We start from the raw sequence: 116,938 nt of genomic DNA, 5'->3' as shown, positions 1-116,938 counted from the left end.
TAATAAACGCAATAAAGACTCTCGAAGAGTTGTAACGCCATTGGTGATAATATCCCATTTTACCATAAAATTTAACATCAAAGATATCTCTAAGATGGAGTTTTAAGGTGGATGAAGTGATTTATCAAGCAAGAAATAAAATAAAAATATTTAGATATGCACTTATAGAATTATTAGGTTTTGATGGTCTACGAGAACACGCAGTAAGAGTAGTAAACATTGTTTCGTCTAAATGATATAATATGGACCAAAAACATTGAGACCAAATCAACAATTTACAATACAACTATAAGGCTGATGATGACAAATAATGCAGAATTAAGACCAGGTATCATCATCATCATTGGTGCTACAGCCCTATAAAAGAGCCTCGACCTTCCCAAGTTTATTACGCCAGTCAGTTCTATCCTTTGCCAACTGTTGCTAGTTCGCTGCGCCTATTTGTCTACCATTCTCATCTACACCATCCCTTCATCTGAGTTTTGGCCTACCCCTACTTCTACTTCCCACAGGTTGTGACATAAGTATTCTTCTAGGAGGGTTGTTCTGCTGTGATCTTGCTATATGTCCTGCCCATCTTAGTCTTCCTATTTTTATAAAGGATACTACGTCTTTAGCACCAAACACATGTTTATATCTGTGATATATCTCGTAGTTGTACTTTCTTCTCCAAACACCATTTTCACAGATGCCACTGAATATTCTTCTCAGGATCCTTCGTTCAAATATAAGCAGGAGATTTTCATTTGCCTTGGAAATGGTCCATGTCTCCGACCCATATGTCAACACTGGTTATATAAGGGTTTTGTATATGGTTACTTTTGTTTTTTGGCTTAAGTTTCTGCTTCTCATATGTCTACTCAGTCCAAAATAGCATTTGTTTGCTAGGATTATTCTTCGCTTGATTTCTTCCGTCATGACGTTCTCCTTGGTGATCAGGGAGCCTAAGTATGTGAATTTGTCCACCGCTTCAAAGGTAGAGTTATCAACCGTGAATTGGTGGTCGATGTTTCTGGCTCTATTGTTGGGTGTTGATGCCATTATCTTAGTTTTCTTCTCATTTACTTGCAGGCCCATATTTTTTGAAGCAGTTGACAAGGTTGCGTGTTGTGCGGGCAACTAGGTCTACATAATTTGCATGTGCCAAAATTTGGGATGATTTATTAAAAATGTTTCCTCTGTTATCTATTTGGGCATCCCTAACCGCCTTTTCCAGAGCTATGTTGAAAAGGAGACACGCCAGCGCATCTCCCAGTCGCAGCCCAACATGCGTTTCAAATGCCTGTGATTGTTCGCCCTGTGTTTCGACTTTGCAAACAACTTTACGCATTGTAGCCTTAACCAATCTTTATCAGTTTATCGGGGGTGTGGAATTTATCCATGGCTTCATACAATTTATTTCTTAGGACACTATCATTGTGTCTGTTGTTGATCGACCAGGTCTAAAACCACTTTGATATTCGCCAAGAAGCTCCTCTGAATATGCACTCAGACGACCATATAAAATACTCCAAAATATTTTGTATGCTGTATTAAGGAGGGCCTCTATAGTTTCTACATTCCAGATATCTAAGACCAGATATATCAAAAAATATTAAGATAACTGGAAATAATAGAAATAAAGTTATTTTATAAAAAAGCTAAAGAGATAATCCTAGATAAAGAAAAAAAGAAAAAATATGGTGTAAATGTCTGGTCGAAGCCATCAAGAATTGTTTGCTCGTCTCCGGAAGAGGTGGAGTGGTCCGCCCTCCTCATGTATCTAATGTAAAGAACAAATAAGAAGAAAAATAGGAAAATAAATCTTAACCTTATACTTAAAAAGACATACAGGACTGGAAAAAACAATTTCACTTCTCTTACAAGATAATCGAACTCTTAAGTTTTATACTATGTATTTTTGTCACATTAATAGCTCTTGTACATTAATTGGCATAAATCGAACAATATAAATCAAACCATTTAAACACAATTATTAAGCTGTTGTAAGATCACACAGAAATATAGAAAATACTTATAGAGACACTCGGTAGCTTGAAATTGGATATCTTTGACACGACGAAATCCAATAAGGCGTAAACATGTCATTGATTAAGTAGATATCATAACTCTCTCTTTCGTAAAAGGGTCTCCAACCTCATAAATAATTATTGCTGGTTATTGAAAGAAAACGTTATGGACGTGAATGAAAGAACTAACCTGCTAGATAGGAACCGTATGGATGGATTATCCACGACTTTCGCGATTATCTGTATTATGGATGTGTTCGGGGTGTTTCCTGTTGTTACTTTGCCGAAGGCAATTATGGATTGTGGTAAGTAGACACATTCGGTTTAATAATATCGCAATAAAACGTTTTAACAATGCTGTTGGCTATATAAACGAAATAATGGTTTATATATTTTTTATTTTTTTCGTATTTTCCAATAATTCTCAACATTATTTTTGAATGTTGCGTATGTTGCTATAAATGCGTAATAAATTGTATCAACTTTACTTATTTTCTTTTGTAAGCTTTTTGAACTAATCTTTATTTTTTTTTCTTTTTTATTGGCTTTGGATTGCTTGATCCATTTAGCCAACATATATAATAAATACTGTGTGCTACAATATTAAGTATACGGATGTCGGATACTATACAGTATGGTGGAAATGAAAGGAATAAATTCGTTATTTCGTAAACCGGAGACATTAAGGAAAAATCCTGAAACCCGTCGATTTTTATTTTTAAATAAAGCTATTCGTAAGAATACATTTTTATTTTTGACGTCATCTATGTGAGCGTGATGACGTCATTGCTAAATTTTTTGAATAGAAAGGGGGGTATTGTGATACATCATTTGAAAGGTCTTTTCAATACCTATTCAGCTATATCAATATGTCAAGTAATTAAAGTTTGTAATTGTTTAAAAAAATAATTAAATTTGTATTATTACAATAAATATTTATTAAGTATTATTCAATAAATACAATGAAACCTAAATTAAGTGCCCAAATTGTTTACCTTCAGCTAAAATACAATGAGAAAGGCGTGCCGCGAACTCTTCTCTAACATTCTCTAAAACTTCTGGAGTTATTTGAACCACCTCATTACGTATTCTTTCTTTCAATTCATTAATATTTTGTGGTCTATTATCATACACCTTACTTTTTAAATATCCCCATAAAAAGAAATCAAGAGGAGTCAAATCAGGTGACCTAGGCGGCCATTCTATTGTTCCTCTTCGACCTATCCACCGATTTGGAAAGACGTTGTTTAAGTAGTTGCGTACCAAGACAGCATAGTGTGGAGGCGCACCATCTTGCTGTAGCTATAAATCATTTCTGTTTGGAAACAACCGGTTCAATTCTGGAAGCAAGAAATTTTGAAGAAATTCTAAATATCGAGGACCTGTTAAGTTTTCTTCAAAAAAGTATGGTCCAATACACCTATTATCTATTATTCCCACCCAAACATTAATTTTCTCTGGGTATTGAGTACGGTACTCTTGCATCCAGTGTGGATTTTCCGTAGCCGAGTACCGATAAGTTTGACGATTGACATGACCGTTTAGTAGAAATGTAGCTTCATCAGAGAAAATAATCTTTTTTAAAAACATCGAATCTCTGTTATTTCGTTCCATTATAATGTCACAAAATTCAATTCGTCTATCAAAATCATCTTCCATAAGTTCTTGTACTAAACTTACTTTATAGAGATGCCACTTTTCCTTCTTTAGCTGTTTAAGAACTGTTGAATGGTCCATGTCATTATCTAATGCTACTTGCCGTGAACTGTTATGAGGATTATCTTGAAAAGCTAACAGAACGTCTACTTGTTGGTTTTCAGATATTGGTTTTCTACTACCTTTAGGAAGGTCTTTAACATGACTCATTTCTCTAAATTTTTTCTCAATTTTGCTTACAGTGGATTGTGAAATTGGTTCTCGACGGGGGTATTTATTATTAAATAACGCACATACTTCTTTCTGCGTACGTATTTTATTTCCATAACCAATCATTATGAGAATTTCAATTCTTTGCGTTTCAGTTAGCTTCATGTTCAAAGATACACTTTTTGAATACGTTTACTACAATAATACTATTAATCACTTGACAGAAAGATAATTAAGTTTGAATGTCCAACTATCAATGTTCATATTGATAAGGTAACTAGTTTTTTTAAAAAGGTAAAAAGTAGATAAAAAAGACATTTCATTACCAGTGATGGCCTTTATAAAATTTATTTTTGGGTGTCAATAATACATCATATCAATACTTATTGTAATAAATATTTATTGTAATAATAAATATTTAATAATTTTTTTAAACAATTACAAACATCAAATACTCAGACATATTGATATGGCTGAATAGGTATTTAAAAGACCTTTCAAATGATGTATTACAATACCCCCCTTTCTATTTAAAAATTTTAGCAATGACGTCATCACGCTCACATAGATGACGTCAAAAATAAAAATGTATTCTTACGAATAGCTTATTTAAAAATAAAAATCGACGGGTTTCAGGATTTTTCCTTAAAGTCTCCGGTTTACGAAATAACGAATTTATTCCTCTCATTTCCACCATACTGTATACATATGCGCACAAATACACACTTATGCACGTACACGTACATACATGTATAAGTATTATTAAATAAAAATTAAAAAAATACAAAAAGGAAGTGGAAACACCAAATTGACCTGTATTTTACTCTTCATTCAGTGCCCTAACCAACTTAAATTAATTTACAAATAAGGAATAGACAAATAATACTAAATACGAATACTAAATACTAATACTAAATACTAATAAATTTAATATTAATCCTCTTTTACAGCGCAAGACATAAACCCGGTTCAACACCTCTGAGGTTTAGGCCCTCTTTGTAAATGTTTTTTTTTATTTTATTTAAATTTTTTTATTTCCTATTTTTTACTTTTTTTCTTTTTTTTTTTTCTATTTTATTAAATCCTTATTTATTCCAGAATTTTCATTTTCTGCTATACCTTTTACTCCAGTCGTCAGGGTCGAAAATACCATTGAACCTCTAAATATCATACGAACAAGCTGAATTTTTCCGACAATGTCAATTTTAGGACGACAAAAATGATGCAAAAAAGTTTACCCCTTTCCCCTAAAACCTTCCTAAAGAGACTTATCTCCAAAACCCATAGCATGAAACTAGTTTTGAGTTTTGGTAACAAATGTGAGGCATTTGAAATATACTTAAAAACGCTGAATTTAAACTTTCACATTACAAACGATTTAAAATGTTTAAAATTTGCTCTTTTTTAATTACATTAGTACGTTTTTCTTAAGTCACCTCTGAAGCCACCATCTACTTGGAAGCATTTGCCGTGACGTGCGATCATTTGTAATGTAAAAGTTTAAATTCTAAGTTTTTTAGTCATATTTCAAATGCCTCATATTTATTGCCACAACTCAATTCAAATTTTATGTTTTATGTTTTAAAAATTGGTCTCTAAAAATGGAAATTTCACTATGACCCGTCAATTAAAGTTTTATTGATCTCACGAGAATTGTAAGAAATAGCAAAAATCGCGCAACGATTTATTTATTAAACAGATTTATAGAAACTGACAAAATTTGCGACAAAATACAAAAATTACCTACGAAAGCTTCACTCTTCATCTTTAAAACACATTTTGATTTTTGTCGATAGGAGTCTTTGATCAAAAGATATCGAATTTTTACCGTCGACCTGATACACATTTTATTTAACATTGATTTCGCGCGTGCAACTCACAGTCAAAATCGCCAGTCGCTTTAAGCGTTGTTACTGAGAGAACGGTTCATTCTACAAAGAAGTAGTAATTAACATTTTTAATCAACATTATTTCAGCTACATTTTTTATTTGAAACATTTTTTCTACGACGTACAGGTTCTGGGTTAATAGATTTTTTTAATGGGCTATAAGCGTTTTTACCCCCCTGCGAGGGGCGTTTTAGGAGGAAGTCCAGGGGAAAAAGTGGAAAACTTTTTTTCATCTTTTGTGGGGTCCCAAAATTGATATTCGCAGCAACATTTAGTTTGTACGTATGCTTTTTAGGGGTAAAGTCTCTGGGCACTGGACTATTTAGGTGTCGCTACTTAAATTTCGCTATTTGAAAGTTGCCTTTCTATACAAAGTACCCTTAATTTGTTTTTAATTTTAACCGCGTTAGATTTTATTTCTACTTGCGCCCTTTTTTTGTTGACAATGAATGTTTTGTGGAAATGAATGCGGTAAATTTCCTTCTTTTCCTTAGTTTTAGGAATTAATCATTTGCCTGTTTCTGTGTCAAATTCACCCTTCGTCTTCTTTCAGTTTGTAATTTAGTACCGTGCGACAACCGAGAAGTGGATTGTTACGTGTTGAGTAAATTTTATATTATTACATCATTCATTTCGTCTCTGACCGTCAAGCAGAAGAGATCAAGTTCCTAACGTTAAAATTATTGAAGTGTTATCAAGTGGTTAATTTGTAATTTTCTTTATTTATTATTATTATTATATTTACCTATCAGAAGCAACAAATGGTACTTTTATTTTAAATTAAAAATGATTTTTAACTTCAGTCAGTAATAACGTATTAATCGGTTTCAGGCTACTATGGTTTTTTTGTAATACTTACAGTTTGTTCAACACAAATTTATACTGCTGCTTTACTTGGACGATGTTGGGTTATCGCCGAAGAAATTCACCCCTCAATCAAGACCAAAAATAGATATCCTTACGCTGCTTTGGCAGAAGTTACTTTTGGAAAAAAATTAGCGAGTACTGTTACATTTCTGCTAGACCTTACAGTTTTTGGTGCTGGCATACCAAATCTTATTGTTGGTAAGATTTTATGAAACATTATTATTATATTTATGGTATTATATGTAAAATATTTAGCTTCTCAGAATCTTCAACTTTTGGGACAAAGAATTAGCAATGGTAGCGTAGATATTTCTTATTGCTTCTGGATTATTATGGTAGGAATGATATTATGTCCAATTTTGTGGTTTGGAAGCCCTAAAGATATGAAGTAAGTATTACAATTTGATTAATGATTGATAATTAATTGACAAATAGACTTTGTATAATATATAATTCATTTTCTGTTAAATAATGATTTTATAAATTTATTTTCTAGATGTTTATGCTCTTTATCTGTTTGTGTAGTCACATCGGTCTTTTTGTTACTCTGCGGATGCATTTTGTTCAACGCAAACGAATCAACTACACAACCAGCGCAAATTGATACCACATTTCCGTGGAAAACCATTTTAAAAGCTTACGGAATTTTAGCTTTTCAGTTCGACATTCATCCGTCTATCCTGACAATACAAGTTGACATGAATGATAAATCGCAGCTCTCAAAGGCGATCGTCGGGGGATTTTCAAGTAAGATTTCTGTTCTCTATGTGTATTTTATTTTTTACATAGTTTCTTGAGTACTGTTTATAACAAATAAAATTTTTTCTTGCATATTTTATTATCATAAAAACTGAGAACCATTTATTTCACATTTTCTGTTCTGTATAGTGGTATATCTGGTCTATCCACCAGTCATAATATGAATGCTATATAGTGTGCAGATGATACAGTGAACGAACTATTAAAAATGATGAATGTAAGACGACGGTAACAAGATAGCGATAAATATAAAGAAATACACAAATGGAATTCAGAAAAAGAAAAATAGTAGAAGCATAAAAGAAAATACATACAAGGGAATATATTGCAGAATAAACATATTTTTTTTGTTTACTAAGATTCTCCGCAAGTAAACTAAATATATACCTAATCGAAATCAGAGATAATGAAAGCATAAAAATCGTACTGACACTATAGTATGATAATTAGACCCAAACCCTGGCATCCAAAGTAAAAGTTATTCTTAAACACCAAATTGTTGTATAATATGATCCACATATAGTTCAGTAAAAAGTTACACTATTTCGAGTTTCGTGAGGAGGGAAGGGGAGGTGTGGGGGGAAAATCGGTAAATTAGTAGTTTTTTACGTTTTTAAACGTATACAAAAATGTTCTACGTCATCAAATTATAAACAGGAAAGGTCATATGCATAATTGTTCTAAAATCAACGATTCCGGAGTTACGGTATTACTGAGGAAACTATTTTTTTAAAGGATTGTGTTTTGTAAATATAACTTGTTATTTCAGTGTGGCCAGTGGTATATTGGCGATAAGCCCTTGAAGGAACGTGAACTTCACCACCTTCTCAAGGGGCGCTACTTTTTAAGGGAAAAGAGGCTTCCACAGGGCTAGCCTCTATAAACCTGTGGTATGGAGAACATAATCTGAACTTGCTATAGACAATATCGCATGAATATCTTTCCAACAGTAAATTCCAACAAAATAATTTCTTGCATAATAATGATGATTATAATGCAATGAGTTTCAAGTAATTTAATTTATTAGTTCAAGTAAACTTATTCATCAGTTCCAGTCCTCTTTAAATGCAACATTCTCATTTTCTACATTTTAGTCTATGATAGGTGTGTCCCTATTATCACATTCTAGGCCTAAGCAAATCGCTGTATATGCTTGAGCTGCATATGCAGCAGCAGTTTAGACCACTCTTTCTATACCCACAGTTACGGAACCATTTCTCGGGAGCTGCAGCCCGTACTGTTGTAATTGGTGTCAGATGTTCGTTAATCTGCTCTCAACCCCACTCGAGCGGGTTCTTCTTATTCAGTCACTGCTGTACCTGGTGGTAGGTTCTCATCGAATTCTGGTTGGAAGCTCTTGAAGTTGGAAGTAGTGTAGCTAACTTGAGCAAATAATTTATAGACTGCTTTGCAATAGCCTTCAAGTAAGACTGATAGCGAAAACAATTTAGATCTTTCATGGTTCTGGCACTAAACATTGCAAGACGGAAATGCTTTCCAGCGTCAGCTGCTGCACTGGGGTCAGCTTTGAAGTAGTGGAAGACTAGAAGTTTTTTACGAAGAGCGTTGTTGGTTTGCACTTTACTCCTATTATTCCTATACGGTGTAATAGATAGCTGATATCGTGGCACATCATGTAAATGCATATATTTCAAGGAGCACATCCTTTATATTTCCAATGTCTTGCTGACAGTCAGCAATAGTGTAGATTTTTTTCTGTTAATTGCTTTTCTTTGGTTCCACCGTTTTCAATTTCTTCTTTGATGGTGCGTAGACAGTCAACAAAACTAGTAGGTCCGTGTCATCACCAATAACAAAAGATTCAACGTATTTATTAGCTTCATCAATAGCTGTTAAAACTATTAATAAGTAAGTCAGCGTCACCAGATGCTTGATGAACTGTGCAACCAAATCTTTGCAACTGTTCTGTACAAATAAAAATAATGCCTATTTTGTTGTTAGCGTTAGCTAAAATATCATCATCATCATCATCAGGGCTTTTCATTCCTGATGGAATATTTGCCGCTCTTACTTAGAGCTCTCTGATTCGCTTATTGCGGTAAATCACTCCGCATTTCCCTTGTATGTTGTCTAAGTTTGTTGTATGACTTGGCTTTCATTACAATTTTCTTCCACTCATTTCGATATGTGCATAGTTCCCTCCAGTTTCTCACTTCCAGAATTTTGATATCTCTCATGACCTGATCCTCCCATTTCTCTCTGGGTATTCCCCTTGGTCTTTCAGTTGTTGATTTCCATCTGGTGATCTTTTTAATCAGTATTCTTATCGGGCCCATAATCCGTCTGAGGATTTTTCTTTCGAAAATTCTTAATTTTTCTTCATCTTTTTGCGTGAGGCACATTGTCTCAGCTGCGTACGTAAATACTGGTCTGATTGCAACTCTGTATATTTTTAGTTTTATATTTCTGGATAAGTTCTTGTCCTTCATGAGCCTATCTAATCTCTAGTATGTTTTGTTGCCTACTAGTATTCGTTCCGTTACTTCTTCACTTCTCTTGTTTTGGGCATTCACTATTACTCCCAAATATTTAAATTGTTGGACTCTTTTTAAAGTGTAGTTTTCTATTTTGATTTCTCTCGTCCTGTTATCTTCTCTTCTAGAGCACAGTAGATATTTTGTTTTTCCTTAGTTAATTTATAGACCTCTTTTCTTTTCCGTGCTTCTTTTGCCAGGATTGTTACTGCTTCTTTTAATCTTTCCTTGTCTCTTCCCATAAGAACTAAATCATCTGCATATGCAACTATTTGTATTGAGGAGTGGGCTATAGTTCTTTTAATTTTGCTAACCTTTTACTGCTATGTTGAATAATGTGGTTGACAGGGAATCGTCTTGCCGCACTCCTGTTTCTATTGCAATTGATTTTTCTTCTGTTGTTACTTTAGCTCGAGCTCCATCTATGGTCATTTTTGTTAATCTGATTAATTTTTCTGGTAGATCTTGATTTTTCATTTCAATAAATAATTTATTTCTTTCAATACAGTCAAAGGCTTGTCTAAAGTCTACGAAGAGGATGTTCTATGTCGTGTTCGTGGCATTTTTCGATTGTTTGTGTAACTATGTGGATCGCATCTGTAGTGGATTTGCCTTCTTTGAATCCTTGCTGATAGTCCCCAATTTTTTTCTCTGTGAATTGAGTGAGTTTTTGCTTAATGAAGGCTAAAATATCACTTTGGTTTATATTTACATAGATTGAGTCTTCAACTTTTACTTCAATGTTAGAATGCGCTCCGCGTAGGTGTTTCTCATATTTTGCATTTAGTCGCTGTTCCGTAATGAGTAATTATGTAATCTCTGTATTGCTCGCAAATATCTTTGAAGGTAGCTGGGCATCGCCAGACAACACGATGAAGGAGGTGACCTCCATTAATCATGTATGTTATGTTCCCTGAACCTAGATTATATAATGATTCTTTTGTGTCTGAAAGAATAAACAGTAACCATCGAAGATTTGCTTCCTTTTCTCATCTTCTAATAATCTATCGGTGTTCAAAGAAGTCGCAGTTTAGACCTCATTTTTACCTTGGTAGACTGTACTATACAAAAATCACAAATTATATATACACTAAGGAAACAATAAACTAGCCCAAACAGCTCCAAAATATAAAAAAAAGTTACAGAAGTAGTCGCCAACCTCCACTGAGGAGATAAATCAGTAGACATAGAAAAATACTTCAGGACACAAATCCATGTGATAGTTCGTGACAAAAAAATAATCAGTAAAACAAAACGTATGAATATTTTTAAAGGCTAAGAGAATTCCCAATTGAAGTCATTTATGACAAAAGCTCTACCAATTAAACAGAGGTTAAGCAAACAACAATACGCTGTGGTCATGCACAAATGAGAATGGAACCGACGGCGGCGGTTTAATTGTCAAAAACAATTTTATAATAAAATTATCAAATTAATTAAATTTATTATAACTCATATTTTTACCTTAGCTTTCCTACAATATATGGATAATGGAACTAAACCATAACTTTTATTTACAGTAACTTTAGGTATGTTTGGAATAACCACTCTTCTTGCCTATTTAAAATTGGGAATGCTACACCAACCTAGTATATTGGAAGTACTACCAACAACAGTTTTCTTGCATATGACAGCAGTTTTGGTCGCTATACAGTTGTGTCTAACGTCAGCTGTAGGTAATAGCGCCCTTTATCAGCAAATGGAGGATTGCATGAGTATTTCTAGAGGTAGGCAAAATAAATATTGCTTTTTCAAATTATATTAACGTTTTAGAAATACGTCTTTGACGTCAACCATTTTCCATCCTCTCCTGAATGTAGGTCTCTCCCAATTACTATCATCTTTCTACATCTTACGCCAATATAATTCATAGTTTGCCTGTTCTACCCTTTTTTTTTAAATCTTTCCATGCTTTTTGTCGTTCAAGGTAATCCTCGCTCTAACCATACTGTGGTCACTTCCGGTTGAAAATTAATTTAATACAGGTATGTCTTAAACAGTCTTTTTTGTTGGTAAACGTAAAGTCAATTTCGTTCTTGTTTAAGACATTTGGTGATTTGATAAGTCCACTTTCTGTAGGGGCTTTTTGGATTTTGGATCTACTAAAAATATCTCTTCTTCTTGTTCCTCTTTATAAGTAATTCTGCTTGTTCATTGGCGCATGATACCCATATGGAAGGTTGTCACTCCATCTTTTGCGCGGTCGTCCGATACTTCTTCTGCCAATTATTGACTTATCTCTTGCTATTTTGACGACACGGGTCTCCTCCATTCTCCATTTCCAGTAGCATTTGCCTTTTAATTGCGTCGGGTCTTATTTCTAAGGCATATACATTATTGGTTTTACACTGGCTTTATAAATTTTTGACTTCCTCTCAGTTTTATTGTGTCTGTTTCACCATATAGTGTTATTAATGCATCCTGCCAGTCTATTTGCTTTTTGTACTTAGCTAGAGTAAGAGTTAGCTAGCTAGAGACCAAGTCTCCATAGCTAGACAGTGTCATTTCCAGGTATTTTATTTCCATTTCATGTTGAATACTGAAGCCATCAATTTCTATTTTACATCTGGTTGGTTATTTGCTGACTACTATTGTTTTAGTTTTCTGAGATGAGATTGTCATATTAAATTTTGTTCTTTTGCTCTTATGTTAAATCTGTGGACCAGTCTTTGCAGACTATCTTCATCTTGGGCTATCAATATTGCGTCGTCTGCTTAACAGAGTGTTTTTATTTCTTTGTTCCCCATTCTGTGTCCTCTTCATTTGTTAACGCTTTTGATGATTTCATACATGATCAAATTGAAGAGCGTGGAGTTCAAGGAATCCCCTTGTCTTATTTCGCTGCCTATTTCTATAGGTTCTGTAAGTTGTCCATCTATTCTGACTTCCATTTTGTGGTTTTGATAGATGTTTTCGATAGTTTTTATAATATTTAGGGGAACTTCTCTATTATACAGAAGATGGATTACATCTTCGAGTCTTACTCTGTCAAACGCTTTCTTTAGGTCAATCAGACACAGAAATGCTGATCTATTATACTTTAGTGATTTCTCAGTAATTTGCTTTATAACGAATATTGCATCTGTTGTTCATCTGATAATCTTATCGTCTGATTTATTAGCACTTGTAAAATTTTAGTTATAAGTTACTGACTTACACTAAAAATATGTAAATAAATAACCAATTATGTTAAAGTATTCTATTTCCTTCCCATTATTTTTCGTTTCTCTAAGCATTACTATGCTGTTACTATTACTGCCTTCATTTCATTTTCTACTTAATTTCAGAATTCATGAACGTTCTATGTTATAAAAGCTATATTCCTACTTTGTCACATGTTTTGTCGTTATTTATATTATGTGTCTCATTTTCGATGCATACAATTGTTAGGATTTATGTTTTTTTTTTTCGAGTATAGAGGTACTTGCCACATACCTCAACCCCTTTTAGGGAGATCTGGGTGATTTCCCCTTAAGATGCTCTTATTCTAAACTAACTATCTTTCGAGGCTGAAAAGCATAGCCTCATCATCTTTGAAAGTTATTTAGTAGCCGTCTGATTGTTGACATTTTATTCTACTCATCTACTCTTTGAAGTATCTACTCATGGATTTTGTTTCGCCCACTGTAACTACCTTAGGCCGTGATTATAACAGGTTGATATCAGCCATTTCAGCTAAACCCTGGTTTTTTATAGATATTTCCTCGATCCCTCCTCTTTTTTCCGGACTTAATCCTCAGGATATGTTCTGTCTTATATTTCGCATTTTTTACTTTCACACATTCACTTGAAACTTAAACCAAATTAATTTCTATTGAATAAGTATTTGCCGATTAGACATTTTTTTTTAGATTTCAACCATAAACGTTGCATCTTACGAACAACACTAACTATTTTGGCTATCGTAATAGCAGAATCAGTCCCACGATTTGATCTGGTGATGTCAATAATTGGAGGAACTCTTACTGGACCCCTAGTATTCATGTTGCCGCCCTTGATATTTCTTAAAATGAAATCGATGAAAACATCCTATTCAGAGCAGCTTGCACTATCGTCTTTTACAAACATTGTATACACAAAGAATGTGGGATCTCCAAGAATGACTAAATATATTGAACGAAAATTCGAAGAAGGCTTTTCTCCAGAACCAGATCTTGCTAGAAATTGTAGATGGTGTTTTGAAACATATGTTGAAAGTATTTTGTGTGTTATGATAATAGTTTTAAGTATTTTTCTCACTTTTGTTACTACTTATTTTAATTTTACCAGTGCTGTGTATTCTTATACAAATGTCAGCATGCCTTGTATATATAACGTATCCCAAGCTTTAATATATTTGTGAAATTAAATAAAATCCAATATATTATTATAAATAAAGTTGTTTATTTTGCCGATTATCAAAAACTCATTGATAGATAATTTTAACAACAAAAATTTAAAAATATTTATAATCTGGGCGCCAATATCGATATATTTTGACAAAAATGTTTTTTAATAGTAAATCTGTGATCCCCAATACGTTTTTTTGGTATATAAAAATACAAAATAACAGTTGAAATACACGGTTCGATATTATATTAGCCGCCGATATATAAATACCAGTATAAAGGTTGCGTTTTTACGACCCTCAGTTACAGCAGCTATGCCAACGATGCAACCACAGAGTGAAATCTGAGGCAGAAACATAAAGACGCTCCCCAGGCTATCAACCTCAGGCAAAACAGCCCCTCAGGTAGGTTAAAGGACCTGAAAACTGAGCATCGAGGTCACGTGCAACAAACGTGAGCTCGGTGGCCAGACCTTTCATAAGTGCCAGCAAAACAAAATTTATTTTCTCGATTTGACGGTTGAGTGAGCACACAAAAATCCGGATATCTGTCCGGAACACACTTTTGGGACACAAGTCCAAAGCCAACAGGGAAAATTATAGAGAGCGAATAAAGTTGTCAAATAGGCAGCAAAGAAAGACAAAATAAAGGGGGTAGAAAATCTTGCTGACAAAGCGTGGTTCCCAATGAACATCAGAACATGAGACAATTATATTATGATATTGCGAGGACAACGCTGGATTGGAATTCTCAAGACTGACAGAAAGTAGGGAGAACTGAAAAAAAAAGGATAAGGAGAATACTGGACGAAGGGAAAGAAATGAGAAAATCCTGGCTTGAAATAAAAGTGTTTATCTATTCTTTGACATAGTACAGGTAACTCTCTGGAGTGAATATGTTTTGCAGACGGTCCTATGACATTCTGAGCAAAATGTGGAATGTTTGTTATCCTTACCTTTGAAACACAAGTCAATCAATAACACGTTTTATCAATAACACAAACTTATCGCATAAAATATATTCACAAAATGCAACACATGCCCTACCCTCAGAAACGCCAATGTAAATGAACTATTGTTGATGGGCACTCGCTCGACAAAAACTAGTTTTACGGCTTTCTGTGGATCTGAATTGAAACGGAGTTCCGTCGCTAATTCCAAAGTTGCCAAACAATTGAAAAATATTCTTTTAAAATATCGATTTTTATTTTATAAATTTAAATATGTAACGAAACGGAACATATAAATAAAATTTATTTAATTACAATTTTGTGCTTAATTTTTACTATTGAAAAAATCATGTTTTTTGGTATTTTTATGACGGTAATAATCGCTGCGTGGAAGAATACAGGTTTTGTCTGACCATAATTACTACTTGTGAACAAGAATTGGCTACACTGTACGACAACTCCTGTTCAGTTTTTCTAAAGAGAAGCACAAATAAATATACTACTTATATATTGTATAATTTCTTATGAGAAAAAGCAAATTGCAATTGAGAAAATGAGTAGTTTTCGAGGGCCGCTGTGTACATTTACACTTGAGTATATTCAGCGTTTAAAAGATGAATCACTGTCCCAAATTGTGAAATTCTACTTTTTTTTAGACATGTTTTTGGGCACAATTGGCCACTGACCAGTAAAATTTACAACCATCCATATTACTGGACAGGAGTTGTCGATTATAAATATTGTTTATAAATAAAAAACGAATTTCAAACATTAAAAACTTTATTGCTAGACTAATACAGGCTAATATGTTATAATCTTAGAATAAAATACTAAAATAAAAAATAAATTATTTTTTCAATTTCTACCCAGGTCGCTTACTAAAAAGAAAGTAACATCTTCGTTCTGAATTTTATCTGGGTAAAAAGCTATTAACAACACAAGTACATTAAGTTCAGTCATTAAATCATCGCATATTGCAGATTTCTTATTCAAGCGATCGCTAGATTGACTATGAAAACAAGAAATCCATTACGTCGCAACGTGGCAGCGGATTATGACGTAAATACAAAAATAAAACAAAATATGGAGTATAAAGCAATTGTAATTGTAAATACAATTAAATGGTATATATTGGTACACATTTTCTAAAAAAAAAATGAATAAAAACTTTTTTTGTGTGAAATGAAATATACCTAATGTGATAAAAAATATCAATCACCAAAGTACCAAAAGTACTTGCATGGCTTTATTTTTTGTGATACAGCAGTTCTTAGTGTAGATATAATAGTATATATACTTCGCAACTTCCTAAACTATTCCACTGAGAATTATTTCACAAAGTTGTTAATCTAGTTATTTTGATAAAGATTTACCATCCATCATTTCTCTTGATTAATATATTCTTGATCTCTTTTTGGTTTAAGAAATTATTTTGACTGAACCAATCATAAATTATAAACTTGTCTAGGAGAAGCACATGACTTCTCAACTAGGAAATTATTATAAATGGAGGCCTCATGTGTTTCCAAAGTACAAACTAAAAACATATTGTATACAAAGACAAATTAAATAAAATGGAAATAATGCAAATATTAGTTGCACGTTATTTTTCTTTCTGACTGCCAAAATCTGCATTACACGATGATTCTAAATCACTTTAAAAACTCTAAAGATCGAAAAGGAAGAAGCCCCCGATAGACGAAACGGGTGGCTGCCTGGGCAATAATACTTTGTTGACGGTGTGTACAACTCCGTTCGTCGCTAAATTATCACAGCTAGTGACTACTGCTCTGTTAACGCGGATTCTACTTCCAGTGCGGCCTACTTCTATCTGCGTGTTGGCCAGAGTTGAAATAAAGCTGCTAAAACCCCAGGAATGTGGACCGACGCCTGAGCAACACAGAACCTCTAAAATTAAAAGAAAAATATTAAATTTACATTAAATCAGAACGAGAAAATATCAACTTCGGTATACAGGGTGAGTTCTTACTATTGAAACATAGACTAGAGTGTGCCCATTACAAAAAAATATGCCTGAATAAAATGTTGCTAATGTTGTTAAAATAGAAATTTAAAATATTATTTTTCGCTATAACGTTCATGTTTATCCACATTTATGTATAAAAAATTACAACTGGGTGCTCTTGAGTATGCGAAATTATAATTTGATGCTTACTTTCATGTAGCTGATAGAGGGCGCCACATATGCTACATACGTGGCATAAATTTGCGCTTAACTTTTTGCTCTCTACAAAATATTACATTATTTTACATAAAAAAGGTATATCTTTTAATAACTTCAAAACTCAACAGTTTTCGAGATAATCGTATTTTATAAATCAGCTGCATAATAAATCTTAGTTGTGATATTTGTGCAGTAAAGCACTGAATACTTGTGGATAAGCATAGTTAATAGTTTATTGTTATAAAAATAACTCAAAGATGGCAATGTAACATCACAAAAGGCTTTTTTTATGGCTGCTAAATATCTTATTGAAGAGAAGCTTCTGTCTTCTTCGTTTGGTGCCGTGTCCGTATTCAGACGTTGGCCGTGATCATCTTTACAATTTTCTGAAACCTTTCTCTATCGGTTCTATAAGCTTCTATACTGGCGTTGTATTACTTTTTCTCCATAGTAAAATTATGAGGCGAGCGACACGGAAGAAGCACCACGAGACGGAGTCACGAGTAGTATCACGAAATACGGGTCAAATCATTACTCCTGATCAAGAGGATGGTTTGCGTTGACGATTATTCTTAAGTAAGTACACGACGTTCATCTTCAGCTTTAGGAATTAGCAAAACTTCAAAAACAAAAGCAAAACTTTTAAAAGTCCTACACCGTGAGCATTTTCACTCTTAGCATTTTACACCAAAATGGTAAAGGTGAAAATGCTATTACCAGTAGATTTACCTTTAAGATGTAGATTTGCAAATGATATCTGAAACAAACAACCACTCTTGACCACTCTTTCGTCGATAAAATATTATTTACGGACCAAGCTACATCCACGAAAGACATTTTCAACAAGGTAGAAGGAGCAACAAGCGAAGTAGGGCTGAAGATTAATGAAGAGAAGACGAAATATATGTGTATAAATAGAACGACATGAAGAGACAGAATAGGACAAAATCTGACGGTCAACACCTTCAATTTCGAAAAAGTACAACGTTTAAAGTATCTGGGGGCCGTAATAGCAGCTAACAACGATGAAATAAAAGACAGAATCCAATCTGTAAACCGCTGTCTATTCGTACTGTATAAGCTCATAAAGAAGAGGAGAAGATAAGAAGTTCAAAGATAAAAAGATAAAAATCCATCGTCAGACCTGTAATAACATACGGATGCGAAACGTGGACCATGACCAAAGCAAACGAAGAAAAGCTCAGACGCTTTGAACGAAAAATACTTAGAAAAATTCTCGAACCTCACCATGACATCACCAGAAACCAGTATAATATCAGAACCAATATCGAATTAAAAGCACTCTACAATGACGCCGATATTGTCCAAGAAATTAAATCACAGCGACTAAGATGGGCAGGCCACGTGCACAGACTGCATAACGAGAGACTTGTAAAACTGGTACGAGAGGAGATTCCCACAGGAACAAGACCACTAGGACGTCCCAGAATGCGATGGAGAGATAACATCCAAGCAGATTTCCGGAAAATGAACATTCCATTTGACCTTAGGTTGATGGATGACCGAACAAATTGGAAAAAAGTTGTACAGTCAGTCAAGACCCACCCAGGATTGTAGCGCTACGTGATGATGATGAAGCTACATTTACACGCCATGGTGTCTTTAATTTAAGGAACAATCATTTCTGGGATATTCTCATGTTAGGAGAGAAAGGAATTTCCAACATAATTTTCAAATAAACGTATGTTGTGGCATTATTGGGAATCATTGTTTAGGGCCATGCAATATCGGTTACCTTGTTATTTGACTAGTGAAAACTATTTATATTTTTTACAAAATAATTTTATTGATTTGTTGGAAGAATTGCCATTAAACTTAAGGCAAAATATGTGGAGATGTGTAAGATTTAGACCCCGAACTAGAACGGAACAGTATCTCTCTTGAAAATGGCTCCAAAATGGGTGCCGAAACGTCGAGCATTAAATTCTCAACGATGTAATTCCCGAGAACTCAGTAATTTTTATTTATTTGGCCGCGGAAATTTATCCGAACATGAAGTTCGGACACAAACCACCGTGACGTGGTTTGAATGGAGGTAGGCACGAACATTTATGAAGGTAGGATTTTGATTGGCGGGTGGAGCAGACGATATTTTCTTTATTAGAGGTCTCCATGTCAAAGGTAACCAGATCCCGTCATCTCTTTTATTAAGACAAATTCTCCTTCAAGAAAATGTCATTCCTCATCAAAAGCATGGCTTTATTAAGGGTCGTTCTAAGATCACAAACGTACTTCATTGTGTAAACGATTTTATTCGTCATCTTTAAATAATTAATATCCAGTTAATGTAATCTACTTAGACTTCTCCAAAGATTTTGATCGTGTTCCCAAACGTCGATTACTAGCTAAATTAAATCACTATGGTATCCGCGGAACGTTAAATATTTGGATTAAAAATTTTCTATCCGACGGAGTCTCACCAGGTTCAGTACTTAAACGACTACTCTTTTGTATGTATACTAATGATCTTCCCCTCATTGTATGCAGTAAGGTTTCCATTTACGTTGATGATGTCAAAAAATGTGAATCTCATTATTAACCAACATGTTCTTCAACACGATCTTGACGCAATATTCAAATGGTCTTTAGAATGGTTACTTCCGCTTAACATTAAAAAAAGCGTTGTTCTACATATCGGCAAAAATAACCTATCACTATTGTACTTCAGTAATGTATATCCCTTAAACTCAGTAACCTCTCACAACTATCTCGGAGTGATAATAATAAATAGAGACTTAAATTGATCTAATCACATAGTGTTAGTGTGAAAACTTGTAAACTCGAAACTGTTTCTGATCAGTTATGTTTTACACGTAACTATACCTCTAACCTCTGTTACAAACTTTACTCAATATACGTCAGACCTATTCTTGAATTGTCCGGGCCAGTGTGGAGTCCAGATCTCAGTCACGATACAATCTTACTTGAAAAGACTCATATATACTATCCATAGCTCAGCTAATTATATCGTTCCGTATAAAATATAATTTTGGGAACCTAAACACCACATTTACTTTAAATTAAGACGAATAATTAAGAGGCCTCCATTACAAGAGGGAACAAACGACAACAAAGTACTGGGTGAACTTCTTGCCAAAAATAATATTTAATATCTGGAATAATTTTATTATTAACATAACATAACATTTTTAAAAATAGACTTGATAGTTCTATATTTCATTTTTTATAGGACTGCATTATTTATTGTTTCACAATTTTGTTTGATGTCTTCTTCTTCTTGTGGTGCCTATCCGTTACGGATGTTGGCTACTAGCATGGCAGTTCTAATTTTATTGACCGCAGCTCGAAATAATCCTGAAGTGGTCAAGGAAAACCATTTTCGTAAGTTCTGGAGACAAGATATTCTTCTTCTTCCTGGTCTCCTCTTGTCGTAGACCTTTCCCTGTAATATAAGTTGCAGCAGGTTATATCTATGATCGTTTCGCATTATATGTCCAAGATATTCTAGCTTGCGCTGTTTCACTGTGGATATAATTTCACAAGTTTTATCTAATCGACGTAGAACCTCATTGTTTGTTATTCGGTCCACCCAGGAGATCCTCAGTATCCGTCTATAACACCACATCTCAAACGCCTCGAGTTTTCCCATGGTTGCCTCGGTTAGTGTCCATGATTCAACCCCATAGGCAGCACTGTAAATACTTAGCATCTCAATAAACGGATTTTCGTTTTTAAGGGTAGGTCGTGGCTCTTAAATATCTTGCTCATTCTGACAAATGCTGACCTGGCTTTTTCAACTCTTAGTTTTCTCTCAACAGAGTGGACCCATTGGTAGTTTATGGTGGTTCCTAAATAGTAGTAATGGGGCACTTGGAGTATTTGTTGCTGATCTACCAGTAATTGACTAGGTGGAATATCCTTCTGTCTGATGACAATGTACTTTGTTTTCTTGGTGTTTAAATTAAGCCCGTATTCTTGACTGATTCTCCACAATTGCGTTACTAGTGTCTGTAAAACTTCTAAACTGTCTGCAAAGAGGATGGTGTCGTCTGCATATCTGATGTTATTCAGGCGCTCACCATTTATGAGAATATCCTCTTCGATATGCTCTAAGGCCTGGCTCATGACGTGTTCCGAATAGACGTTAAATAATAGGGGAGAGAGTATGCAACCCTGTCGTACTCCTCTCTTTATTGCAACTTCTTCTGTTAGTTGGTCTTTCACCCGAATGGTTGCTGATTGGTTGTAGTATATGTTTTTGATTACTCGAAGGTGCCCTGGTGCTTTGCATGCTTTGGTTGCTTTAATTGCGGCTTTGACTTCGTTTTGAGTGATTGGTGGTCCTGTGTCGTATTCCATAATTATCTGGTTGTTATCTCTGTCGTCATCGAATGTCTTCTCAACGTATCTCTTCCATATATTCTTTGTTTGTTCAATGTCTATTACCGGGTCGCCTTGATCATCAGTCATATGTCCTGATCTCTTGGGTTTGTACATTCCTGCTGCCTCTTTTACCTTCTTGTGGAGATTAAACGAGTCGTGTCTACTTTCCAATGATTCTATTTCTCTGCATTGATCTTCCAACCATTTGTTTTTGGTTTCTCTAATAGTTTTTCTTATATCTTTGTCAATTTGTTTATACTCCCACATGTCTCTGTTTTTAGCTCTTCTTCTATTCTCCATCATATTTAGGATTTTATCAGTAATCCACTCTTTCTTTTTAACCGTTGTTGGGCGAAGATATTTATCTAGGATTGTCTGGTTAATTTGTTGTAGTTTTGCCATTTCGTTATCTGGTTATTAGCTTTGTCTGTATTTTTTAATTCTTTTTCTATATAGGTTTGTATCTGGTGCTTGGTGTCTTCATTTTTTAATGGTCCTAAATCGTATTTTCTTGCTTTTACACTCTCTATCTTCTTCAGCTTTAGTCTGATGTTAACTATCAGTGGGTTATGGTCCGACCCGATATCAACACCAGGATATGTTTTAGCTGATTTTTATTGCGTTTCTGAATCTTTTATTCACCATAATGTAATCAATTTGGTTTCTGTTGTTTGATGTACGTAATTGTAACTTTATAACAGTTATTGGTTTTCTATTGATATTTCTCTGTGTTCTGGGCATAATAGGAGCTCGCTCCTCTGCCCTTATTTGTTTTATAATAATAATAATTAAGAAATATTCTTACATCCTCATTTAACATAAAAAATATTTTCATTAAAAATACAAATATCTAGATATATAATATCGTTGCTATCCATAACAATTATTATATGCCAGCATGACAGAAGTCATTATTTTATAATTTTCGGTAGATTATTTTCTAAAAATGAATATTTAAAATTTTATTGCATCTAACACATTTGAGTGTCAATATTAAATTTTATTTCATTAAATCATGGGAAGCAGCCAGAGCAAATTTAAACCAGGGCCCCATGATTGTTGGCATAAGATGAAAGTGATCGGCGGCCAACCCAAATTTTTGCAATGCGCTTTGCAGGCCATAGTGGACCTCCATGAATCAACAGGATCTTCCCAAGGAAGAATAATTGGTAAATATATTCAAAAATATGTTTCAATATATATATAGTTTATTTTCCCTCCGAGATTTTGTGAATATTTTTAATTATATATTTTATTTCCAGACTACATCCAAGGTGTTATCAATGCCAAACAAATACGTCCAAGGCCACGAAACATTGCGATGCAAATAAAACGAGCTCTAAAGTACGCTACGCAAAACGGCATGGTAAATCATCGTGGAGGAAGATATGTGATGGCCCTGTCTGACAAGGACTTTGCCATTTTCAAAGGTAGGATTTTCTTTCGTGTTATTCAATGCAAAATATTAAATACATGCAAGAATATAAACAACATGGTAGAAAGGCTTTTTAAAAACGGGATATGCATTAAAATTTCTTGTTCTTCTTTTCCCCTTTATAAGCTTGTTCATTGGCGGATTAATACCTCTATGGAAGATTGTCACTCTATCTTTTGCGCTGTCGTCCGATACTTCTTCTGCCGATTGGTGACTTATCTCTTGCTATTTTGACGATACGGATCTCCTCCATTCTGCTTATGTATCTCTCTGCTCAGCGTATTTCCTGCAATTCTTCTCAGTACTCGCGTCTCTGCGGTTTCCAGTAGCCTTTGCGTTGTGGCTGTATCGGGTCTTGTTTCTGAGATATGTCATTTTTGGTCTTACACTGGCCTTATAAATTCTTGACTTCATCTCAGTGTTAATGTGTCTATTTCGCGATATAGTGTTATTAAGGCATCCTGCCAGTCGATTTGTTTTGCATTGCACGAATAAAAATTAGTAAGGGACAATATCTAAGTGATTTTAAAACCTTATTCTTCAAATATTTAAACTCTTTTAGAAGTACTTGTCATTTAGTCTTTTCTTCTAAAGTTTATATTCCGCATCCTATCTAGGACTTTTCAAGCTCTTAGAATTTTCAAGAGACACCAATTTGATTATTTCCGATTTTTATAATAATGTAATAAACGCTGTCACCGATGTGACATCCACGTCTATAATGTTAAGGGATACTTAACAGTCTCTTGTTTGTCCTAGTCTATTTTTTATATCTTCCTCCGTTGTTCCTTTGTTTGATATTATGAAGCCTAAATACTTATACTTGTCTGTTCCTTTGATTTGTTTACCTTCGTCTATTTCCAGCTGTTTTATTTCTGTATTCTCCGATGTTCGCTATTCAGTTTTCTTTAGGTTTATTTCCATCCCATTCTTTGTATATTCCTGCTCCAGATTTCTCATCATAAAACTGAGGTCATCCTCGTCTTGTGCGATCACTATTTGGTCGTCGGCAAAACTTAGCGTATATAGATATTCGTTCCTTACTGGTATACCCATCCCTTCGCACTTTCTTTTCCATGGTTTCAGGGTTTTTTCCACGAATATTTTGAACAGGGTGGGGGATGTGGAGCAACCCTGTAGTAGTCCCTTTGTCGTCTTAAATGGACTGCATATTCTATTGCCCGTTTTGATAGCTACTTCGTTATTCTTGTAGAGTGCTTTTACCGCGTTTATTAATCTTCGTGGAACTTCGATGTCTTCCATTGCTGTGTCTTCTTTGAGTTCCTATTGACTTGTTTGCATTTTCGTGAATAACTTTTTGAGGTTATGCAGCTACATAAATATTTACTTGAGCTTTGTGTTAAGAGTGTTTGAAGTTTAAAATATGAATAGAATTAGACGTATATTGAAGTTACCTAAGAAAATTAGTGAACAACCTGACCCTGGTAAGTATGGATACAAAATCAATAATATTATTACTTTGGTAACACTTGAAATTTCCCTTTGCCATCACAAAAGCTATTAATACCTAGTAGGCATTGTTTATATCCGAATTCTTATGAATATCAGAAATTTCATAAAATATAATTCAGGAGCCATATAGTTTTAACTCTTGTTTCTAATTGTTACAGAGCTGTCTTCACCAATACCCGTGAAACCAACAGGAAAGTTAGAAAGTGATTCTATCGTGATAACTGAGGTGTTGAATAAAATTATTAATTATGCAGGGAAGCAATGTCCTCTCGACTATCATGATATCGAAAATTCCAACTGTTCTGATGACGATCCACATTATGTTCTTACTGATGGTAATGCTGAATCAGAAGATGAAAAACAACATACTAGTAATAAACCATGGCAACCAGAAAAATTGCAATGACAAACACGAAAGGAAGAAAGCGTGTAAGAAATCAACAGGAGTGGAAAGACAATAAGACTAAAAAAGAACTTAATGTAGGAAAAATAAAAACACGCTGGGTATATCAGAAACCTGGGTTACAACTGCCTTGAAAAAAATTGGAAAAGGTGGTACCAAGTGGTACTTTAGAAAACGATATGCGGGGACGCCACACTGTAAAACCCAATAAAATTGCAGAAGATATTAACGAAAATGTAACTCATATTAAATTGTTTCCATAAGTTTCTTCCCATTATAATAGAAAACATTAAAAGAAAATGTGTTTGGAAGATGGTTTAAATATTAGTAAAATGTGTTAAAATAAAATCAAATAAAATCCAGTGTGCAAAAATACTTGTAAATTAATTTTCTCCAAACTATCTAAAATGACTTACTATAGTCTTCGTTGTATGTCTACTGTCACCTAGTCAACGACGAATCCTACTCAATCCTACTCAATGAAGAAAAATGTGTAGCAACAAATCCATCAGCAAAATAGCGGAGTAAGATACCCCGTATACACATCATTCTCTATCATACACAATACATATGCAACACACAAAACACATTCACTAAACGGGAACACTCTACACAGATACATTTACAGTACAGATTAACATTGCTGAAAACTTAGATATTGAGAGTTTCAATTTCTATGGGGTAAAACATTCACCCCACATCTTTTCAGTCAAATGTGTCTGTTGCCTATAATACCGTGGGCAAAAGTGAATTATCCTCCAATTTTGTTGACATGACATAACCGTTCAACAACCTTAAAAGTCTTTTAAAGACAAAAACAAATCACATGCTTTGATTTTTCTGACGAGTATTCTTAAGTTGATTTCATGTAATCGAATGAACTATCTTCAAATAAAGCCGTCCTAAGAACGCAACCATATTTACAGTCTTTTCTCGTCTACCAAACCAAAGTTTAAAGTTACTTCCTGCACTGTTTAGTCATAGTTTATCTCTAGATACTGTGTCACTACTTTTATTTCTTATTTTTCGTTAATGTTTAGAAAAGTATGTAATTTCACATATAATTTTAGTTGTCATCTTATGAATATGTAGTAATACTTTTATTTCTAGGTCTTCGACCAAAAGATCCCATTAAAGTGAATGTCAAGCCCAGAAAAATAGTACGAACTCCAAAAAAATCAAAACGCCGTCCATCCAAATATAACAAAAAGTATAAAAAATACAGCAGTTTAGCCTATGATGATTCTTTGGAAGACGCTCGCATAAAAGGTAGAAAACGAAGAAGAACGTATAAAGACGAATTTTACTCCAATTCGGATCTAGATAGTCTCAGTAGTTTTAGCGATGATGAGCAGCCTATAAGAAAGAAAAGTAAAAAGAATTTGGTTAAAAGTAAGAGTAAAGAGTATGATAATTGTATAAAAAAAGAAACTGATTTAGAAGTTAAAAAAACGGAAAGCCACAAGTGCACAAATAATACCGTTAAATCCAATAGTAATGAAGGTAATAATAATGTAAACAAAAACAGTAGGGAGGAAGTTAAAAAAACAGAAAGTAAAAAAAATACAACGAGTAAAACTGAACCCACGAGCACAGAAGGTAAGAAAGAAGATAATATTAAAAAGAACGAAAATGAAAACAAGCCTACCGTGGAAATTAAAAAACCCAAGGAACGCAAAAAACGGACAAAGAAGAAAGTTGCAACTGCGAATACAGAAGATGATAACAGTGTAAAAAAATTACCTGATAAGACATCTGATGCTAAATAAATTGTCAAACAATATTTTGTATTAAATTGTTGTTACTCGTTTGCAAACATGTTCCTAAAACTTGGTAAACTATATTTCATCATCATCACTCAGCCCTTTGCGTCCACTGCTGGACATAAGCCTCCCTCATTTTTGTCCATTGTGCTCTATCCAATACTTTTCATCCAATTTCTTGACATTTTCTTTCGATCGCCAGTCCAACGAGTAGGGGGTCTTCCTCTGCTTCTTTTAATACTACGTGCGGCAATAAACTTTGTTAGTTCCGGTCACTGTAAGTAAACGACTAATACAGTCTCTGCGTTGAGTTAGAACGCTTGCTGTGCGTTCTAATTCAACTTGCAAATTTGCAATGACTCCTAATTTATTTCTTAGTCATGAGCAGCATTTTGAATCATTTTATTGGTTTTTTCTGATAACAGCTTGTAGAGATACCATAACACCTCTTGTTATTTATCTTACATGACTCACTTTAATCTCTTTTTTTTCTAGCATTATTTTTGTCATGTGTGTGTCAAGTCGTGTTTCTAATGCGTATGTCATTGTTGGTCTCATGACTGTTTTGTAAATTCTGCATTGCATTTCTTTCCCGATGTTTTTATTTGTCCATATTGTTTCAATCAGGCAACCTGCGGCTCCGTTTGGTCTATTCATTTGATCTTTCATTTGTGTTTCGAGCCTTTCATAGCTAGATAGTGTGATATCTAGATATTTAAATCCCCATCATTTGTTTTATTACTTGACCCTCCAGCTCTAATTTACATCTTAGTACTATTAGATTAATATTGCATCGTCTGCATAGCAGATTATGTCAAGTTGTTTTTCTCCCATTTGGTATTCTTTTTAGTTATTACTTTTTTATTATTTGTCAATCTTTTTTTTTTCTAGTACTGACTCCACTAATAAAGGTTGGCTACAACCATTGTAAATATTATAAACGTCTCTATCTTCTGCTGTTCTTAAAAGTGTCTGTGTGTTTAACCCAGTCCAATCGCGAATGTTTTTCAGACAGGATATTTGTCATCTACTAGGACCCCTTTTTCCTTGGAATTTACTCCTCATTATCAGCTGCAACTACTGGTACTTCTCATTTCTAAGTATATGCCCCAAATATGCTGTCTTTCTTCTTTTGACGGTGGTCAAAAGTTCTCTGTCTCTTCCCAACTCCGTGCAATACCATTTCGTTCGTAATATGATTTATCCATGGTATCTTCAACATTGTTCTAAAAAGCCACACCTCAAAAGCTTCCAGCTATCTCATCAAGTCAACATAAACAGTCCAAGCTTCGGCACGATAGAGAAGAATAAAGTGGATATAAAATTTTACCATATGATATCGGATTTGCAGATTAAGACTTTGGCTAGTTATAAATTTTCTCATTTTCAAAAAGGCTGCTCTTGATTGCTCTATTTTTGATCGAATTTCTTATTTCGGATTTAGACCTTCAGTAATCCAGATTCCTAAGCACTTCATTTTGTCGACTTGTTCAATATCTTCATTTTTTATGTGGATCCTTGTTATGACTTTACCCCTCTTACCTCTTACTGATAACCAAGGAGGTTATGGTCTGATGGGACATTGTTCCAACGCTTATAATGGAATTTCTAAATCTTAGATTGGTTAGTATAAAGTTAATCTGATTTCTAATGCAATTTTGTTTATTATCTTGTAGTGACCTTCAGATATACAGTCTACGGGGTGGTAATTGATGCCATGTATTTTTCGTGACAAAATTGAGCCAATCTGTCGCCTCTAACATTTCTTGTTCCTAAACAATAGTCACCTATTATATTGTCCACTCGGCCTTTTCCTATCTTTTCATTTCAATTGCCCATTATTATTGTAATTTCTTCCTTCCTGGTGTATTGTAAAAGTTGTTTGAGTTGTTCATAAAAATGTTCTATTTCAGTTTCTGATTTATCTACAGTTAGAGCATACACTTGCACTATATTAATGTTCACTGGCTCACTCTGTATTTATAATAACAGCATTCTATTCGAAAAGGGAACAAAATTTACAATAGCTGTTTGGATTCTCCTGGAGATAATTATCTCAACTCCGTATAGATGATCTCGGGTGTCATTTCCTGAGTACTATATCGGTTTATCCATGAGCAATGTTTTACCGGAACCAGGCCAGCGCATTTCACTCATGCCCAATATTTCTAGGTTCAGTCTGTTAATTTCCTGAATCGTGTTGTGCGTCTTTCCTTGTTCGAACAAGCTCCTCACATTCCATGTCCCAAAATTTAAAACAGATTTGTTCTCTATATTGTTATTTGCCACATTCAGGTGGCACCTCCTCCCGGAGAGTTTGAGCACTCCTCGACCATTAAAGGTCCGCCGCGGACTAATCGCTATGTGAGTGACCGTATTTTGCATGGTTATTGTTCTAGAGAAATCTGACGATATTTAATGCAGTGGTTTCCTGTTGCCTTCTACATCCTTATGCCGTTGACCACATATAGCTTCATCCCCGCCAATTTCTCAACCCTAGGATAAAAAAAGTGACTTACCACTTACTAACTCATACCGACAATCACTTGGTGAATAAGTATGTATTAGAAAGACATATAGTAACCCGTCTTCCCTCCGAAACCTAATGGCCATTCGGGGTCGAAAGAAACAAGAGTTAGCCAAGAGAGGCTGGTATTAAAGACATTTTACTCAAGAAAATATGAAAAAGAGTAAAATGTGACGGCTCTTATGATACGCCAGGTGCGTTTCATAAGCGTATAAATGTTAATACAGTTTGTGTTCTAGCTCGTACCTCAGGGTGTTGACTACAGACTGTATGGTTCGTCCTGCATGCCATAACATGGAGGGTATGGTGTACGTCATTTTTTTTTACAATATAGACACCCCAACTCCATGGTTTGACCACATTTCATCCATAATCGGGTTAAATAATAGAGGACTCAGGGAATCATCCTATCTTATCCCATTGCTAGCTTTAATTGGGTCAGTTAGTTCTTCTACTTTTACTTTTTGATTTTCTTGTCAGATATTTTCGATCGTTTTGATTATTCCTAGAGGTATTTCCGTTGCGTACAATAAGTGGATAACGTCCTTTAATTTGATCCGGTCAAATGCCTTCTTAAGGTCCACGAAACATAGATATTCCGGTGTGTTGTATTCTAATGATTTCTCTTGCACTTGCCTTATTATAATTATAACGTCGGTGCATGATTTTCTTGACCTAAAGATTTATTGTTGATTTATTTTTAAAAAATAATCACCTCCTGATACCTTGGGCCTTTCTATACAGAGGTGAAAATTTGAGACAGAAAAGCATTAATACGAATATATGGTCGAAAGGAAAATATGTTGCGAAGAAGAAATAAAAAATTCTAGCTCATTCTATTAAAAACAAAGAATTCGATAGTTAAAATATGTAAAATGTGCTGAATAGAATGCAAATTAGAATGGTAATGCTGAAAAAGTAAAAAATATATAAATTCATACTATAATTATTAATCTTTAAGAATTTGAAGAGAAAAAAACAAAAACAAGAGTATCTATACGTGTGTCTGAAAGAGTTTACTAGGAAAAGATACTTTACCAGTTAGCACATGATGCTTCAAAATGTGTTCTGCCTTTTTCTTATCCTTCATTAACGCCTCACGATCTTTGTCGTCCAAAGCTGCAAATGTTTCATCTGTGGGTGCTAACAGTGTCAACGATCTATTATTTTCCTGTAGAATCTTCTCCAATTCTGTGTCTTTCAGTAGAGTTTTCAGGGTTGAATATCTCTCGTCGTTTTCGATAACTTCCAAGATGTTTCTAGTAGGTGGTACCAAGATTTTGTTGACTTCGTGAATGGTGGAACCGCACGCTTTTTCGTCGAAACCTATTAATCTTGCGCAGTTTACTGTGGCTCGGTTTACGATGTTGGTGAATAGAGGTAACTGAAAAAATATAAAACATGATAAGTATATCTAGGTAGGTATATCAAAGTAAAAACATACGACTAAAAGTTAGGTGAATTTTACATAGATTAGAATTAGAATAACAGTTATCTAGCGTTATATCAGTTAAGACTCGTTGGCCATCGCAGTTGTTCAAATACGAGGCATGTTTTTTAAGTAAGTACCGTTTTGCGATTCCGCCGCCGCAGCGCTACGGTTGGCGTTCCGCGCATGAGCGCTGTTTACCTACATCTCTTGTCTACGCACTGACGCCATTACAGTCTGATTCTTTATTGTATACTTGTTTACTCCAGTGTTTAAGATGCCTCCAACAATCGTGAGTCACGCTGATTGTGAAGTACGGGCTGTTATACGATTTCTTAGTGCTAAAGGCATAAAACCGATCGATATTCATCGTGAGATCGTTGAAGTTTACGGACAAAACATTATGAGTGATGGAATGGTAAGGAAATGGGTGAGAGCATTTAGAGATGAACGCACAAATGTGCATGATTAAGAACGGAGTGGGCGTCCTTCGGTCGTTAATGAAAATTTCGTGCAGAAAGTGGACGAAAAGGTGAGAGAAAACAGACGCTTTACAATTTCATCATTGTCCGACTGCTTTCCTCAGTATTCTCGTAGTGTTTTGTATCGCATTGTTACCGAGAACTTGAATTACCGGAAATTGTGTTCACGTTGGGTTCCAAAAATGTTGACGGATTTGCACAAAACCCAACGTTTAGGCAGTGCATTGACTTTCCTTGAGCGGTACCACAGTGAAGGTGAAGATTTTTTAGACCAAATTGTTACTGGTGACGGAACTTGGGTGGCCTACGTCACACCAGAATCGAAACAACAATCCATGGAATGGCGACATTCATCATCACCCAAAAGAGTGAAGTTTAAGCAAACAATTTCTGCCCGGAAAATCATGTGCACAGTTTTTTTGGGACAGAAAAGGAGTATTGCTAGTGGAGTTTCTGCCTTGTAATGAGACAATCAATGCAGTGTCTTATTGTGAGACATTAAAAAATCTGGGTCGTGCAATCCAGAACAAAAGACGTGGCAAGTTGAGTAAGGGTATCGTTTTGCTGCATGACAATGTCCGTCCACATGTGGCTAATCAGACCAAAGATCTCATCAAATCATTTAAATGGGAAACTCTAGATCATCCTCCATACAGCCCTGATCTGGCGCCCAGCGACTACTATTTGTTCCAGCACTTGGGCGGTCAGCGTCTTCAAGACGATAACGAAGTCAAAACATTTGTGATGCAAATGTTAACAAGTCAGGCGGCAGAATTTTATCAGGAGGGTATTCAAAAACTGGTGCCATGTCATGACAAGAGCCTCAATATTCACGGAAATTATGTAGAAAACTAGATTAAGGTACAGGCTTTCATGTAAAAATAAAATTATTGCCATATCTTTGCACGTCCTTTTTTAATTCCAAAACGGTAGTTACTTAAAAAACACGCCTCGTATAACAGAAGATAACTAATAAAGCTAGTAAATTACACAAGTAAAAAACGTCTAGTTAAACTGTGAAATGTTGTCTATATGTTTAATTATATGAAAAAAATGTTGCCGGAATTTATAATAATAAGAAAAATAAATAAGTGGTCGATTAAAAAAAAGAGGAAAATAGAGATGGCCCAAAGAACAACCCTAAAAACTATACTTTAAAATGTGCATGATACTACAAGCTATCTTAGGACTGGAATACATATCTACCATAAGGGTAGAGGCTTATAAGGCTAGCTTTAATACTCAAACCTGGAGAGGATATAAGTTAGGTCCCAAAACCATGATGTCATTTTTACTGAAGACTTTGGAAAAATATTGCTCGATAGGCACATTTAAGATGGTATATTGGTTGAAAGGACTTCACCTTTTGTGTGGAGAGTATTCGTTCACACCTACAAGGGTGTTGAGGTTTTTTTCACTTTTGAATACTTCGTTAATATAAGTAAAAATATAACATTAACCATAATGCCACAAAAAGATCCCATTTCCTATCTTCCCAATTCAAAAAAGGTATTGAATTCATTTTTTATAAGACCAGTAGATAAATCTGAAGCGATTCAAACAATCAATAGTATCAAAAGCAAATATTCATTTAGTACTGATAGACCATCCATGAAAATTGCCTTAAATTTCCCAAAAAATATGCTGGTTTCATTAATGAATGATTCCTTTGAAAACCGTATATTTCCAGAGTGCCTAAAGACAGCCATTATTATTCTTCTTCACAAGGTTGGAGAAAAATCGAATGCCTATAACTATAGATCTCTTTTCATACTACCGGTACTATTCAAAATTATTAAGAGACTTATAAAAGCTCGAAAACAACATTTTATCTCAAAATCAGTTCGGCTTTTAATCTAATAAATTTACCAGTGATGCTGTTTTCTGTACTATATGAGGTTTACCAAGCACTAAACAATCTTCACACTGCCACTGGTTTTGTGACTATGCTAAAGCTTTTGATTGTGTTAATTACTACATTTTAATAAAAAAAACTAAATTTCTACTGAATTCAAGATATTTCTTTGAATTGGTTCCAATCTTACTTGGGAAATAGGAAACAAATGGAGAGAGCAGACACTGACTCTAGCCACAAAAGCATTGTTTGTGGAGCACCACAAGGTTCAGTAATGAGTACATGACTTTTCCTTATCTTCATAAATGACATCACTAATTTAAAAATCAATAAAAACTTTTTTCTGTTTGCTGATGATACGAGTATCACCAGGAGAAACTCTTATATTGCAACTCTTCATGCAACTATAACTTCTGATCTACTTAAAATAAAAACCCGGTCTCGCTCTAATTTACTTTCTTTTAACGTAGTTAAGACAGTAGCATTATCCTATTAAGGAGCTGTTCAACTTTTGCTTCTTAATAACAGACAGCCAGCTCAGTATCGTTAATTCTGTAAAATTTCTTAATATTTTTATAGACAGCAACCTTAGATAGTCCCTTCATATCGATTTGTTAAGTAAGAAACTAGCCTTAGCCTGCTATGCAATAAGATCTGTTTCGAAGTAAATCAATTTGGCATCTTCCAAAATAACATATTTTTCTTTGTTCGAGCCTCATCTTTGATATGGTCTTTCTTTTTGGGTTTCTAGTCTTTTTCTTAGAGTACCGTCTCCCTACGGAGGTTGGCAATCATAATAGCTATTTTTATTTTTGAACTTGCTGCTCTAAACAAATCAATTGATCTAAATTTATACCAATCACGTAGATTCTTCAACCATGAGTTCTGCCTTCGACCAACAAATCTTGATTGAATCTAGTACAGCTACCCAATCTAATGTTATTTTTAAATTACAAAAAAGAGCAATGCGGTTTCTTTTTGGCCTCAGAAGAACAACACATTGCAGAAGCTACTTAAAATATCACGGAATTTTATCGCTTCCCTCTTTATATATTTTAGAAACTGTTTGCTAAATTCGTAAACACCTACAAGTTTTTCTTCAATCATGAGTTCAGCCTTCGGCCAACAGATCTTAAGCTACTTAAAAAATCACAAAATTTTTCCGCATCCCTCTTTGTATATTTTAGAAACTGTTTGCTTAATTCGTAAACACCTACATGTTTTTCTAGCAAGACCTAATCATGACTACTCCACCAGAAATTCAACCTTTGATTTGTATTTACTGAATCCGTCCACTGAGTTGGAACCATCTATCTTTGCAACTTAAATCTGCAACTTCTTTCCTTAAGACATTGTCGTGAAGCATCTAGAAGTAGGTGATTTGTGACCACAGTAATAACACAGCAGAGATTGACTACCCTCAAATTGCCAGAAATGGAATTTGATCTACCTCCATATGCTTATACAGGTAAAACCTCCCAATTAATTACTTTTACAAAGTTTACTTTTGTTATTTTTTAGCACTTCTGTCGATAAGTCAAGCAAAATATGCAGACCTGCAGCATCTAAAAAAATTGTGTGGTTAAGATGCCCAACGTTATTTTGATGAATCAATAATTCAAAGACCCATTATACTTAAATCTCGTGTAGACGCTATAGAATTGTTGGAAAAAAACTATTTTTGAGTTCTTTTACATAAACATTATTTTTATAATAATCGTTGTTTGTTTTCTGAAATAAAATGCATTTTTGTATCAACGTTGTTAATACTTTTCTTGACATACCTCCTTTTTTACTTTAATATTTTGAATCAATGTGTAAAATTTCTAAATGTTTGCAAAATAAAGAAAGTAGAATAATTTATGTTTTTGCAATTCAACTGAAACCTTATATTTAACCTTTGGTGATACCTTGATCAATGTAAATGTCAAGACTATAATCTTTGTGCCGTATTGAAGTATTAAAATCGCCTTATTTCAGAATGTGTTATTTCTAACATACCTTCTGTTTTCCCTGTACCCTTCATTTCTAAAACAATAAAACCAATGGACCTAATATATGATATGAGATCTGTACGTTGTTGTTTTTTTTTTTTGGATAATAATCAAATTGTAACGACTAATTTGATATACATATGATTACGAATTAATAGGTATTATTAACAATTGATCCAACTGTAAATACTATGTATAAATTAGAATATAAATCATGATAACTTACAGTTGAATAGAGATTCAATCTAAGTTCTCTTCCGTTATCATACGTGACCAATTTTTCGTTATTATTCATATCTCCTGACTGGAGTTGACCCTGAATTGTGTGATACCTGACGATTTCTTTTAGCTTTTCTTTGTCGTTTTCGATCTCGCTCAATAACTTCTGTCCTTCGGGACTTTCAAAAGCTTGATTACTTGGAACGAATACTGTAGCATTTTGGAGTTCGTTAATTTGATCTTCTAGTTCAGCCTTTTGGATGAGTTCCTGGAATTTGGTGTAGTTTTGGTGTTTAAGTACGTTGCCAATATAAAGACCTAAAAGAAGTAGGTATTAGAAATAAATAATTAAAAGGAACTATAAAAAATACGAAAACAAAATCTAAGAAATCTTTACAAGGCAGAAATTATAAAAATTTGTAAACAACAAAGGCAGGAACATGAATGTTAAAAAGATTTTCTAAAATACCTCATTGTTTTATGCACTGTATATTGTAAAATTGTTCTGTTTATTTTAATCTAAAGAAATATTTTGGTGGTAATAATGTTGTTTAACTTAATCATCATATTTATAATGAAAAATAATTGAAATAAATCCCTTCTTCTTTCTTTAGATACCATCTCCTTTAAGCAGGTTTATAATGATGACTGCAGCTCTGAACAGGTCAAAGAAACTACATTTATATAATTTTCTGAGATTATTAAACCAGAAATTGCTCCTTCTTCGAATACTGCGTGTTTATTTTATTATACCCTCGGTTATAGTTTTTAGCAGTATATAGTTATCTCTTCCCATCATATAACCCAGATTCTGCATCTTTTTTACCTTAATCATTTTGATTTATCCCTTTTCGGTCTTTATTCTTCTAAGAAGCATCTTAAATGATTCAAATCGGTTATCGATTTCTTTCCGTCACGCCACAGCGCTGCAAGTGAAATGAATTCCAATAACAGATTATAATGTCTTGTAACTTTTACGTATAATAATTTATTTAAAGAGATTTAAGATACCCATCGGTTAACTTCGTCGTGTAAACCCTTTTCTTTTACACCCTACTTTATTTCACAACAGGAAGTTTCACTGCTTTCCTCTTCCCTAGCCAGCCAGACTAAAAAAGAAGTGTTTCGAACCAACTACGCTCTCGAAGGTACTACTAGCGCCATCTGTTGGAGATAAATAATTTTAGTCGCGGCCGTAACAATTAACAATATGCAATAGGAAATTGAACTAAGAAATTATAGATACCCAATGACAGAAAACTTAAAATGGTTATGGTCCTTGACATTTACTGGAGTAATAGTATTACTATAAGCCTGGAAAGTTTGATGAATCCTGTTTTAACCCAATAGAGTTTTAGTATAATTGTAATATTTATACCGTTTTCCATAAATTTAACAAAAATTGTATTTTACCTGCATCTGGAACAATTACAGCATCGATCAAATGAATAACACCGTTGGTAGCAATAATATCAGTACCAACCAATTTTGCTTTTCGTTCTAAGATCAGTTCATCATCAACAGTTCTTTCCAGATTCAATAAGTCTCCTTCAACGTTGTGGGTTGTGGCATTCCCAATAATGGCGGGAGAACATACAGTGTGAGCAGTGAAATGGAACTTCAGGATACCTAAAAGTTAATTATACTTTTCAATGTTAAAGAAATTATATTTGATATTATAAGAGTGATTTTTATGGGAAGTTCTGCAGGACAAGTAAGCCTATTAAATTCCTTTAGGGAAAACCGGATTTATTAAAATAAAAATCCATTTTAGATTTGTAGATTATTCAAAATTAGAAAAAGCGCGAAAACGATTATTTGAAAGGTCCAAAAACATAAGTAAAATTATTATTTTTAAGGTTAGCAAAAATAGCTATTTTGCAAGATTGTTGTATTTGCTACAAGAGGCTTTATTGTCAAAAAGATAAAAAATATATACAGAAAAATAATAAAAGTAACAAATATAATCAACGCATTACATTTAATTTTTGTCGAGGCAAAACCTAATACAGAAAACTAAAAGTTATCTTACTTGACGCACATCCCGATCCTCTCAGAATTTTCTGCTTCTGTACTTCATCCAACTTGTTAAATGCTTCATCGGTGGGAGCAAATACCGTGTAGTGTCCATCGGGTTTAATGTGGCTGGGAATGTCCGTTTTTGATATAGCTAAAACAAAATTGAATGAAACTATAATAAAGATACTTTCAGCATATTTAAGTACCTGAGCAGAGCAGCAAATTAATATAGCGTCATCATAAAAATAATCTTATACCAGAAGTAATCGCCCAATACTATCGGAAGTGTAGTCCAACAGAAACCTATTAACCAGCCTGCAACGACAGATTAAGGCTATAACCAACATTTCGAGCAGATATCTGAATCTACCAACAACAAGTTATATGATGATCTGGTAATCCAAATGGTATATGGAGTACAAGAGTTTATTTGTTTAAATACAATAATTTACAAACTACCACCTTCTTCTTCTTAACATGCCATACACCAAAGTGCGTAGGCGACTATCTCATTACTAGAATTCTGTTCTTGGCGGCGTGACACAGCTCGCCTGTATTGTGTATTCCTGTCCATTCTTTAATATTCCTTAACCAGGATAATTGTTTGCGGCCGGCTCCCCTCCTACCTTCGATCTTACCTTGTAGGATTAACTGTGGTATTTCATATTTTGCTCCTCTCCATATGTGCCCAAGGTAACCAATCTTGCGTTTTTTAATTAATTCAAAGAGTTCTCTTTCCACGCCGGCTCTCTTAAGGACGTCATCGTTTCGAACTCTATCCACCCAAGGTATGCGCATCATTCTTCTCAATGACCACATTTCAAAGGCTTCAAGTTTGTTGATAGATGTTTTTTTCAAAGTCCACGTTTCCATGCCATAAAGCAAGATGGACCATATGTAGCACTTGACCATTCTGTAGCGTATTTCGAAATTTAGGTTTTGATTACATAGGAGCGGTCTGAATTTCACAAAAGCTTGTCTTGCCATTTGTATTCGGGTTTTTATCTCTTGTTGTGGATCCGATTGGTCATTGATTGTGGTGCCAAGGTATTTAAAAGTTTTCACGCGTTTTATGCGATCGTCACCTATGCATATTATCGGGTTTTCTGGAGGGTTTCTGCTAATGACCATATATTTCGTTTTCAAAATGTTGATTTTGAGGCCATATTTTTTACCTATGCTATTCACCCTATCAAGTAATAACTGCTGATCTTCCAAATTATCAGGTATAATCACTGTGTCGTCCGCATAGCGTAGGTTGCTAATTGGTTAAAACTACCACCATTAATACTAAACTTTTGTAGGAAGATCAGCGCTCTACTACAAATTAATAATACAAGAAGCTCATGCATTGATTTTCATGTTGATTTACTGTGCAGCAACAGCAATTGCTAATATTACGGGCATTAGGATCAGACCATTACGTGATGCTAACATCGTAAGGACTTATCAGCAACATAAGTCAAGTAACAACACTGCTTAATATTATTGGTATTAAGACTACATATTCTAAAAGACGACGTGGATGATTCAGCTAGATCAAGGGTTAGATATGACACTAAAAAGTCCCTGGGATTTAATTCTTTTCAGGCCCTGGGTGTCTTGGATGAGAGAATTTTACCCTTGGACGAAGTGAAAGCGTATGGCTTAAAACAAGATAAGAATAATAATAGAATATGCATTTATATGAAAGTACAAATATTGGAGTGCATATTTTTCTATATTTTCTTGATAATTTTTGGTGGTAATATCTAAGGAGATTCAATCATCTTCAAGAGTAAATAATTGAGTAATACATAAAGAACTTACCTTCCTTTAAATTAGTCAATCGTGGATGAGTCTTAATAATAGTTTCAATGTCTTGGGTAGCTGGAAGAACAACGCCATCCGTGACATGGATGATACCGTTTTTGGCCAAGACGTTAGGTGTTTTAACTCTGGCACAATTGACAGTAACTAGTCTTTCCCTGGTGTTTGTTGGATAGATGTTGACTCTGATAGAACTGTTGTTGTTTTCGCTGTAAAAACAATCAATTTATTAATATGTATACTAATATCAATAGAGTTGTGGTTGGTTTATTGCCGATTTACAGACCAAAGGTATGTAATAACACAACTACAGTAGGGCCTCGCTAATCCGGACTGTCAACCAGCCAACTGGAGCCAATCTGTCGTCAGTCTTTTGTTTTCGCCTTTCGTGTTGGTACAGTGTCAATTTAGCGCGATCGCTAACATCATGGCGCCGCCACGTAAACATTCAACATTAACAATAAAAGATAAATTGCGGGTTACAGAAATGTTAGATAAAGGTGACTTCTACCTTATCATTGCTTAGAGGTTTGCTATAGGCATGTCAACTAAAGGTAACATAAAGAAAAACAACGACAAAATCTTTAAAGTTTGTAAGCCTAGCAGAACGTGGTCCCGGTGTACGAAAAACACTAATGAAATTGGAATATTCCGTTGTAGAAAATGCTTTGTTTACGTGGTTTTTGCAACAAAGACGATCACATGTTCCTGTAAGTGGTACCTAATATAATTCGTTAGAAAGCTCATGTTTAATACTAGCCGGGGATGATTAGACAAATTTAAAAAACGCCACGGAATAAGATGTTTAAAAATGGTCAGTGAAAAACTATCCAATGATGAATTCGAACTAGAGTTACAGAAAGTTATTAGAGAAAAAAAAATTACAACGGGATAAGTGTACAATGCTGATGAATCTTGTTTGTACTGGCGATTGTTGCCCGATTATACTTTAGCCTCTGCCAAAGGGAAGTCGGCTTCCAGAAGGAAAAGAATGAAGATGGGTGTGACATTCATGCCTTGTGAAAATGCAGCTTGAACCCATAAACTTCAATTGCTTATTGTCGGAAAATCAAAAAACCCACGGCCATTTAAATCAACATGTCATCCTGTTCGATATTGTGCACAAAAAGTGCTTGGGTTACGAAAGACTTTGTTTTTGAGTGGTTTAAAACGGAATTTATTACCGCGGTCCGTCGCCATCTTTTGTCTCTTAATTTGCCTCCTCAGGCACTTTTATTGATAGATACTTGTCCTGGGCATCCATCAGTATATGAACTTATCTATAAAGACGGCAACATTTTTGCAATGTTCCTGCCAGCCAATACCAAGGCCTGTACACAAACAATGGATCAGAATCTTATACAAAATGTGAAGTTAAATTAATGCAAAACACTTTTGGTTCACTGTCTTGCGTTATGTTCTGACAACCTCATCGACACATTAAAATCGATATCTTTAAAGGAGACTGTTTTTCTTTCGGCTAATTGCTGGACCAATGTTAAGGCATCTCTAATCAACAAATCATGAAAGAATTTGCACCCTGAATTTCTCATTGATAATGATAAACCAGAAGATAATGTTCCCTCAGCCCAGATTTTTAATAAGTTATGGGGGCCCAATGATAATTAAATAAGTGAGACCGAAGCTCAAGAATAGGCTGCTGGTGATCCCGAAAGTGAGATACAAGGATATGAAGTGTTATCTGATAAGAAAATTGTGCGAGCGGCTATGTGTGAGGACGATGGGCAAGATGAGGACAATAACGTTAAAATTCTCGCTTCCGAAAAAGTTGGTAGTTCAGAGGGGGTAGGAGCTTTTGACACAGCTTTAAAATGGGCTGAAGAAAACGAATTTATTAGCCAATAAGTTATGTTTCTCCGTCAGCTTAGAGATTGGGCTTTTGAAACAAAGTACGCAAATTGTAAACAGAAGAGCATTACAATGTTACTATACTTTATACTGTAATTTAAAATCGATTAAAGAAACTAAGGTTAAACTTATGTTTCATTACCATTAAATATGGCATACTATACTCCGGATGCCTTGATAATCCGCAAAGGGTCTTGTTTTTGCCCGTTAGGAATAACGAGATCCGACTGTATTACAAAAATTTATTATTCACACTGATAACTAGACTGCAGTTATAGTTTATTTTTATGAACGAGAGAGTAATTAGCATAATTTTAACTGGTAGCTCCGACCACTCCATGGGCGTGCTCAAGATTAATTGAAAAATTACTTTGAATAATTGTAAAAAATAAATGAATTATTTCAGTGTTATAAAGTGTTATGTGTATGTAAACAAAAGTGACCTCTTTTATCACACACTATATTAGAACTGACTGGCCTACATTAAAAAGGGTTTTAAAAAATTCACATTTTTTTTAATTTTTAAAAATTACAAAAGAGAAAAAGAGTTTTTAAAACCGTCTAAGGTATGTTAAATGGATGAATAAAAATATTAATATAAAACTTACAGCTACTTGTTACAAATCCAAATCAGATTCAGAAGATGAACTTTCAGAACCAAGATTTATAATAACTGGCTCGATCATTTTATCAGTAATATTGTCGAGCTTGCACATTTTTTCCTCTTCTTTAATAGTGTGATTTACTGCCTTTTCCCAGTTTTCAGGTTTTACATTATTTACGGCCTCCAAAAACAACTGTTTAACATCATGAATTTTAAAAGTGGTATTTTTTCTTGAAACTTCACTCTTTATCTGTGCCCATACCAGTTCAATCGGGTTTAATTCACAATGATATGGTGGGGATCTAAGTACTGTCATTCCACGATTTTTGGCAATTTCATAAATTTCGTATTTTTTAAATTTTTCTTTATGAAGGGCACACAACGAATAAAGTTCCTTTCTTATAGATCCGGGATGGTACGTAATATTTTTTGAACTCAGCCAATTCTGCAAGTCTTTTTTTAACCACTTGGTTGTGGGCAGTCCTTCTATAAGTCTGGAGTGATAACTTGCATTATCCATTACTATTACACAGTTCTTAGGAAGAAGATCTATCATTTGTTCGAACCATTCTTGAAAGACATCAGCGTTCATGTCTTCATGGTAGTCACCGGTACGAGTTGATTCAAAAGTTAATAAACCACCTTCAACAAAACCGTCTGAACTGCCAATGTGTACTATTATCAGCCTGCGTCCCTTTCCTGATGGTGGGTTTAAACCAGTAGATAAATTATTTACAAAAGCGTGCCTTTGACTTATAACAGTTTCATCCTGCCAAAATTTATTTGGTGTATGACCCTCGTTGATCCATGTTTCATCAAGATAAAATATTTTTCTTTTTTGGTTTCTCATTTCCTTTATGGTTCTTAGAAAATGTCTTCTCCATATGACAATATCGCTTCTTTCTAATAAAATAGACTTTCTGGGATTCTTTTTCCAGCGGAAGCCTATTTCTTTTAAAAGTTTCCATAACGTACTTCGACTCATTTCTGGGTAATCCTTATCATCTCGAACTGAGACAAGAACTTTATCCAATGTTGGAAATTCTTGTCTAAAGAAGAATTCATGCACTTTCCGTCGAAGTCCTTCTTTAAAATGATATTCTATTTGAAATTTTGGTTTCCCTGGAGCATTACGTGGCATTTGAAAACTACCACATTTCTCTTCTTTAATAACTCTGTAAATCGTAGATTTCCCAACACCAAGTGTACTGCTAACTAACTCAACGGTCTCATCAACACTTTCACATAAACGTTTGTCTGTAAATGATTTAAAACAATTAAATATTAATGTTTTTTCATTAACTGTTAGAGGACCAATTTTTCGGCGTTTACACGGCACTTCCAAATTTTCCATAACACTAGTATACACAATAAACTGCACCTTGCAACTGAAGTTCCTACTTTTAGTGAACTGTTAAGAATTTTGAATACGCCACTTGGACCTTCCTATATACAAAATGGAAAAACCCACTATCACATTTTCTGTGGAATAAGTTTAGAAGGTAATTATCTAGTCAATTACTGTCGTAGATTCCTGGAATTAAAGAATTAAATGTTTGATTGTTGAAACCCTTACTTCGTGGAATGCACTCATTTCAGATAAAATAAAACGTTTTATTTTATCTAAAGAATTAAACTTTATTTTGCAAATAGGCAAAGAATTAAACTTTATTTTGCAAATAGATAAAATAAAACGTTTTATTTTATCTAAAGAATTAAACTTTATTTTGCAAATAGGTAGGTACTTATTAAACTTTTATTGGTTATATATAACCAATAAAATAAACATCTTACATTTCTTGCAAATTCATTAGTACCTGTTCGTTACCTCCATCACTCCGACACTGGCAACCTTATTTAGGGATTAGTAACCCTCACAACTATTGTATTCTATTCTGCTCCAACCTTTATACCTGGTGGTCATACTCAATTTAAAATTGTTTTCCTATATACTTCTGTAAACTTGTTGACAAATATCTGTTTTTCATTGAGTCACCCGTATCAACAGTTTAGGGATTTGCATACATAATTTATTGTTTTATTACTCTCTCATACATAAAAATACACTACAGCTGAGCTGTAGCTGCAGTGGCGTCCATTTAGCAGGATTTCGTTAACGTTGTATTTTTGTTAAAAAAATTCCGTTCGTGGTTGACAGGTTCTTCATATTTGGTCGTGATTCTGTGAAGTTATTACGTACGATCGATTAAAAGCTAAAGACAATTCAACTTTGGGTTAACCGTGCTGATATGAAATTGAGAGTTTGACTCTAGTACTACGTATAGAACAGATTGGATGGGGAAATTTTATTACCCGATATGACACTCATATTGAATAAAAGAGAACTTTTTACGGATATATAGGACAATATAATACTATTGCACTCTTCATGTAGAGAACAGAAGTTAAAATGAAAGAAGACGATTACATTACTAAATTCGAGCTCCACTATTTTTCTACACTTGTTTTGAGGTTTCACCTCTCATCAGGAAAACTTATGGTAGCTCAAATTAAAACGAAATGCTGTGTATCTATATGGCCATTATATTAACATAATGTGCATGAGTAGGGTAGTAGTGACATCTATATTAAGCAACCAGGAGACTGAAGCAAGCTTGGATTCGCAGTTTATCTGGATTAGATTTTCGTGGGACAAAAATAGACTAAGAAGAAACAATTAAAACAACCTCAGAAATTAAAAAATCTAGTAACTCGATCCCTCTATAGAGCATATTTCCGTAGATGAAGAGTAATATATTCTGTTCACATAAAACAGAACTAAAAACATGTATGGAGACATCAAGATTATTTTATAACGTTAGGAAATTATCTACTAGCAAAATATCAATTTGACAGATAAGAAAACGAACAACAGTGAGCCCATCAAATCAACAGCCAGATATCTTTTAATTCAACCGTTTATTTACATTTCCTTGTTGAATAATCGTAAACCAATAATACTAGTATCATTAGAGGAAGTGGGAAATAATGTATTTTTATATTATCGCCAAGTTTATGTACGTTATGCCAACTTTGATGAACTTTAGTACAATTATAAAATAATACAATTCTCTATATTTAGCATCTTATTAAGGAGTACAACATGATGTATATATAGAAAGATTGAACAGTTGGATTAAAAAATGGATAAACAAACAAAAAATGGATATAAATAATACATAGAAAACTACTGTTTGTCAAATTTGTTATTCAGCTGATTTCGATTGCTTTTTGATTAGTTTGTCGGAGGAAGTATATTAAGGAAACTTTTGAGTTTTTTTACACCAACGCATCAACGACACAGGTTTGGTGTCCTGTTATTAGGTTAAGTAATTAATATAATCTATAGTAGCAATTTTAAAATAATTTTGTAGAGGGGTCTTACAAAATTTCATTAACCAGACTCACCCATTTATTTATAGTGACGTCAATCTATGAACGAAACTATGAAATCCTACATGACTGAGAACATTTATTTATCTGCAATGCGTTTTCCTAACAAGACAGTGTTAAACTAGTTTTTGCGTTACTAAAATAATTGGCTTTTCTTCTAAGTCATTTTTATTATTTTATATTAAATTCAGTATGAAATTAAAATAGCTAATTCCTTTAGGATCCGTTTTTTTTTCGGTCTATTTTTAAGGTTCTTATATCCGAGATTCACGAAGTTTTGAAATCTGCTTACTAATATTTTATATGTAAAGTTAAATTTGATGAAACAGGTAAAAATATCTAACATATGCAAACAGTTTTGGAGTATCCCTGTTTGCTTTCAGGGTATATTCTAAGTTTTCAGATATATTTATAATGAAGAAAATACGTTTTTGGACATAGCACTTTTAGATTGGACATAGATTTAAGGAGAAACATTAAATGTAAATAAGAAACACAAGTTGTGAGAAAGGGGTATTAATTTATAAAAATAGCATTATTGGAAAATTGAAAAAATGATAAGTAGCTTTCTTGATAAAAAACAGTTATAACAAAATAATGTTAATCCCATTCGATGCAAAGTCGGTTTAATTCGTATCATGTTTTAGAAGAACCGTACTAAGCTCAGGCAAGTTCTTTTAGTGGAGTAGCCGAACTTGAACTTGTCTTCCAAAGTTGCCTAATGCTGATCTAAAATAATCATTATATACATTGCTCCTGTCATATAACTTCAAACTACAAGAACTAAATCAGCAGTTTTCCTTATCTTCTACAGATTCTTTCTTGAACGTCTGGTAGCCTCAAGCAAAAACCTGGACTTATCCAAGAAAAAATCATTATTTCTTCTACTTCTTCTACTTCTTTTTATGTAGATATGACTCTGTTAGTTTTTCAATGTGACTCCAGGAAGTGGTATTCCTAGTGATCGTCTTCCTATTGGGGAATCATCTCTTGCCGTATTTACTATTTGTTGTCATTTGGCATATATAATCGTTAAATTTTACTCCTCTATTTCTTACCCAATCCTTGATGTTCTTCACCTTGCATCTATGTCGTATATCTATACTTCTTGCTCTGTCCCATAGTGTTTGACCATCAATTTTTCCAAGTGTTTTTATCTCTGCTGTTTCTAACATCCTTTTTGTCCTCTTTGTGTCAGGTCGTGCTTCTGCCGCGTATGTTAATATTGGTCTGATGATTGTCCAAACATTATTTCAATTTGCGTAATTCCAGTTTTTGTGTTCCCTTACAAAAGTAATTCGAGCTCAGTGGTGTTCCACGGAGAGCTTTTGACATATAACTGGTCTTCTGGATAATACATTTGCTTCATGAAGTCGTCGACGAACTGTCTACCTACTTACAACCATACTCGGACTTCGTTCAGGCGATTTGTTAGCTCAATTGAAGTTAGATATATTTTTCTTAAACACGAAGAAATTTCTAGCCGTTCTGAAAGAATTTGTAATCGTCAGAAACATATGATTAATATCGGAAACCATTTGTCACAACAAATACCTAGTAAGAGAGGTACTTTAGATGTTCACAAAATAAATCAGAAACCCGAACTACGACTAGGAATTTGTTCAGCATATAATGTAGCTCTATGCAAAAATTGTTTTTTACCACATCATTCATAAGATTTTTTTGTGTAATCTACCTTTCTTTGAATATAAGCTTTATGCTACTGATGGGATTTATTTACACCACTATTTAACACTAATGGGACATTGATTTATGAACGGGACTGTATCTGCGGTGGGCTTGTGAACTATCATGGACTCACATATCTATGAGAGAAGAGCATTTAACAACAGCCATAAAAAGAAGAAAAAAAGATCAATGGAAAAATGGCAAGAAGAATGAAACAATACGGAAGATGTTGCCCAGTGGACTAAAATACTGATCCCGAGCATAAGGGACTGGGTGGACTGTGGTCACAGGTGACTGGATTACTTCCTGACGCAAGTGCTTATACTGCGAACACTCTGACACTGTTACTCACACAGTGGTAAAGTGTAGTAGATTAACAGTGAAGAGAAACAGAATGTATAGAAAAATAGGTATGATTTCTGTGTCTGTGACAGAGATGATCGTGAACATGACGGGAAGTAGGGACGGATGGAATAGTATACACAATTATATCCGACCAGTCATTAAGAAGAAAGAAGAAGAAGAGAAACATGAGCCGGACCAACGACGACGACAACATCTAGATAAGAGCGTATTCCGAAAGTGCCAGCCTTACAGCAGCCATCCCACTTTCGGAGTATTGTACGTTCGACTGTCAACTGCGCACAAGTAGGAGAGGGTTTTTTTTAGTTGGAAGACAGGATAACAGGACGGCATCCGTTTGCAAAACCTATTTTTAGGGGGAAGTGGGCTCGGATGTACTCCTCTAACCTGAATCCAACACACGCCAGCCATCCCTAGGGAGAGGTTAACCTGGTACGGTTTTTATAAATTTTCACCTTCAGAAAAGAAAAAAAAACAAAATAACAGGTAGAACGGATGGGTTCAAATAGAATTGTAAAGTGAGCCAAAACACAAAAACCAGAAATAAAGATGTTCAGTTGGTATGCTCCCAAAACGTTTGTTGGGCGATGGGCATCGTCATACGAAGGCAGATGACGGAACTAGTGGCAGTACTTCATCATATTACAAGAAGAAGAAGAAAAAGAAAAGTATTTAACACAATGGTAGTTTTGTGAATGGCAAAATCAATTCCATATTTGCTAATAAGTTATACGAAACAAAAAATTAAAAAATTAAAGTTACCTTCTTTAAGAGTAAATTAATTTAGAAATTAGATACCACTTTGATTCTTACTTTCAATAACAGCTTTAGGTAAATAGTACTAAAACTGACATTAAACTAATTTTAGTAATAAAACTAATCTGAGAAAGCGAATATTCTTGCAAAACCTGTCAAATTCACTGTTTTGTGTAAATTAAAACAGAGTATTTTATGTTTTATGCCATGTTATCAAAATAATTTTGTTCCGATTGTTAATGTGAGTGAAAAAAATAATTTAAAACCCTTTAACATATCTTTAGACCATAAAAACTTCAAATAACTGAAATAAATCAATTACGCTAACTTTAACAAATATTATCTATTTACGTGAGCACTTAAAAGTAAATCTAGTTAAAACCAAAAATTATTATTTAACCGATCCAAATCCTTTGTTTAGATTGATACATTAGTTACATACAAATGCAGAAATTAATCAGCAGAACGGGTTTACAACTGGGTTCATCCTATAACTGGTAACAGTAAAGAAATTACTAGTGTTTGCTTACCTATAAATCACGTCATCATTCGCTAGATCCGTTAAATCAACGAATCCTTCTACAGCGTGACTTAATACCAGATCGCGGGTTGAAAGATGTTGACCGAGGCCTCTACGTCTTCTTACAACATTGTTCTAAAAGAAAAATAAAAGAACATTTACATGTACAATTAAAGAACTTACAAATATGAGAGTGCATTTGGTAAAAAGAGTTTTAATGTGGCTGTTGACACGGTAATATACTTAAGAATTTAGCTTGAGAATTTAAAGCACCACAAAGAATGGTGAGCGGCCGCAGAACGCCTATGGCAGATTTAAAATATCGAAACTATTTTGTAAATAAAATATGCATGAAAATCAAAAATAAAATTTTAATTAAACAATCCTTTACAAAAAGGTTGTCAGAGTAAATATTTGAGGTCAATATTTGCAAAACTCGCTAATCGACAAAAGTTTAGAAAATTATTTTTTTTTTGATAAGTTTATTTAAATTTTAAATAGGAATCAAATGATATAATCAGATTTTTCCAAAACTCGTTTTTCAGCATACATATGCTGTCGAGAAAATTACAGTTATTTGCAGAACTCGCTCTTTGCTTTGAATGTTTACCTGCAAAACTCCCTGTTTGCTCTACCACCCATAAAATTGGCCGATTGGTTCACGTTACGAACACGCTACTGCAACAGCTGTGTTGAAGAAACAAATTGTCAGGAGTTTATAATAATTATTTACTGAACAATTAAACTCCTGAAAATTCAAGCGATTAAATAGTTGTATTTTGGCGAAGTAGGAACAGATTTTTTATTTTTATGGAGTTAGTAAGTGAAAATGGTTGTTTTGTTAAACATAGTCCACGGGAAAAAGGAGCTTGTTGTAAGGAACAGAAACCAAAATAAGGGAAATTTAATCATACTGCATTGTCGATAAAATACCGTGTACGTTTAGCGAGGGTAAGATGATTAGAGTATGTGACAAGTCGTTTCTAGGAATCACAAATTTAAGCCAGGTCCGCATACAAAGAATTGTAGAAATTTTCTTATCACTGGGGAGCTACCCAGGGAACGTAGAGGTGGCAATAGAGTGAGTCCAAAAAATGACGAAAAAACAAACTGCATTAAAAAATTTATAGAATCCATAAAATGTACAGAGTTCCATTACTGTAGAAGGAAGATAAGTGTAGGTAAGGGTCTACTTGCCATGTGACTTGAATTTTAAGAAACTTTTCAATCATTATCATCGAAGAGTGCCTCAGCCTATGCATGTGAAGCTTAGTTATTTTCGAAAGTATGTTAATGTTAACTACAACATCGCTTTTGATACTCCGCTGACTGACTGTTGCTTCACTTGTTTGAGAATGAAGGAGCAGTTGAAAGTAGCAACTCCTTTAGCTATTCGGTAAAAGTTGCAAGCCATTGAGCATCGTGTTTATATCGTAAAAGTAAAAATAAAATACAATAAATTAAAATAAAATAAAATAAAATAAAATAAAATAAAATAAAATAAAATAAAATAAAATAAAATAAAATAAAATAAAATAAAATAAAATAAAATAAAATAAAATAAAATAAAATAAAATAAAATAAAATAAAATAAAATAAAATAAAATAAAATAAAATAAAATAAAATAAAATAAAATAAAATAAAATAAAATAAAATAAAATAAAATAAAATAAAATAAAATAAAATAAAATAAAATAAAATAAAATAAAATAAAATAAAATAAAATAAAATAAAATAAAATAAAATAAACTAAAATGAAATAAAATAAAATAAAATGAAATAAAATAAAATGAAATAAAATAAAATAAAATAAAATAAAATAAAATAAAATAAAATAAAATAAAATAAAATAAAATAAAATAAAATAAAATAAAATAAAATAAAATAAAATAAAATAAAATAAAATAAAATAAAATAAAATAAAATAAAATAAAATAAAATAAAATAAAATAAAATAAAATAAAATAAAATAAAATAAAATAAAATAAAATAAAATAAAATAAAATAAAATAAAATAAAATAAAATAAAATAAAATAAAATATAATAAAATATAATAAAATAAAATAAAATAAAATAAAGTAAAATAAAAACAAAACAGTACTTACCATCTCTATCATTTTATCGTTGTATTCGGTCAGAGCATCGTCCGTAGGTACGAACAAAGAAAAGTTGCCGTCCGTGAATTTTTCGTCAAGCTGACTTGTTTTGATTAAGTTTCTAAACTCTGAAGCCTTGATGTCATCCAAAGTGTCCAAAATGACTTTAAGATCTGCCTTTTTGTCGCATCCACCTCCTCTAGTTCTAGTATATCCATAGCAGCACTTGTAGCGAACGGTAAACGTCTTGAAGACACCATGGTTATTTATTCTTAAAAAAAAAGGATATAGATAAGATACTAATCAAATTACAACACATTTTAATAAAAATTTTAATAAAAAATTCACTACGGTTGTTTCAGTAACAACGAAGATTTTTCAAATGAACATGTAGGTAAATGGGTGTGTGGTAAAGTGTGTTTGAAAATATAAAATCCTAATTTAACATCATTAATATCAGCCTACAGTCGTCCACAACTGAGTACAGGCTTCTTTTAAAAACCTCCATTCAAATCTATCTTACACTGTTGTGATGCAGTTTCTACATATCCTGTTTATGTCGTCAGTTCATCTCGTGTGTGGTCTTCTAGGGGTACGTCTTTAAGAAACCCAAGAGAAATAGCAATAACTCACATCCCTCCAGGAGAAATCAAAAGAATAATTAAATACTTAAAGCAAAAAAAGCACCAGGATCAAATAGGGTATCGAATAAGGTACCAAAAAATCTTCCAAAGAAATCAATCGATACATTACCCAAATCATAAATGCTATGCTCAGAGTAAGATTTCCTAAGAAATGGAAATAAGCATAAGTAATAATGCCTCGGAAAGCAGAAAAAAATGAAAAAGTTCCTCTAAACTACAGTCCAATAAACCTATTATCAATAATAAGCAAGGTTGCAGAAAGAGTAATACTATAGTTAGGTTAAAAGAAGAGACTGAAACGATAGGCACGATACCGGAAGCACAATTTGGTTTCAGAACTGAACACTCCAGCGAGCTACAAGTGTTAAGGTTGACCGAGTACCGATTCAACCAGAAGAAATACACTGCTACTGCATTTATAGACATCAGTAAGGCATTTGGCAAAGTGTAGCACGAAAAGCTTATTCACAAAATGAGCCAACTTGGATATAGCACATCAATGGCATGCATTCTATCATCCTACCTAGCCAATAGAAAGTTCAAAGTTCAGATAGGATACATCTGAAGTCTAAATAATCGAGGCTGGGTTACTACAGGGAGAAGTACTGTCAGCTTTCCTGCTTACCATATAAACTGTGGACACACAGCAATAGCAGTGAGAAGTCTGGATCCAAACCTAGCAAGCAAATGTCTACAAGATGCTCTAAATAGTTGAAACACTGGTGAATTCAATGGAAGATTGGAAGACTACATGTCGGTAGCGCCTATAACTAAGAGAAAAACATTAAGAATCACAAATCTCTTATTGGAAGGAATGGCAAGTTACAAAGAAAAACGAGGTTAAAAATGACAAAAAGTATCATCATTCTAGTCATAACATATGAATCACCAGCTTGGGGTTAAATCTGTAAAAGCAACAGACATTGCAATAGACAGAAGATTCAAGTATTACATAACCACTATAAAATTTCTATTACAGGAAACATTTATAAATCTTTTGCTTGAAATTGTTTAACCTTAAACATATTTTCTTAGAAATTTTTTTAAATGAGAATAGGCCAAAATATGATAGAGGAACAGTGGAAAAGGTAATTGAAGTTCACTGGATGAAGTGATACAAGAAGAAAACATTTGCTGAGAAAGTTGCAAATTAATTTAATATAGAAAATAGTTTATATCTAATGGTAAAACATATAATGCACATAATAAAAACTAATATTAAATAGAATAAATTAAAAATCAGTAAATACTTATGGGTATATTTTACATTGTGTTTTTTCACTAATTGGTGAGAATGTATATATTTAAAATAAACAGTTCTAGATAATTTATATCGTTAGTTTATAGTTACACCTCGTAAAATTAAAAGCCAAACAATTTTCTCTTCAGCATTGACTTCTTTATCGTAAGTACCGTTCGTAAAATAAACAATTACATACTGTTAAAATCTACTTAGTGACTAATTAAATTATTGTATTGAAGCTGGAACTTGTAGAAACAAGAACAATGGTTTGAAGGCCTTCATGGTCTACTAAGTAGGAAAACGTTTAAGCTTTGGAGGTAAATTATTGAACATTAGTCACGGACAAAGGCGGGAAAGGTGAAAGAAGAATACCGTCAGGTGCTCCGGTAAATCGATGGATGGATTTTGTGTAATGCACTGATAACTGACTTTATGACATCATTTACTTCTATTTTTTTCTGTTATCTTAAATAATATTGTTTTGTATGTAACACAAGTTAATTTAGGAAAATATAATTTTAAAAAAGGGTTCAGTAGGCGGTACTGTAGGCTTGCGCGAAGCTTTATATTAATCAACAAAATTACTGTTTTTACTATTCTCTTTACAATTTTATAATATTTTCAATCAAATTTCTACTTAGCAGCAGTTTTTGTTGTTGTGAAAAACTGGCAAGTTTGTGATAGTGTAACAGCTCAACCTAAGAATAGATTATACAAAATAGATCTATAAAAAATAGTATAAAATAGCAGCAGAAATTATAAATACCTTTTTTTTTTCATGAGGTTAATATGGATATCGAGTTTCCTCTCTTATACTTAACCTGTACAGTCAATATGATGCACAGACGTTTCAAAAATAATCCCTGTGTATCACATTTAATGCACAGGATAGGGACAGGGTTAAAGAAATAAAAAGCTTAAACACAAAATACAAACAGAAAATTTTACACACGAATTAACACCAAAATAGCAATAAAATGCAAGGTTTATAACACCATAACACACCCATTTTTCCATTTCGGATCGAAAACATGGGCGAGATCAAGAGATAATGCGAGTCTTTGAAATAAAATTATTGAGGACCATGTATGGCGAAGTTATCTTACGGAGTCTATTAAGAAAACGATATAATCTTGAGCTCGATCAAGTTTTTGGTGATACAGACATCGTTAAAATCATCAAAATAAACCTCTTAGGATAGGTACATCCTAAGTTCTGGACGATGTGAAGAAAAATTTTGGAGTAGTAATTTTTTTACCTAATACTAGTTAATTACGCAAACAATCGAGAAATGCCACGAACACAACATGGAACTTTACACCCTCTTCGTAGAATTCACACAAGCCTTGACTATGTTGGGAAAAATAAATTAATAAATGAAATGAAAAATGAAGATATACCGGCAAAGCTAATCAGATTAACAAAAATAACAATAGATGGATCTCGAGCTAAAATAATAACAAAAGAAGGTAGCACAAACTCAATTGCAATAGAAACAAGTAATAAAACGGCTTAAAAGGAGTGCGACAAGGCTATTCCCTGTCAACCACACTATTTAAAATAGCGGTAGAAGGCACAGTCAAAACCAGCGAAATTAAAGAAACTATAATCCACTCCTCAACACGAATAGTAGCATATACAGGTGACAGTTCTTATGGGGAGAGACAAGGAACGATTAAAAAGAGCAGTAACAATCCTAACAAGTGAAGTACGGAAATGAGGTCTAGAAATTAACGAGGAAAAAACAAAATATCTACTCTGTTCTACAAGAAAAGATAACAAGATAACAGGAAGATAGAAAACTACACTTTTGAAAGAGTTCCACAATTTAAATATTTGGAAGTAATTGTAAACGGCAAAAATAACAGAAGTTCAAAAGTAAAAGAGCGAATACTAGCAGGCTAGCAGGCAAAAAATTATAGATATCATAGGCTAATAAAGGACAAGAATATATCCAGAAGTACAAAACTGAAAATATAAAGAGTTGCAATCAGACCAGTAGATACATACTCAGCTGAGACAATGTGCCACACAGATAAAAATAAGGAAAAATTAAGAATATTCGAAAGGAAAATCCTCAGAAGTATTATGGGATCAATAAGAATGGAGGGCGGAGAAATAAGAAGAAGAATAACATATAGAGACGAAAGGAAAAATGACCTACTGATTAAGAAGGTCACCAAATGAAAGCCAGAAACTAAAAGACCACGGAGAAGACCCTGAGAGAGATGTGAAGACCAGGTCATGAGAGCTATCAAAATCCTGAAAGTGAGAAACTGGAGGGAACTGTGCAAAGATCTAAATGAGTGAAAGAAAATTGTAACGAAAGCTGTCATACAAAAAACTCTGACAACTCACGAGAAAAATGCGGAGTGATTGGTCACAATAAGTGAATCTGCAAGTTCTAAGTAAGAGTGGCAAACATTCCATCAGGAATGAAAGGCCTTGATGATGATGAAGTTCTTAACTAAAAATTATAAACTTTTGCAAATTTATTATTTATTATATCGACATTATCAACGAATATCATAAGCGATACTCGTTTATGATCATCAGAGTAGATGACACTTTTGTAGCTATAGCAGAAGGCATACGCCGACCGTTCTGTGTGTGAATTTTTATCAGACCGAGTGTGACGCTGCAGGGTTATGCAGAAATAATATTATAATACTCTATTGATACCGATTCGTACACGAAAAGTTTGACGGACTGTATGCTTTCGCCGTATATTTTGGCTTTTCAATTATTCATCAAAGCGATAACAAAGCTTTTCTGAAATCGTAAACTTGTCATGCTATGTACAATTGTTTGTACATTAAAAAAATTTCTTCTATTTTTATTTTAGTTTAATTAGCATAGTCTAATTTTGTGCTTTTATAAATACAATAGAACGACAACCACACCCATACACAAATATAAAATATATTCCGAATACATAAATATGATATTTATCATAGGTACTAACTTTGCTGAGTCAGCTTTAGAGTGCAATGTAGTAACAAAACTTGTTTTGGTACCATGAGGTACTACTGACTGTTGCTATGAATTAAAACTGTGATAACATCAAGTGCAGATATAATGAACAAATGACAATAAAAAATGAGTCACCGTGGTTGGTAGTACTACGAGAACCTGCTTTAATTTGTAACATTGTTTTGATGGAAAAGTACTACATATATTTAAAACTTTTTATTTTGAATCATATATTATGTAAAATATTTTAGTTAGCAATAACATATTAATTTATTTTATGGAAATATTAGTTATTTTAAATTATATAATAATTGAATATTGAGTAATTAATTTTTAACTGGAACGACTTTGAAAATAGTTTCCATTTTTAACACTAAACAAAGAAATTTATAGACGTTTTTTTATTCACTATGCCACAAATTGGTATGTTTTCTAGGTCATGAAATAAACTTGATTGATTTAGAACATGTTTTAAAAACATAGATAAATGCATAAAAACAGCATAAAATCTACGAAGTATAAAGTAGTAGAAGTATATAAGTAGCTAAAATCTAGTAAAGGAAGAGTTCAAAAATATACTAAAGCTAAAGGTAAAAAAGCCATGCACAGTGGTTAAAGGCATTTTAAAATCTAACAATTTATATTTGGAAGCCTTGTTGTACAAGGCTTCCAAGGAACCTCCTTTAAATATAAGACGAAGTTGTTTGTCCAAAAAATATTTAATCAAAGTATACTCACTGAACTCATCTCTATACGAAAAGATAGTGACTTTGAATTGCCATGACCTGACAAATAAATATTGGCAAAAAAAGAAATCTCCCTTACTTTGCGAAGAGTATAATCAAAATATAGCACTTTTAAAAAATATAGATAGAACGAACTACATATTCAAAAACTACTCTTCGTTCTTTTTACATACAGATATTATTGTACCAAATTATAGTGAAAACATATATTTAAATAAAAATATTGTTCTCTCTATAACAAGCAATTATAAAGAGGCAATAGCTCTATATACAGATACGCCTAAATCTCCAGATGGAACCGGACGCACTATTTTTATACCATCGGGACGTATAGAAAAGAAATTCAAACTGAACCCGGAGACTTCGATTTATACAGCAGAGGCTATTGCAATATACTAAGCTTTATTATATGTAGCCTAAGTTGATTTTGCCCATACTATAATTTTGTCTGACTCCTTAGCAGTGTTAAAATCTATTGGTAAATATGGACCACCAAACTTACAAGACTGCCCATAGATTTATAGAAATAAATATATTAATCAAACTCTTTTAACCAAAGGAATCAATGTACATTTTCTCTGGATTAAAGCACCTGCGGGATTTGAACATAATGAATATATCGACTTATTAGCCAAAGAAAGCATTTCAACCGATACTGGTATTCTACATAAAGTAACGCTTTCTGATACTATTATTTCTTGCAAGTCAACATTTCTTCGAGAGTGGAGCTACCAGTGGAAGGAATGTGAATCAAAATAGATACTCGTTAATTCAGCCAGATATTCCCAAATCTCCTTGGTACAAGTCTTGTAGAGCTTCCAGGAGGCACATAACTTCCATTATTAGAATATGATTCGGGCACGCATGTTATCCAAAACACTTATTTAAAATACAAGTTTTGGATGATGATAAAGGTGAATATTGTGGGGAGGAAAGTGATTTAGATTATATATTTTTTGGTTGTTCTAAAAATACAGTCTACTCATCCAAACTTATAAATGATTTATTAAAATATAAAATAGCAGCTCCTTGGAACATACTATATTTATTATCACTTGGCTCTGTAGATGTTTACAACTCTTTAATTAAATTTTTAAAAGACAGCAAATTATCATTATAATTCTCTAAAAATGATTTAGTTAATCTTGTACCTTTGTTTTAAACCATTTGTATAACTTCCTATTCTCCGTGACCTAGTGTTGTTGTGTCCTATATAAATTAATGCCTTGATAGGCGCCTAGACGAGAAGAGTGTGTCCATCTTCTCCTAATATCGATGTAATCTTTTATTTTGATAGGACATTTAGATAAATTATAATAATGGATACTGTCTTATTCCTTTTGTATCTGGCTGTATTACGATAAGTCTAAGCAAAAAAAATCTAACAAGGCCAGAAGAAATAAGGATTGGTTTGACGAAGAATGTACATGTTTAAAACAACAAAAAAATGAACCATATAAGAGACTATAGAAGCACAGAATGAGATTAACTCTGGAAGATTATGAAAACCTTATCTTATATAGAGCAACATGCTGCTTCTACGTTGGCTGCATCTTCGGCCCGGCTTTCTACATTAATTTTTCTTTTTAATTAAGGGATGGATATAACGGCCTCAATATTGAACCGATGGGTTGAATTTGTCGACGTAAAATTTAATGGCCATTATATCAAAGAACACCGTAGCTGATCGAAATGATTGAAATTTATTCAATCCAAACGAAAGACCACCTACCACTGAATAGGTTGCCCAAGTCATTAAAAAACTTAAAAATAATAAAGCACCAGGAACTGATCAAATTTGTTGTGAGCTCTACAAGAATGGTGGCGCCGCCCTGCTACAAGCTCTGCATAAACTTTTATTTCTTGTCTGGCAAAATGGTCTCAGAATGATCTCAAGGCGTGAAATGCTCGTTACATAAAAAAGTCGATCAGCTCCAGTGTGACAAACTACAGAGAACAACTGCTTACAAAATACTAGCAAATATTCTCTACGAGAGGCTACAAGTTTACACACTTAGCATAATTGGAAAATAGCAGGCCGGATTTATTCCCGAAAAATCAACAATTGACCACATTCATTCAATAAGACCGATTCTCGAGAAAACGTTAGAATTTAACATTCAAACCTATCACCTATTCATCGACCTCAAGACCACATACGACAGTGTCAAGAGAACAGTACTATACCAATCAATGCGTAAGTTTGTTATACTAGAAAAACTTATTCGATTAACGAGAATGACAATGTATAACTTAAAAGCCAGCGTTAGGATCCAGGGAGAAAGTTCTCGATCCTTTGAGACTAAGGATTTATTCAGACAAGGGGGTGCCCTTGCTGCCCTCGTATCGAGACATACGAATTAGAGACGGCGGTACTATTTACAATAGATCGATACAAACCTTAGCATACGCTGATGACATTGACATAGTAGGGTGCAGCAAGCGAGATGTTGAGCAATATTTCCTAAAATTGGAAACGGCGGCGAAACGGGTCGGTCTAGTCATCAACGAAGACAAAACCAAGTACATGTTCGTTACTACGGATCATATAGCAAATGAGGAATGGGAAACAGCCTTTGGAAGTCATATCTTTGAACGAGTTGATAGCTTCACATACCCTGGCTCGCTAGTGACTACTAATAACAAAACAAGCGAAGATATTAAAAGGCGAAGAATAAACCTTACCGGCCTTACCTGGCCGGAAGGTTGTCGTATCGACGAAATGTGGCTAGCTGGCTGCAACAGCTACGTGTGCGTTGGCTCATCACAACTTATGTAAAATTATCCGGATACAATCAGCCGCAATACTGGCTGTGGCCGGAATCGCAGTAGTGCCCGTTAGCTTAATATTATTCATACTAAGTCAAGACCCAAAACACGATAAGACAACGATAAAAAAGATCAAGAAGGGCGAAGAATATTTATGAAGGTCAGGGTTCTCTGATGATGATATTGATGATGACAATGATAATAATGGTTACGATAAAAAACTAGTTTTCAAGCCAAATTTATATCTGATATTTATTTTTACCATAACCATACCGTAATTTTATGTAAAGCTGTATTTATCATCTATAGGCTTGACCATTAACTTTTATTTTACCCTTCTGTAGGAAAAAAATTAAGAAAAACTACTAGAAATATATCTAAGTACACTAATTGACATAATTAATATTTTAACTTACTTTGTGACACATTCATACTTGGATGCAGTTTCGAAACAATTGGACAAGCTGATTGAAGTTGAAAATAAATCAGGAAGAGCTTTTGGAGCCTTCGTTGATGAATTTTTCTTGCCTTCTTCGTTACTTTGGTCCTCGTCACTGTCTTCGTCGTCATCGGTACTCTCTTCTCTTTCGATGCAAACGTTCTTTCTGTAAAAAAAATGAACACTGTTATTTCCTGAAGAATAATTTATAATTCAATTAATTATTCATAATACAACTGATTTAGAAAACGTTCTTCAGTGGGTAAAACCCGCCACGTAGAGGAGGAAAGCGAAAAAAAATCGCTTTGTCAAGACTTTACACGCCGAAAAAAATGTCTAAAATAAAAAATGTAGCTAAGATAATTTTGAACAAAAACATTTATAAGCATTTTTTGTATAGAATGAACCGTTCAATGTTCAATAAAATTTGTATCAGCTAGACGGTAAAAATTCAATATCTTTTGATCTGAGTGTCCTATCGACAATAATGTTTTAAAGATGCGTTTTAAAGGTTAAGAGTGCAACTTTCGTTTTGTATCTTGCTGCAAATAAACTCAATTTTTATAATTAAAATAACGTTCAGCGATTTATGCCATTTTTTATTATTCTCATGAGATCAAAACCTATAGTATGAAATTTTAGTTTTAAAAGATACTCTGATCAAAAGATATCGATTTTTTACCGTCGAGGTCATACAAATTGTATGTAACATTAGTTTCGCGGGCGCGTTAGTTCTGAGAGAACGGTTCATTCTACGCAAAAATAGCTAATAAACATTTTTGTCCAAAATTATCGTTTTTACATTTTTTACATTTTTCTACATTTTTTATTTCTTTCTTTCGACGGCATATACATTCTTGCTAAATCGATTTTTTTGTGTTTTTGCCCACCTACGAGTGTGTTTTAGGGAAAAGCCCGGGGATAAAAGTGGTAAAAATTTTTTGCATCTTTTTTGGGGTCCCAAAATTGATATTCTCCGTAAAATTCAGCTTGTTCGTATGATTTTTAGGGACACAAGTAATTTTCTACTCAATAAACAAATAATATTTGTAAGAATATTTAAGTATTAGTTTATTATGTTAATTCATTTTTATTGTCTTTTATCAATAATGAACAAATGAAATAAAACAACGGTTATAGGAAGTAGCTTTTAATGGATTCTTTTGGTGAAAAACTAAAATATTACAATTTAGGTTCCCTCTCTTTTTGGTTTAGATTGTAATTCCCAGAGAACGATTTTGAAAATGGAAGCTTCTTGGTGCTTGGTGGATTTTTCCTAGCTATTAATTTAAACTTTATTTTTATTAATATTTATAAACAACTGAGGTTTCTGCAACGATCTACACATAAAAAAATATGATTTCTCTTTAGACCAAACCTCTGGCATTCATTATTTCAAGTTGAGTGCACATGAATCTAAACAGAATATATTTAATTTGCAGAACAACTAAAAAGTGGGTTAATAAATTCGGCTTAGAAAATCATTATTAAATTGATGACTAATTAGAAAAAAAAACAATTTATTTAATTCTAGTCATTTTAATTAAATATAAATCCTTCACACAGTTAAACCGTCTGGAAGTTATTAAGTAATTATATGTACAGGAGGACGTAAAAAGCCATACAATCAAGGTACAAGTTACGATTCAGATTAGATCAATGTTAAAAAGAGTATTATCAAATCGTTATATAGTAGAGCCGAAATTATTTATTCTATCAAAAAAATTGAAAAAAAGCTAATACGTATTTTGGTCAATAATGATAACCTTATTTTTCTGTCACACGTTGGTACTCGTTTTAAATTTCTTGCTGCCATTGGCTCATTGGTATTGTCACTTCAACTCCTCCGAGGACTTCCTTTCTTTATATTTTCCATTACATTATTCTTTGAGGCCATAAATCTTCTGTCATTATGTTTTTATGTCCAAATCATATAAGCTGCCTTTGCCTTGTTTGCCTTTGCATAAAAAAATTGCATATTTTATAATTAATTAGTGTTCAACTGTGTGTAAGTTTAATGGTTACTACACCAGAGAAAGCCGCCCAAGTTATTGCATTAATAGAAAATTAACTTAGCAATCTAGCTGTTGCTGTACAAGTGGATATGATACGCGCAGCCATTCGAAGAGTATTCCAACGTTATGAGTAGACTGGATCATTTCATATACGAACTGGAATAGGTAGAAAGCGATATACAACTGTTCGTAATGATCGCATTATTGTATCAACAATATTAAGAAATTGTCACCTTAATGCCGTTCAAGTGTAACAACAGCTCCGTAAAGTAAAAGGAGTGGTTACTAGTCAGTGGACTTACTGCAGCTCATCATACTTGATAATCTGAACTGAAAGTTGGAACAATGAAGATCTGTTCTGTTCTCAGATGAGACCACTAATACGCCTCTATGGAAGCAACCGAAAAGGAAAAGTGTATCAAAGACGGGAAGAACGATTTGCAGAATGCTGCATTAAAGAGTGTAGTCCTTATGGAGGCAGTTCCTGCATGATCTGGGTTCAATTTCTATGGGGGCACGAACGGATATTGTTCAAATTCGTAGGGATAATCTTCTTTACGAGCGAGAAGGTCTAACGGGTGCTAGATACATCGAGGAGATTTTAGCAATGCATGTGATACCTTACGTTGACTACATTGAAGACAAATTTATTTTTATGCAGGACAATGCAAGGCCGCATAACTCAAGAATTGTGCAAGATTAAATTACCAAAGTCGATTTTCGGGTCATGGAATGACTAGCGTTTAGTTCCGATATCAATCCCATAGAAAATTTATGGAATGGGCTAAAACAAAGAATTCGAGCTAGACTTCATACTCCAAACTCGATCCCAGAACTAATTGTCGCAGTAGAAGAAGAGTGGCTTAACATCCCACAAGAAACAATAGCCAACTTGATTAGATCCATGTCTTATAATTAATGCAAGGGGAGGTCATACCCATTATTAAAACATTAATTTTTAAATTTTGAATTGTCAAATACCCTTTTTGTATTAGCAATAAAAAAAGTTAATTTGCTTAATTAATTATTTGACAATGTTAAACATAAGAAGTCAAAATAAATTCTCATAAACGTACACTCATATTAAAGCATATTAAATTGTCTTTCAAACAGTTTATCCCTTTTTTTTTGATCCGACTAATAGTTTCTAAAAAATATAGTTTAAGTAAAAAGATTAAAGTGGGCCGATTTCTATGTACGCAAGTTTAGTTTAAAACTTAGTTTTCTTGATAATCCTATTTTTTAACGTTTTTTCCGTCAATAAAAGTAGTTTTTGTTGGTGTAAAGATACTAAATACATGGAAGTTCACTGTTATGGTATCTTAAAAATGACCTGTTATTTAGTGAAATTTTGTAGGACGTACATATACAATAGAAAGTTAGACATCATATATCTATATGCTCTAGAACATTTTAAATAGATTTACGATTTATTGTATTTATGTACACATTACTACAACATAGTATTTATTTTAGCATTATTTTCTTTTTAATGGTCTATAATAGAAAGAAGGAATCTATTTTTGTTGTTGTTTTAGTTGTTTTTCGTAGTTACAAAGCAATATTTTATTTTTATGAATTATATCTGCTATTGACCGATATATGGTGATCTGAAATTGATTCCATTATTTCTTGTTTCTCCAATAAGTAATTCTCCACTCATCTTGCCTCTTTCACCTTTATCATTTTTGCTGTATGACATATCAGAATTATTCGATGATGCCCATCATTTTAGCAGCGGTGATATGAAATAGGAAATGGATTTTAACCAAGAAATTTCTGTATTCTGCTTACATCAGTTCGACCAACAATATTTAGGAGATGTCATTCTAAATAGCTAGCGATGGCATCCAATAAATTAAATTCCAACGCCTAAGATGCCATCTCCACAGACTCCCTAATAATCACTTTGCGAAGTAAATTCTAAAAGAAGTTCCTGACAGGGAAAAAGCTCTTAGAACTCCCACGAATGTGGTAGGGAGATAATCTATGGAGCTAATATGTCACTGGGGCCTAATATACCAATTAAAAAGTTTGGAGAAAAGACAATTGATGATAAAAAGAAGTTAGAAGTGCTCACAAAAAAACATATTTAAGACAGATTTAGAAAAGAATCTGTATTGTTTATCGACATACCAAAAGCCAATTTCAGGAACACTAATGGCAGCAACACTAGCAGGATATTCCGCTAAGGATTGATGAAGGAGTATCACCTACCCGAAAGCATCCATCTCTTCCATACTGTTCATCCATAGATCGATCATATACACCAGAGTATTCCAATGGAAGTAGCAGTAAATTCGTTATATTTGTCAGTGTATTTTTAGCTTTGTAATACGGTCTTATTATATAAGTCTTAAAATTTTCTTTACAGCTTCCTACATTCCCATGTTGCAGTTTTTATAGAAGAAATAGAGCTCCTCAAAATCTAATATTACCTCCTGAAGATGCGCACTTTTCAGATATTGGATCATTTGGTGACGAGGAGATGAACGACAGTGATCTGGACACTAATTTTTAACCAGAAAATGAACTTCCACACCTACCTACCAAAAATGAAGACGATGAGTACGACATGGATGATGCGATACCATTATCCATTAGAGTTTTAAATCTGAAGGAACTTAACCAAAAAAAATAAGAAAAAAGATGGGAGCAACTAGAATTGAGTGAGACTTTCAACACAACAAAATCCCCATTCGAAGTGAGTAATGAAGATGAAGCTCTACCTAATGTAATGCAATTTTTTCAAATATATTGGGATATTATATTGTGCAATATATTGCAGAACAAACAAATCTCTACAGTCTTTTACAACCGGAACATCAATCAATCCTTCTCCAAATGAAATTAAATCATTTATAGGAATTTAAGTAGGGAAGAAGAAACTTGAATGAATGTAATGATGATGCTTTCATTTGAAAACTACTGGTGAATTAACACACGCTACACAGTGTTATATTAGATGTGATGCTCATAAAAGGATTTAAAAACGACGTAGACCAATACACTTACAAAATAACAGTGCAGGCAGATGCCAACACAGATCATTTATTGAAAATTGAAGGAGAAAATCAGTACTCCATTGATGAAATTAATGATGATTAGTTACAAATGGACCAAAGTGGGAAATCTTCTCCAATACTTGCCTAAAAAAACCTAAAAAGTGGGTGGATTAAAATGTTTGTAAGGGCAGTCTGGAATAGTTTACGACTTTTTTATTTACACGGAATCCTCTACATTTGATCATATGTTTTTTTCTGAAAAAGTATCTAACCTGAGTTCAGACAGCAAAGTAGTTGTTCAACTATGTAAAACAATTCCTCATGGTTCTATTCATTAGAGCTGATCACACTGTTAAAAACTGAATATGGAATAGACAGCCTGGGAACCATAAGAAGTAACCGATAACGTATTTGTAATTTAAAGTCTCATAAAACTGTAGAGGACCTCTACCTAAAAAAAAGGTAGAGGATCCATTGACTACTAAGTTGATAATAATGCAGGTATAGTAATAGCTGTAGCAAAATGAGGAAACACCATAAATGTATCCCATAGCCCTATTGTCCAAATAAAGAGATACAAAAATGAGAAAAAAAAAGTTGACGTTAGTTGTCCTCAAATAATAAAACAACACAACAAACAAATGGGAGGCGTTGAACTAGCTGATATGCTGATCGCTTTCAAAACAACTTTCAAATCGGGCAATTGGTATTTGGGAATACGCAGCTAATAGAGATTTCTATAAAAAAACTCTTGGCTAGTATACGACATCAGATATGACCAAATCGGACAATTTCTAACTTCTGTTGAGAAGGAGGGATGTAAACTTTGTGAAAGTGGGCATACAACGATTTTCTGTCAAAAATGTGACTTACGTTTGTGCATTGTAACTGGTAATAATTCTAAAAACTGTAACAATTTACCATATAAAGAACAACTGTAAGGTATTTTTTTTTAGTTTTTGTATTTTTTACTTTTAGTGGAACAAAATTATTTGTTTTGCAATTAATAAATGCTTTATTAAATAATAGTTATTTAACCAACAAGTGTATTAATAAGGGCGATTAACAATTGAGATATTTTAACGCGTGAGCGAAGCGAGCGCGTTAATGTTCGAGATTGTTAATCGTCATTTTAATTCACGAGTTCGTTACAAAACTTTTTCGTCGACCGTACTTTTTAGAAATAAAGATCTTAGTTTAAATATTTATTTACTTAAAAATAAACAACAATTTTTTCAGCTTTCATTGACTTTATTCAAAGTTTCCTTAGTGGTAGTTTTATTATAGTAAACATTAATATTCGAAATGGTACAATTACTGAAATTAAAGGAAGATATTGATAAATGATTATCTGCCGTATAGCATTTTGACAAATTTATATTTAAGTCTTCTTGGACCTCTGTAAATTCTGTGATAGAAGAAGTTAAATTCTGGTAGAGTTAAATTAAACTCTTCGTCAATATCCATCCTTTGATTTTTCAAATACACAGAATTTTAAACAATAAAGTAAATAATGACATACAATGACAGATAGTACTAACAGCGGCTACTTGATTTTAAATTAATTTTTTAGTGGGAATATAAATAGGTATATGTTTGGTTGCCTACCCCACAGGTCACTGCCAATCACAGAGTGATTAATTTATACAAGCAATGTATGTTGTGTTGCCTATAATGAAATTGTTCATTAATAAAAAATCATTCATTAATAGGGGTCATTAATCAATGATTTTGAGGGTGTTAAAATTTATCATAAATGGACGGTCGACGGAAATAATTATTTAATTAATTAATTTAATTAATTCAAACTAATTAATAAGTATTATTAATTAGTTTGAAATTTTCAACCCTCTAAAGAAAATCTCCTTCACCTATGCTTCCGAACAAAATCGTCTCTGTAAGCATTTTTAGTGTGTATTGTGGGAAATGTATCCCACCTGATGCATACCGGTTTTTTTTTCAAACGTATATAAAAATTTATAAAAAAAATGTATGTATTGCTTAAAAAGCTTATAATTTCAATGTTTTTATCGGGCCAAAATAATATTCACAAGTACAGTCTCGAGAATAAAGTGGACTGTTTGCTACTAATCAGAAATATTTTGTATACAAACTTTCGTAAAACTTTTCAAGTGTACATAAATTAAATTAATCAATTAATGTTTTTCTGCCGCGTATTTTGTATGAATATAAACCAGACTTTAATCGAGATTTAATTGACGTAAATCAAAAAGAATTGCAACACGTGTAATTTTAAAAGTAGAACTAGGTAAGTAAGCAACGCTTTTGTCCTTTGATAATTATTTACATATTTTGAAATAAAAATAGACTATTAGCTGAAGCTGCAAATGTGTTGAAAGTGTAACGAACAAAAAAACACAATTATTGTTAAAACTATTTGTTTTATTACCACCATTTCAGTGCTCTCCAATTATTTAGAATTGTGCCAAAAGCGGAAGTGAGGTGATTAGTTTTTTTTTATTTCTTATAGTACCATACAGCGCCGCTGAATAGTTCTAATCACATTTTGCCAGTATAACGTCTTATATCTTTCAGTCACGTGATTAGGCGTCGACCTGGGCCACTGTTTTCTTTAAATCCCTTCTTCTAATTACTCGCTAACCTAACAGAGGTATAGTGTTATCATGAATTATCATGTTGGTCTTACCGATGTTTCTCCATGAACACCAATGATTGAGACGATGTAAGCCCTTGTAAGGGGCTCTTTTACCTTCCATGCCATCCTTTACTTGACACATTTGTCCTGCAGGCTGTCCAAGGAATTCTGAGCATTGGTCTAGAGCACAACATCTCGAACGCATCTATACTCTTTCTGTCGATTTGTTTGAGAGTTCAACATTCCGATGCGTACAGAAAAACTAGAAAGACTGATCGTTTTAGTTTAGTCTGTAGTGTTAGGTTATCATGGATCACAGGTCCACTAGATGGATTACAACCTAAAATCGGTGTTATATAGTAATGAACTGAATCTTAGAAGGGTTAAAAAGATAGAGGAATAACGAATTTATGTGGAGGAAAAAATTATAATGCTTAAATGGATGAGTAGGGTGATAAAAGGATATAACTCTTCTTATTCTTCTTCTTCTTCCTCTTTATAAGCAATTCTGCTTGTTTATTGGCGGATTAATACCTCTATGGAAGGTTGTCACTTCATATTTTGCGCGGTCATCTGATACTTTTTCTGCCGATTGGTGACTTATATCTTGCTCCATTCTGCTTATGTGGTTATTCCATTCTTTTTTTATATTTTGTGTTCATTCATTTATACACTGTCTAATACTGTCTAATACACACATTTTCTTCTAATGTCTTCACTTCTCTGTCGATCTCTCAGCGTATTTCCTTTAATTCTTCTCGGTACTCCCATCTCTGCCGTTTCCAATAACCTTTGCGTTGAGGGATTGTATCGGGTCTTATTTCTGAGGCCTATGTCATTATTGATCTTACACTGACTTTATAAATTCTTAACTTCATCTCAGTGTTAATGTGTCTGTTTCGCCATATAGTGTTATTAAGGCATCCTGCCAGTCTATTTTCTTTTTTCTCTCATTCTCTTATTCTCTCTCCTGTTGCCGACAATAATGTAGCGTAGAATATTTTTTAAATAATTTTAAACTGTTTGTCCTTGTTCTAGTGCAGTGTTTTGTACAATTTATGTTAAATTTTATGTTTATTACATTCTGCGCTTGCTGGATAGCCCAAATTTGACGAAATGCTTGATACTTGTTCAATACCGTGCCATCAATTTCTATTTTACATCTGGTTGGTTCTTTGCTGGCTACTATTGTTTTAGTTTTCTGAGATGATTTTGTCATCTCATTGCTCTTATGTTAAATCTGTGTACCAGTCTTTGCAGACTATTAGGATGAAACCTTAGATTAACGAAACCTCTTTAATCTAAGGATGAAACTCATAATAACTATATTACGAAAAGTAAGAGATGGCGCGAATTGATGCCAAAGTGAGAGATCATAGGTTAGGATGATTCCTGTATGTTTAATAACTTAATACAAAGATTTACTAATTTGTTACAAGTTTCTGGAAGTAGAAGGAATTAAGACCAAAAAAGGTTTCGGAGGAGGTGTTTAGGCGGAACATATATGACATAAGACAGAAACTTAAAGATAAATGTAATTAGGAAATCTGCGTAGGAATAAAGACAAATAATTAAAAAAGAATGAATTCTTCAAACTTAGTTTTCGGGTTAAATAACGTCGATTTTGGCTACAACAAACGTTCATCTGCTTCTTTGCAGTCTTCATCAGGACATTCGAGGTCTCAGTCTCTTAACTTCCCAGCTCACTACACTTATATATTGTTAACTGTTGTGCACAGTGAACAGTATACTGGTAATCTAATCTGGAGAATCAGTAGATTGACACAGATTCTTTAACAAATATTGCAGAGAGAGATAGTCGAATTCTCACCGTAGCCAAATTCGAGGCGGTTCAACCCGAAAACTGAGAAAAGGTTATTACCGAAATAATAATAATAATAATATTTAATAATATGGGTATGGGTTATATATACATATACGTATACGGAAAGCTCCAGAGGAAATTGACGATGAAGACTTCTTCTTCTTCTTCTTCTTTCTCCTTGTATGTAGGCTTTAAAGCCTGTTTCTTCTTCAATATTAGCCTCGTAAATTGTCTACCAATACTTCTTCGTCCATTTGGTGACTTATCTCGTGCTATTCGTACTATCCTATCCTCTGCCGTTCTACTAATGTGGTCGTTCCACTCCTGTTTCCGTTTTGTCACCCATCCATTTATGTATTCTATATTGCATGCTCTTCTTATGTTTCCGCTCTCTCCCTATCCAAGAGACTTTTCCCTGATATTCGTCGGAGTATTTTCATACCTGTTGTTTCTAGTAGTCGTCTCCTTTTAGATGTATCAGGTCTTGTCTTCGCCGTGTATGTTAATATAGATTTAATTGCTGATTTATAGATTCTTGTTTTTGTGTCTTGTCTGAAGTGTTTGTTCTTCCAGATTATGTCATTAAGAGATCCCGTCGCTTTACTTGCTTTTAAGCTTTGTTGTCGTACTTCTTCTTCAACATCTCCGTAACTAGTTATATCTATTCACAGATATCTAAACCTTGCTTCCTGCTTTATTATTTTTCCATCAATATCGATTTTACATCGTAGTGGGTATTTAGATGCTGTCACACATTTGGTTTTTTCTGCTGATATTATCATATTGTATTTCTTGGCTGTTGTATTGAAGATGTGTGTTAATCTTTGGAGCTCGTTTTCTGTCTCGACAATTAATGCGGCGTCGTCGGCATAACATAGTATTTGGATTTCTTTGTTACCCATTCTGTAACCATGACCTTTACGTACTGCTTGTATTATTTCGAACATTATAATATTAAAGAGAACTGGGCTTAACCAGTCACCCTGTCTGACTCCGCTTTGTACTGGTATACAATGTTTTAGTTTTCCATTTATCTTTGCCTGCATTCAATTATTGAAGTAGATGTTTTCGATGGTTTGTATAATATTGATTGGTATGTTTTTTTATACAGTAGGTGTAAGACGTCTTCGACTTGGATGCGATCGAAAGCCTTTGTTAGGTCTATAAAATATAGATATGCTGGTTTATTTTACTCGATGGTTTTTTCTGTAAATACTTTCTTCTCCGTGTTTCAGAAGCTCGTTAGTTATTCCATCTGGTCCTGGTGACTTTCTATTTTTGAGTGAATTTATGGCTATTTCTACTTCCTGAAAACTGATTTCTATTTCGTGTCTTAATTCAGGTACGTTCTTGTGTTGATTATTATTTTCCTTTCCTTTAAACTGTTCTGTCAGGTATCTTTCCCATTCGTTTGCTGGTATGTTATTGTATTCCTTCAATTATGCCATTTCTTTCCATTGGTTTCTTATAAATCTCCATATTTGTTTTTGTGTGCCGTAGAAGTCGCTTTCCATCCTTTTTTTAAACTGTTCCCAGTGTTTATTTTTTTTTCTTCCTACCAACTGCTTTGTTTCATTTCGTATTCTTCTATAGGTGTCTCTTGATTCTGGAGTATTTGATGTTGTGTTATTCGTTTAGGCCTCTCGTTTCTCTTTACACATCTCTTTTATTTCTTTTCTGAGCCATGGTATATTGTTGTTATTTCTTTTGTTCAGTATGACTTTGCGTTTTCCTAGAGCTTCTGTTGCTTCTTCTTCAATGTTGTTTTTAATTTTCTTCCAGCTCGCATTTATATCATCGATGTCGTCTATTTGTTTCAGCTGTATCTTCTGTACTAGCCTCCTTTGGTAGATTTCTCTTGTAGAGTTGCTTCTATTGAATTCTATTAAATTTTTCCTCGGTGATTTCCTGTACGCTGTTTTCAATGTAGAGCTGCTGGATGGAAAGTTGACGAAGTTACTGCGATATCTGGTTTTCTAGTTATTTATTGGATGGTGGAGCCTGGTGATTGTATTACACCATTGAATATGAAGTGAAGCTAATTAATTAATTACAAATGAATTGGAAAATGTAAAATAAGCAGCTGTTAGGTTATATAGAACGTAACAATTATTTATAAAAAATCAGAGACTGGCATGGCTGGAATACGTCCAGAGGTCAGAAAGCACAAAAGCGACTAGAAAAATTACAAGCAATTACAAGTGCTTCACGTTACTTTAGGCACTATATTCTTGTGATTTTTTTCATTTTATTTTCCTTTTTAAATGATACGTTGTAACACGCCACTGACTGTGTTTTAAAATAAGACGCAAAATATTTATTATTTATTATTACCACGACCAAAATGTGTTTTTAAAACGATAGATAATTTATAAAGCTATTGCTATTACGTGATTTGGCATTAAAAACATCTTAAAACCTCAAAAAAAACATCTTAAAACTTTGTGGTTAACCTGCACCAGTTCTTTTATGTATATCCTTGACAGTTTATGGTCCATGATTTTCTAAAAGTTCATTGCACTTCTTCAAGAAGTCGCTAATTGGAAAGACGAGTGTATGGTAGAAATTTAATAGATGAAACTTCGAGTAGTAATTTTTTTAATTTGTTTTCGAATAATTTCTACAAATATTGAATTTAACTGTGCAAAATTGTTGGCACTGTGTTTTCTACAATGGTAAACGTTAACTGTTTGCTCACTAAAATCGCAAATTATTATTCTTTTACCTCACTAATTTCTTTGTTACGTTGTCGATAATTGTTTTCACCCATTTTATATTATTAAAAAAACCTATGAAAACCTTATCCATGTTCGTTTGTCTGTCTGTCCGTGAACACAATTCCTCAGTTATTAAAACAGTTAAAATAACAAATGAGATGTCGAATGGGAGCTTATAATCCAAAGATGGTATTAAATGTAAGAAATTTGACCTCGGACTTCCGGTTCCAGAAATGCAACCGAAAGTACTTTTTTTAAGTCAACCAAATAATACAACCAACATAATATATAAGCGACGGAAACAAATATATAATTCCGGTTTTTATATTACTTCCAGTTAAAAAGTTAGAAAGTTTGGCAAAAATGTAGTGAAATCAAATATCAATTGACATAAAGTTGCACGAAGAGTTCAAATATCGACTTTCGGTTCTACTTCCGGTCACGTTGGGTAAAAACCTAGGACTGGAAGTCCAATTGCTTGTTATATTATTGTATATGTTGCCACTTAAGCCCTATTAATTAATTTAACAATTATATTCACAAAAGAACTGTAAACTTTTTTTGACTGTAAACACTACAAAATAACAAGTATAAACCAATTACTATTTTAATGTGAATAAGCCACAATTGAAGTTTAAAATAAGTTTATTGACGTTTCAATTTCCATTTCGGAAATATTTTTCAAAATACAAACATTAATAAATTAATCAAATTTTGTTTTTTGTTACTTGGTGAAAAATTCTTCTAATAATTTAATTTTATCTGACTTATTTATTATGACAATTCAGATATATATTAAACATGTTAAAGTAGACGACTATTGCCAATATAGTAGCTGAGTTGCGTTCCTGGGACGACTTTATTGTAAGATAGTTCATTCGATTACATGAAATTAATTTTAACTTAAGAATATCCGTCACAAAAATCTTAGCATGTGATTTGTCTTTAAAAAGACAACCATATGCCATGATGAAAGTAAAATTTTCCTGTTAGTGATTCCATTCCGTAGTAAATTATGAGAAAAAAACAAGAAAAAACCATAAATGATGTGTCCTCGATATGTTACTGATTTACTAATAGTGGTATTTTTCTTTTATTAACTTCCTCTTTTAATAGGGGAACCACTTTTTTCGTTTTACCATATGTTTCGTTTACGACTATACTTGAATCATTCCATTGAACCCTATGTACATTTTGCCGAGTGTTTACATATTATTTGAGATCTATAAAATTCTCTATTTTTCATATAAGATTGATATTCACTTATTTTAACATTTAATGATCTTGATGTTTCACCTAAATAAAACTGATCGCATTCACAGGCTATTTTATTAATACAATTCTTTGTTCTTTCTTGTTCATTGTTAGGTTTAGTTAGATCTCAATGCGTTTGTTGTTTTGAATGTTGTTGAAATGTAGAATTTATTTCCGATGTTTTTAAGTTTTTCTGATAATCCGTTTATGTTCTTCTTCTTATAGTGCCGTGCACCTATAGTGCGTTGGCGAATTATCTTAAGGCCAGACGTCTGTCTTTTGCGGCATGCAAAAGATCGCCAGTGTTATTTATGCCTGTCCAGTTCTTTATGTTCCTTAGCCATGACATTTGTTTGCCATTCCTCTCTTGCTTTCAATCTTTCCCTGGATGATTAGTTGAGGGATTGCGTATTTTTTTCCTCTCAGAATATGGCCGAGGTATCCAATTTTTCGTACCTTGATCAAATTGAGTAGTTCTCTCTCAGTATTTGCCTTTCTTAAGACTTCCTCGTTTCTCACCCTACCTGTCCATGGTATGCGGAACATTATTTGCAACATCCATATTTCGAAGGCCTCCAACTTATTAATGGAAGGTACTCTTAACGTCCATGTTTCCATGCCGTATAACAAGATTGCAGATGTAGCGCAGATTGATGGAAAGATTGAGGTTACATAGTAGCGGTTTAAATTTGATAAAAGCTGGTCTTGCTTGTTCGGTACGGCATTTTATTTCTTGTTGGGGATCCCATTGGTCATTTATCACCATTCCCAAATATTTAAATGTTTACACTTGATCGATTGGAGCATTATCTACTTGCAGTTGTATTCTTAAAAGTGCGTTTTTTCTTATTGCCATGCATTTAGTTTTTCCAGCATTTATCTTCAAGCCATATATTTTTCCTACGGTGTTTATTTTATTTAACATCAGCTGCATATCATATTCATTGTCTGTTATTATCGCGGTGTCGTCGGCGTAACGAATGTTTTTTATCGGGAACCCGTTTACTTTTGTTCCACACTCAGAGTCTTCCAGTGCCTCTGCAAAAATGTTCTCCACATAGAGATTGAATAGCATAGGAGACAAAATGCACCCCTGTCGCACGCCTGTTAAAATTTCAAATGCTTCTGTGTTGGTTGATTTGTTCAGTCTCACTCGTGCTTTTTGATTCCAATAGAGATTCAGGATAACTCTTATATCTTTCTCCTCAATGTTAGCGTTATGTAGCATTTATATCATTGCGTCATGTTTTAGGGTGTCAAACGCTTTATCATAATCGAGGAATGTTATGACTATATCCTTTCGTTGATCCATGCAATTTTGTACAAACGTATTCAAGCAGAAAGCTGCTTCACGTGTACCCAGTCCGCTCTTGAAACCAAATTGTGTCTCATCGCTTAGATCTTCCAGCTTTCTGAACATTCTTGTGTGAAGAATGCGAAGAAACACCTTAACAGATGGCTCATTAAACTTATCAGTCTGTGGTCTTTGCATTTTGTCGCTGTTAACAAAGAAACCAACGAAGCCTTTGGAAAACAGAATATATAGAACTTTATTAGAAGTTTTAAAGTTTATTTAACAACTTATCAAAGAAGATACACCTCATTACAGTAATACACCTCATGTTTATGGAGTACCGAAAGTGGTACGAATATACCACTCAGACCTATTTGTAGTAACATGAATTATCCTTGTAGTGAACAGATGACACATTTATAAAAAATACACAACATTTTTTAAATGAATTATTAAATTGAATTTAATTTAAATAATTTTTTAGTAAACATAATAGTTAACATAAACAGTTTATTTACAAATTTGCCATTAGATAAGACTTTAAATATAATCAAAACAAAATTAGGGAATAATGATACATTGGCAACTAGAACAAGACTAAAATATCAGCTATAATGGAGTTATTGACATTATGTACTGATAATACCTATTTTCAACTAAATAATGACTGGATATATGGAGATATGAAGATGATGTATTCTCAATATGGCCTCATAGATCAGAGTTGTTGGACACACTCCTGAATGATATAAACGATAAATAAGAGACAATAACATTTGCCATGGAAAAGAAATATAATAACACACTTCCCTTCCTGGATGTTTTATTCTTTAAAAACGATACTGGATATGAGACTTAGTTGTATAGAAAACCAGCTCACACCAACAGACATCTAAAAACAAATCAAAACACAACGTTAATATTAAAAAGGGAATCATTTAATCATTATACGATAGAGCCAAAACTACTTATTGTAACGAAAATTCGGTTTTATAGGAAAAATATGTGTTAACATCTGTTAAAAAATAATTATCCTTTATCTTTTATAGGTAAGGAATTTTCAGCAATCGGTCGAATAGAACAGAACAACTTAGAATAAGATCCTACAACATGCACAAGGAATAATACGAGGAAAATAACAATACCATACATAAAAGAATTATCAGAAAAACTTCTTATAATAATATATAATAATATATAATAATAATATAAAGCTTGCTTATTGTTAGATCTTTAATTTTGTTTTTATATTGAATTTTATCCCTTACGACAGTTGCATTCCCATTGTATGCTGTTAGGAAAATAACAATACTATACATAAAAGGATTATTAGAAAAACTTAAAAAGATAGGAAATAAATTCAACATTTTAACAACATTCAAAACAACAAACACTTATACACAAATTATAATTCGTTATGTTCTGAATCAAGCACAAAAGTCGTACGTAAGTACATAATAATGTATAATCATTTGAAGTCCTAATTTTTATTTACTACGAAATTTGTAAATAATTTGTTTTAATTTTAATACTAACAAATCACTTATTTAGCACAGCCTTAACTTGAAGTTTGAACAAGAGCGGTGAAAGGCTACATCCTTTTCTAAAGATTGTAAATATGTAAATAATTTTTGATTGCTTTCTGCCCATCTTAACAAATATTTTCTTATCATAATACAGTTCTTTGAGAGCCAAGAAACCTATGCACTGATGAACTCTTTATCGCCGTCGCTAATTCTGTAAGGTGAGCATGGCCTACTGGGAATTATTGACTCTACTATTGGTTCAGCTATAGTTTGATTAGCATGCTCTTGGAAGACAAGGCTCAGCCTAGAGTGACCATCTATTTCATAGGTTCTCGCAGGACCTGAATGTATCAGGATTAAACAGATAAAAAGCTGAGCAAATACCGACAAAGGGTCTGACGAACAGGCATGATCAGCAAGGAAAAGTATCCATTGAAGCAATGCCTCGACCTAAAAGAAGCTTGACAGAGGGAGTTAAACTTATCCAGATGCAGATTATACATAATCGATCTTTAAGGTCGCAGTGTGGAAAGATCTACAAGGACAAACGGCCTATTTATTTATAGTTTGCCATCTATCTACAAGCTTCTGTTATGTCTAATTGCGAGCGTGTCCTAAGCATACGTATTGCTTTTCATGGTTTATATCGAGTTATAGTATCGTGCGCTTTTTCTAAATTGATAAATATTATGTAAGTAATTCTTTTCTTTAATAGATATCCTTTTGTCCTGTAATTGTGGCAATACCAAGAAGTTATCTACAGATGCTCTAAATGTAATAAACTACTTTAAATTTAATAAACCACTTTTATGTTATCACAATTAAAAGGTCGCAGTGTGGAAAGATCTACAAGGACAAACGGCCTATTTATTTATAGTTTGCCATCTACAAGCTTCTGTTATGCCTAATTGGAAGTGTGTCCTAAGCATACGTAATGCTTTTCATGGTTTATATCGAGTTATAGTATCGTGCGCTTTTTCTAAATTGATAAATATTATGTAAGTAATCCTATTCTTTAATAGATATCCTTTTTTCCTGTAATTGTGGCAATACAAAGAAGGTATCTATGGATACTCTGAATGCCATAAACCACTTTAAATTTAGTTTCGTTTTTTTAACAATTTTTACCTGAAAGGCTGATGTTATCACACTTAATTGTAATAAAAATTACATATAAATACAATATTTAAACTATGGAAACATAAGAAAATATCGAACATTTACTTGAAATTTTGTAGATGATAAGTTAGCATTACAAATATTATTCAAATGATACAGGACGCCTGTATCAGAATTAGCATTTCAAATAAATCTATTGAGAATATATCAGTAATCCTGGTAAATAATTTAAAATGTTTGGATGCAAGAGTAGATAAGAACAAAATCGGAAAAAGTGAAATAAAAGACAATGTTCAACATAACAGAAGAATTCTTTTATGAACTTTCTTTGTTGGGATAAAAATATCTTAAATAAAAATAAGAAACATGCAGAAATTAACATAGTTCATTATTTGGTAGGGGTAGTGGGATTTGAAAATAAGTCCATAAATAAAGTGTGAATTCCAGTGTAAAAGCTTTAAAACTTAATTATAGATTACAAAAAATAGAGACTTGATTAAGAATAATGTTTGATTGGTATGCACCAGGTCGAAAAAACTGCGGTAGACCAAGGTGACCTTAAAACGAACGATTCAAACGTGTATCTTCGACTTATAGCGCCCGTAGTTGACGGTAATAGCCTAGTTAACGTCATTCTCTAAGAAATATGGAAGGATGACGCCCCCAGTCCAAATTCCATACCAAACAGTGACTTTTCTGGATGCATTGGACGCTTTTGGATCTTATTTTGATTATTATTGTCCCAAATTCGACAATTATGTTTGTTAACCTATTATTTTTTCCAAAAATAAACCTCATCGCTGAAGATAATTGCTCTTTGAAAATTAGTTAGTATTCAAACTGCTAAAGAGTCTATTCACCAAGGCACGTCCTTGTCTATGGTAATTTACCTTTAGCTTCTGAATCGGCTCTTGAGCATTTTGAATACTGACTTATTTTCACCAAGCAATCATCTTCAGCGAAGAGGCTCATTTTTGGATAAATTAATGCATCATCTGATGCATCAAGAACTTATTATTAAAACCAATATCATGAGAATCCTAAAACTTAGATGACATACCATTCTTGTCTAAAAAAATGTGTTTGTCCTATTTGTTAACGGGGAATCTTTGTTTTCTTCTCTCTCTGATAAAGCTTTGTTTAAAAATGATTCTCAAAAAGAGCCTGCTTTCTATTCTGTATTAGATTGTGCTATTTTTCTCGTACTTCATTGACTACATATTATTCCTGTTGCATATTAAAACGGAAGCCAAAATATATCGCATTCTGCAAGAATTTATAGATCTATTTTTCAACCTTCGCTCTCTGACACATTTTTAGCTAACAAGTACATAATAATCTTAAGATGAGTTATCACATCTTCAAATTACTGTACGTGATATAATTATAAACAACTTTTCAAAATCTTAGAAATGATAATTCTTTAATTATGATACAAACGTGATGCATTATAAATAATTTATATTCTTAAAACAATAAAATCACCTTGAAAGTGGCTTGTTGCTGTTAAGACTAGATGAAATGCAATCTTCGTTTCTTCCTTCATAACAATTAACGGGTTAATTACGAGTTGCAAGCTATTTCAGCATCACACGGATATAAGCGGTGTATAGTATAGCTATCAAGATATCATCTTTCTAAACTAGCAACTAAAGTCATCTTCTATATATATTTTATTATATTATTTATTATTTCAAATAATATATTTGATGTCTGCAATTGTAGTAGAGATTTTTTATAAATTTAAAATGTTTTAACCAATAAAATCAAATCTCAATGTAACGATGTATCGAAATTAACTGTGATAAAGAACCAGTATCAAAAGAAGAAATAATTTAGATGCCGATTTAAATACTTTGATTCTGAAAGAAAAATTTCTATAATCGTCTAGACGGGATAGCATTTGATCTTGTATGGCAAGCTGCCCCAAATTTTATTATTCTAACCTTTCTTCTTCTTCAAGTGCCATCTCCGCGGCGGAGGTCGGCAATCATCATAGCTATTCGAACTTTTGAGACGGCTGCTCTGAAAAGTTCATTTGATGTACATCCGTACCACTCTCTCAGGTTGCGCAGCCATGACATTCTACGCCTCCCTATGCTTCTCTTTTCTTGGATCTTTCCCTGCATGATCAGTTGGAGCAAGGTGTATTTCTCTCCACGTGTAATATGTCCAAGATATTCCAATTTTTTTGTTTTTATTGAATTTAAAATTTCCATTTCTTTGTTCATCCTTCTCAGAACCTCTTTGTTTGTGACGTGTTCTGTCCATGATATTTTCAGAATTCTTCTGTACACCCACAGCTCAAATGATTCCAGTTTTTTCATTGATGTAGCATTCAAGGTCCAAGATTCCATTCCATAAAATAAGGTCGAAAAAACATAGCACCTCGCCAACCTAACTCTTAGTTCCAGTTTTAAATCCCTGGTACATAGAACTCTTCTCATTTTGTTGAAATTTGCTCTAGCCTTTTCTATTCTTATTTTTATCTCCTGATTGTAATCATTTGTGGAGTTAATCATTGTTCCCAGGTATGCATATTTGTCCACTTGTTCGACGTTGGTTTCGTTTATTAGAAGACTCTCGTTATTTCTTTGAGTTTTCGATATTCTCATAAATTTCGTCTTCTTGACATTCATTGTTAGACCATACTCTTTTCCATACTCTGCTATTCTGGTCACCAGTCTCTGAAGATCTTCAATGTTTTCGGCTAAAATCACAGTGTCGTCCGCATATCTAATGTTGTTAATGGGAACTCCATTTACCTTTATTCCAGCTGTTTCACCCTCAAGAGCTTTTTTCAGGACCTCTTCGGAGTAGGCGTTGAAAAGAATTGGCGACAATACGCATCCCTGTCTTACTCCACATCTAATTTCAATTTCTTCTGACAGCTGTTCGTTAACACGTACTTTTGCTCGCTGTTTATAGTATAAATTTGATATGATCCTGAGGTCGTTGTAGTCAATCTTCTTTGATTTCAGGACATTCATTAAATGTTCATGTCGTACTTTATCGAATGCTTTATTATAGTCAATAAAACATGCGTATATATCTTGATTGACGTCCAGGCATCTTTGTATTAGTATATTAAGTGAGAAAAGAGCTTCACGTGTTCCTAGCCCTTTACGGAAACCAAATTGTGTATTATTAACGTCTATGTCCAGTTTGTGATATATTCGGTTATGGATGACTTTAAGTAGTAACTTTAGCGTATGAGACATTAAGCTAATGGTGCTGTAATCGCTGCATTCTCTTGCGTTTTTCTTTTTAGGGAGACAAATAAAAATAGATGTCAACCACTCTTTGGGTAATACGCCTGAACTATAAATTTGGTTCAAAAGTGTCACTAAAACATCAATGTGCTTCTCATCTAGAATTTTTAGGATTTCTATAGGAAGCATATCAGGTCCAGGGCTTTTCCCGCTCTTCATTGTTTTTAATGCGTGCAATATTTCTTCTTTTGTAATATATGGACCTATTTCTTCTGACGTAAGTTCTATGTGCTCCAGATCTCCTCTTTCATCATCGAACAATTCATCGATATATTCTGCCCATCTAACCTTTAAGACGCATCAATTGTAGTGTAAAGGAGAACCGTTTTGCTCAATAGCTCTGCCGATTTCCACTTTTCGAAAAAATGATACAGACTAAAACTGTTGCAAATGCGATTTCCTATAATTTCTTCTTTACAAATTTTTGCGTGCACTCGATATTTTCTAGTGGAAGGGGGAAGCATAATTATCGCGAAGCATTTACGACATGAATATATCCAAACAAAAATGAAGTGAATTATATTTTATACAATTTTGATTTCTTTAATATTTTTGCTAAATTCAATATTTAATATCGTAGGTTCATTTCTGTTTATGGCTTGCTGCTGATGACGTGACCGCCTAGGAATCGTTAGGCTAAAGGCCTTAAAAATTGATTTCGGCAAAAAAATGAAAGAAATCAAAATTGTATAAAATGTAATTCTCTTTATCAGATTGTCTTGGGTAGCATTCGAGAAAATAACATATCCTTAGATAAACTTAAAATAGATTTTGAAAAAGATCCTATTTTCCACGACTCTGGCGCATAAATCAAGCTGGATTTGACCGATTGTATTGGCTTTAAGGGCTGCTGTGTTTGTAGCTGATTGGCATAGATCTTCATCATCATCATCACTAGCTCGACAACCCTTTTTGGGTCTTGGCCTGTTCCAGGATTCTTCTCCATTCTGATCTGTTTCATGCTTTTTTTTCTCCAGTTTTTTTATTTTTAAGGTTGTTTTATCATTTTCTATTTGTTCTAAGTATCTCAGCTTCGGTCTTTCTCTTGATCTTTTTCCTACTGGCATCTGTTTGAATATTTTGTTTGGTATTTCGCCTTCTTCCATTCATTCTACATGTCCTATCCAACGCAGCCGTCCTATTTTAATGAATGTTATAATATCCGGATCCTGGAATATTTTGTATAGTTCGGAGTTGTATCTTCTTCGCCATATTCCGTTTTCTTTTGTGCCCTTATATATGTGTAGCAAGATTTTTCTTTCGAAGGTGGCTAACAACGTTTCTCTCTTTTAGTGAGTGTCCAGGTTTCTGAGCCGTATGTGAGTACCGGTCTTATTAGGGTTTTATATAGATCGACATAGATCTTAGACTTAAAAAAAGGTTAACAAGAATAAATCACGCGATCTATAGGACCATTTTACATCACCTCCACGTGAGATGTTCATGCCCCTAAATCGTTTGTACTGATTATTTAATGTGGCATGTAGCGCTCGTAGTTGAGGGTAATGGCTAGGTTAACGTCATTCTCAAAAAAAAATTGGAATCGTAACGTTCTCAGTCCAAAATTCACATCAAACAGTGACTTTTTCGGATGCATAGGACGTTTTTGGACATATCTAGGACACATAATGCGCCATAGGAAGTTTGAGCAGATCCAGGTAATAATAGAAGGCAAGATTGAAGGTAAAAGGGACATAGGACGAAAGAAAAAATATTGGCTACGAAACATCAGAGATTGGACCCACACAAGAGGAAATGAATTAATTCATCAAGCCCAGAACAGAAAGAAATTTGCCATATTGGTCGACAACCTCAACAGAGAAGGCACTTGGGAGGAGGAGGAGGACGTTTTTGAATCTTATCTTGATTGGTGTCGTCCCAAATTCGACAATTCTGTTTGTACCTACTTATCTATCAAAAAATGAGCCTCATCGCTAAAGATGATTTCTCGATGAAAATAAGCCAGTATTCAAACTGCTCAACAGCAGATTCAGCGAAACACCTTGTTGTCTATGGTCATTTAACTTTGAGTCATTTGAAATTTGGATCAGGTGCAAGCTTAACTTATGGTGAAAAATTCACCAAATTTTGGTTTGTGAAAGGTCGAAAATTTGTCACCATGAGATAGGCTTACATCTGATCCAAATTAAAACTCTAAAATGACGCAAAAACTAAAGGTAAATGACTATATACGACGAAGTGTTTTGGTGAATAATTTCTTGAGCAGTTTGAATACTGAATAATTTTCATCGAGCAATCGTCGTTAGCGATGAGGCCTATATTTTTGATAAATAGGTAGTTTCTTTGAGAATGACGTTAACTAGGCCATAACCGTCAACTACGGGTGCTAAAAATTGAAGATACACGTCTAAATCTGTTGTTCTAAGATCACCTTGGTCTACCGCAGTTCTTTTGACCTGGTGCAAACCAATCAAATATTATTTTTGAATAGGCTCTCATTGGTTTATCTATAGACTCATTATCCATATCCCACCACCCCTACTTATCAATCAAAATGCATCACAGGCCGAGTCAGATAAATAGGTTCTGGTGAAGGTGTGAAAACACATTAATAATATATCAATTTGAAAATTCTATTGCTGGTTGAATACGATTGTTGAATTGATTGTGAATTAACGACATAAACCAATAATATAATTTACGGAATTACCAAAATAAAGATGATACCGATGAAAAAAAAATATCTAATCAGATATATTATTAAAGTTAAATTTCCAACAAATAGGTCAATGATGAAATTAATACAGTTATTAATGAAAGCATTTCAAAATATAATCAGTGATAAATCTGCAAATACACGATAAAGTTAGTAGTCTTTAAATACACGTAAAATATTCCCAAACGGTTAAAGTATTCAACACACCACACAAAAAAAAGAAAATGGAAACACACACAAGCTTGTAGTGATGCTTCTCAAATAATCAAACAAACAATATGAACTTGCAACAAATAATGTATAGAACAATGTTGCACAAGTAATCCTACTTGTATATGATAATAACAATGTTATTTAGCAGGCAAAAATAAGTATTAAGAAAATGAACGTCGCATTGATGTAATTATTGAAGAGTAAATGATTCCAGCGAAGAAGCGACAACAGTGGATCTAATTATGAACATTATGACATGGTGTACTTACAAATGTTGCCTTTATCTACTATCTATTTAGTTATTTAAGGACAGACGATCTCAAAAAAATTGGATGAAATTTAATGAAAAGTACTCAAGATAGAGCACAATGGACAAAAATGAGGGGGCCTATGTCCAACAGTGGACGGAAAGGGCTGGGTGATGATGATGATAATTATTACTTATTTTAGCAATAATACTATAAATAATAACTGTTTTAAAGTAAAAGAAATCTTAAACATTGAGTAATGTTGTTTCAGATATACAAAAATGTTGCCTTGATAGACCTCACAGCAGCCTATGATACGATAAACCACAGAACCTTGCTAACTAAGATCTATTGCACTGTGCTTGACTATGATCTGGTAAATATAGCAAGGAAGCGTTCTGGCGCCGTCCTTATTTAACATCTACACCAACGACCAACCAATGCACCATCAGACTGAGAGTTTTGTCTACGCTGATGACCTTGGTATAGCCGTAAAGGGGAAAACACTCACACAAGTAGAGTCGACAATGGAAGAGGCTTTAAACATGATGTCACCTTACTACAAACAAAACTCATTAAAGCCAAACCCTACTAAAACCCTAGTATGTGCATTTCACCTCAACAATCAACTGGCGCATGTAAAACTGAATGTTTCTTGGGAGGGACAACGCTTGAAACATACCGATATGCCCAAATATCTTGGAGTAGTACTAGACCGGTCACTAACGTATAAATTCCACTGTCAGAGCACAAGACAAAAGGTTTCTACGAGAAACAACCTTCTCCGGAAACTTGTAGGGAGCAAGTGGGGTGCAAACTCCCAGGTCTTGAAGACAACAGCTAAGGCCTTATGTTTCTCAACAGGGAAATATGCTTGTCCCGTCTGGGATAGATCTAGACACGCCCAACAAGTCACCACGGCGTTAAATGAAACTATTCGTAGAATAATTACCGGTTGTATGAAGCCTACCCCTCTACCCCTACTGTACCGGGTAGCTGGATTCGCATAACCAGACAATCGTAAATGCGCCTCACAATATGTGGAGAAGTTCAGGCAAACTTTCGATGAAAGGCACCAATTATACGGGTTTGACGAACCGCCAGGAATCAGCCGACATAAATCAAGGAAAAGGTTTATGAGAAATGTCAGCATCGAACCACCCGAACTGTTCCCCCTACATCCAGAACGACCTAATGGAATGAACCTGGACTGGAGAACCTGGCGGACACTCAATCGCATACGCACAGGTGTTGCCCCTGTAAAACAGAACCTCATTAAATGGGGCATCAAGACAGACAACGACGCACTTTGTGAATGTGGGGAAATACAGAACGTGGAGCACCTGAGAGTATGCAGACTTTGCCCATCACAGTGCACCCTCGATGATTTATGGCTCGCAAATACAAAGGGTGTAGACGTAGCCCGATATTGGGCAGAAAAGCTGTAGTCGGATCCAGACACAAAAAAGTAAAGTAAAGAAAGTTGCCAAACATAAGCTAATATTATTTTTTATTGCAGAGTGTCTTTTTTGTAGTTACATTCAACAATTTGACTTGTTGTTAATCGTAAGTATTTTTTAAAATACTATTGCTTGTTTATTAGGTTAGGCATTACTGTTGAGATAAATTCTTGCCACTGAATTTGTTGTTTGTATTGTTAAAATATTCAATTTTCGCATTAAGTTCATCTTCATATCCTGATAAAAAAATAATGCTTAGTAAATATTACTTGATATCAATTTATCCTAAAATTGCTTATTGTAAGTATATTTTACAACGACCTTTGTCTTACTTTTTTATCTTAAACACGTTTTAAAGAAATGAATAAAGATCTTTTTTAACACCTTGCTTAAAACTTTCTCTGCATGCATCATTATCTTCTATCTGAAGATATATACGAATTCAGGTTTATTGCTGTATGAAATTCGTATTGAAAATTATGCACCTATTAACTTGTCCCTGTTATTGACGAAGTGAAATCGTATTTTAAATGAACTAAACTACACGACTATCATTATTGTCACCGGCAGATATTGTGACTCATGTGAATTAATTTTCATAATGTTGGTCGATATTATTTTTAGGAACGTTCTAGAATCTCTTCTTTCCAATAAAAAATTAATATAATTGTCTAAGATCAAAAATCGAAGAGAGAATAGTAGATATTTTATAGATCTACATTTCTATTTCTTTAATTTAAGACGCTACAGTTATATTAGTAGCAACAAGAAGTCAGGAGGCTTCTGCAGGAGGTAAACTGCAAATCCAAGCTTACCGGAAGCTATTGGATAGTATTAGGAATAACCTTTTAATTCCGACCATAGATTTTCAGTTTACCCTTAAAAACATTCATTTTGATATATTTTCTCTACGTAAAGCATGCAAAAGATGGTGTTTTTCAAGGGTAAACTGTAGATCTATTGTCGCAATAAGAGGTTATTTCTAACATTGTCTAATAGTCCAATAGCTTCCAGTAAACTTAGATTTGCAGTCCATCTAATGCGCTATCGAAGAGAAGTCTCCTGACTTATTGTTGCTTCATATAGAGGTCGCTACTAGTGTACTTAGGCATGTTATGTTACTATAACGACCATATAGATAAAAAGCATTTCATTTTAGTTCAAAATACCACAAGTGTTTCTAATAAAAGTTGAATACGTCGAAAAACCTGTACAAAAATGGTGAACCTCGAATTGAAAAGAAATGCAATCGTCTACTTTCATTTTATATTTGTAACTTCTAATTTAGAAACTCCGAAACGACAGTTTTGTTTTATAAAAAAAATTTAGAAAATAGTTTTTAATATACGTAGCCTGTGTGCGTCCACTGTCGGACATGGCTCCTCAAAGTTTTCCCACTTATTTCTATCGTGTGTTGTTGTAACTCAATTTGTCGAGACTTTCTTGTCATTTGGCCAGCGTGTGGGATGTCTTCCTTGTCACCTTGGCTGTACATTTCATTTCTTGGTCTCCATTTGAGAATCTTTCTTGTCATCACCATCAAAGACATCACTATGACATCAAAGCAAAAGTGGAAAAAAACTGGCAACAAATAGCACAAAACAGAGAAGAGTGGAGAACGTACGTATCTCCTAGTTTTTTACCCTGTGTCTCAGTGTTAGGTCAAGCATGGAGCGTTTCATTGTTCATTAAGTTATTTCTAACTATCTGGCTGTTTTCTTTGAAGTCCTTTGTATTGGCTGGAACATCTTATGACAATGAAAACTGATGATTCTGTGTACAAAAATTTGGACTACTTTGATTTCCTTTATTTTAAGACCTCCAATATCATTTAAACTACACTACACTACAAAGATGGACAGAATTCTTCAAAGAAAAGTTTGAAAAAAACGAAGATCCACTATATGATGGAATTATACTGGATCAAACGGATACCAGAGAAACAACCCCACCTTCAGTGGCTGAAATGCAAGAAGCAGTTACCAGACTGAAAAACAACAAGTCACCTGGATTAGACAATATCAGCGCAGAATTAATAAAGGAAGGTGGAGACTCCCTATTGAATGCGATACACGAACTAATAGTGAACATATGGAATAATAAACAACTGCCACAAGACTGGAATACCGGAGTAATTATTCCACTACATAAAAAGGGAGATCAGCTTCAATGTAAAAACTACCGAGCAATAACGCTACTGACTGTGGCATATAAAATACTGTCAAATATTGTGTATGACCGATTGAGACCATATGCGGAACAAATAGTTGGGGGATATCAATGTGGTTTCCGCAGGCAGAAGTCCACAATAGATCAGATCTTCGTTTTGAGGCAAATCTTGGAAAAGACTAGTGAATTTAATATAGACACACATCATCTTTTCATTGACTTTGAGAGTGCCTATGATAGCATCCATCGAGAATTTCTGATTCATGCACTGAAAGAGTTTAATATTCCAACTCAACTCATTGATATCATAAAAGAAACACTTAAAGTACAAAGCAAAATTCGAATTCAAAACAAACTAACAGATACAATTCATGTGAGAACGGGCCTACGACAGGGAGATGCCCTATCCTGTATTCTATTCAACATCACATTAGAGAAAATAATTAGGGAGTCAAAAGTCAACACCAGAGGAACAATAATAACAAAAAGTGTACAAATATTGACATTTGCAGATGATGTTGATATCATAGCCAGAAGCGAAAGAGAGATGATAGTAGCATTTAATGCGATAGAAAGAGCGGCACAAAACAGTGGCCTAAACATTAATGAAATAAAAACCAAATACATGAAGGTCAGTAAATCGACAGGCCAAAGAAACCTACAGAATCTGACAATAGGAGACTAGAACATCGAAAGCGTGAAAAATTTTACATACCTAGGTTCACTAGTTACCGCAGATAACAATGTCAGTGAAGAAGTTAAGAGAAGAATACATGTCGCTAATAAAACATATAATGGACTAATTAAACATCTAAGATCTAACAACATCACAAGAAACACCAAATGCAAAATATACAAGACCCTGATAAAACCGGTCCTTGTATATGGATCAGAGACATGGACACTATCGAAAAGCGATGAAAACCTATTAGGCACATTTGAACGAAAAATCCTTAGACACATATATAAGGGGGTAAAGGAAAATGACATATGGCGCAGAAGATATAACTTTGAACTGTACACAGCATACAACGAACCCGAGATCATAACATCCATAAAGATCGGACGTCTGCGCTGGATGGGCCATGTTGAACGAATGTTGGAGACTCAAACACCAAAACATATTATGAGACAAACACCAGTAGGAAGAAGGTCAAAGGGAAGACCCAAACTTAGATACATGGAACAAGTGGAACAAGATCTGAAAACACTTAAGATTACCAACTGGCAAAACAAAGCAAGGAACAGAACAGAATGGCGGAAAATCCTAGAACAAGCCAGGACCCAGAAAGGGTTGTCGAGCTAGTGATGATGATGAATATCATTTAAAATTCAACAGAATCAAAGCCTTTTTGTAATATATGCGAAAATCATTGTTTTGTTGTAGGTACTCAACACATTTTTGAACATTTGATAATAATCATCATCATCATCATTAGCCGTTTTGAGTCCATTGCTAAACATGGGACTTCCGTAAATAATTCATCATATATATTAAATCAATCCCTACCCTTTAACTAAAAAGTTGCAGAAATATTTAAGATCTAATCGTATACTATTTATTTTGAAACAATTGTACTACCAATTTTTATAACAACGTCATAATAAAGATAACATTTCCAATTTTAAAATCCTTATGTCAATGTAACTGCCGTTTTACCCTTGACTGATTGAAACCTCCCCTTTCCGCCGACCCTGAAACTCGCGATTATCAAAATGGAATGATAACTTATGCTCGCTCTTGAACCGCAGATTCTATATCTAAAGGCCAGCTAATTTTTTCGTTCCTTCGAATTATTGATGTGACACTAACGCAGTGTTTATAATGATTATCTATTTCATGTACATAAATATTTTTGAGATCTAAGGAATTCAGTGATTTAATCTACCAGTTTGAATAAAGGTCATAATAAATATGAGAGTTTGGTTTATACAATAGAGACGAAAATCGTTTTAAATACTTCTTCTTCTTCTTCCTTTTTGTATGTCGGCTTTAAAGCCTGTTCCTTTTTCAATATTAACCTCCTAAATTGTTTAAATTATCGCACCATCTTTTTCTTGGTCTGCCAATACTTCTTCGTCCATTTGGTGACTTATCTCGTGCTATTCGTACTATCCTATCCTCTGCCATTCTACGAATGTGTTCGTTCCACTCCTGTTTCCGTTTTGTCGCCCATCCATTTATCTCTTCTATATTGCATTCTCTTCTTATGTTTTGGCTTTCTCCCTATCCAACAGACTTTTCCCTGATATCATCATCATCATTATCAGTGGCGTTACAGCTCTTTATGAGCCAAATCCTTCTTCAGAACAATCCTCCATTCGCCCCTGTCTCTGGCAACTCTTCTCCATGCTCTAATTCCGATAGACTTCAAATTATTTTCTAGGTTGTCTTGGTACATAAGTCTCGGTCTTCCTCTTCTTCGTTGTCCGATCGGCCCTCTTCGGTCAAAAACTTTTCTGACTATGGCATCTTCCTCTCGTCTGATTACATGACCTATCCATCTGAGGCGTGCTACCTTAATGAATTTTACAACTTCAGATTCTCCAAATCTTCTATACAACTCAAAATTGTAACACCTGCGCCACAAACCTTGTTCTTTTATGCCTCCATATATTCGTCTTAGTATTTTTCGCTCAAAACGTTTGAGCAATTCTTTTCCCTAATATTCGTCGGAGTATTTTCATCTCGTTGTTTCTAGTAGTCGTCTAGGTTTAAATGTCTCTTGTCTTCACCGTGTATGTTAATGTAGGTCTAATTGCTGCTTTATAGATTCTTGTTTTGTGTCTTGTCTGAGGTGTTTGTTCTTCCAAATTGTGAATTGCTTTCGTTGTTGTCGTACTTCTTTTTTAACATATCCGTAACTAGTTATATCTATTCCCAAATATCTAAACCTTGCTTCCTGCTTTATTGTTTTCCCATCAATTTCGTCGATTTTACGATTTTACGTCGTAGTGGTTATTTAGATGTCATATATTTGGTATATTCTGCTGATATTATCATATTGTATTTCTTGGCTCTTGAATTGAAGATTTGCGTTAATCTTTGGAGCTCGTCTTCTGTCTCGGCGATTAATGAGGCGTCGTCTGCATAACATTGGATTTCTTTGTTCCCCATTCTGTAACCATGACCTTTACGTACTGCTTGTATTATTTCGTCCATTATTATATTAAAGAGAAGTGACTTAACAAGTCACCCTGTCTGACTCCACTTTGTACTGGTATACACTGTGTTAGTTTTTTATTTATCTTTGCCTGTATTCGATTATGGAAGTAAATGTTTTCGATGTTTTGTATAATATTGATAAGTATGTTTCTTTTATACAATAGGTGTAAGAAGCCTTCGACTTGGATGCGATCGAAAGCCTTTGTCAGGTCTATAAAACATAGATATACTGGTTTATTGTACTCGATGGTCTTTTCTTTGATTTGTCTTAGTACAAACACGGCATCTACGCAGGATCTTCAGGATCTGAATCCTTGTTGTTCATCTGATAAAGTTGTTGGTTTATTGATTTTGTTGGTTAGGACTTTTGTGGTAAGCTTAAGTGAGGTGTTCAGTAGATTTATACCTCTATAATTGTTGGGGTCTGCTTAATCTCCATTCTTGAACATTGGTATCATTATGCTGTTTCTCCATGCGTCTGGTATCTTGCAGTGCAATATTAGTTGTTGTTTTGTCCATATACCACATTCATTATTTTCATTCTCAGATAATGAGGAAAAAGCGTGTAATAGAGAATTTTCTATTACCTTCTAAAAATTCAGCCTTTCACAGACCACAAATTTTTTGTCATGACATGGACGTGCGCAACAATAACAAACATAATTAGCGCATTTGAGACGATATTATCAGATGAAAAATGCTCTGGAATCGAATGACAAGAGAAGTAATATAGAAAGGAAATAAAGAACTTATAAATAAAATACAAAAAATATTTTAACCTATGTCTTTATAAACAGAAAAATACTGAAAATGGAATAACGATATGATCATCATCTCCAAAAAGGTAGATCCAACTCACTGTAAGGACTGCCTTATCATTTGCCTGTTAAATTATCTTTATAAATTATATACTTGAACTATATAAAAAAATTATGATTATTAACCTTGAGAACAGGCTGGATTTCGCTCAGGGTATAGTACAAATGATCCCTTGCAGCAATGTCTCAAGACTTTAACTGAAAAAACGCTCAAATATAACAGATCCTTGGCACTGATTTTTATAAGGTAAGATGGGGCAAGTGCATTATCGGGGCAAGTGCAGAACATTATCATAAAAACCTATCACTTTTGAAATATGGGCTGCCATCTATTATTTGGTATCTTTAATACCCGTGACAACAGTCTTTAACAACGGCGCGCTGCTTTATTACGTTTCACTGATGTTATAGGTACGGTAGTGTCACTTGTGTTTTGCAACTTCTCGAGCAAGGTCACTGATAAAAATTAATCCATTTATATCTACCGAATCTGTGAACATCTTTATATTATTTTTGGTAGGTAAGTATCTTAGGCACAATAGTTTATGATAATAATAATATATTTTTTAAATATTTACTTTTTGACAGTTTTTATTGTTGTACCGCTCTTGCCCCACGTATTTTTAAAGTCGGGGCTAGTGCGGATAAAATTGTGGGGTAAGAGCGGCACATATTACGCACTTGCCCCAAATCTCACACAGTTTTTCTTTATGCTTTTAGTTCCACCATGGTGAGAAATTACATTCGCAGAAGTAGCAGGGGCAAAGGATATACGAAAGAGAGTTTAAAAATTGCACTGTCGGCAATTAAATCTGGGCAAATGACTTTATACCGAGCTACTAAAGTGTACACAATTCCAAGAAGTACTCTCCATGATCACCTTAAAGGTAGGAGAGGACAAAAAAGTTCCAGCTATGGAAGAACTCAGGACATTCCTCAACAGGAAGAAGAAAAACTAGCAAATGGCCTTCGTACTATGGAAAAATGGGGTTTTGGCCTTTCTAGAAAAGAAGTGTTGCAGGTTGTAGCTGACTTCGTCAAAGAGAATAACATTAAGACACAGTTTAAAGATGGTAAACCAGGAGAAGATTGGTTTCTTAATTTCAAGCGTAGACATAACCTCTCTATTAAAAAACCCCAGAGTGTTGAATTTGCTAGAAAAAAAAAACCTTGACCCATTCCTGATCTACAACTATTTTGATTTACTTGAAAACGTTATAGAAGAACTTGGTTTACAAGAACGCCCGTCGCAAATTTGGAACTTGGATGAAAGCAGTTTTTGCACAGATCCGTCAAAAACAAAAATTGTCGGACAAAGGGAAGCTCCATCCACAAGAACTATTAGTGGGTCTGGCAAACAAAATACAACTGTTCTTGTGCTGCAGCGCAAGTGGCAAAAAAGCACCTCCGCTTATTGTCTTCAAAGGTAAACATGTTTGGGACCAGTGGACTGCTCCGCGTGGCACGGAGTTTTTAGATACTACCTACGCTGCCACTCCTAAAGGGTGGATGGAGACAACTGTATTTAGAAACTATTTTGAAAACAGTTTTTTAAAGTTTATTGGTTCAGAACGACCGGTATTAGTAATTTACGACGGACACGCGAGTCATCTTGGAGCAGATGTCATAAATATAGCTGTTGCAAACCATATTACGATACTTAAGCTCCCTCCTCACACCAGTCATGTACTCCAGCCCTTAGATTTGTGTGTATTTAAATCACTGAAGACCCGTTGGGATGCTAAACTTGTTGAATGGCAGAGAAGAAATGTGGGGGCCGCTGTAACAAAAAGTATGTTTTCCAAGATGATAGGAGAAATATGGCAGGAAACCAGGCCCGAAATATTAGTGAGTGGTTTCATTAAAGCAGGAATAGTTCCGCTGAATAGGAATATTATTCAGCAAGATTTATTTGACCCAGTGGCTCTCCAACGTTGGCAAAAAACCCGTAACGTGGTTAGGTTTGATGGTCCTGACTTAACTTTGCCTAGTACATCAGCAAAAAATAATGAAAATCCAATCACAGTCGAAGCACAGTCAACTTCCAGCTCGACAGATATACAAACATTTCAAGAAACTGAGAAGATTCTGGATGTTTCATTCGAAGAGTTGTTATTGAGGTCAACCAAACGTGAAAACAATTCTAATTCGAAGAAAAGAAAACGCGTGTGCTTGGGTGCAGAGGTGATAACAAGAGCCGATGTTGAAAAAATTTTAAGTTCAAATACAACAAAAAAATATAAACCAGAAAAAAAAATTAAAAAGATTTACAAAAAAAAAATTGCTGAAAGCAGTTCCGAAAATGATAATAGTTCTTGGTACAGTGATTCAAGCGAAAACAGAATTGTTGAATTTGACGAGCTAAGCAAAAGTGATTTGGAAGAGTTTGATGAAAAAAACCCTACTGACAAACTTACATTTACCAAAATACAAATTGGGGATTTTGTATTAGTAAATTTTCCTGGAAAAAAGAAAATGTTCAAATATGTTTGTTTGGTGAAACAACTGATCAATGGTGATGAAGCCGAAGTAACAGGCTTGAAAAGGCTCACAAATAAGTGCCATTTTATTTTAAAACCCAACGATGGCTGCACTATTCTACTGTCGGACATAGAAACAAAACTACCTGTTCCAAAAATATCAATAACTGCTGATTACCAAAAGTATATTTTTGAGACTGCACCTGAAATGTTTGAAGCATAGCATAAGTATTTTTTCCAATTATTATTTTTTGTTACTGTTAACAGGATTTATTCATTCTGGTACGTTTAGTTTATGTTTTTATTTTAAATAAATATTTTTCAGTCAAAATATCTGAAATTGTTTTGACTCTCTCCTAAAAAATATTTCGTAGCATTTTTTTCTTAATATTTTATTAAAGTTAAGCATAAAGAATAAGAATTACATATATGTAGGATTTCTGCACTAGCCCCGTAATAACACTTATTATTATTAGCAAAAATAATGGCACATTCTGCTCTTACCCCGGATCAGTGGGGCAAGTGCGTAACATGTACTTGCGAAAAAAAAATGTATAGGCAAATTTGGTAGGTAATGTACTTTTGTTATCTAAATAGTTTTAATTGGTCGGTTAATAATCACAATTATACGACAGAAGTTTTAAAAAATCTTAATTTGAAAGAGGCAATTTTTGTAGTTAAATGAATATTGTTCCTAACATTATTAGAATATGCTTTCAAAATACTGAACTGGGAGGACAAAGGAATCATTATCGAAGAAGAATACTGAGATATCCTTTGCATTGTAGATGGTGTAGTGTTGATAGCAGATAACTTGCTGAAAAGGAGCTAAAGACATGCCGAAAGAACTTATTATATTAACTGGAAAAGTTAAATTGAAAATTAATTAAAGCAAAACCAAAATAATGAGCAACCTAGTATCCAGCGACATCAAGATCGAGCAAAAATAAATTGAACTCATGAACACTTTACGTCCCAAATATGGGTAGATATGAGGGATAAGAAGTGAAAATCACAAAAGTCAATGAGACATGTCAATGAGACTACTGCCTATGGCAAATTAAGATACCATTTTAAATCGGAAGTTCCCATCAACATTAAAAGAAGGGCGTTCAACCAGTGTGTCTTGCCAGTTCTTACAGACAAAGCCGAAACCCTTGTCCTTAATAATAATCATCATCCAAACTGTGTACGTGATACATGGTCATCACATTTTTTGTAGTTATGTTTGTGCGTTCTGAAGTATCGATATATATTTTTTTCTATAATAATAAATACACTTAGCATTATTGCACAAGGATAATGACAAATTAATGTAAATTATATTATCTATATATTGTTAAATAACAATGATTGGAATTTATATTTGCTTAAGTACTTAAATAAATAAAGATGATATAATTAAATAACCTTTTACAAGAATAATATTAACATTCTTTTTGTATGAAACAACCTTTCCACTACTTACTTCAAATATATGTTAAAGTCATATAAATAACGTTACATAAACGTCACATGTTTGTTAATTTTCTTCAAATAATTATTTTATTTCAATTTCTTTCGATTTTTTTTTCAACTTTTTTACTTTTATTTTACCATTTTTATTTCATAAATAGTTGGCGCTTAACTTTATATTTACTAAATATTCTATCTTCAGCATCTACATTGTGTAGAGGAAAAACAAGTTACCTATAAAGAAATGCATGGTAACGACTCCGATTTCGACAGCGATGATTCAGTAACCCCGACCCCGACTTTCTGCCACCAGATTTTAGCAATCTTAGTAGAAGACTATCTGTATCTTATGATGAGGAAACTTTAAATCCGGTTGTCACACCACTTCAGTCTATTCAATTGGATGAATATTACTTTATTTTATAATGATTATCGGATGAAGGAACCGATCTTACCTCATATCTTCGAAGCAGTAACATTTGCCGAATCTTCGGGTTCAAATATAGCGAGCCAGTCTCAGCTTGACATTTTTTTGGAAATATTTGAAGAGGATATTTTTAGAGGATATTCCTCCTGGTCGACGAGTCTAATCGTTATGCTCAGCAAAATGGCAAAAAGTTGGATTTGTCACCGAATAAGCTAAAAGCATTTATTGGTATGATAATTATAATGGGCTTCAACCACTTGCCAAGTTTACGTTTGTATTGGTCGATGGATCCAAATTTCCATTCAGATATAATATCTAGTATCATTCCCGTGCAAAGGTTTTTAAGAATTCTATTGTATTTGCATATTAGTAATAACCAGAAAATACTGAAAAGGCGAAACTCAAATTTTGACAAGTTGTACAAGGAACCTTTGATTTTCTATTTAGTGGAAAATTTTAGGAAGCGTATAGTCCAAGCAGAAATTTAGCTGTATATGACTAAAGAAAGATCAAGAATAACAGTACAATGTCCAAAGAGTATTGAAGATTATAATCGAAATATGGATGGAGTCATTCATTCTTCTTACAGCATTACATGGAAGTCTCAAAAGTGGCGATTGAAACTTTGGTACAATTTTGTCGATTCTAATATTGTAAATGCATATATTATGTACAAAATTTTAGCTTTAAATAAGCAGCATTGACTCAAAACTGAAGCACAACTAGTATTCGGAAGCATTCTGGCAAATCAACTTGGTAGAGCAGTTACTGTTGAGAATACCACTGTTGGGCTGAGAATGTTGACAACCACTTACCAACCAACATGAATTCAAGAAGATGTGCAAGATGTAGTACAGAAAAGCACCAAAAAGGTCTAGCGTAGCTTGCGCTAAATATGAAATAGCCCTATGCGTTCCATGTGTCACTTCTTTCCACAATAAATAAATATTACGTTCTCTAAATAAGGTTTTACTATTTTATGTTCTTTTTTTAAATTATCTGATTTTATTTGGAATAATATATGTATCACATTTTCACGTTACAAAGTATTTTTTAATTACGAAAACAATCAACTGGTTGAAATTTCGACCAGAGATTTTATGGAATATTATTTTCATTATAACTGAATACTGGTTAAAAAATCAACCGGTGCAGAAAAGATTTTTTTATATTTTTATACTACTGTGTTTTGGGTACTAACTAACCAAAAACATTAACTAAAAACTTAACATCATTTCTGTATTAGTTTGTCCTATAAAGGGTTAAAATTGTATCTATGTAAAAGACCCAAAAACAATTTAAAAAATTTAAAATGGTATTAAAAATATGTAAAAATCATAAAATAGTGTACTGTTATAATTACATCCAATGTTCAGATGTACTAAGTAGTGTATATTATGAAAATTGGTAAGTCAATACATTTCTGGTAAAATAAATGACTCCAAAAAGTATATCGAATGCTGTAGGTAGCAAAATCAACTCAGTTCAACCCAGCAATAGATTAAATTTAATAGTATCTTAACATCAAAAGATTTTGAGAATGCTTTACGTAGTTAAGTAGCCGTTAATGAGCAAAGGATGTGGACTATAATAAATAACAATGAAATGGCTATGACGAACAACGCACCTAACCTGATAGCAGAGATCAACCCAGCCAGACTAAGCTAAGCAGACGACATGAAAAGAATCCCACAAATTAAATTGGTCCAGAATCTCTGATAAGGAACCTCAAGAGGATGGATGGACTATATTGATGAAGATTTGAGGAAGCTGGAAGTCAGATAGATGGTCAAGCACGGACCCACTATGGACTGCAGCTCCGTCGAGTAAGTAAGTACAATAATATTAATAATATTCTTATAAGCTTTATTGATTCTAATATTTTTTATTATATGTACATTTTACTCTAAAAATTTATCCCAGTCAATTAATATTTTCTTTGGTTTGAACTCCCGCTTATGTTTTCTGATGACGAACATATCTAAATCAAGCGGTTTGGTTTTAAAAACATCCAGTCCTCCTCTATGTCTAGGCCTAAGCTTGTTAATAGAGTGAAAATTAAAGTCATTTGGTGAAGACATAATTTCAACATCTACAGTGTCGGGGTGCCTGCGTCTCCTGTTAAAAAATACTAGTTTAAGTGAATACTACGTTTGGAAAGCTGTTAGTGGGCATGCAAGAGTTAATATAAGTCAGCGTTTCTTAACCTGTGGTCTCCGGACCCCTGGGGGTCCGCGGGTATGTCTTAGGGTGTCCGCGGTCTTATCTATGGACCTTTAAATTAATAAATAAATGTCAGCGATCACTACAAAAAACAATAACATACAAAGCGATCTAATAGTGATGAAAAGGTCACAAACGATCCGTTCACAAAGATCGAATCTTTTCGACGACCCGTGATTGTGTGATTGATACAATTACTTTCTGTAACCCTATCGTTCGAATGACCCTACGAATCATGCCTATGAATGACGCTGTCGTAACTGTGTGATCGCAACACGTTGCTCGGTCAAATTAATGCATGAACCGCGAACCGCAAAGGATCGTTCAAACGCTGATTTCAGTTTACCAGAACGGCGAAACCCTTACGCTGCAAAACTATAAAATTATATACATTCGAATTGTCCAGTCAATGAGTCAATGATCCATGATCCCGTAATCTGTTCTGTTTAGTTTAAGGATTGAAATTATTATTTATATCCATTTTATTAGTCGTGTGTTTTGTTTACACGCATTGTTTTGCACTGTGTTGCGTTGAAGTGTAGATAATTTTATAGATAAGTATTACGTTTTTAGTGTGACTGTGACAATGAAACTCTGGTTAAAGCCAAACGATTCCGAAGCAAATGAAAGACCATCGAATGTATCAATTTAAACGGTGAAGAAAGACCTCAGTAAAGTATAGTTGATGTAACCTTCTGGCTAAGGTCTAGTGTTAGGGTTTTCAGGTCGTGCAAGCGCCCCTAACATGACTTAACGACTACTTTCGTAGCCGGGACCGACAGCGTTACGTGCCCTCCGAAGAACGGTGGCAGCCCAGGTAAATTAGAAATTGAAAATTTTGTCGGTGCCGGGATTCGAACCCGGGCCCTCCAGCTTGTTAGGCCTGTAACATAGCCACTGAGGTACGGCTGCCACAGAAAGACCTCAGTGTGTCATATGCTACCGGCATAAGTTTTGTCGAATTAGTCAATGAAATCGGCCAAACTCCGACGTCATTTAGAAAGAAAACACCAAGACCTTCGTGAAAAATCTTAATCATTTTTCAAAATTAAAGCCTCGGAATTAGAACGAAGCAAAAAAACAATAATTGAGACTGCTACTGGGGCCAATAACAAAAATGCTGTATTAGCGTCTTACCAAGTATCCTTGTTAGTTGCAAAAAGTGGTAAGACTCACACCATTGCAGAAGAATTAATACTATCCTGCGCTAAAATTATGGTTTCTGCTATGTTGGGAGAAAAATCTTTAAAAGAATTGGAAGTTATATCGTTATCCAATAAGTACAGTAAAGAATAGAATTAATGACATGTCAGAAAATGTTAAAGAGCAAGTGATTTTGAATGTTAAAGCGAGCAGATTTTATGCTTTGCAATTAGATGAGAGCACAGATATTAGCAATGCAATGACGCCAATTTGCTTGCATTTGTTCGCTACGAATATAACAACGACATAATTGAGAATTTTCTGTTATCTAGGTGAGGCGATATTTGAAGTATTGAACGACTTTTTGAAGTAGTGCGGACGGTGCTAGCGCTATGGCCAGGCACTTAAATTCCTGTATTTTCGGTATTACTTGGAAAGAAATGAGAAGCATTCACAAGCAGTTATTATTGAATGCTGAGGTGCGTTGATTGTCTCGTGGCAAAGTCGTGTCACGTGTTTTTGAGCTCAGAGATGAGATCAGAATGTTTTTTTTGAAAAATTCTGTAAGCAGCGCAAATAAACATGCTGATAATTTTAATAACTTTGAATGGCTTACAATGGTGACATATTTGGCTGATATCTTTAGTTCCCTCTTTAGTTCCCTCAACGAACTGAACTTAAATATACAAGGAAGAGATAATAATATCTCCCAAGCTGAAGATAAAATAGAAACTATGATAAAAAAAACTTATATATTTCTTAAAACCTAAATAATCGTACAATTAAAAAAACTATAATCATTTTCCTACACTGATAAAGTTTTTGGAATCCTCTGGTGGGGAAATGTTGCCAAAGCAAGTAGAAGAAGAAATAATTACACACCTTCGCGGTTTGACACACACGACAGAAATAAAAACTGAATAGCAAACCCTTTTAACGCAGATGTTTCCGATATCATCGGCTTGACAACGATACAGGAAAATCAATTAATAGAAATATCATATGATTCAGCTTTAAAACGTAATTTCAAAGAATCTACCTAATCAAGTTTTTGGGTGAATTTAAAAACATTTTATAAAGAATTATCAGAAGAACCACTGAAACATTTACTGCTTTTCTCCTCTACATACCTCTGTAAGAAGGGATTCTCTGCTCATATATATATATATATATATATATATATATATATATATATATATATATATATATATATATATATATATATATATATATATATATACGAAGTAACAAGAAGTCCAGAGACCTCTCTCTGATAGTAAATTAGGTGAACCGCAAATTCAAAGCCTCTTACTAGAGACTTTTAACGACGCTAGAAGTACATTTTTACTTCAACATGCATCTACGATTCACCTTTGAAAATCACTATCTTTTTCGCTCTTTACGTAGAGAAAGACGTTTAAATGAAAGTAGAAGATTGCATTTCATTTCAATCGGAACTCCACCATTGCTCTACACGTGTTTCGAGTTATTCAACTCATCATCAGGAGCACTTGTGGAAGTTCAACTGAAATGAAATGCAGTCTAGTATTTGGTTATTATAACCAAAATAACAAGCCAGGTACGCTAGCAGCGACATCTATACGAAGTAACAAGAAGTCCAGAGACCTCTCTCTGATAGTAAATTAGGTGAACCGCAAATTCAAAGCCTCTTACTAGAGACTTTTAACGACGCTAGAAGTACATTTTTACTTCAACATGCATCTACGATTCACCTTTGAAAATCACTATCTTTTTCGCTCTTTACGTAGAGAAAGACGTTTAAATGAAAGTAGAAGATTGCATTTCATTTCAATCGGAACTCCACCATTGCTCTACACGTGTTTCGAGTTATTCAACTCATCATCAGGAGCACTTGTGGAAGTTCAACTGAAATGAAATGCAGTCTAGTATTTGGTTATTATAACCAAAATAACAAGCCAGGTACGCTAGCAGCGACATCTATACGAAGTAACAAGAAGTCCAGAGACCTCTCTCTGATAGTAAATTAGGTGAACCGCAAATTCAAAGCCTCTTACTAGAGACTTTTAACGACGCTAGAAGTACATTTTTACTTCAACATGCATCTACGATTCACCTTTGAAAATCACTATCTTTTTCGCTCTTTACGTAGAGAAAGACGTTTAAATGAAAGTAGAAGATTGCATTTCATTTCAATCGGAACTCCACCATTGCTCTACACGTGTTTCGAGTTATTCAACTCATCATCAGGAGCACTTGTGGAAGTTCAACTGAAATGAAATGCAGTCTAGTATTTGGTTATTATAACCAAAATAACAAGCCAGGTACGCTAGCAGCGACATCTATACGAAGTAACAAGAAGTCCAGAGACCTCTCTCTGATAGTAAATTAGGTGAACCGCAAATTCAAAGCCTCTTACTAGAGACTTTTAACGACGCTAGAAGTACATTTTTACTTCAACATGCATTTTTACTATCAGAGAGAGGTCTCTGGACTTCTTGTTACTTCGTATAGATGTCGCTGCTAGCGTACCTGGCTTGTTATTTTGGTTATAATAACCAAATACTAGACTGCATTTCATTTCAGTTGAACTTCCACAAGTGCTCCTGATGATGAGTTGAATAACTCGAAACACGTGTAGAGCAATGGTGGAGTTCCGATTGAAATGAAATGCAATCTTCTACTTTCATTTAAACGTCTTTCTCTACGTAAAGAGCGAAAAAGATAGTGATTTTCAAAGGTGAATCGTAGATGCATGTTGAAGTAAAAATGTACTTCTAGCGTCGTTAAAAGTCTCTAGTAAGAGGCTTTGAATTTGCGGTTCACCTAATTTACTATCAGAGAGAGGTCTCTGGACTTCTTGTTACTTCGTATAGATGTCGCTGCTAGCGTACCTGGCTTGTTATTTTGGTTATAATAACCAAATACTAGACTGCATTTCATTTCAGTTGAACTTCCACAAGTGCTCCTGATGATGAGTTGAATAACTCGAAACACGTGTAGAGCAATGGTGGAGTTCCGATTGAAATGAAATGCAATCTTCTACTTTCATTTAAACGTCTTTCTCTACGTAAAGAGCGAAAAAGATAGTGATTTTCAAAGGTGAATCGTAGATGCATGTTGAAGTAAAAATGTACTTCTAGCGTCGTTAAAAGTCTCTAGTAAGAGGCTTTGAATTTGCGGTTCACCTAATTTACTATCAGAGAGAGGTCTCTGGACTTCTTGTTACTTCGTATAGATGTCGCTGCTAGCGTACCTGGCTTGTTATTTTGGTTATAATAACCAAATACTAGACTGCATTTCATTTCAGTTGAACTTCCACAAGTGCTCCTGATGATGAGTTGAATAACTCGAAACACGTGTAGAGCAATGGTGGAGTTCCGATTGAAATGAAATGCAATCTTCTACTTTCATTTAAACGTCTTTCTCTACGTAAAGAGCGAAAAAGATAGTGATTTTCAAAGGTGAATCGTAGATGCATGTTGAAGTAAAAATGTACTTCTAGCGTCGTTAAAAGTCTCTAGTAAGAGGCTTTGAATTTGCGGTTCACCTAATTTACTATCAGAGAGAGGTCTCTGGACTTCTTGTTACTTCGTATAGATGTCGCTGCTAGCGTACCTGGCTTGTTATTTTGGTTATAATAACCAAATACTAGACTGCATTTCATTTCAGTTGAACTTCCACAAGTGCTCCTGATGATGAGTTGAATAACTCGAAACACGTGTAGAGCAATGGTGGAGTTCCGATTGAAATGAAATGCAATCTTCTACTTTCATATATATATATATATATATATATATGTATATATATATATATATATATATATATATATATATATATATATCAAAAACAAGTACAGAAACAGACGCAAACAAGTAAGAAAAATATCAACCCAAATATACCAAATTTAATAGCTAGAAAACAGCACCAACCTTCACATTAATAGGTACAATATTTTTTTATTTTCTTAAAAATGATAATTTTTTCAGTACTTCAATAAAAGGTCCTAATATAATTGTGTTTTTTACTAAGGGGGTCCTTGAAATTGTGTTTGATTTTCTAGGGGTCCGGGGACTGAAACAGGTTAAGAAACGCTGAGTTAGAGAATTAAGAGAATAGGTTATTTAATAGAGTGCAAATTAGTATTATAAGTTATATTAGGTTTGGTCATAAGATCTAAATAGTTCCCCTTAACCAAATAAGAACTTGAGAAGATCTACTTAGAAAATAAAGGTACAAAAATGCACTAGAACGTTATAATTAAGATAAGCAAGAAAAATTGATAGGAAGCTGTCTAGTATAAACCACATGGTAATACATAACAATATATTTAAGTGTATGCCAGAAAAACAGAATTTTTTCGCGAAAAATATTTCTATTGGACTTTATTAAAAATCTTAATCTGGTTAATTTAAATAAAATTTTAAAACTTTTTTGTTGAGGTAAAATATGAAAAAATATATATTCTAAAATTACTCACCCTTTCCACCATTGACTACCCTGGAACGTATTAAACAAATCTCCAATGCCGAAGGGTTTAGAATTAACTCCAAAGGACGAAGAAAAATCAAACTCTGGTCCAAATGGATTGAAAGGACCGCCAAAACCATCAGAATTAACATCCACCACACCACCCGGAAGAATCTCAGTTAAAGGTCTTTCTGGATTCTCAGGTAAATCGGGAATTTCGGGTTTTTCGGGTATCGATTTCAGATCGGGCTTTGGTTTGGGCACCAAGACAGGTTTTTGCTCTGAACTGGCAGCAGGTGGATCTTTGTAGTCTTTGGCTAGTGGTTCGCGTTCATCGCTGTCGTCTTCCGAAGATGCTAGTTCCTCTTCGATCGCTCGTCTAGGATTTACAACGGGATTGTGCCAATTCCAATTTGCCCTGTATGGTTGTTGGAGCTCATGGAAGAGGCTAAGGTCACTGAAACAATAGAAAAACTATTAAACTACTTATTTCAACTTGTAATGAATACGACTTTGACTGAACACACATCATAGACTAGTAATAGCGGCAATAATAGAAATACCAGGTATCGAATTAGAGAATATACAGTATAACCAGATAAACATAAGGAAACTAAATATAAACAAAATAAAATAAATAAGATACTATAGAAATAAAGAAAGGTTAAAAAAGAGTGCTCAATAGATGAAAAACGGAAAAATGTAAAGGAAATTATATACAAATTAGCAAAAGAATCCTGTGGAATTAATAAAATAATGAAAAACAAAAAATAAATCAGATGGTGGACAAATCCAGTAAAATTTGCTATGACAAACAAAGGATCCAAGGGACAAGAGACTAAATAAATACAAAAATAGAATTTACAAAAAGGCAGTAGGAGATGCAAAACAAAAATCCTAGTAAGAATTTAGGAATTGCTTAAATAAAGTTTCTTGTCTGACGTAGTTACTGCCATTTATTATTGAGCCTAGGTAGTGAAAGGTGGAGGGACATTCGTAGGTATGGTTGTCTACCTTCAAATTTTCATGTGGATTCGACCTTGTGCATTTTATTTTTCTTTCATTTATATTTAGACCAAATGCAGAGGCTTCCCGTTTCAAATTTATACGTTTTTCACTTAATGCCTAGTTCATATCTAGTTTTCTGATAATAGCTTCCAAAGTTAGATTAGAAAAAGCGTTGTTGATAAGGCATCACCTTGTCTAACTCTATTTTCAGTATCAAATGATTCTGACATAGCTCCATCTATTCTGACCGTGGCTTTTGAAACCTTTAAAGGTATTTGTATAAGTTCAACTAAATGTTTCGGTATTCCTAACATGGATAGTTATTTTAACATTTTTTGTCTATCTAGTCCATCAAATGCCTGTTTGATATCGTGTTCTTAACTATTCTGCCATATTATCTTCTATAAGAAGCTAGAAGCAGAGTGAACTGTTAGATAAATGAACTAAGGCAAACATTATGGGGAAAGATTATCAGTAGAAATTGATCATGACATGTATGGAGGTCAAAAGAAGTTATGAAATAAACTAAGAGGAAGAAATAAGACAATAAATGAGGAAATACAAATAAAAACAACAATATAACACATAAATACTGGACAGAACACTTCAATAATATGTACAATGATACCGATATGTACAGCGAAGAACAAGACAAAAGTATCGCAATCAACAGATCTACAACTGACGCAGTATTATGAAGACCGCGTGAAGACTGCAACTAGTAGGCAACTCCATAAAGTTTAACAAACTTAACTTAAAGATGTAAGTCAAAGAATGAAGCAGAAAAAGTCAATAAAAAATAATCAGGGAACTTAGCAGTCCCAAAAAAAACAAGAATAAAAACGGATCAATGACTGACCGAAGAAATAAACGTGATGGTAACAATTGGGCAGGGGATAGCCTCATTGCGAATGTTTTTAACATGGTCGTGTAAAAGATACTAGAAAGCGTAAGTGAAACCAACATTGGTTTTCACTAGTTTCCACTTTCCACATTGTGATCACTAGGAAGACTCCAGAAGTGGTGATTTGACAGCGTAACATCAACATTACTGGAGGTGCGATGATAGAATAAACAAAACCATATCCCACAAAAAGATGAAGAAGATAAGCCCGCCGTTGTTTTGTCTAAAGATTGAGCAACGAGTCTAAGAGGTAGAAGTAAAACGTGTGTCAGTTTTTGTAAGTCTACGTTCTCGATTACTAGATATAACACTGTTAGACAGCAAGATACCAAATTTTAATTTGGCCTAGATTTGTTATCAGTAAATATAGTTTTAATATGTGACCAATATGTGACAAATTTCGTACCAGTCTCGGATAGAATAATATTACTCCAAATAAATACTCAACCATTTAAAAGTAACATACTTCAAATCTATGCCCCGACTGCAGATAGAAAATATGACGATGAAGTCGAGAAGTTGTATGATCAGATCCAAGACATCTTACAGAAACTTAATAAACACGAAATTTTATATATTATAGGCGACTTCAATGCAAAAATTGGGGAAGGTCGACGAGGTTAGACTGTAGGTCCTTATGGTCTAGGACAACCTAACGATCGAGGACAGAGATTGTATGAATTTTGTAAAGAAAACGATATGATCATTGCAAACACCTGGTATAAACTACCCAAGCGACGACTATACACTTGGAAAGCCCCATTTGATGATGGCAATAACCCTGAGTCCACAAGAAATCAAATAGACTAATATACTTATAAATGAGCGTTTCCGAAATGCCGTCAAAAAAGTCACTACATTTCCTGGGGCAGATATTGGATTTGATCATCAACCACTTGTAGCAGATATTAAACTAAGGTTAAAACGAATTCAGCAAGAAAAACCAAAAACCAATGTACTTAACTTTGACGATATAAACATAAAACATAACATTAAAAAAGAATTTAACAATAGAATAAAAAACATCGGAGAACAACTAGAAGATCCAGAAGAACTATGGAGTGAATTTAAAAACCAAGTTAATGAAATCTCCACAAATAATGATTATAGAAAAAACTTAATCAAGAAAAATAAATGGATGACAGACGACATCTTGAAATTAATGGAACAACGTCGACTGACAAAATCTAATGAAACAGAATATATACACTTGCAGAGAAGAATAAAAAAAGAGATCAAATTAGCCAAAAAAAAAATGGATGAGAGGAAGGTGCGACGAAATGGAGGATGTAATATCTAAACACGACTTATTTAATATGCACAAAAAACTAAAAGAAATGATTTAAAAAACGAGTTCCCTCTGTACTCGTTGACAATAATAACAAAATTATTGTAAATGAGTACGAAATAAGAAAAGAATGGCAGCTGTATATATCAGAGTTGTTTGAAGATGGCAGGAAAAATATTGCCGAATTCTACCAAAACTGTACTGACGGCCCAGAAATTATGAAATGCGAGACGGAACACGCTATAAATAATGCTAAAATTAGAAAAGCTTGTGGTCCAGATGATACACCAACTGAGTTGCTGAAACTAATAGAGGATGATAACATAAAAGTAGTAATAAGTCTTTTTAATTCAACATATAACACCGGAGTGATTCCCACAGATTGGCTCAAATCCATCTTTGTCGCAATACCTAAAAAACACAATGCAAGAAAATGCTCAGAATATCGATTAATTAGCCTAATGAGCCACATTCTTAAAATTTTGTTAAGAATACTTCACAACAGAATTAGACGCAAATGCGAAGAAGATCTCGAAGATACCCAATTAGGTTTTAGAAATGCTATGGGAACCAGGGAGGCACTTTTTGCGCTTAACATCCTATTACAAAAATGCCGTGACCAAAGAAAAGATGTATTTGCATGTTTCGTGGGCTTCGAAAAGGCATTCGATAAAGTACAGCATGTAAAATTAATGTAAATACTGAAAAATATCGGAATAGATGACAAGGATATTCGTGTCATTAAAAATTTGTACTGGAATCAAACTGCTATCGTAAAAATTGAAGATAACTACACCGATGAAATCTCCATACAACGAGGAGTCAGACAAGGTTGCATTTTGTCCCCAACATTGTTCAATGTTTACTCGGACCAGTTATTTAAAAAGGCACTTGAGAGACAATCATATGGAATAAAAATCAACAGGGAACTACTTAATGTGATTAGATATGCAGACGATACAGTAATTCTGTCAGATAATATTGAAGGTCTCCAAATTCTGCTTGATCGTATTCACGAGGTAGGAGAGGAAATAGGCATTAAAATAAACTCAAACAAAACTAAATTTTTAGTGTTTAGTCGTGACACACATCCCGATGCAAAACTTCAATTAAACGGAGTCCAAGTTGAGAAAGTTCACAAAATGACATATTTGGGAACTGTGATAACGGACCAACTAGATCCAGACATAGAAATAAAACCTAGAATAGCAATGACTAACACTACTTTTATGAAAATGAAGTCATTTCTTTGCAATAATCATCTCAGTTTAGAACTAAGACAAAGAATAGTTAAGTGCTATGTTTGGTCCGTACTTTTGTATAGTGCAGAAGTGTGGACGCTAAAAGTATCGATCATGAACAAAATTGAAGCATTGGAAATGTGGGTTCATAGACGATTGCTAAAGATACCTTGGAAAGCAAGGAAAACTAAACGCTCCTTAGTACTAAGAAGTACTAGGGAGCGTCAACAAAGAAAGAGAACTGCTAAAGACTGTTAAACATCGAAAAATGTCTTATCTGGGACATATAGTAAGGGGAAGTCGATACAAAATATTACAACTGATTCTTAAAGGCAAAATAGAGGGCCGTAGAGGTGTAGGAAGAAAACAAGTTTCTTGGTTAAAAAACATTCGTGAATGGACACAGATATCAAATGCAGGACAATTATTCCATATTGCAGAAGATCGAGAAGCCTTCTCAATGGTGATTACCAACGTCGGATAATTCTGATATGGCACGCGAAGAAGAAGAAATATAGTTTTATAAAATGATGGTCATACCTATTTGGAGGCAGTGGCACAGTAAACTTTTTAAAAAATAATTTCACCATTTTTTGCTACGAAAAAGTATCGCAGTATGCCCTTAAGATATGATTAAACAATGTTTGTTATTAAAAGTAGCTTTTAAAAGACTTTTTTTAATCTAAATGGGTCACATGGTATAAGTGGTCAAAACAACTCTCAGATTTATTAGAAAGAATAAATTAAAGACAACCAGAATGATAATCTTTTTTAAATTTTGTTAAATTTAATGTAAAAAATTTAATTACAAAGTTGTTTCTTTTTTGAAGATTTAGCAAGTTCGTTTGTTAAATTCCTAAAATCTAATGGTTCTTTTGATGTAGAAATGCAAATCTTTTTATGCGCAATTAACTGCTTTTATAATGTTAGACTTTTTTTAAGCAATTAAAACAAAAGAATTTCTACATTATCTATCTCCCTTTTCTTTAACCTTGTTTATTTTTATACATAAGCAAAAATCAACAATATGCACAACTCCAATAAAAATATGACACCAGTTTATTATACTGGTACCAGTATTTAGACAAGTACTGTATTATTACTAGGAAGTTGATATTGATGTCCTCGAATCAATAAATTGCGCTAAACGAATCTTAAGTATTGTATGAATCATTTTTACTAAAAAACAAATGAAATCAACCACAGACTTTGAATTATATATGTACCAAACAAAATTTCTTTTGGTACAGTTTATGATTGTATAAGTGACTGAAAGTATGTGACTAGATTATAAAAATTTGTATAGTAATACTATTTATAACGCCTTTATAAACGGCATGCTATAATATTACTTCACACCAACATTTTTTTCATGGCCTTTGTTCAATATATTCTTCTGTTTCACAATACCTAAAAACTCATTGTAAAAAAGTGTGAAGACGGTCGAATAATAGCGACGTAAAGACGTGAATTGTGATGTATATGTGTGTGTTGTTGATTATTAAAAAGCTTTCTATAAAATAAAACATGACCAACTGATGGAAATGTTAAAATCACTTGGTCCAGACAGCAGAGATCACTCTGTAATAAACAATATCAATTACGAACAAACTGCGGCTGTTACAGTTGGGGATCATTTAACAGACAACACGAAGACAGAAAGAGTTGTGCGACAGGAATGTATACTGTCCCCAATATTATTCTATATAAACGCATCAAAAGTGTCTAAGGAACACATATATACATCAATTTTGATTGGATTTTAAAAAGTGTCATAGTATAATGCCCCATTAGTCAGCAATAAATTCAGCTTAATTTTAGTTTACTATGATTTGTTTATGATTAAATAATTAAACAAAAGATAAGAAATGCACTAATTTAATGAAAATTTTAAACATAAAAGTGTATAATAGTCTGTGTTTCCTTCAGCAGCATTAATTACAGCTTGATACCTCTTTAATATGCTAAAAATTAAATTATTAATTTCGTTTTAAGGCAATATGACCCATCCCTGTTTAAGAAGATCGTAAACACATTGTCTAGTATAAACATTGTGCAGATGAAATCAATCTGTCTCTGAAGCATATCTCATGCATACTTATTATGGGATTAAGATCTGGCGATTGTGTTGGCCACAGTAAAAGTGTAATATCCTCATTATGAACCCAATCTCTTAATGTTCCTGCAGTATGTGGCCTTGCATTATCCTGCAAATCAGGACCTGAAGCAGTGTCAAATGGAAGGACAGCAGATTCCTAGATACGTACAATATATTGAGATGAATTCAAAGTGCCTTCTACAAAAACGGAAACAGTTCGATGATGAAAAATTATTCCAGCCCACTTCATAACTTTTAGAACACTATATGGACGAACACCCTGTACATGCCTGAGTCTTTCTTGTCGACAAGGTCATCTACAAACTCTTACTCTTCTTTAATCCGGGTAGAGACAAAACCTAGCTGCATCTGTGAATAACACATAACTTCATTCTTGTAAGTCCCACTAAACATGTTCTTGTGCCCACCTTATTCTGAGTTTACGATTTCCATGACATGGAAAACCGTAATGGACGTCTGGCGTGCAAGTCAGTTTCATTTAATATATTCCTCAAAGTTTGATCACATACAGTCATGGAATACGACCTACTTTTGACCACACTTTTGGCAAAAGAGGTCCAAGAAGAGGAAGAATATGCTGGCTTCATAACCTACGAAAATGGTACTTGACCACTACCGAACTTTTTTTATAGCCTACAATAGCCATGTCAGTGTCCAACATCCGTAACATATAGGCACCATAAGAAGTAGAAATATTTCTTTTTGTTCTGTAGTTTACCTATCATGTAACTAAACTCTTTATGATACTGTTCAATCACTACTTCATCATCTGCAAAACTTAAAATGTGTACGTGTACGTTTGTCACTGGTTGTTATATTTTTCTTTTAATATTTTTAGTGTTTTTCAAATATATTTGAAATTGTATTGATAAGTAAAGCATCCCCATAAAAGAAACTTTGTTCCTATGATTGTCATTTTAATCTTAATGAAGACGTCGCTTCCTTACTACAGATTTTTTGCGAACTATTAACTATTTCTGTGTTTTCAATTTGTTCATAAGTTTTCGCTTACAAGTACCATATTTATATATTTCTGTTTTGTCCCTCAAAATTTTACAATCCTTTTGTTAGAAAACGAAGCTGTCATTAAATATTCTTCGATCAATAATCCTAAAAAATCGATAACTTACATAGCACTAGCTCAACTACTACTACTACTAAGGATTTCCACAGTTTTCACTGTCTTCCTTCACTCAACCGTTTTCTCCAATTTTCCCTGTCATTCCAGTCTCCATCTCGCAGGGTTCTTTTCTCCATAGCCTCGTCGATTTCATCTCTGAATGACCTTCGGGGTCTTCCTCTCTTTCTTCTTCCAATCGGGCTCCATTCTGTGATTTTGTTTATCCAGCGTCCTCTGTCCGCTCTTCTGACGTGGCCGTACCAGGATAGCTCAACTAATAACATCAATACTTTCACCAATACACATAAGAATTTAATATCATTTCTAGAACTTAATGGTTTTCGTGAACAAATGTTGAAAATCGTGAACATTTAAAAGATATTTTTCAAAGTTTAAATTTATTCAATCAATTAAGACAGTCATATGTAGGTTATAAAGTAAATTGTGAAGACTGTAACTCAACATATATTCGACAGAAGCATTAGTTTTTACATAGACGAATTATCGCACACAAAAACAGTTTATTTCCAACTCAAACTAAAAAAAGATTTTTAAAATCTAAAAGAAGGAACGCATAAAGGTTGAGTAGTTGAATATCAACCAGTCGTATGAAATCATGCAAGTCTTTTTGGTCTTCGCATGAAGGGCTGTGTCGGTCGTACAGCGAAATTTGTACATTTGCCATCAACCGCTTTTGTAGTTATCAGTATGTTATCTCGATATACCATATATTTGTGTAGACAGACTGCATCCTTGTCTGACACTAAGTTTTAAGTGGAATTTATTTAAAAATGTGTCAAACATTTTTACTGATCCAGTAGTATGGTTTTATAGCTCAGTTATAAGAGAAACCAAGTGTTGCTGCCCGCTTTTTTTAGTATTCACCATAAGTATTGCCATTTAACTTTTTTAAACGTCTTGCGATGCCGTAAAAGACCGAAAAATTAAACCTGAACAACCTGAAAAATGCAGAAATATAAAGGCGTTTGCAAAAACAATTGTGGGAGGAAAACAATAAACCAGTGGGAGGAAACAATACAAAAGGAATGTAACTACTAAGATTAAAATGTTAGCATGGGAAACGCCTAAAAGAGTGATAAGAATTAAAAAACATCACAGAAAAGAGCTTTGGTTTGATGAAGAATGTAAACAGAGACTGAAGATTAACAGAAGATTAGAACCATATGTAGTTATGAAATAATAAACTCACTCGCAACACAGGAAATAATGGATGGCATTGGAGGACTGAAGAATAATAAAGCTCCAGGTATTGACAACATACCAGCTCAAATTCTCAAAATTGAAGGACACATATTGTTAGATAGATTTTATAAAGTAATAACATACGTGCGGAACACAGAAGAAATTCTAGGAAACTGGAAAAAACCAATTATATACCCAATCCACAAGAAGGTAGACAAGCTTAGTTACAAAAACTACAGGGGCATACCCTTACTCTGTGTGAGCTATAAGCTGTTTACGTAGATCACAAACAGGAGATGAAGTAACTTACAGAGCAAATTATAGGAGAATATCAGGCAGTATTCAGACCAGGTCTGTCTACTGCTGGTCTACTTGACCAGCTATTCAACGTAAAGCAATTATTAGCTAAAGCATGGGAGCACACTATAGATATCTACCAAATATTTGTAGATTTTCGATAGCCTATGACAACATAAACAAAGATAAAATATACTTAATTATACGAGAATTTGGTATACCACGAGAATTTGTCCCGTGTATATCATCAGACCAATAATGACATACGCGGCAGAAACACGACCTGACACAGAAAGGACAAAAAGAATGTTATAAACAGCAGAGATGAAAACTCTTAGAAAAATTGATGGTAAGACTCTATGAGACAGAGCTAGAAGTGCAGATATACGACGTAGATTCAAGGTGGAGAACATCAAGGACTGTGTAAGAAATAGAAGATTAGAATAAAACGATCATATAAGTCGAAAGATAACAAATAGAGTAGTAAAGACGACAAAAGACGGTTCCTCAATAGGAAGACGATCAGTAGGAAGACCACGACAACGATGGAACGAAAACTTACTGGAGGTACATTGAAAAACAGACAGAGTCATGTCCACATAAAAAGAAGAAGAACAAGAAAATTTGTAGAATAAGTTCAAGCTACCATGACTCACAAAGAAGCGCAAGCATTAGTCCAAAAACCAATTGACAGATGCTGAAACAAGAAGAAGGCTGGCTCCAACTCAGTTTAATATATGTATACCCAAAAAATATATTTTTTAATAAGTGTAAATAGATTGATGGGCCGAACAGTAAGAGACAACATAAAACCGTATGTAGATCTTGAATAAAATGCAAAATAAATAGGGCTAGATGTCAACGTAAATAAAACTAAAGCCCTAATGCTAGGAAACATCGAAACTTGAAAATTTGACAATAGAGGACGCAAATGTTGAAGTTGTAATACAGCTCCCTTACTTGGGCGTACAGATAACTGAGGACTGCAGCCAAAAAGAGGTAATACGGAAAAGGATAATGCTTGCTAACAAAGCATACTTCTCTCTGTCGCAGATGTTTGGATCCAAAGACATCCATAGGGAAGTTAAGTTCAAAATATATAAAACCATCATACGACCAATAGCAACATATGTCGCAGAAACATGAATCACGTCAGAAAAAACAATAAACCGTATTAATACTTTTGAAAGAAAGATATTGAGAAATATATTGGGACAAGAAGCACAAGAAGCAGAGGACGACCACGAAGGAGATGGATTGATGATGTCCAAGAAGACATACAGATTCTAAGGGTCAGAAAATGGAGGGAATTTGCCAGGAATCGACAGGAGTGGCGACTTCTTTGTGAGCAGGCCAAGATCCACAACAGATTATCGAGCCACTTAGGCTGATGATTGGGACCCAACTACGACAATGGTATATGGAGAACAAGGTTCAACCACGAGTTATATCAATTTTAGAAAGACCCCTCTATAGCAAATTATGCAAATATACAAAGATTGCGCTAGGCAGATCGCCTTATAAGAATGGATGATAATAGAACATCTAGAAGAATGCTTAGTGGAACTATGGTGGGACGTCGGATGGTAGAAAGACCAAGGAAGAGGTAGATAGATGAAGTGAGAACCGATGGTTAGAAGATATTGAGGGTAGATAACTGGATGAGAGCAGTCAAGGAAAGGGATGCTTGGAGGCGGATTCTAAGGAAGGCTAGCGCCCGATTTAAACTGTAGGGCCATTGGAGAATATAATATAATAATAAAAATAAATAATAGTTTAATAAAGGCACCATTTTAAAGTTCCATGCATGTTGTGAAAGTAAAAGAATTAGTTAAGTTAAATCGTAAGCTCAAAACCGTTTGTTTTGTTGCCAGTATCAACAGTTTGTTTGATTTAAGTTGTGTTTTGAAAACAGTTTCCTAAAAGTGTTGCTGTACCTATAATAAACGAACTTTCTTTTTACCGCGTTTATTTTATAATAGTAATGTTATACATATATACAAAAACCACTAGTATACAGTTGTATACTTGTTATATCTTTCCTTTTAGGAAACTAAAATTATTTTTATGAGTATAAGAGAAACTATTTCGTTTGTTATTAAATTAATTACATACCTATAAAAATCAGATTGTGCTGCTCGCACAAGTAACAGAGCACTCAAAATAAGAAATGCTTTTCCAAGCATTTTCGCGAAACCGTATTACTATCTATAAAAAAAAACCGCTTATAGAACTCGCGAAACCGGTTAATTTAATTCTCCTTTTCTATTTACCAACTGATCCACCATCACCGCAGGAGCTCCCATATATAAACAATTCCAAATGGTGGGGCTGCGCTCATCGCCGAAGATAACACCGTTAGGCCAACTAAAAATGTTGTACTCCAGTTGAAACAGATATTATCTGAACTACGTGGAAATATTTAAAAAAATAATAATATTGTTGATTGTTGTGCTATGTTTATAACTTTTCTTTAAATATAAGTTCCAAAAAGTAGTTATCAAAATAAAATTCCGTAATATGTTCCTAAGAATTAAAATATGCAATTGTTTGTGTACAGGTTTTAAAAATGGTTAATCTTATAAGATTTATTTATTATTTTCTAATATAAGAAATTGCAAGATAAATATACGTTCTGTAAGGCAAGGGTATAACTATAAGCCAGTACCATATATTAATTGTGTTTGAGATTAAAGTAAAAAACACAAAGCCAAAATATCGGAAAGTACCACCAAAAATCAAGTGGTAGTAGGTGTTTTATTAAGCGCTTCCTATCGTTAACTTTCTTCTTCTGTCGGTGCCATAATTAGGTTCTCCTAACGTTGGCAATTACATTGAGGAGATGACTAGGGAGTAATTTTTCAAGTTATACTTCTATACGCGCGGTTGACGTTGGAAATTTGCACGGGAGTCAATCGGTGAAATCATTACATATGTAAGATATAGGTAAGAGAGAGACAGAAGATATATTTTCTCTCTCTTTCTCTCTCGAAAATAAAAATGTTCCTTTTGTAAACATATTTAATATCTATTAACATTATTATTTTTTTAATAATATTATTATCATTATAAATTAAACATATGCGTAAGTTATGTATATTGTCATTGTTAAATACTTATATGAATATTGATTTTAATTTGTATTGTATTATAATATTGAATTATGTGGCAGTGTATTGTATTGTATTTTTATATTATTAACAAAATTAATAATGAATTTTACTGCAGATATGTGTAAAAAAATTTTTTTGCATTCAACTCTTTTTATACATATATGAAATATGTTCATTAAAATATTGATTCAATCCTTCATTTACTTACTATACTCCTATTACAGGTCAAATGTTTATATACAGCAAACGATACACCATATACCTGTATATCTAATTCTTTTTCTCTTTCTTCTTTCTCTTACCTATAGCATTACATATGTAATGATTGTGCAGATTGACTCCCATATAAATTTGTAACGACGAACGCGTGTATAGAAGTATAACTTCTACCGGCAGTCCCACTGGACTGCCACACCCGTTTTTTTTTTGTTGCTGCTTGTAGTTTTAACTGATCCAAGTCGGGTGTGTTTTAACACTTTGAACACTGTCACACCTATTTTCTTTTCTGCTTTTGAAAACGCTTTGGAACGTTTGGAGTTTTGAGACATTGGAACATCTTGATTGGAAACCACACTAGACATTTCTGTCGACACTGATTGTGGATTGGACTTTTCATTTCATTGGAGTTTCATTTGGTCTATCAGTCACAGAACTTTCAATGAAGTCAGCTTCAGAAAAAATATCTCTATTAAGGGGAAAAATTCCCGTTTTAATAAAACCTGACAGAATATTCCTAGGTGTTAATGTTTTCATATGTGCCTCTCTTGTATATTGTGCTATATTGAAATAGGTTTACAAGGATGGCTCAGCAACCATGGGTCTATATCAGCATTGTAATACGCTTTAAAGGGAGCGAAAATTTAATCATAAAGGGGTTGCAGTTTGTAACTACAATGAGGAGGCAGAATCAGTATGATTACACCATTACCCTTTTACAGTTAAACAACGTGATATTTTACGTAACTCTCGTGATCGTTATATATAAATATGGAAGGGTTTTTAATTTAACTGTTGCTAAACTTAATGAAGTGTTTCATAACGTCGACAAACAGCTCGCTGTTCATCAATCCACTTGGATTGATAATATTTTCTTGGAAAAACCATAACAGGTGGCAGAAACGTATCATTCGTGGATACGACACATGTGGTAATAAGAATACCCCTTGCACCGCTAGTACAACTATTCAGCTGCTTTACACCTTTCTCTGCCACGACTTTCTTAGGTTTCTGCACTGTTGTTGTACTAGTCTCATCAAGGTTATATATTCTGATATTAGACACAGCTGATGGATATCTAGAATAAATGTCATGTAAATTGTCGAAGAACTTGTTGACATTGTGTGGATTAAATTATGTTAATCTTGATCAACTTCAACCCTCTGGTTGACGTATTTAAAATATGATGTATTTAAAAATAGGTTCCCACGCCTATTTAAAAATGAACGGAACCGTTAGAATCCAGCTATCTTATCCTTGATCCAATTCCGTGGAACTGAAATATTGTTTTTAATCGCCATATCATATTTCGCCTTTCGTCTTTCGTGCTTGAATGGTTGTTAATCCGTACGTCATATTGATGTAATCAAACAAAGAAATTTCCTGTTCCTCTGAAAACACACGCCGTACAGCATAATTGGGTTCCATTCGATCATTATCTGTATTAGCACGTTTTTTTGCGACATATATTTGTAATTTTACTCAGTGTTTAACAATTCTCAATGATTTTTTGTCTAAAACATCTTGTGCGACACTTGTTATATCATTGGAGCTGAATGATGCTCGACTCCTTGGTTTTTCTCTGCGCACTATGTCTGCAACAAACATAATAAACTTTTATTCTACCTATA

At 33.7% G+C, this 116,938-nt stretch overlaps 3 protein-coding genes across 3 annotated transcripts; 2 read left to right on the top strand and 1 right to left on the bottom strand.

The window, feature by feature from the left end:
• The first annotated feature begins 2,114 nt into the window (after positions 1-2,114).
• On the top strand, positions 2,115-14,234 carry mah (solute carrier family member mahogany). Its single transcript, XM_072532479.1, has 6 exons — positions 2,115-2,314; positions 6,596-6,829; positions 6,887-7,019; positions 7,128-7,378; positions 11,406-11,612; positions 13,737-14,234. Exons 1-6 carry the CDS (start codon positions 2,176-2,178, stop codon positions 14,225-14,227), a joined length of 1,455 nt encoding a protein of 484 aa, XP_072388580.1. The 5' UTR covers positions 2,115-2,175; the 3' UTR covers positions 14,228-14,234.
• Positions 14,235-15,924: 1,690 nt separating this feature from the next.
• mfas (midline fasciclin) lies at positions 15,925-114,273 on the bottom strand. The gene is made up of 11 exons (XM_072520766.1): positions 114,094-114,273; positions 102,809-103,255; positions 59,204-59,392; positions 50,422-50,683; positions 48,325-48,449; positions 39,121-39,329; positions 37,325-37,462; positions 36,706-36,921; positions 35,300-35,610; positions 30,352-30,697; positions 15,925-17,070 (listed from the first exon to the last, which is right to left on the bottom strand). The coding sequence occupies exons 1-11, from the start codon at positions 114,162-114,164 to the stop codon at positions 16,829-16,831; spliced, it is 2,556 nt and encodes an 851-aa protein (XP_072376867.1). The 5' UTR covers positions 114,165-114,273; the 3' UTR covers positions 15,925-16,828.
• On the top strand, positions 22,592-26,816 carry LOC140432703 (uncharacterized). The gene is made up of 3 exons (XM_072520767.1): positions 22,592-22,881; positions 22,975-23,142; positions 26,134-26,816. The coding sequence occupies exons 1-3, from the start codon at positions 22,728-22,730 to the stop codon at positions 26,790-26,792; spliced, it is 981 nt and encodes a 326-aa protein (XP_072376868.1). The 5' UTR covers positions 22,592-22,727; the 3' UTR covers positions 26,793-26,816.
• Positions 114,274-116,938: the final 2,665 nt, after the last annotated feature.

This window comes from Diabrotica undecimpunctata, chromosome 1 (assembly GCF_040954645.1).
Source record: "Diabrotica undecimpunctata isolate CICGRU chromosome 1, icDiaUnde3, whole genome shotgun sequence".
Classification (NCBI taxonomy): Eukaryota; Metazoa; Arthropoda; class Insecta; order Coleoptera; family Chrysomelidae; genus Diabrotica; species Diabrotica undecimpunctata.
Note: the sequence above shows the minus strand (reverse complement) of the source record. Positions and strands in the feature narration are given on the sequence as shown.

What these genes read in the sequence shown, in the direction of transcription:
- mah (XM_072532479.1), top strand. Translation starts at nt 2,176, where the DNA reads ATGGACGTGAATGAAAGAACTAACCTGCTAGATAGGAACCGTATGGAT. An exon ending in GAAGGCAATTATGGATTGTG is followed by an intron (nt 2,315 to 6,595) that starts GTAAGTAGACAC and finishes AATCGGTTTCAG; the next exon opens with GCTACTATGGTTTTTTTGTA. An exon ending in TTGCATGAGTATTTCTAGAG is followed by an intron (nt 11,613 to 13,736) that starts GTAGGCAAAATA and finishes ATTTTTTTTTAG; the next exon opens with ATTTCAACCATAAACGTTGC.
- LOC140432703 (XM_072520767.1), top strand. Translation starts at nt 22,728, where the DNA reads ATGGGAAGCAGCCAGAGCAAATTTAAACCAGGGCCCCATGATTGTTGG. An exon ending in TTCCCAAGGAAGAATAATTG is followed by an intron (nt 22,882 to 22,974) that starts GTAAATATATTC and finishes TTTTATTTCCAG; the next exon opens with ACTACATCCAAGGTGTTATC. An exon ending in GGACTTTGCCATTTTCAAAG is followed by an intron (nt 23,143 to 26,133) that starts GTAGGATTTTCT and finishes TTTTATTTCTAG; the next exon opens with GTCTTCGACCAAAAGATCCC.
- mfas (XM_072520766.1), bottom strand. Translation starts at nt 114,164, where the DNA reads ATGCTTGGAAAAGCATTTCTTATTTTGAGTGCTCTGTTACTTGTGCGA. An exon ending in ACGATAAAATGATAGAGATG is followed by an intron (nt 48,450 to 50,421) that starts GTAAGTACTGTT and finishes TTTTTCTTTTAG; the next exon opens with AACAATGTTGTAAGAAGACG. An exon ending in GAAGCATCATGTGCTAACTG is followed by an intron (nt 17,071 to 30,351) that starts GTAAAGTATCTT and finishes TTTTAATTTTAG; the next exon opens with AGGTTCTGTGTTGCTCAGGC.